This window comes from Pagrus pagrus, assembly GCF_965226575.1.
Source record: "Pagrus pagrus genome assembly, chromosome: 1".
Lineage (NCBI taxonomy): Eukaryota > Metazoa > Chordata > Actinopteri > Spariformes > Sparidae > Pagrus > Pagrus pagrus.
This window is the reverse complement of record NC_140185.1, coordinates 26,563,266-26,702,147: the sequence shown is the minus strand read 5'-3', so window position 1 is coordinate 26,702,147 and position 138,882 is coordinate 26,563,266. Positions and strand designations below refer to the sequence as shown.

The following is a 138,882-nucleotide window of genomic DNA, read 5'->3' as shown; positions in this document are numbered from 1 at the left end:
ACTAATGAGTTTAGCAAGGTGACAAACAACAGCACAGGCATGTCAAAGGTCTCTGACCCTTTCACTGCAGAGGACTGCAGAGGACTAGAAGACAATCCTGCTGAGGTTCAGTATAACCCAACATTACGTAAGATGAATCTGTTGAGATGTGCTTTTTGGCACAACATATACATGCCAAATGAAGTTAATGTATGTAACCCTGCTGGCTTAAAGGATAACAGCTGGTTGCTTACACCTCTCCCATCACATCCCCATGTCGTCCTGTAGCTCAAAGCCCAACTATGCTGGCTCTGACATGGTGGAGCCGCAGGGCCGTCCCTTAAGCACCCGAATCAACGGAGAAGTCATTACACCAGTAAGAGCAAAGGCCCCGAACACCCTCACCTCCTTTCTCCTTCTCCTCCTACCCTCATGCCCCACCACTACAGACTCTCTCCACCCCACCCTATAGCCCGCGCCTTCTCCAAAGCGGCCTCCTCTCTCCCGCCCCCTTCTCCATGGGCCCTGGGTCTCTGGCTGGGGCAGGCTGGCACAGCTGCGCCGGGAGCCGTGCTGTCACAAGCGGTTAGGGTGACAGCCACTCACACTTCATAATGTCCCTCTCACAGGTCACCGAGCGACAAGCTGGGTCACCTCGCTCCAGCAGGCAGCCCCAGGGGAAGCAGAGTGCCCCCCCCCCACAACACCACCTCTCCATCAAACCGCCACCCCCCCTCCCTCCCGAACCCTCCACCCCCCTATCGCCCAGGAAAATAGAGAGACAGGAGGGGGCAGGTGGAGGGAAGAGGTGCTCCATTGTGCTGGGCTGGGCTACGAGAAGCTCTCCATGCCGGAGAGACCACGCCGGGGTCACGATTAGGGTGGGCACACCACTGCAAGTTCGTCTGATACAGATGATGCCGGCAGTGTGGGTTAGGGTCAGTGTGAGCTGCTTACTTGGTAATTGTAGACCTCAGAGGAATATGACGATGTACTGCTACTATGTGTACTGTAGGTCTTTAGGTTATGGTGTGGAATGCAATGAAAAAGTTGTCAAACAGATTCAAGATTAATTTAATTGTCATTATGTAACTCAAGACTGTTTTCTTTTGGTCTGCTCTTAGTTGTTATTCTTAGTCATTCTTCTTCATGGTCAGTCTAAATCATTGTTTCAATTACTGTCTTGAGTGACTGCTTATCTATGTTTGCTTTATTGTTAGTTCTTATATCTATTTTGTGTTGTGAGTGTGTTTATCATTGGTTTTATACCACAAAAGCCTAATGAGGGACAAGGACTGCAAATTAGCCATGGCTACTAGTCCTATAGGCATTTCATCTGTTGGATCTCAATTAGATTTAACAATGCCTGCGTGTATTGTCCCCGTCAAAAAAATTAAATAAATAAATAGAATCAATTTAAGCGATACACACTCAAAAATAGGGTGAACAGGCTGTGTCTGTTGTCTTTTAGTGTCCTTTGGCACCTCACTGGTATCACTGATGCTCAAGAGATAGGTAGATGGCAAAAACTCTATGGGATATTTCCGTCGGATTTAGGATTATTGCCGAAAATTTGCAGTTTGTTACTTATGATACTATGATAATTTTCACAGATGACTACCACTTTTGTGTTTTTCAAAGCGTTAATTAAATTGTCTGAAGTAAAATGCTAATTTTAGGCTATAAATTACCTACAATGAACTAACTTGATCAATCTACAAGTTGTAAAGTTAGAACAGTTTTGCAACTGAAGTCTGCCTGTAAAGACGAACTAGTGAGTCGATGAGTCTCCGTGTTCGGCGTGATGATGTTTAATGTCCCTGACAACCTCTGTAGTCTCATTTAGCCACTTGTTAGCAACCGCTGTATTTTAGACACATAAGCGCTTTGTAATTCAAATGTGGGGGATAAACTGTAATGATGCTTTTTATGTCGTAGAACAAAACATGAAACTCTCTTTAGTGTTAACCAAATACTTTACTTCAGGCATTTAACTGAAAACCCATTCAAAAAACCCATTTACTTTGCAACTAGGAAACCGGACGTGCAAAAATGCTAACTGATTTCAGAGTTTTTGGACTCGTTCCTGTGGCACTCTGATGTTCTGTTGGTTTTAATCGCCTGCTGCAGAACCTTCATGACCTGGGCCGTGCACAACAAATGCCAGCCAGAAGGCTTTCCATTGCTCCTCTGTAAAAGTGTATTGTGTATTGTGTCGTACAATACAGTTACATTACAACTAAATGGGATCAAAAATAATCAAAAGATGTATTATTTATTCATCATTATAAGAGGAATTCTGTCTTAAATTGGATTTGATGTTCTTGTCATCTTCCACATGGGTGAAGGGACGGTATGAACTTGGTAATGGCCATAGGAGAGCACCATATGCTCCTGATGTCTGCCATCCAACTGTCATTAATGTGCATTACCTCTGTTCACAGCCACACTGTGAAGTCTAATCTGATGGCAATACAAGAGCGAACCGACAACATTAAGATTCACATTAATGGGCTCACAGTGACACTCCCTCTAATTGGTTTGCCATTTTCACCTAATGCACAGCTTTCAGGTCATCACTATTAAAACTGTCTATCTGAATATGTCACTTGAATTAAGTGGCTGGCCGTCGATTATTCCCAAAATAACTGTAATAAAAAAATTACCTTTAAAAGAAATCTTAGCTTGAAAGATAGATTTAATAAGAGTTCAGAGAGGTGTATTGATAGCGTGAGAACCACAGAAAAACAACTGTATACAATGTGTTGTTCGCCAGAGTGTTTTTCTTCTTCATGCACTAACAAACGATAAGTTAAGCATGTGAATTCGGGGCCACATAAGCTAATTGGATGCAATGCCTGCAGTTGGCTTCAGCTGTGAGTGAGAGGCCTCATACCTAATTCCCGTTATTCAAACAGTCACACCCTGAGAGCGGTTAATTCACGGAAGGTGCGTACACACCCACTGAACAATGTGTAGCAATTAATTTCGCTCTCCCTCCCACATCTGGCGCTTCGGTGTGACCCTGCCTCTGCTGTGCCGTGTCGCTCAGGCTAGGCAAGGCTTTGCAATTTCACACGTAAAGGACTCCAATGAAACGTGAAAAGAATACGTGGCATTGCTAAATTGCATTAAAGAGTTTAAAACAGTAGATCCGTGCCCCCCCACCACCACCACCCCCCTCCCCCATTCCCAAGAAAACAAAGCAGTAAATGTGCTCAAATGCTCAGTGACGAGACGTGACATAATGCAATACGCACCGAGGATACAATTTCACAAAAGGGGAGAAAATCATCATGAGGCCCCATCAAATCATGATAAACAGGAGGGAGGGATGAACTTGATTCCACAACAGGAGTCACGCCAAAAGGGGCTGTCAGGCCTCTCTGGGTCATCTATCACTATGTCCCAGTTTATCTTGAACTTACTGTATTCACATTATCCTCAGAGCGACGAGCAGGGTGAGTTTGAGGACACTGACGGTTCAACAGAAGCCAAAAGTGCAATCAGAGGCAATTAGACAATTAACTGATTTATAGAGCAACAGGAAAACAACATCTTTTCTGATCAATTAATCTTTGAAGCCATTTATCAAGCAAAAATGATAAAGTTTCGGTTTTAGCTTCTCATATGAAAGGATTTGCTGCGTCACTCTGTTTTATATGCAACCCAGTCACCAAAATAGCGCTGATATGTTTACATTTATACGTGTCGCGTGTAACATACTGAAATTTCTACAAAACCTGTAGTATCTTGTTCACATTACAGGTTTATTACCTGACTTCCATATGGTGCAGTGGAGGGGATGGTGGTTGAGTTACAGCTGGAAGAGAAGGGTTCCAAGTCAGTGACTGGAGTTTGAGACTGTGTTTCAACATTTGAAAGCGTGACCACTGGATAATTTTAAGCAAACCGGTCACCAGGATATAATGTCAGCCATTAATGTTCTTTTCAAACCATGGATACGTCCCAGGCTGACATTTTTACCAAACGTGGCATATCAATCAGACCATCTCCATCGTGATCATGGCAACTAAAACAAGTATTGTAAGCCAAACCATGGTGTTTTTCCAAACCGTAACCAAGTGGCTTTTGTGCCGAAACCTAAAGCATAAGCACAGCATTGTCACAACAAAACATTGAAAATGAAACCTGAAGAAATGTAAAGTTGAACCATAAAGAAATGTAAAGTTTCAGTATACCCATACAGTAGGTTGCAGAAACATACATTGCCAACATTAATTCTAGTGTTTGGACTGTTATATGTACTGTATATAAATGAATAATCTTTGGACCGTAACAAACAAGAACTATGAAGACGTTAGAAATACCCTGTGGCGTTACGCTACACTAATGACGCTGCAGTGTTCGGGGTTGGAGTTGATCTGTGTGTGACGACGCACATACATTTGCATGAGCATGCTTGCAACATGACAGACGGTGCCGCTGTCGGTATCACAGTTTTCGCTCCCTGACAGCTGGTGGCAATGCACCAACAAAGGCAGTAAAGTGGACTGTAACTAGTAAACATGGAGGAAAGAATAATGATTTAAAGCAGCTTTTTTTGCTTATGAAGAAGGACATGCAGTCAACACATTTGTCAGACCTGGAGGAAACACTATTGGCTTGATTTTGGTCATAAATAAGGAATGTAAGCATAACTTTTGCTTCTTTTCATTTTGGCCCAGAATTGGATTATGATGAGCTTTTTTTCACTTGTTTTGACATTTTGAAAATGATTGAATTGATTATGAAAAAAAAGAAAATCAAGAGTGATTGATATTGAAGATCGCTGACTCTCAATTTCTACTATTTTTACCGGCACAGGCACCTAAAGTGTTCTCTAACCGACGGCTCATCTGTTGATTTTGAAGTCTGCATTTTCTTTCCATATTTACTTCCCTCCCTCTGCCCTGTACACACCATCTCCTCCTCTGCACCACCTCTTTCATTCTCTCTCTCCCTCGGTGCCACTGTGCCAGTCACCCTGCTCTAGGGCTCTGGAGATATTTCAAACATATCTGGGAAATCAATCTTACAGCAAACTGAAGGAAAACATCGAATGTCATTGAGCAATAAGTATGAAGCCTGTCAGAGGTAGAGCTGAGAGCTGGGCCTGCGGCGAGTTAGGCCTGACAGTGTCCCAGTAAGAGGCCTCGTCAGCTGGGCCCCCTCGCTCTCACACACGCACACACCACAACACACGCACACACGCACTTCCGACAGGGAAAATTAGAATGCAGTTTGTGCTGTTATGGCATTTTCTGTTCACACCAAGTCCACCGCTCTTCACTCTGTTTAGGATATAAGTGCTGTTCATGTCCCTGATGTGCAATTTTACCTAAAAAAAAAAAAAATGGAATGAAAAGAAACTTGCTGGGCATCAAACGTGAAAAAGGATGGAGTATGAATGGCAGGACATGAGGCTGTGCAATAACTCTGTTTGGCTGCAATTAAGAATTATTTTGTGAATTGATTAACTGTTTTGTCACAATCTATTTTAATTTCCTAGTCCAAGGGGACGTCTTCAAATTGCTTTTTTGTTTGACAGTCCAACACCTAAATAATATTCAATTTACTGTCATAGACTACTCATGAACCGGTAAATACTCACATGTTGGGGCATTGGTTATGCTGCTATTGCCTTTATGCTTTAATTGCTGCTTTAGTTACTTATTGTGCTGTGATCTACTTATAGGTTATTTCTTATTTGCACATTACTACCCTGAGTACTGTGTTACTCTTAAATTACTGCCTCATATTTACATAATTTTGTTTTCTTTTTTTTTTTAAATCACTCTTTTTGTATTGTTTCCTCCTTCTTATCGACAGGGGGTACCATGTTATTGTTATTGTGTTGTTGTTTTGTGCGGTACAATAACAATAAAGTATCTCGAATACTTGGATTTTTTCTTATTGTAAACAATGACACGATTGAAAATAAGATTATCAAAAAAAAATGTGTTGATTAATTTTCTGCTGATTGAGTAATGGAATAATATTTAAGTTACATATTATCATATATCTTTAAATTTAATTAAATCGTGACTATAGCAGCATGAATGATTCCAGGAAAGTTTTTGTTCTACATATGTGTAGAGTTTTCTCTCATCGAAAGCATCTGAAACATCACTTTGATTATTTTAGATGTGAGTTTGCACCGACATTTGCGATATATGAGACATACACTGATTTGATTTTACAATGTAAAACACTATCACAAAATAGCACATGCTCTGAATCTCGATATCCTCTGGAGTACATGGTTCAGGGTTATCCTTTACATGCAGCAGAGGCACACACACACACACACACACACACACACACACACACACACACACACAGGCAGTTACAGTGAAATGGAAAACATGAGAGAGGAAGATGGATTTCAGGAGGCAGGAGGGGAGAAGGGCAGGAGAAAGGGAGAGACCGGGCCCAAACAGACAAGTGAAGGGAAGCAGAAGTTGATGAAACAAGATGTCACCATTGATGGGTCATTACACCCAAGTAAGCATGGGACACTAGCTGGGCCTGTTCTGACCCCCTCCTCCCCCCTTCTCTTTCTTTTCGTCTCCGACAAGGAACTACAAAACATGCTCTTGCCTCAGTTTCTCACTATTACTTTGTAGGCTCTGTGGCGATTATCCTCACGGTACAGCAAATCACTGCCGTCCAGTGTGGCAGCACCCCTAATTGGCCCTCTCATATCCACATACGCATGTGTTTACATCTCCAGGTCAATTGAATTAGGTCTTATAATGAGCCTGGGTGCTGAATATGTAACGCAGCTCAGCACATTGGGGCATAAACCGGCACAAATCAGGTGAATCCAGTTAAGAGTGTTTACACTTTACAGCACATGCACCCAGTATTTGTACCACGGTCCCTTGTTGCACCCATCCTGTTGCTCATTATCAGGGCGATGGCGTCTATGATGCCACATCAACGGGTCGAGGATATGAGACCAAAAAGCGACACTAATCTACAAATCCCTAGTGTGAGAGTTTAATAGTAAAGCTCAAACATTAGTTGTTTTAAAGCTCACTCATTATTTGGCGACTTTGCACACAATGTCCATATCACACAGCCACTGACCGCATCCCAGAGATGGGCCAATTAGGATGCAGAAAGTGAGATGTTAATATATGGGAGAACTTTACGTGCTATTATTCAAAAGTGTCCAGATTCGAGTGCGATAATGAAATGTTTGTTACTGCTGACGGACGAAGAAACCTGGATCAGCGTTGTGATGTGAATATGGCAGAATGGGATTAGGATTTGATGGTCCTTAGGCTGTTCAGTGGCAGGGAACAGAGAGGTCATCGTTTAAGTAACAGTACAGGAACAGATAGAGCCACTCGACTGCGAAATGTGAGGTTTTATGTGTGTTCACCGTCTTGCATCAGCTGTTTATACATTATTCCTTTTGCACAGCAGAATATGAAGACAGTTTACTTACAAAAAAGCTCATTAACAAGCTTTGTTTACTTACTTTACTATGCAATTTATTCTTACATGTTAACAACTGAATCAATAAAAGTCTATCCGACCGTATGTCAAAAAAAGTCTTCTATATTGTGCTCTCTCTCTCTCTCTCTCTCTGTTTGTGTGTTTTCTACATTATACATGAGCCAACAAACATTATTTTGAAACAGTTCAACCCAAAATTTCACACCCAGACCTCGCCGTCTCTATCAATCAAACAAAAAATACCAAACTAATGTAGTCAGTGTCGGATCAGAGTGTCAGGTTTTTACACATGACGAGGGGAGCGGCCCCAGAGGGACCTCACATCAGCAGTCATGTCTGCATTTAGACTAGTGAGTGGAACTAAAACCTGGCTCGCGAAACCAACGCGCCTCGGCTCCGTTGGGACACACATAAGCGACGGTAACAACCAAATTAACAATGCACACGCAGGCGTCAGTGCCGAGCTGATATTGGTGAGCCGTGGGCTCAGGCAGTGGCCCCGGGTCCACTCTGGTCCACTGAGTCGAGCGACTACAACGAGCCCATCGTGCAGCCAGGATTCTGTACTGTGAAATTAGACTGGGGTGTGAAAGTGGAAAAACCATATAAGCATGAGGTTGAAGCACGGTATCACGCTCTCTCGCCTGTCTCATTCCCCGCGCCTCGATACTGTCAAACTCGATAAAGAAGAAAATTGTCCATGATCAGAAGTATCTTGGTTTCTCTGTTGTGACTAATGTGTCTTATCTGCCTCAAGCTTGTTAAAAAACTGTCTCCTTTATCTCTAACTTGAATTATTAAGATGTGCAGACTCTGGCTCGCAGCCTTTATAGAACTCAAAATAGAATAATTAAGTAGTTTGAAAAGAAGAGTGAAACTTATTTTCTCTCCCTTTTAATTGTTTAAGGCAACAAAGGTCAAGAGACGGCAACTTCCTGACTGCTACTTTTTAACTTCCTCATTTCTCTTCCTTACTTTGCGTCTTTGTTACATTTACTTTGACAAATCCCAACTGACGATCCTTTGATCATATTCTCTCAGATTTTTTTTTCTGTCCATCTCAAATCCTCCTATGATCATCGACACGCTGCTGCATTCATGCTGGCAACTTTAATAGCATCCCATCCGCAGAGACCTGACAAGAACACACACACACACACACACAGCCACACACACACACACACACAGCCACACACACACTCACACACACACACACACACACACACACACATAGATTACGTTGAAACACACAAAGTTATTTTTTCCTGACTAGAGGAACTTTTTCTTGTTTTAAAAAAATACCAAACACTGTGAAGAAAAAACAACACACACGCTGACACCTCTCCCTGTTACCTTAACCTTTCGGGCCTTCGCTGTCTCTGTGGCTTCTGAAGGTGGAGTCTCCAATTTTGGTATCCTTGACCACACACACACACACACACACACACACACCCACACACATACACAGAGCAGCTGAAACAGTCAACATCTGCTGGCAGAGAGCTGGTCTACAGCACTCTCACCACACCAGGCCTAGTTATACTCTGCCTGTTTGAGGTACACTGATTACTGATATTACATACACACACACACCAACACACACACATACGCACACTACCTTCACTGCAGGGTATGTGTAAACTCACCATGCAGAAGCAGGTCGCTGCATTAAACACAAGCATATGCTAGCAAGGAGTCTTACTATGATCTTGCACACAGCACTCCACTAGACTGGGCTTCAGCACGCTACACTAGTCTGTATTCCACTGCATTACATTGGGCAGAGCAGGCTAACGCTAGCTGGTGCACTGCCACAGTGCAGGGCCCCTTGCTAGCAGGATGCTAGGCTAGGCTAAAGCAAATCAAGGCCTCCTGCAGTCATTGGTGTGAGAGCCCATTTTCACAGTTCACACCCGACCTGCTAATGGCTGATCATTCATTCACGCTCTCTGTTGATTGTGCAGGCAGGGGGTTGGCCAATCGTACAGTTTGCTAATGTAGCGTACATAGTGAGGATAATCGGTGAGAGCAATAAGCATGCTAATGTTCCGTTGGCCATGAAAACTGAGGTCTGGTAATACGTTGGAGCAGGATCATGACTAAGTTGTGCGTTTGGGCGGGAGCTGCAGGTCGGAACTGTGATGGACATCTGATCAAGACACAAACTTTTGAGCAGTGAAATCAAAAGATGCAGGCTGTCTTATCAGTTCCATGTCCATTTCTGATGATAATGTTAATGTTAATGTTAAATGTTTGAATAGGCCTTCCACCATTTTTGTCATTTCCAGCATATTATACTCCAGAGATGTTGCTGGGTGCAGACACAGAACTCTAAAAGAAACTTCTGCCTGTCCTCATCTATCAGTAGCATCGTCTCTAAGTTTCTGCAGTCACTGAAGGAGCTGAACACCTTTAAACTTTCAACAAATAGTGAATTCATAAATATATTTTGGCAGACACTTTTCAAACTTTCTTATACCAAGCTGATCATTGTTTCATCTGTAAAAACACACTGAAGATGCTGTTTCTCTCTGAGAACTGCAAAGTGACCTTTGCATGACTTCATGTGCTTCACTAGGGGCTTTGGCTGTTGGCACAGACAGTATACATCAAGCATAGTTTTAGAATTGGTCCTGATTGGATAATATATTTGTACTCCCTTTGTGAAATCCACTGTGATTAGACATACACATATGAAGCCAAAACGATTACACACGGACATTTTAATGCTAATTGCAAATTGGATAAATAAATGAATGGGACTTTTCCAATTGCCCAATATTGATCATGTATTGCCAGATCAAGTGCCATGCTGAAGCCAATTTCTAAATCTCATTAAGTTTCAGACCTTGTAACGCTGATGCAAAGAACTAAGTGAATTTTAAATTAATCAACTGACTCAGAAAATACCATGTTCCAGGTGACATGTTCACTATTCACTATGAATCGCTATTTGATTATAAGCAATAAGCATGGTTGTGATATCAATCATATCACAACCATGCAGGGTTAGTAGTATCTACAGCTGTTAAAAGAAAATAAAAAGTTTTTCTTCTTTAAAACACGCACTGGTATTGGATCGGCACTCGGTATCGGCCAATACCCAAGGCCCAGGTATCGGAACCAGTATCCGGAGGGAAAAAATGAGATCAACATCTCTATTCAGGATGAAGGCAGAAGGTGTGTCAATGTGAGGTGATGCACCAGGAAGGGAAACGTGATTTAACAGAGCAAGAGAGAGGTGGCGTGATGATAAATCAACACAACACATGAATCTTGCTGAAATTGAACTTCTTCATTGCCTGAGTATAGTCCAACTGAACTGGCGCACCGGTGGCCTTTTGTTGTGAGTTTATTTATTTATTTATTTATTTTAAATTCTTTCTTTCTCTGACAAATAGCCACTTCAATCCTTAAACTTAGCTTGCATCATATCTGACACTTAAAATTTGCCATCGCTGCAGGTATGCTGCACTGTGCCGGTTCAGATCATGAATGATTCCTTAGCTTAGCAGTATTTTGCTTTCCTCTGTGCTCTATTAAAGGAATGAGCAACCATGGAGAGCACTGAGGTTTCATTTTAACTACTTCACAATCTGATGTGCTGATTAGCACAACTTTAGGAAGTGATGAGTGAAATGAGCATACATAGTGGAGTGATAACTTCTGAACTCCTGGCCCTCATTTGAGTTGTATCATCTCGATTATCTGGGCCCCAAATAAACATTTCACATGCTTAAGAAAGACTACACAACATATTTGTGATTTTTCACTTCAAAATGTCTTTTGACCCATATTCACCAATTTAATCATAAATTAAACCTGTTTTTGCTTCAGACTGCTATTATGCTTTGAAGTGATGTCCTTGATTAAAATGTAATTTGCCTCCTGACAAAGACGTATTTTACAAACACCTAAATGCCTTTATTCTAATGCAGCTGAGTTACTTGTTGAGAACATTTTTGCATAGTTGAAAGAATGAAGCTTTCTCTAATGTGACAGACACTCAAGCTAATCTATGACATTTACTAAACCTGATTATTTACTAATTAGCGAACAGAGTGGCCGGGGAAGTAAGACTGCAGAGAGACGCAATCCTCGCAAATAAAAGCCTTCATATATTAAGGCAGCATGCCTCAGGCAGTATGGGGCTGTTAACAGTAAAAGCAGTTCACTCCCTATAATTAACGTCAGTATATACTGAGAAATACTGCACACGTTCTCCACAGTTCCTCGCTTTCACTGTATTTAGAAATTCTAATTGACATGAAGCCTGTATCAGTTTAGCATTTTCTGTGTCAGTAAAGAGCTGTGAGGCGTGTTGATGTGAAACATGTTGCATCTGCCTCCCTCACAGGTTTTTCACAGTGCATTAAGAGAACCTTGTAGAATCAGTCTTTGAGATCACACCGCATTTTCTGTGCGACTTCACATCTTTACCCTGTGGATGAGCTCCACTCCGCTACCCTGTCCATCTGGATATCCCGACTCATCCCGGAAAGTCCAGTTATGCCAAACATGACAAACTTCCTCAACAAGATCAGATTAGAGCACGAGAGGGAGCGTGCAGCCGCGGCCTCAGACTTAAATGCTCTCCAGGCAAAAAAGTGAGTGATAGAGTTAGTGCCAAGGAAGCATAATTAATGTTCTTAATTGGGCCTTTCCTTACAGTGGCGACTGATAGTCCACTCATAGCCAGCCATGGCTCCGGGGCCACTGCCATGCGCAGTTAATGACGTGTGTCCTGTGCATGTCTGATCTCATACAGTTGCTGGCCTTTTCTAGCAACGATCTGTCTCAGGCGACACTGGGCTGTACACTGTGGTTTAAAGGATGGGATGCACTTTCAGACATCAGAACATGTTTTTCATGCTACTCAAGCGGCTCGTGTTTTAAGATGATCTACTCCTGCTGCTGAATGATGAATTGAGACATAACAAGTCCCCTCTGTGTCCCCTCTGATTGAGCCTTTGTCCACTACAAGATGGATTTAACCTCCTGAACCTGCTCTCCCCCTGAGGTCTTACTTACAAGCACTCTCATCCTCCCTCTGACCCATGGCTTAGTGACATCGAATGGGCAATGAGGTGTAAATCCGTTGCTCTTACAGAACCCCTGCCACAGTTAAGTCAGGTGTGACACAAAAGCCTGTTTGGCTGGGAAAATATACAGTATATCCACGTCCGCGGTAAGAGCGTGTGTGTAAAATACTGCAAAGATTTGTTTTGAGGTTTCTCGTGCTGTCGAAGCAGAAACATTAAATACATTTATAGAGGTTCCTTGTAACAATTTGTAGCAATTTACATTTACTAATCACTGTTTAATTGGCCATATATGAGCAGATTGTAACGTGATGTGAAAAATTAGACCTTCCCCATCTCTCTCGGTTGTTTATACAAGCCTGGATGATTTGTTCACGTTGTTTAAAAGGGCACTATAAAGAAATTCAAACCCAGAATTTTACTAGAATCATAGAAAAAGTCTGGGTAATGACTAACAAAGCCTAACAACAACAGTAAAATCATGCCTATGCGTCCAATTTACAATATTAATGAGGTAATGATACAAACTCAGAAATATAAATTTTTTCCATAAGTGGATAAAAAAGCTGTTCTCAGAGGAAAATAAGGTCCCCAGAACACTGTTTGAAGCTAGTAAGGTGGCAGGGTCCGCCAAATATTAACAAAGCAAAACAGTATGAAACTGTGTTGTCCTTTTGAACAGTTCAATCAATCAGTCAATATCTTCCCAAAAACTACATAGTGCACCTTTAATGCTGCTGGCCTGTGGATTTCTTTGTACCGGACTCAGGTCAGATTTTCTGCAACAGTCCGAACGATGTGACTTTATGCACGTTCTCGAGTGCCTCGCCTCAGTGCCTCTCTCTGCTCCGCTTACAGGCAACGTTAACTACCATTAGTTTAGAAATATAGTCTGCTAACAAATACAAACAACTGTCCTCCAGCACAAGTCCCAGAGAGCCTCTTTAAGTTGGGGTGTCCTGGTTGCCTCGTGGAGAAGCATAACTGTAATATCCCTGGATTGATTTCAGATGTGTCATCTCCATGTTTCCTGCCACTTTACTGTACTGACAAACAACCAATAAGAGCAATAATCTCCCAAATGTGTTCTTTATATAATATTATGATAAAATAGATGATAATCAATGGTAAGTCCTGCAAAATACCAGGCTTTCAATCAGCAATATACTGGAATAGCATGGATTTATGTTTACAGAGAAAGACTATATCATGTAATCTAAATCACATGAATACTAAAATTTTTATTTAGGTTGGAGTATTTAAAAATTAAAAGCATATACTTTCAAGGCAAGGGAAAAGATTTTTGTTGACTTTTTACATCCCTGGACCATTTTTCTGTACAACAGCACACCAGCAGGGGTCAGTGGTGCACTGCTCTCAGAGCTCCTTCTCACCAGCTGAACAGGCTCCCCTCTCACAAACCAGCTGCACCAAGCTTTACATAAGTAACACTGATTTTTAAAAAAAAATGTATTTATTTTTTTAAATATAGAAAACATTTCTTCAACATTATATAGTTGTCGGTATTCTACATAGAGATGTGTCATGGAGTGACCAATACTAAATATCACGCGGAATTTAACAAAACAAATAAAGCACATATTATTAAAGCTAATTATTTTCTTGCTTACCGCTCATATGAAGAATGTAGATGAGGGTCAGTAATTCATGGACAACAGTGCGGTGGAGAGTCTCATTTTTTAATCATAATGAACATGGTTTAGAATAAGAGGCTGATGTACAAAGGTAGAGACAGACGTTACCTTGTAATTGTTAAATTTAATCAGCATTTACAACATTCACCTCAGTGAATCCAGATATCTCCTGACGTTCTGGCCTAAATTTAATTTCACTTTATCCCTACGTCCAATTAGATACCATTAGAGTGCGTGTCTAACTATCTATTTTCGCTGTCTCTGCATACCATTGTTTATTGTGCAGAATTTGCAGTGAGTGACCATTAAAGGATAACAATGAGTTAAAGAACGCTGACTTTAAAACAATCACCTCATACTGAAATAAATAAAGGCCGTTCGGCTGCATCTGCACGTGAATCATTGTGCGGATATGCCATGTTTCTTGGCTTCCATGGTCAGAGAGGATGTGGTCGCAGCTTAGTGTCCAACACGGGGAGAGACTGACACACTTTCTCTCTGTGTTTTCACCCTCAGGCGGAGAGCTAATTAAGAAGGGACTCTGGTTTTATTTACTGTCAGCTCCTGGCCCCTGGGTGTGTGTGTGTGTGTGTGTGTGTGTGTGTGCTGGTATATGTGTGTGAGAGCAGGACTGATTTTGCCCTATCTGAGGCCGTTCTCAGTCACACCAGTTTAGTCGGGCCTTGCCATTTCTGCCCACATTCAGCCGGCGGCACTGTGATAGTGGTAATGCTGACCGTTATCCATTAGCTAAAGCTTCTCTTAGAAGGGGATCTCCACAGCGATGCAGGGAGGTGCTGGACTCTACAGCCAGCGCTGCGGGGAGGAATGTAATTACTATGCCCTCAATATGATACAGATATCACAGATATATCAAAGATGTGATGTGGCCGTTCACTGTGCATCAGAGTCAGGCATCACAGGAGAATGGTTGATCTGACGGAGCTTATTACGTCGTTTTTTTAATCAGAATTCAATAAATATACAGTGCAGGATAATTATGGACATTTTCTTATTAACATTTTTGTAAATAATCCATTGATTTTAGTTATTTAAAATCATAAGATCTGCTCCTCTTTGTCTGCATCACTTAATTTATCAAATCATAGTTTTAAGACAATTAGAGAAATCAGTGAATTAAAAGGTTCTTATCAAACTCATCAGCAGACTTCTTGAAGCGTGTCTAAGTCAGTAAATGTCTAATGTACTTTATCATCATATTTCTAGAATACATTATATCCTATATTCAGGTATAATTAAGATCTTGAGGTATCCCTTATTTGCTTTAAAGATATTGCATATAAAATATCTTAGATTACATTCAGAGTCAGAGTACAAGAAGTTTACCACAATTAGGGAAATCAATATGTTAACAATGTCCCTCTGAACCCCATCGATGGACTTCTTGAGGTGTTCATATGTTCTGAAGTCTGTGAATCTCTAAAGCACTTGATATCGTCTTGAGTGCACATATTCTTAGGTGATAAATATTAGGTTCAGATTAAGATTTTTTTTTCAAACTCGTATAGAGTACAAATGATATGTGCAATGAAATAATGACAGACAACTGTACCCTGTAGGAATGAAGTGCCGCAAAAAAAAAATACTAAGAGAAGAAGGTAACTAAATTACATATAAACTTTGGCTTATCCAACTGTAAAAACAAAGAAAATTTGAGGTCTCTTTCCACTCAAAAAAAATGTTTTGCTTCATTTAGGTGTTTGACCGTTACTGTGCAGACTGATGTGCAGAGTTTTACGCTAAAAGGATGATCACATTCATCTGCTGAAGGGGGAAAGTTTCTCTGTTTTCACCTTTTATCTCAGATTAAACATGTATGTTTGAGCAGAGTTTTGTGCAATCACAACTAGAGTTTGGAAGCCAGTCATGGTCCAGCATGCAACTTACACAAGTGTGATGTGAAAGCTGAAAGACTACAGCACACGTACACCAAGAATGGAGACATCTGACATGCAGCAGCTAAACTTTTGAAACAAAAAATATTTGCAAATACATAGAATTCACATTTTTGAATGTGCAAGAAGGAGTAATTGTACCTTTATGGATTGTTAAATAGTTATGTTATAGTTATCTGTTTTTTCTGTGTGGACGTAACTCATTGGATACAAAATTATATTGAAGTTTATTTTTAAAACATCTGAAAAAGGGCTGTCATTATATCCGATTTTCATGACATGATTATTGTGGCCAAACAAATTCACGATAACGATTTTATATACATATATCTATAGAATAAAAAAAAGTTAGCAATGTGTCGGGAGGTGGAGAAAGACCTGTGAAAAAAGTTTACAAAAGATACAAGTACGATCAACTCAGTTACTAGTGAAAAGGCAACCAGCTGAACTTATGAACAAAAAATGCACAAGGCCGAACATCTTCCCATATTACAATATGTGTATTGTTAGCACAATATCAATATTTCATTGTTAAATATTATTGTTATTGTGAATATTGCGATATTGCAACACCCCTAATCTGAAAGCATGTCTGGAGGGAATCTTTAAACATATCGTAGGTGGATGGTTTAACAGTACTTTGGCAAGAACACTTGCTTGTAATAAGTAGATTATCTTCTCATGGAACAAGGGAAAATGTCTGAAAAAAAGTAAAAACTGTCTCAAAAAAGAGTCTGCTGAAATGTTACTTTCTAGGTGATTTTACCTTGTACTAAGTGTCTTGACTAAAAAATCTGACTAAAAAACTAAAAAATGACAAAAAAAGACAAATATACTTGGTGACGTTCTGAATTTTTGCCGTGTAATCTTCCGTTACGCATTCTTAGATTCAAACTAGACTTGAGCAAGGTTCACTAGACCAGTCAGTACAGAGATTCTGGCCCTCTGATTCCTCTCCGAGCCTTTACATCTACAAGAGACCTTCTGGATTCTGATCTTTTGAAATTCTAATCTCTTTCTACGGCACCAGTTTACCTCAATTTGAACTTGTATTCTCAGAATGGTACATGCTATTCTCCTCAACCTTGCAGCCACTTATAATAAATACCCACTGTCTGTGTTGACTGTGAATGGTCATTTGTAGTTAAGCTGACAGTGGCCATCCTCCCAACATCCGCTGATGTTGATCAAACAGAACCTGCAGTCCCCCACCGGCCCCAAGCTGATTCAAACAGTACCTCAGCAGGACTCTCTTTACAGGGTTCCACTACAGCTCCATTTGTTGGTGACAGCGCTGCTGCAGAGGTGACACACCGCGGTGACAGGGGCAGCCCCCCCTCCACCCTCTCCACCAACATCCACTCACCCAGCGGTGGTGCCCCAGTGAGCCCTGTACCTCGGCCACGTCAGTCAATAAACCGCAGGCACCTACACACGCGCGCACACACACACACACACACACACACACACACACACACACACACATCGATAACTTGAAAATGTTGAGGGGAACGAGAGGACGGAGAGGCAAAGTAAGTGAAAGAAAGGGAGTGATGGATGGGTGGAGGACAGTGTTTCAGCAGTATCTGAGCAGCGAGCACGGCGAGGAGGACTCTCATTATGTGCTGCTGTGTCTGACAGCGACGGTGCTGTAGCTGTTATGGGGAGTTGATGACCCAAGTGACCCGGAAAGCAAGGCGTGGCCCACACAGCTGTGGTCACCGTGGTGATCTCACACAGTGTAATTAATGCACACAATCAGAGGTGTCTGCATACGTTTGTGTGCGTGAACACCCGTGCAGGGGTTCGCCTGCTTATTACAACCAAACAGTGAGTTACAATCTGACAACAGAGAGCTCTGGGTAATTTCCCATCATGCCTCATCAGGAACAGCAGGGGGGCCAAGAGCCTCGCCACATCAGCTCACACTCGGACCTGGGTAGAAAATTACCATCATTAAACAGCGACGTGCGAGAGAGAAAAAGAGGGAGCCAAAAAAAGCAAGCCATGATAGACAATGGGATAGACGGAGACAGGCAGGATTGAGGACAGACACTTCATATGAAAGGAATCAGATGAAAGGAGAGAGGGAGATTGGCACAGTTGGGCTACAGTAAATGCCAAAATCAGGATGCAGTATTGATCGATATTGAAGGAAAAATGGAGCTCTCAGTATCTCAAAAGACAAATCTATGATACAATTCCACTGAACAGATCTTTACCAGTATTCTTGTCTCTGTCTTCTCTGTCTGTCTTTGTCGCCCTCTCATTAGCGAGTGGCTGTGATTGTATCGGACTGAACAGTGACTCTGTATCGATCCGGTCAGCTCTCTGAGGATTAATGTAATCAGCGCCCTCTGCCTCTGCGGGCTGAGAGGCAGGTGGTCGAGGGTGAGATCAGCAGCGAGACAGGTGGGAGAATAGGCAGAAGTCAAGCAGTGAGGATCTTTTGTACACACATATACAGTATTTACTGTACACTGTATACATTGTGTTGTGCAAAGAGAAGAGGTGCGCAAGGAAACACAAGAACACTTTCTACACTTGTGGAAGACGTACTTAGAGCTTTTACTTAAGGGAAAGTAGGAAATCTAATTATACCAAAAGTAAAAGAGATTGTTGTATTATTTTTTGGATTATAATTATTGATTCAGCTGTGTTGTTGACGATGGTAAGAGTGGAGCTCATTTTAAAGATGTAATATGTAACATGTAACATTTCCACATTAAACGTCTACAAAACGACTAGACACTTGTTATCTATTTTGTTGAGTTGTCTTCTTACATTATCTCAAATGTTTCAAACAATGTTCAAACGCAGAGGAACCCATAATTTTATTCAATGGAATGGTGGTTTCATTTGGTCGCCGACACCAAAAACTTCCAGGATAACATCAGATTAAACGTCAGAGGTACAATATATAAATTAACAAAAATTGTCACTAGAATTAAGGAAATAACAATTTTTTTGTTATGTATGTGTAGTACAGTACCACTCCAGGTAGTCAGCTCTAAGAACCACGACCTGCATGGCTAACTGAACTAACAAGCTAATGACAGCTACAGTTAGCAGTAGGTAGCTATTACTATGGTGATATACTGCCCCCTATTTGTTTGGAGTACAAATCCGACAGGTGATCAGTTCTTTCAAATTGCACCTTTCTGCACCTAATCTATCGATCATCAGAATCTAAAGAGTAACTAGTTATATAGCTTTATTGGAGTGCAAAGTACAATATCGCTCTGGAGTAGTCAAGTAGCATAAAATGAGATTTCTTTGGAGGTTACACAAAGTGAAAGCTTTCCTTGAAGCAAACAGGAAGTCTCTTGCTTGTCAAATTTCAATCTTTGTCACATTCACATGAAATACATGCAAAATGATGGATAAAACTTCTGCAGCGAAGCTGCAAGCTGAATCCCAGCCTCTGACGTCTCATCTCAAGCCAGCTTAATGTAACGGTGACATGCAAATATATCTGAGAAGGATCTATGAGGAGATATTAAAATAGCGCTCTAGTATTTAAAGACATCTGTACAATCATGACCACGCTGTGCTCTGAGACAAGTTCTGGTTGTTTCTTGGAGGGACACGATGTTTCCTGACAGTCTGCAGTCCCACAGCTCCCCGGCCGTCTTGACAGCTCTACTAGGCCCATGGCTCTTCTTAACTCCTTCTGTCTTCCTATCTTTCTCTCAGCCCAGCACTGAAAGTGTTTACCCTCCCATCCTCTGCCATTACCTTCAGTGTCCCTGCACATATGTCTGCAGCTCGCTGTTCCCCACCTTGGCTCCCTCTTGCTTTTTCTACTCCCACAGTGCTCCTTTATTTTCTCCTCTGTCTCTTCCCTCCTCCTATAGTTCTCTTGTGAAAATGGCAAAAAATAGCATCACTCGATCACTTGACTGAGTGTTCACCTGGCTGCTCTGCTGGCTAGAGATGAGAGGAAGGAAGAGATAAAAAAAACAAAAAAAGACAAATGAGATGGAAAATAAACAGAGAGGAGAGCGAGAGACGGAAAGACCCAGGAGGAGAGATGGACATATGCAGAACAGAATTCATGGTTTGTTGAGGAGCGCTCGTACTTTGCCCAGCACCCCCAGCCTTTCTATAACACATACTGTATCTTTACACACACACATGCACACACACACATTCCCCATGTAAAGGCCTACACAGATGCGCTCTTGGTGAGGAGGAGAGAGAGAGTCTTTGCATGGATGACCCAGTTGGGCTTGTGCCAGTTCTGGAAGAGCCTGGAGCCAAAGTGTAGACCTGGAGACACACACACACACACACACACACACACACACACACACACACGCACACACACACACACACACACACCATCTGGTCCCGTGCCTTTTAATAACTGAAACAAGGCACAAGATGTAGGCAGCATGGTGCATGGTTTCCCATCAGCCTGGCAGCGAGAGAGCAGTAAGTAACAATAGCAACAATAGCCCTGAGAACAGTAAATACGCAAATCATTACAGGTGTAGATGGAGGCAGCGGATAAGGCCTTTGTTTGCAGAAAATTGGGGAATTTGTTGAAGGAGACTGTAATGCCTTTATGGGTTTCAACACACAGGATGTTCAAAAAGATGCGGCCACGCTTTCTCGCCATCGCCGGCATAAATTCTTTCTTTTCCTTTGCTCTCTCGCTCTCTTTTCTTCCTCTCTTCTCTGTCTTTCTCCCCTGCTGCGTACAGGAGTCAGTCTGACTTTTGATCCTGACATCTGCGTCTTGCAGGAATGTCTGTGTGCTCTCTCTGCCCTCTGATGTAGCTCCAGGAACTAATGGAATGTGAAAGAGACAGACGGGCTTCTCGTCTGAAAAACACTGCCCTCTCTCCGCACACGTGTGTATATATGTGCGTGTATGCCTGTGTGTGTGTGCGTGTGTGTGTGTGTGTGAGTGGAGAGGGCACTCTTGCTCCCACACATATCTACTGTCTGCTTCAATCCAGCCATTTCCATATAGCATCCCCCAAAATAAAATAAAATGAAAACGGATGAGACAGGAGGAGAGAAGCAAATGATAAACGAGTTGAACACCTCAATTTATGATTTCGCGCACGGCAATATGGAGCGTGATTATACATGGGCTAACCTTTGAGCTGTAGTGTACGGGTTAATCCCACAACTCTTTCACTTTCTCTCCCTCTCTCGCTCTCCCTCATTCTGCGGAGAGAGTCTGAAGGTCTAAAAGGGTGTTTACAATTCACTAATCTGACTTCAAAACCAGCTTAACTCTGGGAGACATCAAAGGTGCGCGCGTGATGGCCCCACTGATCCCAGTAAGGGGGGGATGTATGATAGACTGGAAACATAGTGAGAAGGGGTGGGGGGAGGAAAAAAAAGGAACGAGAGGAAACGAGATATTTCAGAGATCTTGTGATGACTGTCTCACTTGATCCAAAAAAACAACAGTTCCAGACTTATGATAAGGCTTAAAAATTAAAAGCGCCTCATGAGGATGCCTAGAACACAGTTGGTTCTGGATCAATTATTCCAATGAAATAATCAATAGAACCACATTTGTTCACTAAAGAGGAACTATGTAGTTTTGGAGAAGAAATTCAAAGTCAAATTTTTTTTATATTAACAATATTAATGAGGTTATAATACAAACAGAAATATTTATTTTTTCCATAACTGAAAAAACAAGCTGTTCTCAGAGGAAGATAAGGTCTCCAGAACACTGTTTGAAGATAGAAAGGTAGCGGGGTCCAAAGTAAAACGGTATGAAATTTTAAGGTCCTTTAAGGTCAGTTTGTTTATTCAGTTTGTTAAGGCATAAAAAAAAAATCTGTAAATGATCTTTCTCTTCTGATTAAAATTTCGTCATACTACATAATGTACCTTTAACAAGGCTTGTGACACACATCTCAAAGTCTAGATATAAATTGTTTGCAATAATAAAATGCATCCATCTGGCTTTATCATCTCAAAATCATCAAAATCACTCATGCTCCTGCTTTTCATAAACATATTCATTAAGAAGTGATAGCTGGATCCAGGAAGTGGACGGGGGAGTCTTTGTCCTAGTGAGGCTAACTAATGATGAAGAGCTCATTTAGACGAGACTTGCATGAATATCTGCACAGGAGAAAATGCAGGCAAGGTAAAATTAGCTAGTAATAAATGAAGACTGTGGAAATACATCTGGCATTAATTGTCATCCAAAAGGTCACGGTTCATTAAATTACCATTAAAGAGTTTGACAAAATATATTTGGTGCTCACTGAGGTATGCTGGCTTTGTGAGGTAAAATATATAAATAACAGTAATAACTATAGCTGTGTTTCTAAGACCTATTAATATCAGATGGGAGAGGAGAAGCCTATTCTGCAGGGACGTTATCAAGGGATTTTTGCGCTATTAACAGATGTATTTTTCCTCCTCCTTGAACACATAGAAATAATGCAAATTATAATAAATTGTCATGTAATGAATAGTCAGGCCAAAAAATGAGGGCAGTATGATTTGATGGAGATGAACCGATCGCAGACGTTATTAGTTATTCTGTATGTGTGCTGAAGTTCTTTTGTGATTTTTCAGTTTGTCCCACATTTCCATTGAGCTATCAGGGGCGGACATGTGAGACTGCCCCGAGCAAACATCTGCTCACACATGTACGCATATGTATAAACATACACAGGCTGACATACATGCCCACGCCGGACCCGCTGGAGCCCGAACACTTCTTAGACAAAAAAAAAAAGAATGCAAAAAAAAAAAGAGTGTACAGTAGGCACCAATTGATTAAGACAAGGAGGAAAAGAAGCAGAGAGGAAAGAGAAATAGAGGGAAATTTGTGTGTGTGCGTTCGCGTGTGTGTGTGTGTTAGAGAGAGCAACATGAGACAGAGAGAGACTCGGGTGGACAGACACTGATTCCCCCAGGTGCATGTTGGGTAAGTCTTCAATAATATGGAGTGACAAGGAACAGAAGGAGCCGATTTCTCCTCATGTCATATCCTCTTTCTCTTCTCGCTTCCTGCTTCTTGTCAACAGGACTTTAAACTGGTGTTTGTTAAATTGGATGTCAGGGTCAACAGAGGACTTTGTTACATCGAATGCTTGTCTGTTTGTGTGCATGTGTTAGCCTGCGTGTGCATATGTGTGTGTGTGTGTGTGCACGCACGCGTTTGATGCCGTCGTTTAAACGTGGTAACATGTTGTCTCTTGGTATTAGAGAGTCTGCTTCAGAGAATAAAAAGCTGCTGAAATACCTCAACTTGAGAATAACCGAACCCTAACCATAATCGGAAACAATACAATATCATAACACATGCAATTTAAACACAACAGCCTCCATGACACTGATTCACCAAGCAGAATCCCCACTGTATTGGATGGCAAAGCCCCCGGAGCCTGCACTGTTCAGCCATGCCACTGTAGCAGGTCTACCCTGCCTTTCCAGGAAGCCTCAGATGAGTAGGAAGCCCCTGGACATCTCTGCTAATCACTCATCCCTAAACAAGCACTTTCTAAATGACCTTAGAGAGAACGAACCAAGAGACAGACAAAACCATGCAGCCAAACAAGGCCCCCAGGCCTCTAACCAATTTAAATCCCAATTAGATTTTTTCCGATTCTCTCCAGAGGTAAGTGTGTGCCCATATTGTATGTTTGTGCATGCTTGCGCATGTGTTTGCGTGCAGGAGTGTGGATCATCAGACAACCAGCTCCAACATATAAACAACAAAGGTCACTCCCTGTCTGAGTCGGTGTATGTTATTGTTCCGATTAGTGTGTGTGATTTTGTTTTGACTGTTATTGTTACGATTGTAGAAGGAGCTGACCTTTGACTGTAAAAAATAGAGGATCACATTATTGTCATTGTCAGAGGATTTTTAAAAAAATGTCTTATCATGCTATAGGAAGTCAATGGTGATACAACAAAAAGTATACTGGTGTTAAAAACTAGAAAAGAAATAGGTCAGAGGTTACACACACACACACAGAAACACATTAAGTGTCTATATTGTTAACTACTGTCGCTCCACACATCTGCAGTCAGGATGGTACTTAAATGCAAATGACACACTGTACTGAATGAATGGATACATCATATTTGCAGTGTCAAGGTAGCATGAAATAATATGTTGCAAAAGAGGCAAACTCATCAGATTTCCCTTCCGTTCGTGCACCCTTACTTACATTCTGACAGCAGAAAGACTTCCCATCACACAGCACGAATAAATTGGCTTCCATTTTTCAGAATTTTAGCTTTCTAAATACACAAAATAAGAGGATGACTTGACAGAGGTTTTCACAGTTCAGTCTTTTAGCTTCAAATCACACGCTGCATATCTTGTAAAAGGAGTTTTACATAAGATCTATCTCGGTCTTAAAGGAGTTACATAAAAAAATATATATTCTAAAAGATTTCTCATGTGTATTAAAGGTGTACTATGTAGCTTTGGGGAAGAGATTTTATGAGATGAGAAATCACTTTGATTTTCATGACCGAATAAACAAACAAACAAACTCAAAGGACAACACAATTCCATTCTGTTAATCTATTTTAGCAGGACCTTCTAATTAGCTACCTTGCTAGCATCAAACAGTGCTCCGGGTACCGTAGTCCTTGACTAGTTTGCATAGAAATATTTCAAATAATCAATGTAAATATTAATAAACTCTTTCTGAGTTAGAATTTTTCACCCCAAAACTACGCAGAGCACCTTTAAACTTGGCGTCATGTCCTTTAATTATGAAATCGATGTTGAATTTCCACATTGTACACAACAAAGTTTCAGATTGTTTGTCATATTTTCATGTCATTTACGGTAACAGCTGCTTGAAAAACCCATTGGCCTATTAATATCCTTTAGATGGCTACATAAACAAAAGCAGATAGACCGACAAATACACACCAGATGGCCACTCCCCCACCCACCCCCTTTCACCTCTTACATTAGGGTCCCCGTGGCAACAGGTCAAGACAGGTCCCACCTGAACGAGGCATTTCTGGTTCACAGGTGAGGCCTCTCTATTCCTCCGCTTCTCCTCTTCTTTATAGTCGTGTCCCGCGCCTCTGTCTCTCTGATAGCAAATGAGAGCAGGTCAGCGTGTGCTGGGTTACTTCTGCGGGCCAGATGGGATTCAATAGAGATGACATTCGGCGGATGACCCACCTGATGTAACCATAATATAGCCAGAGATGCCTTTTCCCATCCTTTTGATAACCGCGACAGAAATGTGCATCGACATGCAGGTGCACATATTCACAAATAAGCCTCAAATTCACACTAAAGATATATTGTGGATACTGTAAAAAGGTGGATGTACATGTATTTATTTGAGCTGTGGCCTTTGTCATCAACTATAGCAGTCTGAATGAGGTTTTAGTCAGTCTTCATCATTCCTCCCCACGCCTCTAGGTGGCAGTATTGTCATATCAACCTCTTGAACCAGTCTCTCTCTGTGCTTCAGCTTGCACAACTCCACAAAAAAATCTCACCAGTCTTCACCCACAGCAGAATACTATGACTGCTGTTAAAAGCTGATCATGTACCTTGCACTCTCACAAAATATTCAGCTCTACATAAAATATTCCATGTCCCAGACGTTGCCACAGGGCCATTCTACGTGCATTTGATCCTGCATAAAAGCCTTAGCTATGTTCAGAAAACACTATATTTACACAAAACCTGCAACTTAACATCCATTGGACTGTACATTAACAGGAAAGCAATTTTTTTTTACAACTGGTAAAGAGATACCCAGCTGACCTTGTGGAGTAATAAAATATCACTTTTCATTAAATCTTTGTCCGATGTAAAAAATAAATAGCTGTATGCAGAAGTTACTGTACATGACATGAACGTGAAGTCATCACAGTGCTGAGGGCAATAAACACAGCAGCATCACAACAATGAAGTCATCTACATTTAAGTATTTCTGTCAGGCTCGGGTGTGTGTGCATCTCGCCTATGCTATACGCAGCAAGGTGTTTTGGCTCGAGGTTTGCGGGAGCTTTGCGTGCAGAGCAGCGCTTGTTTCCGACGCTGAGAAGGAGCGAGGAAAGAGAGGCAATAAGAGCGGCATGATGATGTGTACAAGTGCAAACACACAATTAGACTCATTATTGTATCCTAGAGATGAGAGAAGTGCAACGTGGGCATTCCCCCTGTTGTGACTTGGCACCCTTTGGAGACAGTGAATCATGTACACATGTACACATTTCCCCAAAACAATACAGCAGAGGCACTTCAAGCAGCCTGCTCCATTCATACACTCTTCAGCCAGCCAAGCACACAGTTTACATTTGTCAGTCATTGGAGAATGGTATTTAGGTTTCTGGCCAACTCACCACTTCACACAGGAACAGGTTTCTCAACCGCAGGCCTGTTTTCCATCCTAGGTGGGGGGGGCACTGTGATATGAGCTGCATCAAGTCCTTAATACACTCTCTCCATAAAGATCTTTCTCTATATAACATGCACACATCTAACAGTGGAGTAGATACAAACCATACACCAGGCTCCAACTAATAGCCACATTTAATACTGTAGTTTGGGTATTTATACACACAGGCTGCAAGACACCTCCTTGTGCCCTTGCTTTTCCCTCCTTCCTTGGCTGCGGGAGCATGGGTGCACCTGGACTACCCCAGCAGAGTGCTGGTCTGACAGCTAACACTGCACTATGTCACGGTGCGCACTGATTGTCTTATCTGCCCATTTATCACAGTTGAATTGGAACCAGCCTTGCCTGAAACCTGCTTTCAGACTTCGTTCGGGTGACTTGGGATGCATGATGCTGCAATTTGTTGAGCTTTCGGAAATGGGGGTTCCATTGCAAATATATTCAGGGTTATTTTAACATACCGAGATACCTCATGTGTCTCATATTCCACCGGCCTGGGATAATAATCACAATCAGCCTGCCACCAAGGCACAGAAGGGGAACTGTTATGTATTAGCACTACATGCACAATGTCTTGTACCCATGCTGTTGCAGCACAAAATTACTTTCCGACAAGTGAAAGTTTCTCCTGCTTCAAACAGCCTTAAATGGGATCTTGCACGATTGTAAAAAATACATCAGTGCGGCTGGCTCCATGAGACCGTCCACACAAGCTGTTTGCACACAAGCCAGCACTGATGTCTTCTGTCAGCCCTCATTTTGGTAAACACTGACGTCTACGTGAAGAAACGGAGTGACAGGTGCATGATTGAGGTACTTAAAAGCAGACACTCTCAGCGACTCTCCTCCTCTCTCCCGATCTCCCAAGGTTGCTGTGATTCTCCTCATGCGTTTCGGTCTCGACATTATGTGCATCAGCGTCTCTTTCATCTCCTGCCACATTTTATTTTTCAGTCCCTTTTAATTGATGTAATGCGCGCTTTAGTGTTAATTGAAAGATAGTGTCAACTCATTATCATTAACGGAGGCTGCAGAATGTCCTGCTTCTTCATTAAAAAGAAAGGTATCACTTCTTGGAGATCCAGAGCGAGCTTGTTTGATTCTGTCAGGTGGGCGCCGGCTTCACGTGGACTTTGCCACCTTTTCAAAGACTTTCCTTTACGAACAGGTCCGCTTAAACGAGATCTGTAAAAGATAAACATTAAATATGCATCCAGATCTTCTGCTTGGGCAAGTGGACTGAATCTGTATGAATGGCTAATGTGTTGCTGTGACGGCAAGCAACTAGATTGATCACTCATTACGATATCTGCTCCATTGGCCATTAACACCCGCAAGGAGCCTAACCACGGGCCCCATCACACACCAGGGTTAAATTGAGAGTGAAGAAGTGTGCTTCTGTGTGCATGTGTGTGTGGTGGGGGGGTGCAGGAAGATCCAAATATGGTCAGCTAAAGGCTTTTGCAGGCTGAAAGCTGGGGTGCCAGTGTAGGTGAGTGGGTTCAGGTGTCCAGGTATACATAAAGTGTGCAATACATCTCTATAGTTTCTCACCGGGGATACTGTCCTCTGTATTTATCACACTCACTAAGCACATTAGGACCACAATGCTGCAGATAAAAGCGCAACCATTTACCCAGATGGCTCTTGAATGGAGGGAAAACCATATGTGTGATAATATTAGACATAGACTTCAAACTGTAGCTGTCTGCGCTCACACGTGTCCTGCCTGAGACTCGCCCTCCCGGTGGCCTGTTCGCCGTTGATCCCAGGGTAAGTAGGAACAACACATGTAAATTTAAGAGCGAGTCAAGAGGCTCTCCACACCCACCGCTGCAGGGATGTTGTCAAAAGAACAAAAATTTAATAAAACCGTCCGTGACACCTGCACACGCACTCTTTTCTCTCCACGTCTCTTGTGTTTTCTCTTTCTCTCTCTATCACACACACACACACACACCTGCCTAAGTGAAGGATTTACTTGTATTACACACAGTACATTGAACATGCCAATCAGCCGACAGTGCAGCTGTCTGTGTGTTGTCTGTGAGCTGTCTGCATTCCTTTAGAAATGAACCGTGCACCCTCAAATACTCTCAGACACGCAGCTTTAAACGCCAAAGTGGGGACAAATGTCGTGACAAGCTGTTCCATCAGTTACACGTCAGAATCACTCAAATAGTTTTTAATTACCATAACTGAATGACTAATGCGGACTTAAAAAAAAAAAGACATTAAATTTATACCGTAATGATTCATTCGGTACACAAACAAGAGCTGCTCTGCTACTGTGTGGCCTCACACCCCCTCACCACACTTTAATTCCAAGATTCATTTCAAGATGTCATACCTGTAAAGCTTAGTTAAACCTCATAGTGACAGACAGCTGTTGTAATCTCTGTTTCTGAACCGCAGCTGACAATATCAGTGTTGTAAATCCACAGGTGGATAAACAGTGTTGTAAAGGTACCCAAGAGTCATACTTGAGTAAAAGTTAAAATATTACTTTAGCAGAAGTGAGTCACCCATATGAATATTGTTTAAATAAAAGTCTCATAGTATTGATATTAAATGTACGAAAGTATCAAATAAAATCAATATGAATAAATACAAAGGTAAAAGTAAAATGATATATATACTGTATGTACTGTATACTATGGTTCAACCGATTATAGGCCAGGCCGATTTTTTTTTTTTTTAAATTTACTTAAAAATGCACTACTTTAGCTCGGATGCAGGTAGGCCTGGGTAATCGAACTCTAAACATTTATGGCACCGACTGAATTGCCTGGATATTTTCCAATATCAAACAATTTCCTGTCATTCAATACCAAATTTCAGTACCTAAGGAGTTGATCTCATCAGCGTCAGTGAGCCAACGAGTAAGAAAACCAATACTAATCAAGCTGGTGATTGGCTGTATCGAGGCATGCAGGCAAAACACTAGGTAACACACAGAGACGGGGCTCACCACGTGCATGTGTAATGTAATCTTTTGTTAAAACAGATTTTAAAAAATTGGTATTGAAAAAAGTATTATTGTTCAGGAACGGGTATGGAAGTCAAGGTATTGATACTTGTATCAAATATTTTCAATATTATTTTAACCAGCCCCAGATACAGGATTCATAATGTCATGGAGTGGAAGTCCAACTAAATCTCATTAAATATATTTGCGTATATTTGTGTATTATTACTAATAGTCGATTTAGTTAGTTTTTTAGTTAGTTTTCACATTAAAATAACAAAATTACAAATATTTAAAAAGTTGAGGACAATAAATTGAGTTGGCCGGTCTTCCACAGCCACATCACCGAATGGACCAGTTTGACACCCAACTATTGGAAGGCCAGTGGTTGCTTTGAGGTGGTGTGTTTTCTGCAGAGATGTCGGAGATGCTGGTGTTGACATAAAGCCTGTTTACTCCACTGTGCTCCCTCTGTAAAGATTCTGTCCACACAGACCTCATACGGGGCGAGGGGACCCCTATTCATCTCCTCCCAAATGGGATAGCATCCTCCAGGGGAGAGGGGTGACACAGGCCCTGCCAAGGCGATGGGGAAGTCCTTCTGCTGATAATAGCAGTCGACGGGGGGAACAACCTCAGCAGGCACCAGGCCAGACAACTGTCAATCAACGTACCTCTCCTCTTTTTCCACTCTTGGTTGCTACACTGCCCCTCCTCACTATGTGTCTTCCATCTCGACTCCTCTCCCTCACAGTGTGCACACTCCAGAAAGCTCTGGTTCAAATCTCCAGCCTGGATATCCACGTGGTGAACATAATGGGCATGATGCTCCAACAAGGATTGGTCCAGGCACCGATGAAGACAAACATCAATTACAGATGTTTAACTGTAAATAATGAGGCATTTAATAGGACAGCTAATTGTGCATCAGTAAGGACAACAGCCACGCAAAAGTAGAAAGCAAACATTCAGTTCAACTATTTCCCCCCTCGTCCCTTAGTGCATTAGATAACAAATAACAATCAACAATTGTGGATCCCTTTTACCTAATTAGTAATTACCACAATGATAATTACATGACTGTGCAATGGCATGAAACAAATTGTTATGAGAATAAAGTGCATTCCCTTCTCAATTTGTTTAATTTGTAACTTTGAGTCCGAATCATCCATCCATCAATGCTACAAAACAAAAACAAACTAAGCTGCATGAAAGAAAAAAAGAGCAAGGAATTAACAGGAAACACTCTGACTGATGTTGTAAACAATAAACTGATGATGACTTTATAGGAGAAACCAGTTATGATAATGCTTCCTGCGGCACAAAACGCTGAACATTTAATCGCACAAAGCAAAAATCTTAAAAAGACAACTTCAGTGCTCCACTGAGACACAGGATTTACAAAAATTAGGTGCAGCAGGTTTAAGACAACTTATCCCTTTACTTACTGTTCCCATTTTAGTTGTATCACATGGACCTTTTATTCTGTCACGTATGTCGTCTATACTGTTGTACCACCACTTTTAAAAGTTTTCATGTGTTATACTGTGTTTTTATTTTGTTTAGTTTTATTTTTTTATGCTGGAAACAAGTTCTCTTATGAGAGAAAGTGGGACAGTAAGCGAAAAGTACCCTTCACTTTAATAAGCCAATGTTTTTGTGCCTTGGTAATCAAGTAATGAATCATTGTTTTTATCATAATTTGGGTAAATATACTGAATATATGTTACATGACATCAGATTGGAAGGTGTCGTGCACTGTCAGAGATTTTTTGATCTTAAATGTCTAGTTGGTACAGAAGGAAACACAGACAAGCTGGAATAATGTGCGAGTTAAGCGTTTTTCCCTCCATCCATGTGTCTTTTCTCTAACATTTCTTGTTTGTCTGTTGCTTTTTTTGGATCTCCTTTAGCTCAAGGCTAGTCTCTCAGGAGTCCATATTAAATCACAGTAAATCACAGTTGCAAATCATTTTTAAAAACACTATGTAGCACAATTATATAATGAGAGTATTCTGGCTAAACAACTTTATTCTCCATGCTAGCTGTTTCCTTCACAGAAGACTGTTATAGATTCAACTCCTTGACTGATGACAACTTGTTACCTATATTGTTGGCCTACTTATAAGTGCACTCAACAATAACATTATATTTGTATAGTAAAAGAAGAAAATTCCAGTGTGAATGTGTCCGAGCGATGAAGCAGGGACTAAAAACACTTGCTTGTTGATAAAAGCAGAACTGTCACCATGGCCCAGTAAAAGTGGGAGAGGTAACGCCATTCTGTTGCTGCAAGCCGTCTATTAATGAGACATCACTCCATCAGGGGCGGTCTGTTATGACAACTACCAGAGGCATATTTGTGTGATTTTGTTTGTTTGCAGGCAGCACGTGTCTGTGTGTGTGTGTGTGTGTGTGTGTGTGTATATATATATATATATACACACATGTATTTAGGCACTCATAGCCGGAAGCAAACACCGAATACTGCAACTTTCTAGGTTTTTCTATAAAATAATTGCAAGACCTATAGTACATTTGTCATGATGGACGATATTTTAAAATGAGGTAAGAGACAAGAATATTTATCACATACTGTATAAGATTGCATATACGATACACTGTAATATTATCATGCAAAGAATCCACTGGAAAAATAAAGGATCAGTTGCACTAACGTTGCATTAACGTTGTATCTATATTATAATATTTTTTGGCATTCATTAGAATACAATATAAAACAAAATATGTTTAATATCTATATGAAATAACTACACATGTGGACTAGACTTGCGTGAGTTTCCTGCTGTGCATTATGGGATGAATCAGCCTTATTGAGGTGGGCCCTCCACTTCTTTTTAAAGCAAGCTTTTTACATTTACACAGTCACTGTGTGTGTGCGTGTGTGTCGCTTAACCAGCTGTATGTATAGCAGGTATTTGCGTGTCTAAGAGTGGTATGGTATAAAAAGAAACCCCAAGACTCATAAAATATATATCACAGCCCATCTTGCAGATTTTCCGATTGGAAACATTGGCACACACAGACATTGAATATGCACCCACACGCCGCTATCATATTTCTAAGCAGCGGCAGCTTTTAGAAAAGGTCCTTTAAACTGTTTTATTTAGTTTTACCGCATGTCTGTTGAATCTGTTCTTTCTCTTTATGAGATGACACAGCTCATTCATTCCCAGTGTTACTGTGAAGACCCATTATTGACACTATCGTGCATGTAATACAGAAGAAGAATTATTATTATTATAACTTCTGTACAACCTCATCATAAGAATCTCCCAAACATGTCATGTTGTTTACCCATCTGTGTAGGATTTTTGGGTTAAAGATGAATACATTTGACTAAAGCATGTTTTTTTGTGTTTTATCTAATGTAATTTGTTACCTTGTTACATGTAGGTTATGTTTTCAACCATGTTCGTTGGTTGGTTGTTTGTCAGCAGTATTACACAAAAAACTACTGGATAATGCATGGATCTTGATGAAAAAAATCTGTATTTGTTTACGTATTTGTAAAATAATTGTTTGGAGGATGCATAGTGATAAGGTAGCGTATCTATTTGTATTCGACAAAATTGGTTATTGTTATATGACGATGGTGAAAGTGTTGTTACAGTTCATACACCGAGTTTACATGTAATTCTACAGCTGATTCAATTGCTCAGTATTTATTTTATTGAGCTAAAGCTAAAGTTATCAACATTTCCTGGTAATGTTACGTCTTCATAATAAAAAGCAAACAGCAATATCCGCTTAGCTTGTTAGCAAGTCCAATATAAAGTATCCACTGCTGTACCACCAGACTACAGAGCAGCTTCTTTCCCATAGGTTTAACTCACAGAATCTGACCAGGTGGCATCAATTAAGGACAAATAACTTCTCACTGATGGTCTTGTTTGCATACATAGGTCATAAAATGAGATCTGCATTAAACTGAGATTGTTTCATAATCAATTCAAAGTTCCTTTTAGGCCAGAAAATGATAATATTGAAACATCGCAAAAGCACCTTATCTATCCAAAGTGTAAACTCTCTGATCTTCTCAAATCCTCCGGTACATGACCTTTGCAGTACAACTCATACTGCAACACTTACAACTGCAACTTGCAGCTTGTCATGAATTCAGTTCAAGTCTTAAGTTGAACACAGACTGTTGATGTTCTATGACAAAGTGTCTCCTTCACGTCCCTCTGTCTCTCTCTGTCTGTCCAGTTCAGAGGCTCCACAGATCTGTGGACCGCTCGCTCTCTCACAGCATTTCAGCTGACATCACCAAGAACTCATTTCACCAGTGGAGCAAAGTGCCCGGCATCAACAGAATGAGCACAGCATTCTCTCTTACACAATGGATTCCCCAAACTCACCAAAGTCCCATAATGACCAAGTCTCTCAATCGATGGCTGTGGTTGATGTTTGGCTTGCACTGTTGCTGATATTGCCCCCTCCTCCTACTCTCTCCTTTCAAGTCCACCCATTTGACAAAGTGAAAACAGCAACAAAAACACAAACAAAAACCTCCCCTAAGCTAAGGCACGCACAGCCGAACCTGACATTCTAATTAGTTTTAAAAGTAATTGCTCGAAATGATTAGTTGAGTTGGGCCACTTTCCCCTGTTACCTCTGAATTGGAAATATAATTGCGGCAGACAGTAATTGGCCAGCCATAGACTGTTGGTTATTGTAGTCTGTTGTGGCCGACTGCATCATTACCAAGGCTTGGACGCGGTTCAGCTTTTGAACTACAGTGACCGAAGAGGAACACAAACACACACGCACGCAATGCTCTGCTTCCCCATGCCAGCTCTCCATCACCACTCGGGCCCATGCCCCGCTCAAAGGATCTAAGTTGTTTTCCATCCTGACCTCTCTTTTTTTCCTTTTCTCTTCTTCCTTTCTTTGCCCCTGCCCTCCTCTACCTTAGGGGCAAATGGACTTGGCTCGCTGAGAGAAAAAGGGAAGCTGCGAGCTCTAATCCGGAGAGCTTGTAGTTAGAAAATGGGGGAGCAGAGAGAGTGATTGTGTAGATGATGGTGGATAGCGAAGTGTCATCGGGCTTAGCAGGGCAGCGAGTTTGCTTTTCCCATCCACGTGGTATGTACTCATCCCTGCCCTTCGTGTTTCATAATTACTATGTCTTTTGTCTGCATATCTACACGTGTGTCACAGTCCTCGCTTGTGTGTTTCTTTGTGTTTGCTCTCTCTCTGTTATTGCCTGGATCGGCTCGCGTCTGTTTATGTTTGTTGTGCAGAGTTTCCTTTGCTAAATTGTCTGGAAGCCGAACAGCCCCCATCAGTAAACCAGGCAGAAAGGGCTGCGTATCCCGCTACAGGATCCAGGACATGCCAGGGGGACCACATACACACACACACACACACACACACAGACACACACAGTGTACCTTAATCTCTCTGACTCACAAGCACACACACACACACACACACACACACACACACACACACACAAACACACACACATCCACTGACTGACTAATTGACTGACCATCAGAGAGAAAGACAGACACACACAGCTTAGTTTGTTTCAGTTAGACTTAGAATCATGTTAATGACAGAGATGATTGTTTTGTGTCAAATAAGCTTGAGACTTGAGGCTTGTCTTATTAACTTGGGTCTCTTCCAAACACACACATTTCCTAAAGAACTGCTCTATATCGACAGAAAACACCATCAAGAAAGAGAGCGTTCAAAACTGCAAACGCGTATCTGCCAATTACTCTCCCTCTCTCTATTAGGCAAGGGGGGATATAGGTCAGGCCTGTCAGACTAAGGCTTCTGTCATCCCCCGCACTCCCCTCTATGCATCACTCCTTGCCTGAGGATAGAGGTCCCATAGCTTTCCATTAGGACCCTGTACTGTATGTACAGCAGTGGCCCCCCTCCACGCTGCATAATCCCACCCACACCCGCACCATTAGAGGCAAGAAGCACTAATAGTGTTGGCTGCCTTCAGGGGGGGGAAACACCAAGGCCAAAGGCAGGCTAATGCTCCTCAGCTTCACTGTCCTATTCACACAATGAAGTGTTACTTTCAGAAGTTCTCACTTCTTTAATGAAATCCAGCAAAAGTTAAGTTTTGCCTTCTAAATAGTCTTTGTGTTGGGTTGTGTTATTTTCCTCCCTCCGCTCTTTGATTAGTGGACTGTGAGTATTGACAGGCTGGTGTGTGTGATCATCACAACAAACTGACAGTAGGGAGCTCGATAGCCGTCCTACCCAGCCTCCAATACCATCTGTCTAGTATGGATCTCTGGAGGTTGACGCCTGTTGGCTTGGGAGACGTACACACCGCAAGCCTCAAGGGCTGGCAGAAAAGAGTTGGAGGAGGTGTGTGTCTGCCCCAATTGAAGCTGTTCAGTCATCTTCACACACAGAATAGGGACTGGTGGAGGATCCCCATTCTTTTGTATGCTCTCTCACTCTTTCGCTCTCTTTCTCTCGCACACACACAGAAAAGCAAGAGTGATCAAACGCGACTGTGATGTCTTAATTAAGAAGTACTAACAGGCTTGATTAAAAGGAGAGAATGAAAGGATCCGTCAATGAAAGGAGCAATTCCCTTATCAGCTAACAGCAACACGAGTGGAGGAAACAGGATGCATCAACAGAACAGAAATATGCAAAGAGAGAGGGAGGAGAGCCGAAACATGATTGAATTCATGAAGCAGTGTGATTGATATTCTTAGTTTCTAAGTATCTGAGCAGCAAAAGTTTAGTTTCATAAAGGCTACATAGGTTTTTATAACTGCCCTCTTGCTGGTGGATGGGGATATTTTTGTCTGCAGGCAGCACTAAGAGAGACATTCGGCTGTCAGAGTAATGCTGCAGCGTTACTTTTGGGTCACGTTCTCTACCATGGATATGAAAACAAACAAACCAGGCCATTACCAGTGACGGGCGGCTCTCTTACTCTCTTTACCTACCGCTCTCCTCTTTCACGTGTCTCTGCACTTTTAAAGGATTCAATTAACCTGAAATGAACTGAGGAATCAGGCAAACAGATACTGCCTGTCGTCCTGTCTCTGCCCTATATTCGACTATTCTCCACTCCCTCCAGTCCGTTCTGCCCCCTCCAGTTATTTCTCATCTTCCTCTTGCTTAACTCCTTTATTTTGTTTGTGCAACAGTTTTAAGAAATACACTGGAAAAGGCTAGAATAAGGGCCCTGTGCTGTGCTAAATAATGTTTTATTATAATAAACATAATTGTACTCTTAAAGCAATATATTGATTAACATTTTAAAAGGAAGTTCTGTTGCACAGTAGGGCTGGTGTGACGCATCGTGGTCCATGTGTGTGACGTGTTGGGAACCCCCGCTGATCAGTTTGCTGAAAGACAAAGCTGCTATGTTGTTATGCTACTGGCATGCTGGTCCTACTAGTGATCGTTTGTCCTCATTGACAGATTAAAAATAACAGTAAACAACCAGGATGGGGCAGATCATTGCTTTGTTTGAAACTGGGGGACAAGACTGAACTGAAGTGAGAGTGAAACGCTACACAGAGAAATGTCTGTTGTATCCCCACCCAAACGTAATATATATATTAGGATTACACAGATTACCAGTTAAAACTGGGTTATTTTTTGTTGGGGAATAATGCCCTCCAGTGTGTACTTTGTCATATTTGTTTGTTTGTTTGTTTTAAAATGTTATTTTGGGTAAATTCGTTATGATATTAATCAAGTAATAAAAGAATTATAGTAAATGTAATCCAAAAAATAATCGATAGATTCATCAAAAAAATACTTGTAACTTAAAAATCAGAATATTCCAACTGGCCAAAAAAGGTTTGATAATTGATTCACAAAAATCAAAAAACAAAAAACTTTGCTTTTTAGACTCATTGCTAAAGCCTTTTGTAAACATAGGGAAACAAGCCCAAGACAATATCCTTCAGACACTGTTCATTAACTTCATAATGAGCACTTTATCAGGGTAATTTGCTGTGCTAATGTTGTCACTTTATGCAACAGGATGATTACAGTAGTTTAGAGAAACGCTTGTCTTAAAAGGCTCATACACACACTGCAGCAGAGCAGCAACAAAGGCATGCATTTGAAGTGACTGGCTACATGTTATCAAACTACAGCAGAAGTTATAGCAAAAATGCAAAAGGGGCATGAAAGGTGAGCGAGTGCCAATCCTGAGAAAACTGTAGCCCAAAACTCCTTCCCACCTCTGGGAATGATAGCTTGATTGATAGAAAAGTAACTGATATATAATCAAAAAGCACAGTTATGCATAGGAATGTAATGGATTTCATTTGTATAAACCATTAACTAAAAAATATATATATTTTACACAGAAGCAGTAGAAGAAGTATTCAGATCCTTTACTCAAGAGCTAATACAACACTGTCAAAATATTACACTACAAGTAACAGTAATGAATACAAAACATTACTTTAATATCCAAGTAGTCCCTGAAAGTGTTCCACTGCTATATCTGATGTTTAAGGATTAATATGACTACTGCATTAATGTGTATGTTGCATGTTACTGCTGTAGATGTTTAAGGTTGAGCTCATTTTAACTACTTTATATATTGTTGGGTAGTTTAATCCACATTCTGAAAAGTCATCATGTCTGTGGTGTGTAAGAAGTAAGAGAATTTATTCAGTTTATCATAAGCTTTCAAAACTAGATAAATGTTTCTCAAGTTTGTACTTCAGTAGGCCTAAAATATTTGCGTAAGTGTCGCCTACTTTTACATTTCAACTTTAAGTCTATTTAGCTCCAGGTCTTGTGGAGAGCTACTGTACAGCTTTTTGAAAGAAAAAGTTGAATAAAGATGCACAAAGAATGACAAAATGCCTCAGGTCGTGTCTGGGTCAGTTGGGTGTCTAGAAATGACAAATATCTGTGTGTGTGTGTGGAGTTACACAAGAGTGAACTTACCGGATCTATGCGGCTCGCTCCTCCTTTCTGCTTCAAGCTACATTAGCAGTTACAGTATTAGCATAACACACCTGAACATCCGGCCCAACTGCTAGCGGTTGAGATGCATTGTGGGTAATGCACGCGCCAGGTTGAAGAACATTGTGTAAAAGTAGGCTACTAAACAGTCAGACTTGAGTAAAAGTGCAGATATCGTCTTAAAATATTACTTTATATAACTAAATATTGCTTTTACTGGTAAAAGTGAAAGTCAACCATACTAAAAGTAAATTAAAATGTGCTACTGTGGCTCTGAGGCAGTCTGCAATCTGCCAAGTAACTAGTACCTAAAGTAATCAAATGTAGTGGAGTGGAATAATAATGTAGCAGAAACAGGAAATACTCAAGTAAATGAAAATAGTAAATGTACTTAGTTAAACTCCATCTCTGGGAAAAATGAAAATATCTCTTGTTCTGCTGCAACAATTTTTATACTTGAAAATAATCCATCGTGAGTCTGACAATGTTATTGTCGTGCATCAATAAATAACTTTCAATTTGCGGATTGTGAATAATTTTCTTTTCACTGAGCTGTTTATTTGCATTACATGCTCATAACATAAAATGATAAAATATTTTAATTAGATCATAGAGAAAAATGAGCCTAAATTAATCATATGAGATAACTTTGCTCATTCTAACTATGTAATCAATCTTCAAGCCCAGAACACATCAGATATTAAGCATAATTTTTCAGATACACAACTACATACAGTACAGTAACAACATTATGACAACATACTGGGCTCTGTCCTCTTCTCTAACAGAGGCAGCAGACGTACCTCAGTCCTGCTGACAGCCCACAGCCTGACTCTGTGGTGCTGCATAGCTCAGCACAGCTGTCTGTTGTCCGTTTCTTCCGATCTCTGTCTCTCCCAGCTTTGTGTCCACTCAGCATGATAATGATATACACCTCTGCGCGGTCATCTCTTTCAAACTCCGGTCTCCTGTCACAACTCAAAGTATGACAGCATAGGGAACATACTGGATGTATCTGTATACTTAAAGTAATACGCAGCCCAATTTTAGATACTGTGTGAGGAGAGTCTGGTCAGGCATAATTTTGCCAAATGGTAAAAACTTCATGATACAGCAGCCTCTCTCTCCCCTTGAGAAGAAACAAATGAGACAGAAATGTTAACTTCACCTGAGGTGGTGTGAAGCAACGATCTTCAGCTTTAACCTTGTTAACATCACTTAAATCCTAAAAGTTTTTTTTCCATAACTGCTTGAGTCGAATGTTACATTAGTAAACAGTCAGAGCTCCCTCTATGGGGCAGTATCTTTAAAAGGACATAGGGCCTACCAAGATTACTTGTGTCAGCATTTCAGCTGAACACTGGCACCGTGTTGACATGCAGCAGATGAATATTAAACCTTGAGAAACAAAGATGTGCTTGAAGCAAAACCCTGCATAAATATTTTTCATATGCACACACACACACACACGCTCACACAATCTTGAGCGTCCCTCCCAGCAGGCACAATCACACTCAGGCAGATAATTCAGTGTCACAGGGAGCCTTGTCTCTGACCCTCTGGCCCCCTCCAGACAGAGGAAGCAGCTGGACAGGGACCCACGGCTGCCTGGAACTCACTTCCCCCTGGGAGATGTAAGGAGAAGAGTCCCTCTCTGCCTCGGAGAATGACCAGCTGAGCTTCAGCGGCTCAGTCTGTGACTGTGCCGTTATGTCCTCGTGTCCAAGAAGGTCTGAGCCGGCCTAGGAAATATGCAGCATTGCAGAGCTTTTTTGTGGGAGTCAGCAGACTGATGAGAAAATATGATATCACAACCAGTTTAGTTTTTCCCTCTGGTCAGATATCTGTAAAGTTGCTGCCTTGAAGTCTCTCTGCTCTGTTCTCGGCTATTTAGCGACAGAAAACGCAGTTTTTCCTGTGTGTGCTTGTGTTTGAATTTTACCAGCTATCCAGAGGTGTATTGTGCATTATACAGACTAATTTATTTAAGTGACCTAATTTTTAATTTATCTAATTTTCCACAAGGTTTGCAGGTGTACATTAACAAGTAACCTCTGTCAATAACATAACATATACAGTAGGTGTAACAGGGCATTGATAGTTTAAGAAATACATCAGATAACAATAAATAGTGAAGTTTATCCTCCTGATAATTTCATAATAACTTTAAGTTGCAACACAGCCAGTAAAAGACACAGAAAACACAAGCCTGCAACTTTGATCACTCTTTAACCTTGACCTACTCCTTCCCAATGAGTCTTTCTCAAAATTCCACTATACAGGCAGGATATTCCATAACAGTGCTTCACGAAGAAAATAAGGAATCAAGATTTTTGCTTCAGTTTTATTTAGATTTTGAATTTAACTGTTTTGGATAGAAAACAAGGTCATGTGGCTAACGCCCTCTTTTTCTGCCACACTTACTCCCCCTGTTAAGTCTTTGTCATGCACATTCACTCCTGTAAAATTCCTGTTAGAAACCCAGTTAAACGTGAATTTGACCAAGAAGTCAGTTTTTTCGAGCAGAAATCTACAGTAGACCCCGATAACAGAAACTACATTCACATGACATTTGGTTCCTACAGAAAGCTGACGATAACTCTGTGTCTTGAGTGCATGTAACATACTCAGTGTGAGATTCAGGTTTGCCCCCCCCCTCCAAAACACACACACACACAATGTATTCAGTGGTGAGCGAAGCCCTTACTAAGTGCTTATTAATATTGTATGGTTAAATGGGAAATGTTAACATTTTTTCAATTGCCTTGGCAGCCTAATGAAATATTAAACAATGAGAGAGCTTTTGTTTTACCATAATACTAAGGAAGGGTAAACATGAAATTAATAACATCTTTTTTAAGGGAATGAGACATGTCTTTGCTTGGTCATCCTTTGTATATTTAGACAGATACGCCTGTTTAAAGCACATGCACAAACTTCCTTCAAATGTGGGGCTTAGGTGCCTTCAGAAGTAATTAAATTAAACTCTTATATTCCACCACAAGTAGCCGTCCTGATACGTGTACTGTTGGATAAGAGTTGGTCTTCAGTTTGTTGATTTCAAACTTAATTATTTGTGTGTCTTATTACAGAACGAGCACGACATAAACCTTGTGAATCTCATCTTTGCATCTGCCCACTCTCTGCCATTAGCAGCTCTGCAGAGACGCAGCTTTACTCACTGCTCACGCAATGCTGATCCTACGGTGCTGCGCAGCTACAGCCAACACACTGTAAGCCCCAGATGGCCTTGCCAGTTATAAAACAGTCAAATCCAGAGTGTATGAGTGTTTTGTCTGAAAAGGAATCTGCCTTTAAAATACGAGGCCCGAGTATGATTAACTACAATTAATACAAAAGAAACGTTTAAATAAATATCAGCTTTATTCAAAAATGACTGAAAACAAAGTAACGTACGGTACAAACAAAGTGAATGAGTCAATCTGAGTCTGAGTCACTCTGAGTTTTAATGATCCGTCTGGTTGGGCTTTCACTGAGGGTCCCGACACTGTGCGGCGGCCAGAGCTGTATAAGACAAAGGGTGCAGAGAAACAATGGGTTAAAAGAGACGTAAAACTCGCATGATAACAAGATAAATGACTTCCATCCGTTATGTACAACACTTTATCGCTCTTCTTGGACACATTTGCTAATGTAGCTTTTAATGATGTGTTTGACTTCACAGAAGATCTTGTTATTTTATCAGCTGTCGTAATAGGGCCTCCAGTGGAGTGCCGCCGTCCAATCAGATGGACAGAAGGTTGGCTGACCTGTTTCCAGGGTCGTGGCTGCTATGACATCCAGGGACATGACAACACAGCAGAATGGAAAGCTAGACAATATGTTGTCCAGGCTTTGGTCAATCAGACACACTTGCTTTGAACTTCTAACTGACTCATGTCTCTGAATTGTACTTAGAAATGGCCATATTGGACTTAAAAAGTAAATTATAGATGTCTCAACACCGTCACAGCCCATATATGAGAGATTTAAAACTAGATTCCTGATTTTGCAAAAGAACGCATTTCTTTTAAAACTAAAAACATGACAAAATACAGTACACCTCCTCTGTTACCTTTAAGCAAACACGCCCTCGGATGAGGGCATAGGGAATTGGGCCATAGCTCCTTGAGTCACTGGAATTCCTGAGGTTATCCCCTTCTAGCCATACGTGGCCTTTTGGAACCTAAAAACAGGAACAGACATGCAGAAAGAGAGACAAAAATGATTTGTACACTGTTTTACCCTGCAACGAAGGAACCAAATACAAAGAAAATCTGTGCAATAACCTAACTTTAACATGAAAAAGTGAGCTGACCTATAACGTAGTGAGAATGCACCTTAACCCCACCCCCCTACCCCCAACGAGTCGCCTTAGCCATCCCTCTCTCCTCAGCCTATCTTAACGTCAACCTGCCTGTCCCTCTTTAACCCTGAACCGTCTTAGGAGAGGGGTCATGGGTAACGGGCAGGGTCGAGGGGGATTTAGAAGAACTTCAAACGGGGTCATTAGGCTGTTGGCTGAGATCTGCGCCCCTCTTACCCAGGGAGGGCAAAGCAAGAGAGGGGCCTGAGATATCTGGGCAGAGAGAGAGAGAGAGAGAGCGAGGGAGAAAGAGAGAGAGCGAGAGAGGGAAAGAGTGAGAGAGAGAGAGAGAGAGAGAAAGAGGGAGCTAGAGAGGGCTTAGCTTCGGCTAGCAGCAGTGTCCAAGGGTCTCCACCGCGGTCCGACCTGCCAGTGGGGCGGTCATCCAAGCGGGCTCTAATTCACAGTGACACCAATTATGATTAATCTCATCACTTTAGGAGAGTAGGCTTGTCAAGGCCCTAATTAAGTGCGCTGTCCCCCCTATATGTGCAGACAGGATCAACAACACATTATATTGTCATAATGGGCATCACAATCCACGAGTCTATTTTTGTGTTGCCTAACTTTTTAACGGCAAAAGTCCTCTGGAGGAAAGAGAACAACATGAATAAAGAATATTCTCCCTGCTGAGGTGACGTCACGTCTTCTTCGCCTCTGCTTGTATTCCTTATTTCCGATCACCCGACTCTCTGATTAGTCTTCAGTCCTACTGTGAGATGCTGTGTTTTGTTTCGTATTCGATAATTGAGACAGATGATGTGACATAATCACGAGCCAATGACATGTTGACCTAACATGAGGTAAACAACTCGATGAATAACGACGACACAAATGAATATCATTAAAGGAGTCATCTGAGAACCATATGTCAGCATGCTGGATTCCCACCATTACACCTCATTAACATGGTAACATATGCTGGCTCCCAAGCACAGGAAGAAGAAACACCACCATTTGTCATCTGCCAAACCAGAACCCCCTGTTTCTCCTCATCTTCTATTTAATAAAAAAAGAATCATCTCCAGTGTGCTCATCCCAAAGACGTAGAGGCTTGATCAATAATTTGGGGAAACCACTGCACACACAAGCCTAATTTAAAAAAAGGAAAGAGCTTTTCCTCGTCGCTCTTGACATCATTTCTGTTCGGTCTCAGCCCGAGTCAAATCACCATGAAGGTCAATCAATTAGATCGTCTGCAGCAGAGGTAAGCATTTCGATTTGGAGACCCCATAAAACCAATGACCTCATGGAGAAACCCAAACCTGAGTAATGACAAAAGTACTTGAAGGATCAACCAGGCCCTGTTTCAGAAAAGTGAGAAAGTGAAGAGGTCTGAAACTTGACCGGCCGTACTGCGGTCAGAACGAGGAGAAAAGCTTATGCATATCACCTTGCAAGTTGCAGGTGTGCGAACAGGGAAAAAAACAGCAAGTCAAAGGCAAACTTCTGAATTAAATCTGGGGTGATTCAAGGCAGCGGCGTAACCAGATACTGCCCCATCCTTGACTCTGCTTACTAAAGACAATGGCTGTTTCAAGCACCTGTAAGTTGCCATGAGTCACTTGATTCTTTTGCATGCACATAGTAGAGTATAAGATGTAACTTTTACACATAAAAATGTCTAAAACTGAATAGGCCTTTGTTATACATTTTGTTATGTCCTTACATTATCCCATATTTTTCTACCATTGTTCAAACCCAGAGAAATCCTTAATTTTATTCAAGATAACGGAGTGTTTCATTTGATTGCCTGTCGCTACAACTACTAGGTCAGAGGAAGTGTCAAAGGAAGTCAGCGAAAGTGACTAAACATACCATAAAACTTTAATACATTACCTCGTCTGTGAACCTGATTTCATCCTGAGTCACGTCAGATAGATTTCAACCCCATCGCCAGAAGAAATGTTGGCAATGTACATTTCTGCAAACCATGGATATGTTGGTTCGATTTTAAATTGTATGTCGTGACAACACTGTGCTTATGGTCTGGTTAGGTTTAGGCTACCCCCACTTGATTAGGGTTATGTGATTTTAGCAATCGTCCCTACATCTTGTTAAAATTACCCGGTTTTTCACTGCACATCGTCCCAATGGCTCATTTAAAAAACCCAATGGTCACACGCTTAAAAATGTCAAAACGGCGTCAAATGGTAGTTTTAGTGACAAGTCCTTTCCTTTGTTCACTACTGGATGCTGATTGTTTTGTTTTGATGTGTACTCGAGCAATAAAACAACGAAAACTTCCTTTGCGTTTGAAATAATAATTGTCATTTAATTTCTTAATGGAGCCACATACTTATCATTTATCCACATAAAAAATAGACAGAAAAATCGCTCAAGCACAGTCGAAAACTCCTCCATTCATCAACAACACCTGGGCAACACCACCGAGTAACCTAAAGTAACCTGCCTGACCCCCGCCAACATCCGGTTCAGGTCAGCAACACAAAGGAAATACTGCCGCCTATCGTTTTGGTGTTATAGGTGATTATAAATAAAACATGGCTCCTACAGTAGTCTCTTTTGGCAATGGTCTCGTCTAGCTGTATTGCCAAGTCAGCTTATATTATGTACATGTGAATGTGATGTGACATGTATTGTAGAAATGTTGAGATGTTGACGTATGAAACATACACATTTAGTGTATCGGTGGTTTGAAGAAACATACAATGGCAACACTTTATTCTGGCGACTGGGATGGAGATATTCATCAGCAATGGTGGTCGTTTAGCAGAGAGGACTCCCGTGATCCCACGCTACTTCACAACATCATCAAACTACCTCTTTTGCTTTGTTTTGATTGAGAGACAACAAAAATACATAGTGAGTTTAAGAAGGATCTCTGTAGACACACAAAATCTACAAAAAACTGTGTCTAACCACACAGATTTCCGAGGATCCAGGTAAGCCCAACACAAAGTTATAGTCACTTCACACTCTGCTGGCAGCTCTGGCGTGACGGATGGCAGAGATTGCACCCGTCCTGTGGTTGTAGGCTGGCTCGATGCGAGGCATTGTGTACCTGTCAGAGACGTGTCGAGAAGCACTGAAACCTGAGCCCTCTCCTCACGGTGGAGGTGTGTTGTTTAACAGCCACACCATTACAGTGCTCATTATGTTAACATGATTGAGGCAGTGAATTATGTTCAGCTTAAATACATACAGGCTTATCGAGTTCATCTTACACCGTATTACTCTGTCAGTGTTTACTGCAAAGAACAAAACGTATAGGGGCATCTCATCTCTCTGTCACCCTCTCTCTCTCTCGCGCGCTCCTTGCTATAATATTTGGGATCAAGTGTCATTGTTTTGACACAATAGCTCAGACACAGAAATGATTCCTAAAAGGTGACAGGGCAATTAGTCTGCTGTTGGATCTCTGAGGGTGGAGAAGACCTGCCTGTCTGTCAGAGCAAAAGAGGAGGTGATGACAGGGTCTAACACCGCCTTCCAAAAATTCATCTTTACAGGTCCACCCATAATGCCTCACACCATCCTAATAGTCACATCCAAATACCCTCTGGGGAAAAAAAAAAAACTCCCCAAGGGAGCCCAAACATTTATGTGAACAGTGGGTATTTTCTCAGTTACCTCAAACGCTGTCACATAAAGAAAGTGATGTTGCTCCTGGGAGTTAAAAACATTAACACGGCAAAGCATATATTTAGGCTGCATGATATTAATAAAAAAAAGGGTACGTGACAATTAGCTTTGTAAAGTCTAACACGGTGGTTATTTCAAGCTTCCCTCCCGCTTTGTTTGTGAAACTGACAACTAGATTAGAAAAGCAAAGTATTGCAAAGACGCATGCAAAATTTCCTGTATCTCTTAAAGATGTAGTAGAAGGAAAATCAAGAGACAAGCTCACTCGCTATGCCTATAAATGCAGTCTGGACAAGGGGGGATCCATTTCAGACCCCATCCCGAAAACAAGACAAAAAAGAAAAAATAGAATTTGTTTTTCTCTCCATCTCACTACACATAATGCATAACAAGTCCAACTCCTGTCATCCACCATATACCAAAGAAAACCAGGTACATTTGTAGTTCTATTGAACAAAGACTTTTCGTTCCTTATATTGGAGGTTAACAAATACCACTTTCAGACCTGCAAATATTTACTGTGTTTTAAAAATATTAATTGGATCAGATAAAATTAATAGAAGAAGCATTTTGGATTCAAACCATTTGGAAAGTTAATGGGTCAATTCAATATGATGTCTGGAATCAAGACTTATACTATACTTTGGCTAATTATTTCAGCTTTTTTAAAGCAACATTATGTAACTTTTTTACCTTAAATTACAGCTTCAAAATCATTTTGATGGTACAGTGTCTCGTAATAGGGTGAATGGTGTTTCTGTCTCCTGCCCCCCTGTTGCTTGTTTCTGCACTATGTAACTTCAGTGAGAGGGTAGGATCACAGCGTTACATACATGTGTACTCAGAAACTGTGGGGGGCACCAAATCACACAAAATGCTGATTTCTACATAATGTTGCTTTAAAGAGGCATGTGTATCCTTGCATGATCTATGGTTGAAGAAACATATTACCTGCCACCTAGAAATTGTCATCTATCGATTGGTTTAGGTGTGTTAAGTGAAGGAACATCCACATTGAGCGCAAGTCAAGAAGCTTCATTGTCAACTTGATGGAACAATCAAAATATTGTAGCTGTCCACCTGGTGGCAAGTTTAAAAATGACTCAAATTTCTGTCACTACATCCTGGAACCGGAACCTCAACACAAAGATGTCACCTATTACAAGTTCAGTCCTCTGTATGTGGAGGTGAAGCTAGTAGAAGAGGAAACCTCTTTATTTCTTGTTTGATTTGTTGAATGACACTTACAGGCTTGGCCTTATGCTTATGTTTGGCTGAACTCATCCAACAGTCTGTCCATAGTCTATACAATACACAAGACATTCAAAAACATGCAACATAAATGCAACCTTTGGTTCGCAGACGTATGCACACACACACATACACACTCACACACACTCACACACACCTCCGCCCACCCATCAGTCTGTCCACTCGGCTGGCACTAACTCTAACAGGCTTCAGAGAGATTGCAGGCCTGAGCTGTGGGCGTTGGGGAGAGTAGTAATAGAAAAGCAATGACAGTGGTTTCAGCAGCAGAACCCCTGCTCACTCTCTGGTTTTATCACTGTTCTGAGGAAATATAGGTGTTGTCAAAAGCTGATATTTTGACCAATGACACAAAATGGATGTGTGCGGTCGAAAATGTAAACAACTATGATAGTATATAGACTGTGGTACAAACACACACAAAGAAAACCAAAAAACTGAGGGATGGTTTGCATTATGCATAGAGATTCTTCCCAACTATAACACGTGTTGTTTTCTTCATTTATTCTCCATTTCACTGGATCTTTTTAACCTTTTTTTATACAAAGAGACTCCAAGTTGTTGTAAGCGAAACAGTACAACTGCCACCGGCCTTACTTGGTAAAGCAGGTAATCACACAAAGTATAAGAAGACACTTGCATCAAATATAAACCAGTATAATGTAAATATACTCACATATGTGTGGCTCTTGAATAAATCTGATGGGCCACTTGTGCACACCTTGTCACCTTCCAATCCAATTACCCTTTTACATACGTTCATATTTGGGTCAAATGGACTCTTTGCAATTATTATATCGCCCCTGAAAGAAAAAAGAAAAACAATCCCACAAACTTAATTTGTCACAACTCAAGGTGCATTCATACACAGGAAATGAGAAATATTATACAATATTTTGCATAATCTATGATATATGTTGATATCTTGACTGACTAGAACCCACTTTTTTATTTTGCAAAGATGACGGCTCATGCGTTCAGAGAAGACAATATCCTGGTTGACAATGGTGGGCTCCATGGAAGGACCAGAACACTGATGCAAAAAACAAAAAGTAGAAAAAAAAACTATTATTTCTTGTGCATAGATGAATTAATATAATTAGAGGGAAAAAAAGGACCATATACGAACCACCACTACTTCTCCGACGTATTCAAAGGCACAATGTGCAATGCAGCCGTACTGGATTGTGTAGCCCACAAACCCCAAGGTTTTCCCCAGCACACGGCGGAACATCTCCACCTGCAGCACAAAACACAACCATAGGTTATGGCATAATGTTAATGTACATAGTTGTTAAATGCTCTATATCTGCAGTGGTGAGGAAATGTTACAGTGTCTGATCTATGTATGGTAGGCGCTTATGTTGTTCACAGGTTCTCTAAAAACAAAAACTGTTTGGAGTTTAATTCTTAAAGGTGTGAACAAGCTTGTCACAGTTGGCCTACTGCTAAGATGGCACATTCCCTGGTGTTTCATTCTCAGAGGCTGAGCGGCCAGTTCACAGCCGAAAACTGCCCTGAACTTTGATCCTGTGTAGGATGGACCAATCAACACCTTGCGATCAGGTGACGGACAAACACAGAAGCTGTGACATGTCCGACCAAGCAGCTCTGCACCGTCTGCAGCTAGTCCCTGACACTGTGCTGCCTCCTCTACCACCACAATCATTAGAGCAGTTATCAACTTCTGTCAGCACCATAGAAACACAACGACACCCCTTGCACCCAACCACACACCCGCCCGCCCTGCAAACACTCTGTCGCACAAACACACACAAGGACAATCCGCGTGTCTTCTGAGCAAACATCCCAGACACACTCAGGTTATTGACTTTTACTCAAGCTGCAACCTGTTGGACGGACAGAAGAAAGTAAGTCAATCTTTACACACTCATGCACCTGCACACACACACATGCATATACACAAACAGATTGAAACAGTGTGTTTAGAGAAGAATAGATACAGCTTGGCTTTAGAGGTTAGTCTGCACTTCAAACATTTTAAGCTCAGGCCGCTGTCCTGCCAGTCCACCGCAGGGTAAAGAAATCTTTTTCTCTGTCTCCCCGATTCCTTCTGTCTCTTTCCCTCTTTCTCTCTACATGTCTTCTCTCCCTCCCAGGGTATTATTAACAAAAGCAAGCAGAGCGGAAACCAAAGCCCCAAATCCTCAGAGCTCTGGGAATGACTTCCCAAAGATGGACACGGATTAGACCCCCAATTTCTCCCTTGCCCCGCCACCTCCACCACCGACCCCCCCTTTCTCCCCAGGTCCCCAACAGACCGGGTGTCAGGTGGCTCTCCCAGCCCTGCCAAAGGTGTTACCCCTAATCCCATTACCCCCCTCCACTCTTCTCACACACACGCACACAAACACACACATACACAATGCTCTCCCATTCATGCCAACTATATTCCACCTATTAAACCCTCTATCTATTCTTTCATCCCTAGCACGGTTTGTCTCTTTGGCCCATTCGCCATCGTCTCTGATCCAAAAAAGACCAACTCTGCCCTTCCCTCTGTTTCCTGATCACCACTGGCAACCCTCTGCTTTTTGCCGCCACAGCGAATGACAGCACTCGAGCAGGTGAAGGGGGACATATATACGCTCAGCGCAGGGCCCAAATGAAGTGCCCCCTTCCAGTCACAGCCTGCTCTGGTCTCTTGTTCTGTTCCACAGGAACTACAAACTCAGTCCTCCCACAGCTGGTACAATAACACCTCTGGCCCTATAATTCCTCTGTTGGGAAGCGAGTGGTCTAAAGGTTAATGTGAATCTCAGGTCTGCACTAAGGCGACACATTCAGCTCTATTTGTCTTGCTCTCAGCTGCCTCCACCAGCATCCCTGTCACTGCCGTGCTGTAATGCACTCGCAGACATGATCTCACATGTGCTCTTCCTTCTGCCGGGCCGTGGATCACGAATCTCTTTGCTAGCACTCATTCGCAAAGCACAGTGGACGGCCTCCCTTACAGCTGCCCTCATATCTCTGTTTCACCCCCCCTCCTCCTCCATTCCAGCGTGCATTCATCATAGGTAGGGATTAAGGGACTTTGCATAACAAGATCACACAGCCAGTGACTGATATCAAGAGAGTCCATATGCAGCCGCCTGGTTTTCTGAGGCACCCTCTGTCATTGATATTGTGTGTCTGTGTGTGTGCGCATGTGGTGTGAATGTGCACAGACAATAGCATTACCTATGTGTTTCATAGAAAGTGCATATATGAGCTGCAGTGACTCCTCTGGGAGTCACAATGAGGTGGACATCCACAGAGACCTCTGATTGGATCTTTATTACCTCTAATTCCCCTGAGCGCAGAGTCAAGGCAACCCACACTATCTCTTGCCCCTAATACCCAGCCCATGTGTGTGTTGGGGAGTACCAACATTAATTGAATGCTGTATTACAGCTGTAAATTAACACAAAGTCTCTCTGTTAATCCAGGATTACACGCTAAACATGTTCATGGGAAAACAAAGAAAGTCAGCACAGCCCTCTCTGCAGAACCATCTGTGGCCACCGGCCTCCCGTGGTCACAGCACAGTGCTACAGTGGGGAAAAGAGGGGGACCCTGAATGAATAGCTGCCGATGGAAACACATCATTGTGTGTTTAACTCTCTGATCCTCTTACTGAGGGAGCCCTGATTCACTCAGGGCAGAGGGATCACAAGTTGATGAATGATTTTTTTTTTTCAATGAGCATAAAGTGCAGCATTGGAGAGGCTGCATATGTGTCCACACAGCTGTCAAAACAATTGTGCTTACAATTTGAGCCACAGCAAAAATAAAATGTGAACGAGGTGTCAACATGAACGAAGAGGCTGTCTGAATGTGTCCACAACAAAAAAGAGTCTCACAAATATTACGTATATTATACGCATTATACGCAACTTTGTATCGTTCCTTCGCATCATCTATGCTTCTTCAGGATGAAGGCAATGAAATGAAATGTTCCTAACTAAATTCCTTGACCTTTAAACTAAGTTTAAACTTATAGCCATAAGTTAAAAAGTCAAAAAGTAAGAAAAAACTGTCAAAAGTGAGCACAATTTAAGCTATAACATTAAACACTGTCCAAACAAATAATAAGTAACATCTTTGGTGCAACAGTTAAGATGCTTTGTATTATGTACATGCAGCCAAAAATCTGTTAAGTGCTACTAAACATTTTCATTTGTTGCACCAGTGCACCTGATATTCAGCAGGTCAGATTTAATAAAAATGAAGAAAAAATCTTGTTTCTGACATTTCTGTGCTTAATGTGCTGTGATTTAAATCAAGGAAAAACACTTTTCTGCACCTTTATTGCTGTTAACAACCATTGACATAATTTGTTAAGAAATTAAACTAATATACTGTTGGCTGCACCTAAATTATGTAACATCTAAATGTTAGGCACACCAGTGCAACCAGCACAAAAAGTTAGCCTGGAGCCTTGAGGAAGTGCAAATTATGTCAATATGTTTTAAATGTGTACATCAATAAATACGTTTAAAAGACTAGTATTTCTTGGGATAGCACACATCCTAAGAAATGGCCATGGCAATATTCTAATATTGAGGCAAATTGAGGAATTAAGGTTGTGATTTAAAGATAACTACTAATATCTCAATAACATCTATATATTTTATTGTATTGTGTTAAAGATTTTCTGTCTGTATTGTCTTGTACATATTTATTGCTGAGTTTGTGTTTGTTCTGTTAGTTTGTGTATTTGTTGTTGAATTTAATGTATTTTAAAAGGCCAATCTAGATACAGGAATTGAAAATTATTGAATTGCCGTGGAGTGTGGCATCAGTTTATGCTACATACTTGTCCCTTTACAAATAAACATTATATATAAAAAGCAAATATAAAAAAACATTTCCATCATTATTTACATTCTGAAAAAAAATACTTTTCTTTGGAACAGCATTAAAGACTTCTAATATTGCCTTGTTTTGTTGGAGGTACCCAGCCAGTTTCATTTGAGTTCTGCTAATTATTATTGAAATACTTAGAAATAGAAAGAGCATGCAAAAAATCAATTAAATTGAAAATAAAGCAACGTCAGTTACACTAAATCAAAATTGACACCTTGTTAAACACACATTATTGACGCCATAAGGAAATATTCAAAAAGGAATTACTGCTGCTGGTCTCAAGAGATTTGAACCTGCCATTGGCTGAGTAGTGTTAATTGATATACATGGCCAGTCTATTAGGACCACAAAGAGAATCTCAATCCAGACAGCGCATAAGGGCCTTGCAGTGGACTCCTTACACAACTAAATTAGGAAAACATGGGCTGAGAGAGAGCTGGGCAACAGGGGGGCTAAGAGGCTTACAAGCCCCTTGTCAGATATTCTTCTTCTCCCTGAGGATCCCAGATGGAAGGGAGTCTGGAGGAGCAGGCAGCACCGGAGAGGGGACGAGTCCCACCTCTGATGTCCTCCTCTGGGCAGCAGAAGGCAGGGGAGGGTGAGGCATTAGTCCTGTTGCGCAGAGCTTGATTTGATCTTAATAAGAGCTATAAAAAGGAGGAGGTAGGCAACCAGGGGGGTCTGTTTCAACTATCAGTCCAATCAGAGATAATCCTTCTGATTTAGACACAGGCACCTGGCCGGATGGAGAGTGACAGATGTAGAAGTCCCAGTCACAGGGAGTGCTATGTCTAGCCCCCATCTTTTCTAGGTCTGCCTACGATCAGAGGCTTAATTGAAGCGACTGATCTCCATATTGCTCTTTTCATTGTTGCTAACGGCAACACAGCCGTGAAACAGCTGAGCGAGGTTACTATTTGAGGAGCTGAGGGTTTAAACCTACAATCAATGGGTCAGCCAGAGCAAATAATAGCCAAGTGATATGAATACAACTGCTATGAATTGAAAGGAAGTGTGGGTTGACAGAGTCCCCAGCCAATTACATAGGATGGAAAAATCAGCCACTAAGCCTTATTGTATTGACCACAAGCGAATGCGTTGTGCTGGCCTGGTGCTGAGAGAATTGAGAGATCTTATCAGTTGTTGTATCAGAGTGACAAAGGAGTTTGTGTTTTGTACTCAGCAGCTCATGACAAAGCCTGATGTATTTTAACACTAGCTAACGACAGACACCTCAGGCAAGAAGCAAACCTCTCTCTGATTTCCTTTCATTCTATTCAGTGCAGTTTTTCATAGTCTGCTTTCCTATCCTATAGGTCATGCTAAATATGGCAGTTTATATTTCAGGCGACATCTGCAAAAAATCTCAGGAAATCAACATAAAACTGTTCAAAACACGAGATGTTGAATACATGGAAAAAGTTCAATCTTAGACTAAATTAGCTGTGTACAAAACCAATCCTATGCTTATTGTGCTTGTGCCCTTAGAATATTACTTTACTTTCAACGCTAACAAAACAAATATGGTGCATGTTGATGATAATCTTGCATCCCCCGGACACAAGAAGTCGACTGCTCCTCGCAGCTCCGCACTGATGGCAGAATTAGACTGAAGAAACCAAAACAGCCTGACCAGGAAAGGTCTGACATGTTATGACTGCCGCCATTATATAGCTCAATCAGATACAGTGACTGATAAAACTGACAAAAACATGGCAGAAAAACACACACGTGCACAGATGAAAAGAAAAAGGGGGGATTTCGTTATTTTTGTACAATTAGGCTGCTGTGTTCACACTACCGCATATTGAATTGTGCTATGAAACTCAAAGGTAAAACTGGTATTTAAAGGGGCACTACGTTGTTTGAGAGAAGAAATTCAAACTCAGAGTTTTAATACAACAATATTAATGAGGTAATGATACAAACTCAGAAATATTTATTTTTTCTATAACTGAATGACCAAGCTGTTCTCAGAGGAAAATAAGGTCCCCAGAACACTGTTTGAAGCTAGAAAGGTGGCAGGGTCCACCAAATATAAACAAAGTAAAACAGTATGAAATTGTGCATGCAATGTGTACATTCAGCTTATTCAGTCACGAAAAAGAAGAGCGTTTGTTTATTTGGCTTGTTTAGGTCAATGAGGTCAATGAGGATCTTTCCCCAAAACTACGTAGTTCATCTTTAAAAGGACTGCAAATGAGGTGACTGGCACTGTGCAGAGGAAGTGGAGAAAGTTTCCAGGGCAACGTACATCCTGCACGTTGCCCTGCTGCAGCAGACTCTCCTCTTGAGATGCAGGTCAGTCAGCGCATCTTATTTGTCTCATATAGGCTTTCCACAATGCCTAGTGTTGTCAGTCATGATGTATTCCCTTGGTCTCCTGTCAGCACATATAAATTTCAACAGTGCTGTCAAAACAGCAGGACTGCCTCCGCTGAGAGCATTTGTAAAGTGAGCAGTTGGGCTATTGCTTCCTCTGGAGCCCTTACAGTATCCTGTGATCTTGGGCTGCCTCTGGCCTCTCTCTGCCACACAAAGCTTTTTTACAGCTGTCTTAAGGATTACTCTGATCTCGCATCAGACAGCCAGTATTAATAGTGGACATTACGCAGTACAAAAGAAACTAGCCTTTCCCCCCAACAGCTATTTGCCTAATCTGACAGAACATGTGAAGGAGGTTTCCATCTACAATACGCATTTCTCACAGTCTGCTTTTTGACTTGTCATTGAAGAAAAAATGTGTTACTTTTAACATTTTTGGTGGCTCGGTTCCATTCAAGTGTCCAATGTCAGTGTGAGCCAGCATGCACAATATAGGAAGCTGTAACCAAAATGGCTTAATGGAATTTATCCATCATTAATTTTATTATTTACACATGTGCTTTTTTTTACTGTCACATGTGAAATTGTCTCCTGTGAAAAACGTCCGTTAGCTCCTGATAGTGCTGCATTACATTTCACAGTTTCTGTTCTTGTTAGAGACTTTGGCACACAGACTGGTAATCACAGTGTGCTCAGTTATCTTTAATAGATTTCTACTGTTGCAATACTTGAATTTGTGATGTAAAAATCATATTATTAACATTTTCTTGATATAAGATTCTGGACCACTGTGAGTCACAATTCAATCAACATTATATAAAATGTAATCACCAAACTTTTTTAATTCAGTCTTTTGTTGTGTGCTTAAAATAGAAATTTGCTCAAAATGTAGCAGCTACATAATATACGTTTCCCCCTTTTTTTTTTTTTTTTTTACTTTTAAGAGAATAGTATAATTGGGTGAAATGCTCCAGGGAGGGAAGGCATTACCAGTTATATTAATCTAAAAATAAAAATGCCAGAAGTTCGTCATCAGGTTACACTCAGACAAATTATTGTAGAGCAAATATAAGCAGGAATAATCTGGTTTAGCATTATCACCTTTCAGCCTATAGCGCTTGTCATTCTCAACTTTAAAAGTGAGAGTGCCATTCAGAAGATGCTGGTCTGTCCACAGCTTTCCATGAGCTGCAGTGGCATCCTACTGGAGGCTCACAGTGCTCCTAGGATCTCCCTCTCAACTTTACACCTCGAGCCCTCCAACTGAATGTTATGGGGAGTTGCACAAATGCACATTTGTAACAATTTACATAGAGCTGCTACCACGTGCACAGGCACATGAAGCTGCTCTACATTATGATGCTGGTATACAGCTACAATCGATGACCTATTTATCACGTTACATTGCATTATCTAAGACCTACAATGGCCTAAGGATCTAAGTTAGTTGACTGAGAGATTAACTGATTCTGTTTTTACGAAGGCCTTTACAGTGAATAGAATAGAATAGAATAATATAAAACAGAACAGAGATAGGATAAATGATCGATGCAGCTTTTGGGATGTACTCTCTTGCATCACAGCACTACATATATATATTTATTATCGGTTTTTTAATAGGTATTGGCCATGAGAGTGAAGAAATTATCGGTTAGCGTATCTGCTGAAAAAAATCCATATCGTGCATCCCTATATATATACACCCTATATATTAAATTTGCTTATGTAATCATACACTGATACACTGCGACCAGCACAACGACACAACATACTCTTTTGCCATTTGTCATTAATGCACTTGCAACAGCTCTGTTCATTTTAACACAATCTTAATGTGTTCTTTTGTAGTAATTTGCTTTTTTTTGTAGGGTAAAATGTAAAAAAGAATATTTGCACATGCAGTAATCAAGGCAAACTTCCACTTCCAAATAGTCCACTTACTGGCAGTTATAGCTGCTTTACAATTTACATACAGGTGTGAGTAATGTCTCTCATTTCCATACTGCTGTGTGTGCTAAAAAGCTCACAGTTTAAATCAGTTTTAGACATTTCTGTGACACTTAAAGCACTCCATAATGCACTGCAGCAACTAAGTGTACGACTGATACCTGCTTATTGAAAATTGTGTACCCATTTATAATAGAAGAGAATATAACACTGAGCGTGCAGCTCATTCAACGATACGAACAGTTGTAATTGAATTAAATTAAACTCTGAATGCTTCACAAGAGTTGACAGGTGACTGCAAACGAAGGAGTTGATTATTTCATACAATAGTCGGGGTCTGTAATGTTATGCTATGAACCAACAAGGTCAAAGTCAAAGCCAGGCGTTAGTTAGGTGACTTTTTATACATAAATTAGCTGCTGGCAGTTGCCAGGAACACGTAAACTCACGTTTATGTAAACCCAATAAATATAAAACAGGTGACTTCTTGAAATCAACAGCGTTTTACTCACCAACAGTCTGATTCAATGCTCCGACCACTCACTTGCCATAACAAACCGAACTTCCCTTCCTCTGACAGCGTCCACACGCGACCCCTTAACAATCGCTTCCCTCATTGGTCGAGCGCTACCAAGGTCTTCGTTGATTGGACGACACGCTCCAAAACACTGACAGGCGTCACCACGCTACAAGCAGTATGGCAGCTCCCATGAGCAGTGTGGGTAAACCCTCAGCTGAGCGTTCACCGTTCAATACTACTAGTTTTCAGAAGAAAACGAGGAGTAAATTAATCTCCATACCTGGCACCAGACCCTCGGTTCAAAATGGGCAACTCCTAGTTTCGACCGGTGTCACGTCGCTCGACTATCTGCTCGGTCAGTCTGCTGTTGATATTTAATGCTAGTGCTAGCTACACAAGCTAACAGTGTTTCATGAAGGTAACGTTAGCTAGAAACAGTAAAGTTTGTTATAAACTATGAGTGTGAGTAAGTTGTCAAAGGGGAAATAAATGAATTGACACAAGATAGAGAGTTTTGTCAGGACAAGACAACTTACTAAAGTGTGAAAGATAACGGTTTATTATCATTAGCATTATGGATACTCTACAAATACCAGGTATATTTTATGGGAATCTGTACACATCCTATAATTTTACATTGAATTGCCTGGTATTTTGTTAGTAAGTTGTGTCTATAGATATCCTCCTCCTGAAGCTCCTGCCAGAAATGTAAAATCCTGAACTATGTCTGATATAAGCCACTAAGGACCATAGTAGTCCATACACTTTGATATCCTTGTATAATCTCTGCATTTTAATTTAACAGCTGTCATTTAGAAAAAGTAAATATCAAGACTGCCAAAAAAACACCTAACAACTCACTTCTTTATAACATGAGATGTATGATTTATGATATGATACAGCAAAGGATGTGTATCACAACTTGACACGCTTGTTGTGTTATGAGCACAGGGATGAATTGGTCTAGCTCGGCACTTTTGAACTGAAGTGCAAAAATGAGGACTTTGTGTAAATGCAGCAGTGTGCTGTCAGTGTGGTATCTGCAAGTATTTAATGACGAATATCTTTTTATAGTTGTCCCTAAGCCATTCAAATGTAAAGATCTAATATTATTAAGGAGAGGATACACTGGAAAGCTTTAAAATTAGGTAAAACAAGATTATCCCTGTCCTCATCTGTGTGTTGTTTCTGGCCATATTTTAAGGTAATGAACAACAGTTTCAGTCAATGTTTTATAGCCTATATTTATTGTTTACTCAGGTAGTTGTCAGCCCAGAGATGCTCATGAAATACATTTTTCTTTCGTCAACAACAATTAATGTTAACATTATGTCATGCCATTTTTCTTGTTTATTTGATATGTTAAGCATTTTATATGTCTGCTCCATTTCATCTTCACTGTAACATAATTGTGTAGTAACTAAACAACATTTGCAGGTGTGGCATGTCATGTTCTTGTGATCTCCCAGCCTACATTTATGAAAACCTTTTAGATCTCATATTTCCTACCATATACTGTGCACTAGCACACAGGAGAGTTAATGAAACTTAGACATGTTAATGAAAACATGTCTGACATCTCTCAATATATCCACTTCTTGTTGTTTGTGTGTTGATTCATGACACGTAACAGTAGAAAAATCACAGGTGTACAGAATAAAATGTATAATTGCTGAATTCCATTTAGCCGCTTTAGTTTCAGGGTCCTGCTGTTGTGCCCATTTGTCATGGCTTAGTGGGACACTTGAATAGAACAGAGCCATCGTTACTGTTAGTAGTAACACCTGTGATTTTCCTAACATGAAAGGTCAAAATGCCTGCTGTAGAAAAGCCTATTTTCTTACAAAAATTAGGCTGGGAGGGAGAGTAAAGGAAGCAGCAGTTGGTCAACTTCATATTGATTCAGAGTAAGACAATGTCTGTAAGTGACTAATATTATTGTTTGTTTTTTTTGTCTTTACAAACAGGTGGTGGCCTCGCAGTCGGAACAGTACTTCTCATAGGTGAGACTCTCACATGTCAAATTGAACAAACAAACAAACAAAAAGGTCATATTAAATGAAACAAATACTTCCTTACTGTGATGAATCCCCTGTTGAAACTCGCTGTTTGAGCATTACATAAGACAGTGAGTTATCAATTATCTCAGTTATCTCAATTATTGGTTAGACTTTGGTGTTACCCTCACTAATGAAGCATGAGGTCCCCACTGAAGATAGACTTATTTTTCATATAATAAGTACCAATCTGCAATAAAAGTGTCTGAAAATAACTAGACCTTTGTTTTAAGTTGTGTTAAGTTGTATACTTAGTAGATTATTACTATATCTTCTGTAGGATCATTTTTCCGATACTTTCTCTAATTCTTATCAGACGACAAAGTCTTAAGTTCTTCAAAGGTTTTGCTATTTGCGAATGACATTAACAAATAATACACATTATTCCACACAGTTGACATTTGATTCTTTCAGTTAGCCTTTTTTTTCTTTTCAGGCTTTAAGAGTAAGTTTCTTTTGTCTATTACTGTTTTTTACCTGAAGCCATTTCCTTTTATTTGCTCTGAGAGGAGCCATGGAAGAAAAGTTACAAGTAAGGAAGTGCTGTTAAAACTAGGGCTAAATAAATCAGGTCGCAATTACTTTGACAGATAATGTGATTATCATATGACTCATGATTTTAATTGAAAGAAATATAAAAACGATGATGATGTGATTTTTGCTGGGGTCTATACCAAACAAACACGTTCCCCTTATGGCTGGAGGATATTATTTGGAGGCAGAGGGATCTCTGTAGCAACACAATGCTAATTTATAATGGAATGTTGTGACACATTTTAACTTTATAAAAACAAGTTTAATAATATTTAGATTCATTGTTAGCCCTAGTTACAGCAGATATTGTCTTGGTTTACTTCAGTGCATTTGTGTTCAGAAAAATCCAATATTAAATACTTAAAGCCGAGAACATGCATGCATTCTAGCCCTCAGCCTTTTGGCAACTCTCCCAACCACAACGTCATATAGATTTTAAACACAGACACTGCATTAACCTATGGCTGAAATGTAGCTTCGGCATACGATCCATATATTCATGTATAGCCAAAAATCCAATGTATTCCTAAAATATAATTCAGTAGCACTTTTTAGCTATTAATAGAGTGTGTTCTTGGGCTCTTTGTGGTTAGCGTGTCACTGTTGAGCAGAATGGCAAATAGACCAATGACCTGAAGGTCTCTAGTTAGAATCCCAGGTGTTCACACTTCCACTGTGATCCTTAATGAATATTCTCGTCTGCAGATGTGTTATCAAAGTTTTCGGGAGTACATTCAAAGCATGTGGTTTTTCTAGGGACATAAATGTCTTCCACTGTATCATTATTGTTATTATCAGTCATCATAGGCGAGGCTATATGCAGTGGTAGACAGTGAGGTTAAGGTAGTCTTGTTTCCCCTTGAAGCTGTAATTTGTGTGTAGCAAAGGCCTATACCAACTGATGATATTGCTTTGCCCTTTAATTCACCCCCCCAATCGATGCAGGAGTCAGTGATTATACACTAATGCGTTCTTCCCTTCCATTTTGTGAATCAATGTACGGTTGGTTTCATCTGGTAATGAGAGACACAGTAAAGGTGAAATGCGTGTGTGAGCTCTCTTGTGTTTGTCTCTGAAAGCGCAGTGTGTGCGTGTATATGTGTGTGTGCGTGTACACTGCGCTGTCTGTTTTGTTGTGTGGGTGGGTGGGACGGGGGGAGTTTGGAGCGTGTGTTTGTTTGTGTTTGTTTCAGGCAGTCGTCTCCTACAGTCTGCCCCTTTAGCCGTGATGGCCTGTTTGTGAGACACAGACATAAAATTATCAGACTGGTCGTTGTCTGCCTTTGAAGTGTCTTGAGCTGTCCATCCTGATTTGTCAACCAGAGGGGGATCAGCCCAGTATGGCTGCTGTCTGAAGATCTCTCATCTCCTGTGTTTTTGTAAGAGAAGCAACAAAGCTTCGCAGCTCTTATTATGTAGACCATGTATGGATTCATTCCATTAGTTTACGTGAATGTGTTTTTCCTTTAATGTACCATAATAATTACTGTTAAATTAGGCCTATTCGTTTTACATGTTTAAATATTTCAAAGCTTTGCAGAACACTTTGAATAAGAATTATTTTTGAGCATACTCTAAATACTTACATAGAAGACTAGAACACATATTATGAAATTAGTGCTTCATAATTATTTCTCTGACAAACAAAGCATGCCCAACATTTAGAAAGTACAACATGTGCTAAAGTAAAACTGTAGGAGATACAATAAGAATGTATAGTAACGTGCATTAAAAAGAACGCTGGACTCATTTAATCTCAATAACACTTCTCTAGATGTAGGTTGTATTAGATTTAGGGCTGGACAATATATATGATATATATCGTTACCGTGACATGAGACTATATATAGAGATTTCGGATACTGTCCTCTCACAATATGCCATAAGTGTTGTCTTTTCCTGGTTTTAAATGCTGCATTACAAAGTAACATGAGATGAGAGATGAGACATTATATCCACATTACTGATGATTATTTATCATAAATCTCATTTTGTGGAAGTACCAATAGTCATTCCTACAATATTATTGGGGGTGTACACTAGCTCAGATGGTAGAGCAGGTGTCCCATGTACAGAGGCCGCCGCAGCGGCCCAGGGTTTGAGTCCGACCTGCGACCTGTCATCTCTGAGCTGTCCTATCAATAATGCCAGTAGGAAAAAATCAGTAGGAATGATAGTACATGCATTACAATTTTCACAAAAGTCCACACCAAACAAACATGTTCTCTTACATCTGGAGTACAAGATTTGTTGGCCAGGGCATCTCTGCAGCACGACAGTACATCATCATAATGCTGTTGCAGTTACAGTGAATTGGATATTGCACAGTGATTTCAATGATATCTCAATAAATTAAAACATAAACAGAATAAAAAGACAATAAGACAAATGTAGACAATAAAATGTTTGTAAATGCAAGAGGTGAGGCCAAGTCATCTGTCCACAAATGACAGGTGCATTTGTTGGAAATCTGCATTTTTTATTATGTCATGGTCAACAATCTCAAAAATTGTTTTGTCCTTCCATTGTTGTTTGATTTCTGCTATTGTTATGGATATAACCATCACTGTGATATTTTATTTGTGGTATATTTATGATACTCTGGTGTAGTTCAGCCTCCTGGCCATTAATTGTCTATATAAAGAGTCCTGACATTTCACTATGGTTGACTCTTCTTTCAGTCATGGCCTGAGGAAGACCCAGTGTGGGTCGAAATTGGTCGCGTTTTTCCTTTGGTGATTTCCGTACACAGATATCCCCTAACTAATAAAGGATTTTTAACTACATCCTTGGCTCGGTGCGAGTATGCCCATGCTCTTCCTTTTTCTAAGTCATAACATCATGCTTCAAGTTGAAGCTTAACAATAGAGATATGTCAAACATGTACAGTATGTTCTCCTAATTTGAATAATATAACCCACCTTTGTAGCAGTGTTTTCAATGTTGAGTCAGTTATTTTAACATGATAAGTGTCTATATACTGTGTACCTGCCGTGTAGCCGAAATTAATTTAGGCTTCTCGGTAGAAATAATGGCACTTCATAGACCAAAGATTCACACAAGGGAGAAAACACTCTGACCTAGATATTTTGTCTCCTCCCCCTGCAGCTTTAGCGGATATGATTCAGGACTCTTGCACTCCCACTCCCCTGTTCGAAGGCAAATTAAGCAGAGGCGTTTCCCTCTTTACCAAACCTTAGTCAGAATAAGCAAAAAGGAAGAAGAAAAAAAAATCATCCCATGACTGTCCAGAGTGACTGATCTACCTCAAAGATATGACCGTCCCCCACCCCCTGTTGCTCGTATACCCCGCCACCTCCCACCCCCTCCCTTACCCCCCGCCTCAACAGCCTAATGACTCCTGGAGGTTCCATTTGTAAGGCTCCCATAGAAACACAGCCACAATAGGCCCCATCTTGAGAGGGCCCATCTGGGAGTCTTTGTGGGGCCTGCTGAAAGCCACAAAGGCCTGCTGACCTAGAAACCCATCAATAAGAGAACAGGGAGCCCCACCGACAACAAATTGAAGAGCCATGGAATTTCCTGGGCCATCCTGAGTCCGTAGGTGAGGACGTGGACCGGGAACGTGGGAGGGGGGGAGAATTCTCCGGATGTTTGAGGATGACACGTCAGGATGTCATTCCCAAGCTGTCAGCTGTATGCCCATTACCTTTAACTGTCACTGCTGCCTTTGTCCTTATGCCAACTGTTTGTCATTGTGTGGAGAGGCCTATGAAATCTTTACAAAATGATGATTGTGACAGGAAGCAGCAGTGGCATGCTGGGTAGAGTTATGCACTCTGCTCAGGGGGGTTTCATGGTGATGATGCAGGCTTTTTTGTGGGTTTGGGGTGTGGAATGGCCGGGTGGCCACTTTGTGTGCACCGAGAAAGGCCACCTTAGGGAAACTATGTAGTTCTTCTCTAAATGAGTTTACCCTCTCCCATTGTGTTTAAAAGTCCCTCTCAGAACTTGCCTTTTAACCTACTTGTATGATAATAAATACACCTGATGTGAGTGACACAACAAACCTAATGATGAAGGATGCCACTGCAATCAGAATTCACACAAAAAGCAGAGAGATTCAAATGAACCAGGTGTCAGGAAGCATTTTGAGAACAGGCACTATCTTATCCTACTTCTGCCTCCCCCTGTCAGTTGTCCTGACAGCTGGGGTACCTTTGAGTTCACAGGGAGGGGTCAGGTGAATGCTTAAGACAGGTGTCTCACTCTCACCTCCACTGCTGGTTAGCGACATGATAGGTGAACGTGGACAGGAATACTGTAAAGATTTTAACAAGAGAACTGAGGATGTCATCTCCCCTTAGATAGTCAGCTCGCACGGCAGTACCTATGCGTCTGTGCCATGTCGATTGCCACCTCTTCTGTTCCCTACTAAAGGTAGCCCGAATGAGATCCTTACATCAATTACAGTCAGTGACTATGATGTGGTCATGAACTGCAGGATCTGTGGTGTGTGAATGAATGATCAGAATGAGACAAGCTCCAGTGATAGACCTGAGGTTGATTTATTTTTCATAGGGAAGGTATTGTACCTTTTTTTGTCACTAAATCCTTAGGCCTCACAGTCAAGTATGACGTTGATTGACATTTTCTTCAAAGTGTATGTTTATTTGAGGTTTCCACTCACACACATCCTGATTGTTGTTGTCTTTTGTTTCCTTTTCAGAGGAGGACAGATATGATAGCTACTCTCGTATGATCTTAAAGTACTTCCTGGCAGAGGGAGTTGTGTGTCGACATGAACTTTTCGTGGCGGCGGCTCAAGATAACCCAGATGACATCTTACAGGTATGAGAGGAGGTGCAGTCTATTCTCTAAGCTCTTTGGAAGGAAATATGTTGTTCTGCAAGGTATTATATGTTTTAAAGCTACAAGTCTTGACAAACTGTCCACGAAGGAGCTAAGATGGCCTCAATATGTCGGCTTTAACACCATCCCTGTACAACTGCTGTAGACATGTAAAAGACATTTTTGAAAAAGTTATCAGAAGATGTTGGTATTCTGCCTGTTTTGTCACAGTATACAGTCTTGAGCCTGGTTCAGGCTGGTCAAGCTATGATTTAGCAGGTATTGTAGGCGCACAGCTTTCCCCAAGATGTGTCAGGGTCAGCAGGGGTCCCTGAGAGGTCGAGGGTGGCATGGTTGTGGCATTGTTGAAATGTTTCCCGATGCATCACTTTGTGAAGCAGACCGCAGTCCCAGAAGCTGACTGCCACCCATCATACAGGAGGAGGGCCTCTCTCCCACTGATTGATAGTGGGAGGGGTCACAGCCTCACCCTCTCTTTACATATCAAAGGCTTATTAAGAGAGGGGGACTCCCAATGGGGATATATCACATCATTTAGTGTTTTCACAGCTACATTCACAGTATGCTAATCTTCAGATGCTATGCTTGTACTTAATGCATTACATTAACATGCATAAAGGAAACCAGCTTATTGGGAGAAATTGAGTCAAAGCAGGAAATTGGAAAATGTGTCCACATGTGCTGCAGTAACTCGGGATAACTCCGCTAATCAATCAGAATTACCACCCACCCTATTGTGTTTTTGAGCAAAGGCTAGCAAGTTTTGTTTGTTTTTTTCCATTTTTGGAAAGTAAAAGAAGAGGCTGTCTTTACAAAAGTCTACTGTACACCTGCAGAACTTAAGATATAATTGTGTTTGATGAAAGGATACACTGCTGCAAGGACCATTCGTCCCTTTGCACTGCTGCCACAGCAATACCTCTCTAGTCTGAAGGCTTCATCATGCACATGCACTGTCATTAAAAACGCTATTTAAAAACTCAGTTAAATTTATACATAGCCAGGAAATCAATTACTTTCTCTAGGAAAAACCTCACTGTTTCATCTGGGTTTTTCAAATTGCTTTAGTACAACTAAAGAAACCAGGTTTCTTTAGTTGCTAAAGAAACCAGGTTTCTTTAGTTGTTCCCCTGGGAACAATAAAGTTTACTTCATGAATCAGGTGACTGTGAAAAGATGACACTTATGTTCAGTGCATTTATGGATAACACGGCACTGACTGTACAAGCTGCATGATAATACACAGCAATAAGGATAAGTAAAATTTCTTCGTATAATCATTGTATCATTCTGTGCAGGAACTCCCGGCTCCCATCTTGGACGATGTTGCCATCCCCAAACCAGTGGAGCAGCCCAGGCTCTCTGTTGAACCTCAGGACAGTTTGGATGCCATGAAGATTGCTTGGCGCTATCAGAATCTTCCAAAAGTACAGGTGATCACATTAGAGTTTATATTCTCTGTTGTTGTAATGATTTCTGCATATTTGGACTAGAAATATTTGTGATCATGTTATTTTAATAAAAGTCCAACATGTGTCTCTGCTAATGATGGTATGAGAAAGAACAGCATTGGTCTCTCTGGTCTTAGTGGTTTGGCAATTGTCTCCACATCTAAATCCATGAGCTTCTAAACTCCTTTGTGGAGTGAATGAGGCCTCAGCCTCTCCTTTCAGAGCTGGACCAGATTACTCACACTTAGCTGGCAATAGGTAGGCTTTTCACTGGTCCCCAACTCACATATACACACATACACACACGCCTGCACCCCTGCTTAGCCTGGGAAACAAGAGTACTTTGCAGTCTGTGCATTGACATGTCTGCTCGCTCAACCCTGTGACCCAGACCTGCGCCTCTGTCTTCCCCCAAATCCCTGCCTTTCCCCCTGCTAGGGTCGGCAGCCCTACACTCTTTCTTCCGCTTTGAGAGGTGACCCTCCCCTTCTACTTCTCTGCAGTCTCCCCCCTTCTGTCTATAATCCATATCGCTATGTGGATTAACAGCACACAGTGTGTCCCTGGGGATCCTCTCCCTCTTTCTCTCTCCCTGGAAACTTCTTTATATCTGTGTCCTTTCCTCACCTCTCCCCCTTCCCCTGTAAAATCGTCTTTACAAACCACTAGTAAGCCGCAGCAGAGGATTTGCATCCGAAATTCTCCCCCAGAGTCAACGCTTACTTTCCCCTTACACACACCTCTCCTGGCATGGCCCACTGTGTCGCTCTCCCGATGAAGACATCAGATCAAAGGTGAGGCCATCAAGGCGGGGATGGAACGCTAAGCGGGTTGCCTAGCTCACAAAGAGAAGATGAGCCCCTGACCCCCCCACTGCCCCGCTGACCCCCTCGTCCCGCCAGGAGAGGGACACACCGGGGGCCCTAATCCAGATTAGGAGTAGATTAAGGGCCCCTCCAACAATGGAATCCCCGGTTTCACTGAGAGAGAAGAGCTAAAACTCTCTCTTTCAGCTGCAGGAAAACATCCGCCTTCCCCTGCGTTCCTGACACGTTTGCTTTCACAGCCAGAAGTGGACATTTATGTGAAGAAATGATTAAGAGTGCGATGGTAGTGGTTATTTAACTTCTCTGCCATAGGAATGTTGAGGAATGACCCATAAACAATGCAATTGCATTACCATAGTATCGTGAAGCACACTCATTTAACATATTAGACAGTCAAACAAGATTATCTTTCTCTATGAATTACTTCATTCTTATCTGAAATTAGTTAAATGCACACACTGTCATGAGAAGTTTAAAGCCAGCTCCTAGGATGATTGAAAATAAATTTAAATGTTCTTTAATTAGAGGTCTTGAATGTTTCTTTATGCTATAACATGCGTTTGACTTGTTGACCCCCTAAGAGTGCCCTGGCATCCTCATCCCGGTTCGGCCACTACTATGACGTCTCCAAGACGATGGAGCCGGAAATTCGCCAGGCAGCCAAGTGCCACCGCTTCTACCTTCCAGAGCAGCCCACCCAGTCGTCACCCACACACAGGTAAAAGGACAAGACATCATCCACAGAACGCACGGAGACCAATGAGACACCATCTGCAGAACACAGGCACACAAACCCGACGTCATCCACAAAACACAGTTACACAAATAAGACATCATCCACAGAACACAGGTAAGCCAACATGGCATGTTTCACAGAATACAGGTAGAGCAACGGTGCAGACGGTCCGATGACAAGAGCCCTTTGCCTGAGACACTCATTTAGGAGAATTTGATAAACTGTAGGACTGCAACTAAGGATTTTCAATTAATCAATCTATTAATCTTTTCTCATTTAATTGTTTTCTATATAAAATGTCCGAAAATAGTAACAAAATGTCCATCTCAGGAGAAACAAGAGCACATGTGTACATATTATAAACTACGATATTAAACAGAAGAAACCGGAAATCTTCACAGTATAGAAGCTGGAACCAGATAATGTGTGACGTTTTTACTTTAAAAATTACTGAAACGATTATCAAAATAGTTGGTGATTAATTATTCTTTTGTCTATTAGCAAATCAATCAATTCATTAATTCAACCAATACACTGTGTGCATGTATTACCTCCAACTGCAGAAAAAAAACATGCACTTTCTTAGATGAGTATAAATGGTTTCTGAGATCAACTGAATTGATGAAAAATATAAAGCGATATGAACTATTACAGCTTAAAGCTAAAGCATCCACAGTTTTTCTTTTATTTAAATGAGATGATAGATTTAATGAAAATGTGCTGTTAAACACAGAATTTTTACCCTTTGAACAGCTGACACAAATCAGGTTCACCCTCTTTTCTGAGTAGCTTGCTGTTGGCCTAAGACATTCAGCCTCTTGGAAAGGTTGTGTATGTCTATTCAAATAAGGGTCTTGTTTGCTCAGCGTCTGTTTGATTTCTCCTGCGTTGAGTGTACTTAGGGTTCAGAGGTCATGCAGGCTCTTTACTCGGAGAGTGCTGCTGAACACACAAGGGCACACGAAGGCACACTCGCACACACTGGGTAAATACAGCAATCTGGAGCACAGAGGATGTGGAGGAGGCTTTATAGAATCCCTCGTCCTTTTATTTCAGCAAACACAGGCTGTTTAACAGAGCAACCATGCAAACACATTAAATGTTGCAGATATTCAGTTTAAAGTATACATTTTTACAAGCATCATTGTACAAAATATCAGTTCAGAACTCAATGCTTTCTAAAAGGGAACAAATACAATTATTAAACGTCTTCTCCAGTGATGTTTTCGGCGTTTTACGGCAGTCTAGGGAGTAAGAGTGACATGGTGGTACTGTTGTGGCGTCTGAATGGGTTATAGACCTCACAGACGTTTTGACAGCAGGAAACTACACCTGCACCGCACCATTGTGTCCCCCGGCCACGCCCCAATACTGACACACATACATGCACGCACGCACACACACTCAGCATATTAGACGCGCACATGCACCACACAAACTCCTTAGCAGGCTACTCCCCCTTGCACGTGTCCACAGCCCCATGTTGATACCCTAGCTGTTAAATTGCTCCGTTTCACTTGAAGGCATAATTGGCACAAATTGCTCTCTAGGTGATACAGATCCTGTTGTTTAAGACCAAGCATCCCCCTTCCTCTCCTCCTTTCTTCCCCTCACTGAAAGAGGAACACTGACATAAAGAAGCTTCCCCGTGTATGATCCTAATTAGCCGACGCACTAGCCCCTGTAGCTAAGCACCTAGACCTTTTTGGTACCTGAATGAGGGGTGCTCAGTAGGGGTAGCTAAAACACAATGGCGTCCCACACAATGGCTGCCAACCAGAGGCAACCTCCTGCTCAACTGCACGTCAAACCATCCCAGCCCCCTACCTCAGAGCAGGGGCATGGGCAGAGAGGCCAAGGAGGGTAGGTGTCCCTCTTTCACCAAACCAGCTCTATCATTAGCCCCAGCGGGGTCAGGAGGCACCATTGTTGGGCTGAATAACTGAAATAGAGTACATGGATATACTTGGTGCAAGTGTAATCAACACAAGTGTGTATTACTGTTCTTTATGCAGGGCTATTGGCGTGTGACCAATCTATGTGTATCAGCTTTTGTAGCCCGCAGGTCGAATTGACAACTGACGTAGCAGCCCACTGTGACTCACTACAGAGTGGTCATTACAATGGTGGAGTGTTCTTAAGTGGGGGGGCCCTGTGTAAAACGATGGGGTTAACATTCCCAATGGCCATCCTATAGGCACATGGTGGGCTCAGCAGTGATCCATCCCTTGACTGATGCTAAATGTTGCTCTGACGGTACGGTATACCCTTTGTCAGTGGTGCACATCTTACCCCTGATTAAACACCAAAATGCTGCTCCCTGTTAATTTTAGATATCAGCCCATTAATCCCCCCTCCTCCTTCTCACTTATCATCTTTGTTGTGTGTATGTTTGTGCATATGCACATCTCATCTGTCTGTCTGTCCGTCTGTCTCTGCACAATCAGATCCTGGGGGAGCTGACAGAGAACCAGTCATGTTGTAATTTAATCAACCAAATAAATTAATTGGATCTCTTGATATGGATCATCTGTCTGCTTCAGTGGCTCCAGAAAAGCACAGTCAGGAGGAACATGCTGCAGTCATAGAGGATTAAGCTACTGCCGTGATAGGCTTGGCCCAGTATAATCAGAACTGTTTCACTTACAGTTTATACATCCTAAGTAACCTTTTTGTGTCCACTCTTTCCTCTGTCCTGTGCTCTTTTCAGTACGAAGCTTGACTCCTACTCTGCGTTGCTGAAGTCACTTCAAGAGGTCATACACAGGGAGGGCTTTGATGTAGCAGCCCCCATGGTAAGACGTCAATGACTGCTTTGATTTTGTTTCTTTAAACCTGAATTTAAATTTTTTTTTAAGCCACATTCTTGTTTAACCAATTTAAGCAAACCAGTACATCCTTTCTCCAAACAGCAAACATACTGTGACTGTGTGTATAACCGAAAAATAGTCCACCTTGGACCTCATGTTAAGTTTTATGATCACTTCAGCCCATTCAAATTAGAGGGATTGTAACAAAAAGCACCTATCAGTCATATTTGATCACACATATCAATTGCCATAATACATTTCACAACTTTTAATCAGGTTCCTTCTCAGTGTTTCTATATCTGTTTGTTGTTTTGGCTTTTACTTTACTGACAAAAAACATTGCTGAAATGCAGGAAGGCATGCAGTGTGCTGTCACTAGCACTGATGCAACACAAAAGGCAGGTGTGCATTTTTTACTACATTCACTGAATGTCATCAAAGGTGAACTCTGGTGACTGTCTGGTGCGTATGTGTTCTGTCTTCTGTTTGTCACTTATTACTATGAGCCCATTTAAGCTATTAAGCATTTAAATTATATGTAATACACATTAGAGGAGCATCTATCAAAAAGAGATACTAGGTCTGCATCTGTGACCACTACCTCTTCTGTCACATTCCACGACCACCACTTCCCTCGAGTTTGTTTACCTCTCTCTCACTTGCCCTGGTTGGCCTCACCTGTGTGTCCCATCTGTGTTTGTCTTACCTTTGACATACATCGTTTTAATAATCGTCAATTGTCTGCAAAATGCCAGAAACATCCATGGCCCCGTCTGTTTTCCGCAGGGCCAAGTGTAATCCTGTTAACACTGTGACGTGCCTGTATATATGTACATATATACAGTATTAGTGTGCTTGTGTGTGTGTGTGTGTATGTGCGCACACCTTATTCACCTACATTCAATGACCCCTCTGCTCGTCACCTGGAGCCACCTCTCCCCCTCTTGTCACTCACACACAGGATTTACCTCCAGTACCCCCCACCCTCCCTCCCTGAGCGCTGTCACTCACACGCCAGATTAACTGCTGACATCATTAAAGCAGTGTGGCCGCCTGACATGCTGTTGGCACAGTCCAGGAATGCAGACCGGCACAGAGCGACGTGGGCTCTGGCACAAGAATGCCCAGTATGGGTGATAGTGTGTGCGTTTTTATGTTTATTTGTTAATCTGTCATCATGGGCTGGTAATAAGATGCAGATTTCATATAAACTGTTATGTAAATAACAGATTAGAACAAGGATTAATCTCCCTGAGCATATTGTTCGGGGTCTTTTGAGATGAGAGGGACAGGGGCGGCAGCAGGACTGTGAGTCTCCACAGAGACTGGCTGGTGATTAGGTTGTGGTCCCAGGCTGGCTGTAGCCTATATGGCTGGCCTCTGGTCCTTGGCTGGACTCTACTGGCACTGTTCCCTGTTTTTTCTATAGGCTAAACTATAGGAGTTAAGTTTGGCCTCTCCTCCTGATGCCACAGCAACAGTCTTGTTACCACAGTTCCCCCCTGCTGGGCTGCAGACATAGAAATAGATTTCTAATTCTGCGCCCCCCCCAAGACCTGTGTAGGCAAAGCCTGCTAAACAAAGAAAGGGCATATCTAATAATGACAAAGGCACACACACACAAACACAGCACTAATACTGAAGTATAGTAAGGTATAACGATGCAGCATTGGTGTTGAATGGTAGAGGATGAATGTAGAGTCCAGTGTGAGAGTCCTCATTTGGGAAACTATGAGCCAACTGTGAAAAACTCCCAGAAACAATGGGGTTTATTTTTCTTAGATGCCTGTGATTCTGATCCAGATCCAAACGAAGCTTAGGTCATACTGTTGGGAGAGGAAGCGATGGGGGAGTGGGGCGGAGGAGATAATAGAGGGGGAGGGATAAAAGGAGAGGAGAGGTTGGGGGGGAAAAAAAGGAAAAAGTGAGCAGATTTTAGGCCAGAGCTTTGTTAATCACTCTTGGCTCTCACCTCAGTAATCAGGAGCCATCCTGAAGAAACCCCAAATAAAAGGCAATTGTACCAAAGGTTAAAAACCTCTCACAGTTTGGACAGGCTCCTCCATTCTCTGTGTAGCAGTGATATATATCCTACTACTGTTTGGCCACTTTTTCCTCCGTCTTCATGAGAGTGGGTTACTGTTGATCTCTTGTGGGGTGGAGGGGGTTTCAAGGGAAGGCACTCCACCCTTACCCAGGCCCCCTTGGCTGCAGAGCATCGCTGTTGTGCCAAGAATGTGCTGGGGTTTCTGGGTGGCGGCCATATTGGAAGCCTGTCTGACAGGTCCATTGTGCGTGTGTCAGATGGCCTCTGTGATTGGGCAGTTGTGTCCAGTCACGTTTGGGCACTGTGTTCCGATCGTCTGTGCTGGTGAGCAGACTGTCCAGTCGCTCTCTCCCAGAGTTTGGGAATACTACCCAAAACAGCACCTTTCCAAAATGACCTTAAAGCAGCAATCTGTTAATCTTTGGATGCACTTAAATCAAACTGTAATACCACATAATTGCATATTCAAGAATTACATATATACATGACTTGTCAGACATTTTTAATATTCCTGACTCCTTTCTCTTGCTTGTTCTTTCTTGTAGTCAAAGTCACGTAACATCCTGCGAATTGGGCTTCACTCTCTTGGCTCAGCTCTGTGGGGTGATGACCTGTGTTGCCATGACAAACCTAGAAACAGCCGCGCCCTCACTACCTTTCTCTATGGACTGCGTGCTTTGCTAAGGTCATCGCTGTCCGTCGCAGTAGTTACTGTGCCTTCACATCTCATCCAGGTAAGGCAATGTTTGTCACACAAGAGCAACGCGAGGATCAGCATGCACTCACAAGACAACTTACCTGATTACATGACCTGATTTACAACCGATGTATCGATTTTTTAATGCTTGTTTTAATTCGTTGACAACAGTTGTTTTCTTATTTGTGCGGTGCTGCAAGAACACCATGATAATTCCAATCATAACTGCTTCATTCTCCTCTTTACCTCCTTAACCACATATATTAGACAACCACCAGAGGGATAGATAGCGTGCAAAGCTTGACTGGAATTTCAAGATAATAGACAGGATTGTTTGTGCATGGGTTGATGTTTGGCCCATGTAGTTTTGCTTTGTCTTGTTCATTAATAGGGTACAAACAAAGTTTGGAGTCTTTTGTAGGCCTCCTCTTGACCCAGTGGTTCAGTGTCACCCTGGTATGACTCAGGCCTGCGAGGGGCCTCTTCCTCCACGCATCGGTCCCCCCAACAGACCCAGTCGAGTGCACACTTCATTCAAAAGGCCTCTAAATCTACGTTTGTTTGTTTTGGCTTTTAATTACTTGAAGCTGTCCATGGTGAGAGTGTGTGCTTGTGTATGCATTTTTTTCTCTTTCACATATCTCTTCTTGTACTTGTGTGTGTCCCTGGCTGTGTTTTGGGGTTTGTATGTGTATATGTGTGTGTTTTGGGGGGGGTTAGGGTATAAGTCCGCGTGCATGTGTCTGTGTACAGTCTGGCCTCTCAGTGTGAACGTGGAGTCATCTGCTGAGGCATATGGCAAACCACAGCCCTCCCCCAGACAGTCGACCATAGGAGCACATTCGCAAGAAAAGCCATCTGAGACTTTTCTGCCAAAGTGTATTTTATCTCATCTTCACTTTAAAGACTCTACAGCTCACTACTCTCTATAAGTCTTTGTTCACATGAGCACGGAAGCTGTATTATCTGTGATCCTTTACACAAAGATGTAGGTCGATGGTTAACTTTCAGAACAGCTGTGTTGTCACAACATGCTCTGGCTCCAAGCCTATATGCTCAGTGCTCAGCGGCCTTGGCCTAGTCAAAAAAGGTAGAGTGGCTAACTAGCAGATGTCAGCTGTGGTGGGAGCGGTCCCCCTGTCCCTCTCTGGCCTGGCCTCCAAACCCTTAATCTGTCCCCTCCCCCTTCTCCACCCTGGGGAGTGAAGTGAATGAGCGGGGGAAGAAGAGGAGAGGGGGGAAATTTTGGACTGAATCAGGTGTTTGGTGACTAAGCCAACATGGAGGTAATGAGAGGCTGTTAAGATGTGCATCAATGAAATGACCTTATGGTTAGTTTAGTCACTTGATGTTGTTGTCAAAAGAAACGATCAGCTGAGATCACCAAGGTGTGCAGGCTGCTCATTTTAAGAGTCGACATGTTAGCAGATCCTCTTTGCTGCCAGCGCCTTTGCTTAGATAATTAGCTTAGTTAACACAGTGTGGCCCTTGGAAGACCGTCTAGACTAGCAGCATTGGGCTAGCTGGCCGAGACGGCACTGGACTCTCTATCCATTATTGAGCAGCTTGGGAAGTTGAGCAACTCACTGAAAGCCTCCTCACAGAGGCCCAGTGCCACAGTCCATCTGAAACATTAATTAGGCTTGTCCTAGCTTGGTTCTCCTCCATCATACGATCTCCTGTTACCATGCACACCCCCGAAGTAAACACACACAAACACAAAATACACAGTCTTCCCTAAAACGCACCCATATACACCTCACCTGCTGTTCAGACTAAGTGGAGTCCTGACCTATGCAAATATTAAGACTCAGGCTTTGGATTGCAGAATTGTTTAGTAATGTGGTGGGGCTACAAACTCCCACTACAGGTTCTTTTTATTAACCGCATCAGCCCTCTACAGAAAATAATATTCAATTGACATTTTGCTTATCTTTATTCATTTGAATTGAGGGCTGCATCCCTCAATTATTTACATTAACGCATTTACATTATCTTTTAATCTGCTAATTATTTTCTTGATTAACTGATCAATCGAAAAATTTCCTGGAGCCAAAAGTGATTAAAAGCTGACTGTAAAGCTGACTTTATTTAATTTATTATCACAAATGACACAGAAAAGCAGCAAATCCTCTCATTTGTAAAGTAAATGTTTGTCATTGTTGCTTGGAAAAAAGGACCGAAATGCTTAATCAGTCATGAAATATTTATATATTTAAATAAAAATGAATAAAATGAAATAGACATTTTTTGATATGAAATTGTTCTTTAAATTGCTGAAAACTAAAACCACGCTGACTTCGTCAGTTTTTCCATCTCAGTATGTCTTTTAGTATTTTGAATTGTAAATCTTTTTTTTTTCAATATGCGTGTTTTAAATCAGAGCATGGCACCGTATAATCATCATGGCAATTAACACCTTCATATCAGTTTAATTTTTTTAATGGAGAGGGCGACTGTAGCTTGATACGGTGGTGGACTGGTGGCTGGAGAGGTGCGGGTTCACCTCTGGGGAACTGCCGAAGTGCCTTTGAGCAAGGCACCTAACCCCTAACCACTGTGGCTGCTGTACTGTGGCAGACCCATCGCTCTGACATCTCTCCACAGCAAGTGCATGTGTATAGGTTTCTGTGTGTGCTCAGACCTCTGTGTGTGTGTAAAATTACTAACCCTAACTTTATTCATATTTATAGGCATGAGCACTTACTTTAATTATTTAGCGTAGCTCCACTTACCTCAAATTTTTAAGGTGTGGAGTTACCTCAGAATTAGAGAAAGAAATTTCTTCTTCCTTCAAAATTCTTCTCTTGTTCTCGATTACCTCAGTGGTCATTTCTTATTATAATTATATGTTTTTTTGTTTTTTTGAATTCAAATATTAGCATTGACCTTTAACCCTAGGAGACAAAAGTCATCCCTGGCTCCTGAATATTTTGGGGTAGACTCTGCACGCACAGGGATTCACATTTTCAAACAAGCAAACACAAGTGCAGCACTGTAGGGCCCTACAGCTAAACAAAACCAATCAAGCCAATCGACTGTGATTAAACTGAGCTTCATCAGTAACTGGGTAGTCGAGGTAAAATACTGCAGGGTAAGATGAACGCTGGCCTCTCCCTATGAGCTGTCATTCACTGATAGTCAGGTGATGCTCAGGGTATTCAGGGGATTTACACCGAAGGAATCAGAGCTAATTGAGCCAGCACAGACTTTGGTTGCACTTGAAGTGACTCTTCTTTGAGCCCCTTATTAATTATAAATATGATAAAAAAAAAAGATGTACAGTTGAGGTGAGCATCTCCCTGATCACCTCCTTAAATTCAAGGAGCTGTGGAGCACGTGGATGCCTGACTGACGTCATGCTGCCCTTACTGCCACCTTACTGAGCAGCTCTGTGTGGACACTTTGAATTCCTCTGACTTTGAAACTTCTGAGTCTTTGCCAAGGAGCCTCATCTTCGTTTTTAAGCAAGCACAGGAGAACCACGATGGCCTTGACAAAAGTAGCGCGGATAAAGTTTTTAGCTCACCCTCTCCCTCACACGGACACTATTGGCTATACTGTACCATTAGTGTTTTGAATAATTTGTTGTAGCCAAACTCTTACACCGGCTTTAATTGCTGCATTAGAGTGACCTCAGATACCCTGTAAGTGCTAGTGGCCCTGACTTGTGGGATACGCATACTTTAAAAGTAGGACAAAAATGAAAAGGAAGAAGAAAGAGTGGGGAAAAGACATGAAGGCATGAAAACTGCATTAGGCGGTGGCAGCCAACACAGAGAGAAGGATGTGAATGATTCACGAGGCAAACGGATTAATAATGCAGGACTCCCTCTTTCCCTCCATCCCAGTGTCCCTCTTTCTCTCTCTCCCTCCCCTCCACTCCCTTTACCCTCTCCCTCCACCTTCTTGTGTATTTCTCCTTCATTCTTTTCTATCTACTGTATTCGCCCCTGATTTGTCCTCTTTGTTGTCAAGGCACTGACCTAACCAGTAGGGGGAGCTCTCCCCATCAAGCCTCTGCTGCTGTCTCCCACTTCCCCTCTATCCTCCCCTGCTGTGTGCAGGTTTCAGAGTGTGCACCAACTGTGAGCCTTTTCAAAAAACTGTTGTTTGATGAAGTAAAATAATTTCAGTGTGTTGCCCCTGACTCTTCCCAATGCCCCCGTTTGTAGATGTATGCCTGATGTAAAGTGTATGTCCACTCACCTGCCCCGACATCACCTGTAACCCCCATCAGTGCTCTTTCGCCTCTATACCTCATCACCCTCACCTAAGCCATGGGCAGAAATGACCTGGCCGCGGGAAATGATGACCTAATTTAATTGCAACACTGATGGCCCGTCAGGAGGCTTTTAATTACCTGCTCATGTTTCTCTCTCTCCCTCTCTCTCGCTCACTCACTCACTCACTCTCTCGGTCCTACAGGACAGAGCTCTAATGGGCAGCATAACCAGGCTATGTGACAATGCCATAGCCCTGGAATCATTCAAAGGCTCTGAGAGAGAGACCAACCCACTCTACAAAGATTACCATGGTAAGAACACACACACTCGCTTATCTTTCTGTCTCTTTCCCAACAAACACACACACATACACGCAGGCAGTGCATTAAGGCTGGGGCTGGGCTGTGGATGGAGGCAGGGCAGCCCCCTTGCAGGCCAGGCTGTCAGTGCACGTTAGTGTGCTGCTGCTCAATCAGACGTGCTCCTCAGTAGACAGGCCGGGGGGGATTCAGCTGCCACGCTGTACCCCCTCTCTCCCTCGCACCCTCACCCCCTCCATCCCCGCCTCCCCCACCCTCCAGCAGAGCCTCTCTCCCTCTCCCTCTCGCCTCGCCCCCTCTCCATCCCCAGTCCCATACCCCTGAGGCTCTGGAGCAGAGCAGACCAACACTGGGGAATCGATATTCTCACCATCACTCTCTCCTCCCCTCTGCCTCCATCTCTCTATCCCTCGCTCAATGTCTCCATGGCCAGCATGCTCTGCTAATAAATGGAGGGCAAGGCTTTCAGTAGGGGAAGAGGACACCGGTAAGGGACGGTCGGAGAGACGAAGAAAGAGGAGGAGGAGGAGGGGGTTGCAACATAGTTTGTCTCTGCTCTCCTAGTCCTCGCCATCACTTTTCCTCTATGGTTTTACCTCTCCCTCTTTCTACCGTTTGCTTCCCTCTTTTCTATCACTCTATCACACTCTTCACGCATAAAGGTCAGTTTAAGCGAGTGGGGTATTTTTAGCCATGCCTCTCGAACTCTCCCACTCACTCTTGCGCTTTTCCTCTCATTTCTCCTTTTCCTCCCCCACCTCGGGTTAGACAGCCCTGGTTGTGACAGATGAAGGGATGAAGAGTAAAAACATTCAATGGCATATTTTGGTTTCATCCAACAGCATGTTTTATTTAGATAACACATCGCAGTGATCACATTCCTCTGCATTGGAAAGGCAGGTGTCACGTAAACCCGTTCAACATGTTAGTGTTGTAGTGCGTCACTTTTTAAAAATAATTTAGTAAAAAAATGTTGTTTAGAATTTGCAATTAATATTATTTGAATTTCATGTTCAAGAATATATTATTTGCCCTCTGTTAAACCAGCAAGAGCAATTCTGGTCAGGTTATGAAATACATTTATGTGCATGATTGTTTTGATGTGTGTTCAAGAGTGCAAACGCATCTGGTACGAGTGTGAGAGTGCGTGCGGTTTGCGCGTGCGTGCGTGTTTGCGGCAGCAGTTCAGGGCTGCTCAAAGCATGCTGGGAAGCCTGTCACTGCAAATCAGGCAAGGGGAAATCACCCAAGTGCACAGAGGAGAGAACCCACCATCCCCCACTTTCTCTGTCTGTCTCCCTTTCTCCATTACTCCCTCGATCTCTTCTTTTCTCTCTCACGCTTATTTATACCACCCCACTTCTACAGTACTTTTTACAGTTTTATGAAACGTAACTTTGCGATTACAAGCAATGAGAAATGAAGACTTTCTCCAAACCTTATCCTTTGCAGGAATCCCTATCTTGTATGTTTGCTTTCTGTCCCTCATCACGCTAATGTGTCCTTTAATTGGCACATTTCCTTTACAGTACACAAATGCTCTAGCCTGTGGGGAAGAAAGAAGAGAGTAAGAATGTTGATAGATATCTCATAGCAAGTAATGTGTTTGGTATCTTTGTCTCACACTAACAGTGATGCATATTATTTCACTGCAATTCCACCATGTTTCTAGTTTCTGTCAGTGGAATTTACCATTCATTTGCATAGCTGAGCACAGTTTACCTCAAATCAATCAAGGAAAAGTTTTAGTTAGATATTCAGAACGGAAAAAACAGCTCCCCTCAGTCATCACAAAAGTTATTTGAATTTTACAAAAAATTGGAGACTGTGTCATAATTTGAATTTTTTTTTCCAATTGTTACTTAAATGGTAATTGCCTCATGTGTAAAACAGACAAAGACGTACATTTGCAAATGTATTTAACAAACAAATATCCATTCTTGAAGTCGGTGTGAGAAAACACTAAAATGCACCTCTACAAGAAAGCAATTTTCCCTCTAAACAGGTGTATTGAGTATAATAATTTAAGCTGAATTCTTGGGGTAGTTAGTAATTGATGGTAAATCTTGGTCATGTAATTTAGACGGAGTAAAAAAACACACTGAAGACCTGATCCTCTATAAATGTTACTCTTTTCACAAGACTTTAAAAAGAAATCACACTTGGTTGCTTTTTCTGTTGGCACATTTTAACACACAACAAGTACACTGTGGATAGGACTGGAATATCCTGCTTGTCCTTTTATTTAACGATCTGCTCTCACTGTCCTTAACAGGCCTCCTGTATGTACGTCAAGTCCCTCACCTGAACTGTCTGGCGAGTAAACTCCCTGACCACAAGGACCTGGCCTTCAAGCTGAAGAGAAAACAGTTCACTATTGAGGTACGTTGTCAAGGTTACTCAGCATACCCAGGGTGTCTTCATAAACAAAACATAGTGTTCAGTGGTTCTTCCACCCGCGTGTTTCTATTTTTAATGCCGACTCTCAGTTAGAATTTTTTGTTTTATTTTGTTGCCCCAATTTTATTCATCTAATGTGTTTTTTATAACTTGCCATGTAACCATTAACCTAAAACAAGAGCTGAATTTAGATACGAAGAAATTATTTATGAAGAAAGCCATTACATTTGTTACCATTCATCACGTTCATAGCAGTGTCGAAATTAAGTGTCGATGATAAAAGCCCCTCATGCAAGTTCTGCCAGCCTGTGTTTACTGTTGTCTGTTATCGGGTGTCAAAATCAAAGGTGAAGCTATTGATTATACACTGTGACTGCCACACCTGCTCCAGTGTAATGTCAAGAGGCAACAGAGTCAGAAAAATGTCTATATATCTTCATGAATATGCAATGAAAAAAATGGTGGCAGTTAGGTTCTTACATTTTGATATGCTAAAGAAGTATGAATTAATCACCAGTCATGATATTGCTGCATGGGCATGTCCCCAGCGATCCATGGTGGACCTCAACAAACAGGGTTGCATGATGAAAACCCTTTTAAGCCACCATAGCTCTCAAGGGAACAAGATATGTACAGATATGTACAGGAGGTGCTGCTTACTTTGTCTAGCAAGTCGCTGTTTTTTCACTCCCCAGCAGGCAACAGCAGTGACCTGTTATGATAAAGGAGGAGTAGACAGCGGCAATTCCTTAATCCAAAGTCATAATATATGCATCCATGTGTCCGCTAGAGTCCATTTTGCTCCAAATGTTATCCTCCCATGTTGAGGAGGGCCCACTTAGACTCTTATGTGGACGTCCAAGCAAACACTAAAACTTGGGACCATGCTGACTGTATGCATAGCTATCGCTAGGGCTCGACAAATACACATTTTCAGGGCCAATTCTGATATTAGAAAATTCCAATATTGATATATCAGCCGAAACACATATGCATGCATCTCACAAACACCCGGGTGGACACACTGATTTTTGCCTTTTCCAGGCACATGTTGAAGTTAAGGATGCTGGCTTGTAAATACTTTTCCATTCGTCTCTTTTCGAGCGGCACTTGAACATCGTTCAGTCGGCGTTGAGTTTGAAAGCAAAACTGAAGTAAAAGATATCAAAAAAGTAACCACTGGGACAGATCAGTACCCAAGTCCGGCAAGTTGGCAGCTGCATGGTCGATACCAGGCTTGTGCAAATCAAAACAAAGATGAGAAATGAGCAAGATGTCTCACTCCTTGGCTGATTCCATCATCAGATCCAAAATAAACAATGTGTCTACTTCAGAATGTTTTTAAGACTTTTTAAAACAAGTTTTTGTAGGTATATGATCTGATGTGATGATATGATGTTTTTCCAGCACATTTGCGACGAAGAACCCTATACACAAGGAAAAAAAACAGGAAGTAATGGAGTCGATCTCAAACCTGCGTTTAAAAAACCTGCATATACGCACTAATTTTAGTCTAAAAATGATGAAGTCTGATATCCAAAGGACCTCAGACTCATTGGAGTGAGGTCTGAGGGCAGAAATAAATAAATTATTTTCATTGCGCCTTATAGCTAAAAAACATTTGATTAGCTTTACCATTTTGGTCCTATATAGAGTATATAGGGCATATATGCAGCATAGGATTGTATGGGCTTTCCTCTTTCATTTTGATTTATGATTTCTCATCCCCTTTCTCTTTTTCTTCCTGTCAATGAAGCATCCATTTTGCATGTGTCACATCATCACTCTCACTCAGAGCAATCAATCTGTCACTGAACTACCACTCTAGACACAAATTAAGGGGCCCTCCTCTTAGCTCAGGCTCATGATTGGTCCTCATTACATTATCATTACCTTATCACACCCTCTGGTCCCTGGCTCTTAGTGAGTCCTATTGTCTCAGGCAGGAGGTGAGGGGGAGGAGAGGAATGCCCCCCTCTCCACATCCTACAGTCAACCCCATCTCATTTTCTGCCAGCCCTCACCATCTTTCTAACCCTTTCTCCTGTCTGCATTGGCCCGCTCCCTCCTCCTTTCTCTGACCCCCTGAATAGGCCACTCCAGTATAGATTTATAAGGTCTGTAAAAGTCGAGGTGGTTATCCTCAGTGGTCTTTTAATTAGGCCTCTGTATTGGGCAGGCCAGGGGGCCGAGGCCTAGACCATCCCTGTAGCTCTGTGGGGCCTGGACACTATGCCATATATCCCAGTAGCACATTGTAAAGTTCGAGCATTGTCTGCCTTCCTTGTTTAAGGAGCTTTATTGGAGTTTTTTGTTGAATGGTAACCATACTCGTGTATTGCCATTATACACATCAGAGTGATATTCACATAAATCTTTTCAAAATTCTAAAATGACCGTGATGGCTGACATGAGAGAGCACATAATATGAAATGTCAATCACAATTTTTGGCCATTACACGTTGCTATGTGTCAGGGAATTTCCCAGAGAACATTGTATCATATCACCAGTCATGCAGTAAATCAATCAAAACAGGGATTAGTCATTGTTGTACACTATTATGTTCCCATGTTGTGTTCTCTGGCATCATGATTGGCTGTCATTAATTTGTACATCACCTCAGATGGAGATGTCACAAAGGTATGAGTGCACGTTGGCTCTACGTCTCTTGTTGCAGGGGCATTAGTTTGTATCAGTATACCCGTGTATAAGTCTGCATGCAGGACTGCAGCTGCGCTCTCGACTACGTGGCTCATCGTATACTGTGTTTGACCTGTTGGTCAACTGCCTCGGTGGGCCACTGATTGACACATGAGATGATGATTGGATTCTCAGCCCAGTGTCTGAAGTGTGACAGCTCACACCATCCCTGCTAATCACCTCATTTACTCAAGCTACAGGACTCCTCTGCCCGGGGCCACATATTACAACATTCTCTTGCTGAGTTTTTTTGCACTGTCCTCGCAGTCTTTCTTCTCCCACACGTCCATTGTGGTAGTGAGAGACCTCCTCTCCTGCTGCTTTCAACTTTTGACTCCTTTTCTATAATTTAAATACAGAAAATCCAGCCTTGCTCTGTGTTATCATCTCTTTGGATTAATTTGTAATAGGATGGCGGTGACTGACAAGTGATTGACAGCACTAGCTTCTCACCTATTGGGTCAGGCAGCTACATGTCACCCCAACTGTGCATGGAGTCATGCTGGTAACTAATTTCTTAACTGCTGTGTGACTCATGCTCCTATCACCGAGCTCCTCAGGAACGCGGAAAAGTGTTTGTTTGCCAACACAAAGAGTTTTGTTTTGTCAATGATGACATTCTTCTTTTATTCAGTCATTTGTAATAATTTATTTGTCTTTATTAAAAACAAAGGTTTCCTACATGTATTCTTAACCCCACGCTCAGCGCAGTCACTCAGGTTCTGTTGGTTCCGTGATAAGGTTACCACAGTAACAGTTGACGTTTACAAGAGTTCAAGCTGCGGCTGATGAGCAGTTATTAGCCATGACGCCTGCAGCCAGAATTAACCCATGGCCCTGTCTGAGCAGGTAGGGGAGTGTTAGGTGTTTAGACAAGATTAACACATACTCATAGACACATACACAAACATTGCTGACTCCCACACATAGAGATATTGACATTCACGCAGCGGCACAAGCACATGCTTATTGAGAAAACACACGCATGCACACATGTGTCACGCTATGTGTGTGAGAACTTTCTCACTCAGTCATATTAAGCTGACACAGGCTTCTGTCACTAGTTTCACAATGCAAGATGCTTTGAAGATGAAGCTCTGAAGAATGCAGATGGCACGCAATTACATTCTCCTTACCTTTGGTTGACCCTTTAAACTGACAGGCAATGTGCCTGTGGGGAACTGGGGTGCCAGCAGCAGGTCACGGGGTCAAATACAGTATAAGACGGGGATTTGTGTCAAATTAGTCATCTCTTGGAGAGGCTATTTGGAGGTGTCTGTTGCACTGATGAGCTCTGTTGGATGGCTGTGTTGTCTGTAGACATGCTTAAAGGAAACGTGTGTAGTGTTGAGAACTTTCAGTTTTATTTAAATGATTTTCTTCTGTTTTTTGTGTCATTTAAGTCAATGGAGAGTGTCAGTGATAAGTGATGTAGATCCTGGGCCAGGGTCAAAGGAGTTATTGTTATTCACAGTTTCTGACTTATAAATACAATTCACACCAACATCCAAGCCAGAATTACAAATGGGGAAACAGCAAATTTTCTGAAAGCTTCTATATATCAGGCTTCATGCTGAATAAAGGCGAGTTCAAACCGACTTTACGCTGGCATGAAAAAATGCAGCCCCCTCATTTATCTCTGTCATCGCAGTGGGGGTACCAAACGCAAAGGGCTCTGCAAAAATCACAGGGTCGTCCAGAAAAGGCTCAATGCAGTGCAGCAGGCGGCCAAACAAACGTATGTGAGCACATGTTCCTTGTAGATTACTTTGTAATATAAACACTGTTTACCTCACATTTGCCACAGTGAAAGACAAAGCAATTGCCACAGTGATATTGCTAAAGTGAGTTGTAACAACCGGCCTTATTTTGAACTGTTTTGCAGTGTTTTGACATTGGATATGCCTTCAAACTCACAGGACTTTTACTCAAACTGGACTTTTCGTCCTCACCAGTGCAACCACTGGGCTGTTTTAACAGCCTGTTATCGGTCTGAATGACCACAAATAAGTGCCATTAAAAGGCTTTGCACTGTATTTATTAAGCCTCACACGACCACCTCTGCAATCTTACAAACATCTCGAGCTGTCCAATGACCTTCCATCCTACATCATAAGAATTTGGCACCAACCAGCTGAGTAAATTTTTAAGCTGATGTCGATGCTACTGAATAGAAGACTTTAGGAGAAGAGGAAGGCGAACTCAAAGAGTCCGAGGGAGGTGTGTAGAGTAGGTTAATGTTTCTTGGCATGTCCTCAAAACGTCTTTAAGACAACGCCTGTGTCTGCCCCCTGTTGAAGCCTGTGGGTGCCGAGGGAAGGGTGTTAATGGACCTATGTGAGGAACAGAGCGAAGGCTTGGAGAGGAGGGGGGAGGCATAAGCGGAGAGAAGCAGTTAAGTGATTCTCAGGTCAGGTCTAATTAAAATGAGGGCTTTTCCTCAGAGGCACCAAACCGTCTTATTGAGAGAGAAATAAAAAGGGAGGGAAAGAAAGAATTGTGGAATGCAGAATGAGTTAGACAGAGAGCCAGTCCTCAGGGCTTGTTTGTGTATTTGTTTATATGTTTGTTTGTATTCCATGCCTGGTCGTATATCTGCATCCCCATGTCTTGAATAATGCTTGGTACTAAAGATCAGAGAATGGCCAATGTTGAAAAGAACTCATATGGAGAAAGAACTGAACTGGGTCATTTAATATTTACTTCCATTAGTGGATCACAACGACTTTTCGCAGACTGTGAGTAAACTAAATACAGCAATAGGCTTATTGGGTGTCCTGAACCTATTATTGGCATAAAAAATGTTTTCTCCATACATCTGCCTGCGATTCCTACATCAGTCTTGGGAATCACGATCAGATGGGAATGGACCTTTTGGAATAATATTCCAATTGAATAATTTATACTTCCTCCCTTGGTGCACACCAGCCTCTGTCGCATTTTGGAATGAGGTGTGCTTATGGCCTGTGCGTGTATGACAAAGAGTGAGGGAGAGAGCCCGGTGCAGGCCAGTCTGTGGCACGCGATCGGACCCCACAGCTGAACAATATTCACAACATACATCAGATTTGCATCTATTATTTATCAGGGATTTTATCTATTCCGCAAATGTGCATGTGTGTTTGAAAAGGCCCAGCTTGTAAGGTCTCTATGCTGGGTCTTGGGTGTGTGGGGAGATCTGTCTGCAAATGTGTGCATGTTTTTTGGTTTGTTTGTTGACTACTTAAAGGTATGGAAGGCCTCATTCCCAGGTCCAATGCGATATTCCAACGCTTTGGGGTTAGAATTTCAGGCCAAATGCCAACCCAAAGCGTTGATATTTGACGATCTGGGAATGCGACTCAACAATCAACTATCTTTCTCCAGAACCGCCTTCCCTACCTTTAAATGCTGATCTTTGTTAAATGTACTGATTGAGAAAACAAAACCCATGTCACTAATGCCAAATGCAAAAAATATTTGCTTGAAGTGCAAATTTGGCCCTCTACAGTAGCTTGGTGATCTGATGTGAAGTCAAGGCGTGGAGGATGAGCTTGTTCTGACAAGGTCAAGGTTCAGAAATCATTAAGGACACTGGCTAAAACAGTCCCCAGTGAGTTTTTTGTATTGTCAAACGCCTAGGGGAAAAAAGTAGCAGCAGTTGTGTTTGCTGTAGTCGGGTCAAAGCTCAGTAAGAGAATATCTGGGACTTTGCCAAATGTGCTGCCCTCTATACTATATCAACACAATGCCGAAACGTTTCTTGCAAACAGGCAGTATTAAAGGAAAACAAAACAGGGCATATGTGCTCCTCCTGCCAGACTGAGTAAGAGTGTGGGCTGCCTGAACCCGCCCTGGAAGTGAAGCTGTTTCATCAGTGAGCAGTGAACCCTTAACATAGTCCATGCACCACTCAGCCCCCATCAGACTAGACTGGCTACATTGGACTCAGACCTGATTAAAGTAGCCCTAGTTGTCTTCAGCTCCCATTAGAGGGAAAGAGGGGAAAGAGGCTGTAGCTTACATGCCACCCTACATCCATGGGGTCTTGTGGTACTATAGGGTATGTGTGTTCAGAAAGGGTTACCATTAGCATAATGGTAGTGACTGGGGAACCATAGCCCCCCTGGTGCTGATAAACTGGGTCTTCACTGTATCCTTAGCTTCTGATTCATTTTATTGTTATCTCTAAGGTTTTAGACAATAGTGTCTGCATTTGCCTAAGGTCCATGCACTTTAGCACGAGTCTTAAAAACTGTTTGCAAGATTCATAAAAGGGTTCACTGTGAATCCTGTGTAAAAACTCTATTGTTTTTCCTCACAGTCAACCATAATTCACCAGTTTCTTTTGATCCTTGTTTGTACAAACTTAGGTGGACTTGGTTGTAAATAGAAACTCATTTTCAGGAGAGTGCATACCTCCACCACGGCCCAACAGTCCCCTTTTGTAGTCATTCATACATACCAGCTACCCAAGTACACCTGATTTTTTTTTTCATTAAGATCCATGCATTACTCTCCGAGACATTAATGAAAATACCCTATCTTGCAATGTTAAAGACGGTGAGAAACAAAAACCTGGAATTGTCCCTTTTTCCAGATCCACACCAAAAGTAAATGGGGTCTATTCAGGGCCTAGACCCATCCTCCATCCAAGTTTCTTAGAAAAGTTTTTGTGTGATTCTGCTGACAAAGCAACCAACCAACCAATGGTCAAGGCTAAAAACATGACCTCCTAGGCGGTGGTAATTAGTCATTCTGCAAATTCGACTACACGAAATAGAACATCTGCATTGTTTTTAAAAAATCTGCATGTTGGTATTTGAAAGTCAGGACATTCAAGTGCTCAAGACTCCAGATACTCTGCACTCTAAACAGTGTCCGTTCTAAAACTGCACCAACACAAAGTTTACGTTGTTATTGAGACTTGGCTAAACAGTGTCAAAAGGCAGAGGTTGTCCTCTTTTGCCTGATGTGATTCTAAACCAGATTTACTTCCAAACCAGCCAAATTGAAACCGTCCCCTCGCTGCTGTTGGTCCACGGAGAAAGTTAAAATTGCCACCATGGGCACAAACAGCTTCATGGTCGGAGTGGTTCAAAGGTGGAATGTTGATCCGGAGCAGGAGCATCAAACTCAGGAAGGCTCTCTGCTGGGTCCTAAAAATAACTTTCCCACACTCTCACTGCTCAGTGTCCTGGGGGGGTCAGGAGGAGGAGTGTGTGTATGTATTTTCTCTGTGTCTGCTCAGTGTTTATGTATGTTGTGCTGCTTGTAGTGTGGATACATTTGAAAACACAGATAATTTGACCGATTTTCACATTGTTTACTCAACATTTGTTTTCTAAAATAGTTAGGAGGGTAAAACTCAATTCCCAAGTGTCTGCGACTTTCTGGGATCACTTTTTATTGACAAATCATTTTTGTGTTTTATTAAATAGTTAATTACTCACATGGCTGTTACTAATGGTTCTTCCATGGCTGCTGCATTATGACCCTTGATAAAACTCTTATTTTGCTCTATAAATGTGCTCAAACTTGTCTCTCACTTTGCAGTAACTCGAGACTAAAGCTTTGGTCAGATTGCAGGAAAATCAGATTTGTCTCGCAAATCAGATCTTTAAGACAGGCTGTCCACACTATTATTTGAAAGTGATCGGATCTGATTTTCTGGTTCAGACATCGCCAACCTATTTGACATAGGCATGAGTAACTATGTACACCCATGGAATCATGACAAATCGGATCCATGATTTTGCCTGTCAAACAATCAAGTTCTCATTTTCTAATCTCAATTTATTTCAGCTTGACGGTCCACGGACTATCGTTTATTGTGTTGTCTCCCATACCGCTGTGCCAGTAGCAGCATGGATTCTGCTCAGCGTCTCTGATGATTCTGTGACTCTAGATTTGTTGTAAGAGACTCGCGTTGCCACCTCCCAATGTGGTTTGGATCTGGTTTGCAAAAATCACATTTCATGTGGTTTTTTGCCGTCTGGAATAAACCTGGATATGCCAAGAAATGGTATAAATGGCAGAAAAGTAGTACTATCTTTGTCTGTCCACATAAAGAGACATTTTTATTGTTAAGAGTCCATCTTTTCTGGACCACTCACAACAGAATTTGTGTGCTTACTTCATTCATCTGTTTGCATCACAAAAAAGTAGGCTTAGAGATGCCAGATTAGTTGGACACTTAGCCTTTTACCAAATGCTTCTGTCAGCTATCCCTCAATAAGTCTTTGCTTGGCGAAAACAAATTGGGTCTCTTGATCCTCCTTCTTTCTCTTTATCTCCAAGCACACCATAAAGGCATTTGTTTCAGCTAATCATGGGAGCTACTTAACCCCTGCTACTGTGAATATGGTTGTATTTAAAAAGGATTCACCCAATAGTCAACACCGAGTTATTTAAAGTGGTGTTGGCCATTGAGAGAAGTTGGCCGTCCGCTGAATGTAGCGGCGCTCATGAATTTTATGAGGGCAAGTGTCGCTGTCCTTCAGAGTTCACAGGTGGCTATTGAAAGGCCTGGCCAGATGATGGAGGATAGTTAGGACACACATAGAGCCCTGAATAGACTTTAATTACACTCAGCAGATGAGTCAGAAGGCCATTCGAAGGACAAGCCGCACTTCAAAAGGCAAGTTAGAGGGCAAGGTGATGGCACCCTATCAAAAATGTTGCGACCCCATCCATGAATTAGGGTGCATGCGTGAGTCAGTGGTCTTGTGTTTATGCAGCAAAAATAGAACAATTTTCTGTGTGCATTCACATTTTGTGTGTGTGCGCTACCTAACACACACACATACACACACACACACACACACACACACACACACACACACACACACACACACACACACACACACACACGTGAATGTGTGAAGGTGGGGGGAGGCACTGGGTGGGAGAATACTCCAGTGTGTGGCTTAACCAAACTTTCCTTTTGTCCCCAACAATGATGAGTGATGATGAGTGACAGGGGTGTTAGGAGTGGGATCTGGGGAACAGAATGCGCCTAAGCAGTGCTCACCCAAACTCACACAAAAGGCAGCAAAAGGTCAAATCTGAGGCAAGCGTCTTATCCACTGGCATATAATATTGCAGCATGTTATGCGTCACATAATTAGCTAAAAACATTTCATGCCTCTTAACTGTGCTCGGACTGACATGCCGGTATTATTTATTTAATGCCGTTTCACTGACACCATGGACGTGATTTTAAAAATGACTTTGAAATCTTTTTTGAAGTATACAAATCCTGGCAGTTATTGATTATCAAAAGCGTTTCTTCTGGGAGACTCATCCCACTGAGCCCCTGAAATGCCTCTCGCCTTTTCTTTGCCCTCATTTTAACCTTGAGACGCTCTCTCTCTCTATCTCTCTCCCTCTCTCTCTCAACACTTCCTTTTATTAATCCAACCCAAATGCATATCAGTGTATCCCCTCACTCTGAAGCAAGTAAGAAAACATGCACAGTTGTCCTTTTGTTACGCAAAATCCATACATTCTGCTTACACAGCCCAACTCCACACACAGAAACCCCTCCCTTTACCCCCGCACACACATTATGCCCCACCGCTAGCCAGGGATGAGGAGGACTTGCGTGCAAGTGTTTCCCAGGAGGCAGTTGTAGACTGAGGGTTCTGAGGCCCGGGGATGGCTCTAGATGGCGGTTAGCGAGGAACCAGTATTTTTTTTTTTTTTTGCCTGCTCTCCTCCTACCCCTCCCCCTTTCTGAGCTCAGGCAGTGATCGTAATGGGGGGTGACAGCTCACCTCTCCCTAGCGTGCCTACGGTCCTCGGAGCGTTAGACCCCCCCGCGTAACCCCACCGCCAACCTCCCCCCCAAGTCCCGGAAGGCCACAAAGGTTACTCCATATGTTAGTCTGAGGATTCTTATGAATCTTTTTTTTTTTTTCCTCAGACAAGTATATTTCATGTCAAGTCTAGAATAATTTGAATGAATCAAATCAAATCAGGTATCTTTGAGCATGATCCCCTCATCATAAATATATTTGCCCTGTGTTGAGTCTCTTTCATTGTTTTATTTATTTATTTATTTATTTTGCTCTGTCATCCTCTACCTCCTGTTCTTCTATTTGAGTTGCGAATCAGTGGTGTGAAAAGATCCAGGGCCTGGAGTTCCACATCTATTAAAGGCTTCATGTTTGGAGAGGGAAGTGATCTGATGGCCTGATGTTGTACGCTCACTTAGACAGACTGTTTGTATGGGGACGTCATGTGCGCTTGCTTCATCACCCACTCTGAATGCGAGTGTGTGCATGCATGTGTGTGTGTGTGTATCTGTGTGCATGTGTGAGCATGCATTTTAATCCTGGTAGTGTATCCTTAAATGCCTTTGGAATAAGTCTCCTAAACATTGTTTTATTACTTAATTTGAGAAAAAGCAAAACAACCATACACCTCAGCTTAATTGCTGAGATCAAAAAGTTTGAAGAGCTTCTGTTTTGTTTGTTCGCTCAAAGGTGTGATGGGAATATTTTATGTCTCTGTTGCAAAGTTTAAAGAAGAGCAACTTCATTTGCTCATATCAGAAATAACCTGCTTACCTCAGCAAGAGGAAAGATCCCACTGAACGTCCCTCTCTAGATGAATCTCATAGGACATGAAAGTTAACAACTTCCTTTGATGCACATCCTTAAAAACACTCTGACATTCAGCAGTCATCGTTTGAGCTTTCTGCATCAGCAGAAGTCTTGCAAGGAGACGGGAGATGTAATGCACAAAATTATAATTAAATCAGTACAGTGAATTTCTCGCACCCCTCAATAGATAACACTTCTTGGTGTGTGTGTGTGTGTGTGTGTGTGTGTGTGTGTGTGTGTGTGTGTGTGTGTGTGTGTGTGTGTGTGTGTGTGTGTGTGTGTGTGTGTGTGTGTGCGTAACTTTGAGTCTTTGCTAGAGTGTTAATGCGTGTGCAAGTCTTGAATAACCGGCAAGTGAAATTGTATAATGAGTAGTGTGTGCATTGAGAGAAGGGGTTTGCGTGCTTAGATGGGCGAGGAATGGCGCACAAAAGCATGTGTAGTGGTGAATATTAGAGTAGGCAGAGTGTTAGCAAGGTCACTCTGTGTACAGAAGGAAGTGCTTTCCCATTTCAAACTCACTCGCGCTCCCTCTCACTCTTTCTTTTGTCAGAGGCTCCCTGCCTCTTCTCCTCTTTTTTTAATCATAGTGAGCTTTTTAAGAGTGATGTTCTCCCTACATTTAGGGCCCTTATCCCAACTGAACAGCCTTCACATTCACCCTTTTCACCTCATTTGCTGCCAGTCACAAATTTATAAGCTGGTGCCTTTTTTAAGATGTTGTAATCAGTGTGAACTAAAGCAGGGGGAAGCTAAATTCAACCTCATTTGGAGGTTTAGCAAAAAAAATAAAATAAAAAAAAGATAGGCCATCTCATTTGGATGGTCGGACAGAAGTGCAAAGACACAGCAGCGCTGCTGTGGGAATCAATCTGTGATGTTAGAATATGCAAGATAAGTGCCAAAGGGGGTGTGTGCAGCTTCCCGGCATCCTCTCCAAACACCCTGCAGGCTAAAGTGGAATCCCAGACCCGCCCCACATATCACCCCATTTTGCACGTTCCCTGGTCAATATTTTTGCGTGTTCTTGCAAAACTTTGCAGCTCTTTCATTTGAAGGTCCGCTGTGTACGATTTAGGGAGATGTATTGGCAGAAATGGAATATAAAATTCATAATTCTGTTTTCTTTAGTGTAAAATCGCCTGAAAGAAGAATCGTTGTGCTTTGGTTACCTTAGAATGAGCGTTTAGGCTAGGCTGAATCCTCCTGTGACGTGTTCACTGTCATCACATCAAGTCTGTAAGGGCTTGAGACTGCAAGGCTAATACAAGCCACTGATAGACAGACCTAAAGACTACAAAATAAAATGCATTTTGATTGCTTCTGCAGCCTTCATGTCGACATGTTTCTGTATCATGATGTGGTTGACTATTATTTCTAGAGCACACAATTCAATGTATTAATAACGTTTTAAACATTCATAGCAAGTTCTACTTCTCGTCCGTATTGTAATGACTTGTGGGTCGTGAAATCAGTGAAGTCTGTTTGAGGGCCCTTGTGGACCGGATTAATTGTGGGTTCAGCACCTGCATACTTCCTGCGAACACGCCCACAAAGTCTGCATGTCTGCAAGTGTGGTAAAGTCCAGACATTTGGATGCATCCAGTAGCCCAGAACAGACAAAGCAAACACTGGCTTTAAAGTGGGCCTTTTGTGTTATTTGCAGCCAACGAAGGGGAGGGTGAGTGAGGGGTATTCAGTTGGTTGCAATCTCGCCACTAGAAACCACTTAATCCTATACACTGGACCTTGAGATAATCATCTTTTTGTACCTGTTTTTATAGTATTTTTCATGTGTTATTGTAATTTTAGTATTTTATGCTCCTTGACTTTTCACATACTTTTTATTGTTATGGACCAATTTACCAAGGCAGATTCCTTGTATGTGAAAACCTACTTTTTTTGTTAGCCAAAGGAGCTTTCTATCTTTTCTCAATGTGGTGCCCAAGTGCATCGCCACGTCTGGCCTTAATGGCAGCCTACATATCAGAGAGGAGGCACTGGCCTGGTGTAATCTGACTTGTCTTAATTACAGGCAGTATCCAGTAATAGGCTGCTTCCATAGATATCAGCCATTAGAGCAGTGTCTCTGACGGGAGAGGCTTGATTGGCTACGAGGTAGGTGATAAAGAAGCCATGCCTCATTTACCTCCAATTTTTTGTTCACACATCCCTGTATTAAAGTCAAGCGTGAAGATGGCAAAGGACTGTGTTAAACTGATTTATGTGCTCTCCTATGTGGTGGTAGCTAATCTGCTCCTCCTGATTGCATTGTCAGCAATCAGTGCTCTGCTCTACAAGTAAATGATTTCACTGGATGGAAGTTGTTTCAGCAAAGTTTCTGTGCTGAAGTTTTCATTAAACGCTGCCTTTTCTGGACTAATTAAAAATTGATATCAGTCAGGGATTACGTTTCTGTTGTGGGTGTATAAAAGGACCCGGCCCAGGCCTGAGGCTCATCTGATTTCACTTCCAAAACCTCAGACCAGCAGCTCTTGTCTGCTAATTGAACTAAACCACAACAAGCGTCCTCAAATAGACTTTACAAACTTGAACAAGAAGCTCTTCTTTCAGCAGACTTTTAACTGGCTCCGCTCAACTATCTGCACTCGTCTGCCTTTCTTCACACCCTCTGACCAACTCATTGTCTGCTGTGCTTGAGGTTGAGCTTGGACGTTATGATTTACATTGATGAAAACGATGACTTGAACGATATTGATGATACATTCACAATCCTTCCATCTCGCCAATTCACTTTGCTTTTGTCAGCAGCACCAGAGCAGCATGTGATCCGATGACATGATATGTTTGAGTAATTCCACAGACGGCTTCACCATCCATTTCAAATGCCATAAAACAAAGTCAAACCATTAAGGATAATATACCCATTATTAGTATGGAAATTAGAAATGGAACGCCATAGAGTACTGAAAGCTTGTCACTTGAGTGACAGTTAAAGACACTCCTGGTTCAGTGCACTGTATTTAAGATATGTTTGATGTTTTTCAAACTCCATATTTGGCGTATTATTCTCGGGTGGCAGCTCACACCTTGTTGGTATTTAAGACAGATTTCGACGGATATTACCGGATTGTGGCGGCGGTTGCATTTAAGGGTGCAGCTCCCTCATAACAGGGAGGTGTCGTCTGCTGACAGATCACTGTCTGGATGAGAGAGCACAGCAGCATCCCACCTCATTACCGTAGCAACACACTAACCGAGGGACCGACACACTGCTCTCTGTGATTAAGATGTAAATTTCCTCTAATTGGAATGTAAATTCATACATTTATATGAAGACGTCAGCTGTCAGATTGCAATATTGTGTCCTTTTTTCTCCCTCTCCCCTGTTCCCCAAGCAGGGAGTAGGTGCCTGTAATCTGTATCATACTCCCGCAGCCCATCCTGGGACTTGCCGTTTGTTTAATGTCGGGCCCATTGTCCTGCATCCAGCCCGTCATTGTAATGCTTCCCATTCATGTTTCTATGTTTTGTTGCAGTCTGATTTGCTCTCGCTACCTGTGTTTGTTCCTCCATGCATGGCTGAGCCGTCAGGGCTTTGGGGACGGGGAGAGACTTTGAGACGGGGGGCTGGGGTCATTGGGTGGCCGTATTTTGTGTGTGCATCGATTACTTCTGCTGAATGTTCCTCAATGCAAATAAGTCTGCCACTTTGAGAGGAAGCACATGTATCTGAAGTAATTAATTTTACCCTTGAATGCCAGCTGTGGTGTTGGTGTGATGTGTTCCAAATTGAGCCTTCTCACCAAAAAGGTGTTAATTTAGGGATTTGGCAGATGAAGTAAGTGTGTTTGCCAACATATATGGCCCATATAACTGGGATGCATCGTTTTTGTCCTGCTAATTCTGAGATTGTGACTTCATGTGGGGTTGTAAGACTACATTGTGATATGCCACATTGACCCAATTGCTTTTAAATTGCCGCCACTCAAATGTTGCAGTAAGTTTTGTCTAAGTTGTGTCATTGTGTGGCTGCCTATTCAGAGGGGCTCTTGAATGGATGGATGGACAGATGACAAGCGTTTACAATGTGTGTTAATAGTGTTAAAAATGTTAATCTGCTTTAAAATAACCCTCTCAAGTTTCCATCTATTTTGTGCATCTTTTCCAACAGTTTTAAACATTTGTCCCCCTCATTGATGGAAGAAAAAAGAAAAAGGTATTCCTATTTGTATAGTTAGTATCTATATGTAGGATGCGTTATTTCTGTGCAACTTGGCAGTTTAAACATTTACCACCTCAGACAGGATTCTAATCCTGTTTTCACACAACAAGCTTTGCAAATACCTGTTTCAACAGGTCATGAACTGAACTTATCAGCATGTGTAAAAGAACAACAAAATGTCACACCTGGTATGCTTACAGAGAAGTAAGCCAAATGAGGAAGTAGAAGACAGCAAAGAGTTTAAAAATGCTTTTCTGTAGAGATGTCTTATTTTCCTTATTAGCATCACTAATATTATTTACACCCAATATCAATTGATTTATTTTGGGTCGCAAAACTTGTCTGGTTTGTGCTGTGACTGTTCAAGCTGGGTTCACATTACAACAAATCTGATTGGCCAAGCCAGTATATTAAATGAATATGTCACATTATGTTAAGAGTCCTCTGCATTGACACACATAGGAAAGTGCCCTAATAAAAATACAGATTTATAGGAATCCATTATGTGCATTATTGTAAGTTATGGTAAGGTGTCACAGGCCAAACAAAGAGAGAAAGTGTGTTCATAACATTGAACCAAAGCCTCATTTGTATTTTGCATATATGGTAGTTTATATTTACAAACACTGAGACACGGAGTTCATCATGAGTGAGTAAAATCATTTGGCTGGCGTGCCGGCTCTTGCCCAGCAGACATGTTTTGATGAATACAAACAAAAGGCGATATCCTTTTTGTATGATTGTGGGTTGAACAGATCATCACGCATATCTGGGTGTGTACTCGAGGATCCTGCATATCTCCTGTACATTCCTCTCAGGCACAGGTAGTGTGTGAATCCTCACAGGTCACGCAAACCTTCCTACGAAGAAGGTTCGGTTGCAGGAGTTGCCGGGGCATTTGTGCCCTTTTTCACACGCTTTCTGAGAAAGCGATCGTGCCGATATATTGAAATGTGTTTTTGTATGCATGCCTGCCTACAGACCTTAATCAAATAAAAACAAAGCTTAAAGACAATGTGATGTGTTCACAGTGTATCAGTGTTTGTGAAAAGTGCTGCAGGGTTTAACAACGGCATGTGTAGGTGTTGCAGGGCGCAGTAATTTAAAAACACTGGAGCTCTCCTGAGGAACCTCTCGGCCACGTGTAGCAGCAACGAAGAAGAGCAAAAGGATGAAGGGACCTTTTATTTTTAGTTTCAGTTGCAGGTCAGACAAGCTGAACCTTTGTAAAAGACACCGTGGTTAATAAAAGGCCAATAGGTCTTCACAGACCTGGCCTGTTGTGTTGCAATCGACAAAGCCTGAGATTCCCATGCAGTCTGATTCCAGCTGAGGGTTGAGCTGTACACCAGGAATCCTGATTATGTTGCCTTAGCAGTTCAATGCTACTCCACCCACCTGTGGCACCAGACCTGTGTGGCTTGCCCTACCTCTCTTAACCCTCCATCAGGAAGGAATCCTAATAAACCTGCTCCTTTCACTTCCATTTCATCCATCACCCTCTGTTTATTACATGGAATCAACAGCGTGGAAAAGTGACACGTTCCCAGCCGTTGTTTCTGTTAACCAGGAATCTGCCTCTGGTCAAGTGAACCGGTTGACTCTGGTCATGTGGGTTTTTCTCAAGAATGGGATGTGCTCGTTCATCGTGGTGACTGGAGAGCTGCCTAGTAGTTACATGCTGATGCACCCCTCTTACACGCCATACTCAGTGACTTACCGTTCCACCCATCACCTGACTGTTCAGGTGTCAGAGAAGGAAGTGAATCATCTCCTTTGCCTTTAGGTGACAACATAAAAGGTGGTTCACTTACTGTACGTGTTGCTCCTTGATAGAGATTTATAATTTCACATATTCAGGACCTTTATTCATTTGAGTCTTTTTAAGATTTTAATGGTTAGGGGTGGGCATAATAACCTAAAAGGATATTTCACTCCAACGTTATTCTACCTTTTTTGGCAGTATAAGGGAATATCTCAAGAAAGACAAAATTTAAAAAATGTCATATATGTTTTGGAAGGAGCTGCCTGTCCGATAATGCAAGTAAATAAGTAAAGAAAATGAGATGTATTCTCAGACAAGAGGGAAGGGTTAGACATCTCAACCACATTTATTTGGCCCCAAGTATATTTATGCTGTAAGTGCTATAGTCAGTGTACGACGGGGCTTGTCTTTCCACATTTACATATGCCAGCAGGCAAACATACGAGCGAGGATCATGGAGCAGAAAAAGTTTTCATGTAATACTAACACAGAGTAAAGTTCCAAAGTAAAATGGTTAGCACAGACAAGAATTTACCAGTTGCTGTGTGGAAATTTCCTCTGGGTCGTCACTTCCTCGGATTGGGTGGAGTAGATGAAGACGCTGGTGTTGGCTCTTGCAGACAAAAACAGAGAAATTGGGCTGGTATTGCTCCCCTTCCACTTGTTTATGTCACCGAAGTCGGGGTTAGAGATGGAAAAGATGATTAGATGTAACTCACGTTCTATGAGAAGAGTGTTTAGCTCTCTAACCTCATGTTATCGCAGTCGCAGTAAAGCACATTCGTTTTAATATGCTAAAACATTTATCACGGCACTGACGTTATTGCAAAACCCACAAAGCACTACATGACACCAGTGATGGTGATGAAACTGGTTTACCGCTCACCCCTGTTAATGATGATAACATTTTATGAAGCCTCTCACTTTATTTCCTTAGGCTACATCCACACTTACAAGTTTTTGTTTTAAAATGCTTTGTTATCAAACCCCTGAATTTAAAAACGCTGCTGTCTCTGTTTAATTTTGGAAACTCTGGGATTGCATTTTGATGTAGATGGTCGGAAACAGAGACTCAGAAATGCATGTTTCCCCCCCGATTGGGTCTTACCAGTCACAACATGCCCTTCCCTGATTCATCATGAACGTACGACATCAGCCTTGACTATTAGTGTTAAATTCAACATGGAGAGCAAAATTACAGGTGTTGATGACCTCGTTGTTTATGCTAGAAGCTGTCTTTTTTTTTTTCTTCTTGCCATTCCTGTCCTACATACATATTGATATATCTGTAACAGTGCTAAAACCCTCAGAGATCTATTTAGTTTTAGAACATTTATTTATTTATTTTTTATGCATAAGTGTTGACGTAGCCTTAGACCTCTTTTGCAACACACTACCACATGACTAACCAGGGTTGGCTCACCAGTCACAGAACAGACATACAAGAGGAGAGGTAAAAAAGAAATTGGGTGAGAGACAGAAAGAGAAAGAGAGAGAGAGACCATTTTGTCCCCCAGGTATGACAGAGTCACTCATGCAGAAAGATCCCACATGGAGGGAGGTGGTAGAGAGGGTGGGTGGGGGGGGCATGAAGGAACTCTTGGCTTCCTCTCCTCGTTCGTACCCCCCCTTCCCTGAAAACACATCTGTCTTCTTTTCTCTGCCACACACCTTTTTCTGCATCCTTCGCTCACCTTCTCACTCCGGTAACAGAGACTCTTCGCCGTTAACAGCTTCAAATGTTTCCTCATAGATCGGCCAGAAAGTTTATTTCTTCAGAGCCCTTCTTGTCACATTCTGTGCCAGCTGCAATATTTTGTCAAAACTTTCTAGGGATCGAGCTCTTTGGCTGCCAGGTCGTTCTCTTTTTAGCCAATGTTCTTTGGCCTTCGGATGCACTGCTGTTAACCGTTACCCCGAGCGGTCCGTCTTACATGCAAATATGTGTCGGCGCTACAGCGATCACCATTTTAGTCCGCGGCAGAGCTATCTCATGGCTGCATGCATTAAAACAATTAAACTTTGCCCCTCCCCCGCCACAACAATCATTTGCGGATGTGTTGGGTGAAATTTAGCAAGAAATTATCATTTTCTGAATCACTTCACTCTGCTTGCTCGGTGTTTGTTTCATTCTTTCTCTTTCTCCGTCTCGTCTTTGAGCTCTTTAAAAGACTTGGAGCCCCCTGCATGTTCTTCTTTTTGCTCCTTTTCTCTGTACTTTTTTTTCATCATTATCCAACAGCACTTTTCTGTGCGTGCAAATGCTTTCTGAACGGCGTCCTTTCTTCCCTTTCAGGCTGGATGTCATTGTTGCTGCCTGTGGGCTGGGTGTATTTATTTAGGGGTAATTGGTGTGTGGATGAGTGAGGTAATGAGGTGCATCCACACTTGGCTGCTCCCCTCCCTGAGAGCCTGAGACAGACGTAGCCTAGCTGGGCTCCGGCTTGAGCTGTACCACACTGATGTCTCCTCGACACAGGCCAGAATGGCTCTTTCATACCCAGGTGGACAAACACAATCACTGGGGCTGATACCTCAATGAGGCGTCTGTAGTTTGAAGTGGTGTGTGTGTGTGCGCACATATCCTCGTGTGTGTTCATGTGCATGTATTTGTGGGTGGAGAGGGAAAAAACAGCGCTTGGTTGTTGGCCTGTCTCTGTCTTGAGTCCTTGTTTGTCTTGCGGCTTGTGTTTGTATAAGTGATTTTCCCTGTGTGTTTGTAAGTGCATGTATATCAGGCTGAGTGGGTGTTCAATGGAGCTCAAGGAGGACCTCTGGCTCTCATAGCCCCCTGCCAACCTCAAACTGCCCCCGATGTCCTGCAGAGTTACCTAATGATTTCACTTACACCTCCCTTATCTGTCTGGCCCGTGTGGCAGCAACCGTCTGACGCTTCAGCCTTTACATGCCATTTGCTGCCTCATATCCTGTGAAATTCAATTGCACAGCTCTAACTGTAGCCAGTGTAGGGGGATCTCCCTTGCTCTCTCTCTCTCTCTCTGTCTCTCTCTCTCTCTCTCTCTCTCTCTCCTCTCACACTCCTTCTCTCTGTCTGACATCTCCCATAGTTGTAAATACAAACATAAACAGTTCCACCATTACACTTTTTTCTCCATATTATCGCAGTGTAATGCCGCCTTTTCGCGTTTTAGCTCTTTAAAGTTGGCTCTTTATTTTCACCCCTATGTGTTGGGAACCGACTTTAAATGAGATGCAGAAGTTTTAAAGCAGGAAGCTTGGATGTTCGAGGCTGCCCACAGGTGTTCGGCGGATAATATTATGCATAGATTGTTTTGTTGTTATCAGGGTAATTGGTGTAGACCTGCCAGCCTTTGATAGACACACAATTACTGTATGTGATGCATAAGTGGACTCATTTTAGGGCAGGATTTTGAGTTGCTAATGGTGCATTATTCAGCTTTTGGTCTGTCCCCAAAAGTGCCGGGCCAAATCAAACACGCCGCTCCAGGGTAATTGAGGCCCACTCCGCACCCCCTGCAGTGAGCAAGGCAGAACTGTAATCCCCTGACAACTCTGACTTGGCCCCAATCTGGCAGGCCGCCCATTTCCCAGCAAAATGCCTAACTCGACATCGGGGAGAATGAAGAAGCTGATAGTCACATTTGGAACGCTTTCCAATTTTGTTACTCTTTTCAACTCGGCAGCAGCGCTCTGCAGCCACCTCTGTACTTACCCTCACTTTTTTTATTTTCAAACTACACTTTGTGGAACATAATTGCACACTAATTACACTCCGTCAAACTAATATTCTTACACATTAGTGTCCTCGAGCTTTTGTGGTTTTGTGATCAAAGGTTTTTGACAAATAAACGAAACCACAGAAAAGCTTTTATTTTTCTTCTAAAGATGTTTTGCCTGACGAGTTTCAGGAAACTACAACAGAGTGAATCATCAGTAATTACAGAACATTTGAGCAAAAGTTTGGAGTGAGTTTTGGACTGAAATTCAGTTGCAGTTTTGTCAAATTAAGAAAAGAAATCATCTTTATTTTGAGTGATGGCCAACCAACTAACCAACCTTCTAAAAAGTACAGATCATTTTGCTTTATTGTAATATGAATTATTAATCACAACAGTTTGTCTTACTTTGAGTGCATGAAATAGTTTGTCTTTGTGCTTTAAGAAATGTATTTCTACCATAGCAGTAGTAGTATGCAAAAATCGTATCTTTGCTCCCTTTTTTTCAAAGATGAAAAAGCAAAGTACATTTTAACAGCTAACAGTTGTAACATGTTTGCACTTTTAGGGAAAATAAAAGTGTAAAAATACAATTTCCGTAGTATTCAGTAGCATTCTTTATCTTGTTGTAACAGGTTGAAGGAACAGATTGAGTCTTTAGTATTTTGTGCAGATGCAGATTGAAATCCTTTAAATGCCATTTAGTTTGTTATAATGCAAATGTGTTTTCTTATAGTTTTTTTTTTTTTATGTTTTGATGTGTTATGTTTCTTGCCATTCTCTGCAGTACCACCCTTATAGGGGTCATTTGCAGGGAGGGTATCACATGTATTAACACTGTCTCCCTGATTTTTAACTTTAGCATGCATCCTCCCCAGGCCCTGGCTCACTGTTTTAATGGCTTTAGTAATGCTTCACAATTAACACTCAGCCAGCGCTCCAGGTTAGGTAATGGCTGGTTTATTTCAGGCAAAATTAGAAAACACAAAACAAGCATTCCCCATCACCCACAGTGCTTCCAGGACCTAGAGGTTACGGGGAAAATGGAAGGTGGTGAATTTTTTGACAGGGCAGCCGAGGTGATGTCTCATTCCCTCTGACATCTTGAACACCCTAAAGGTGGCTTTGCCAACAGTCTGCCCAGGAAGCACCTCACCTAGCTGTGGCTAAATTTACACAAACCACCTGCCCACAGGGAGCGGACTGGAGAGGAGAGCAGAGGTGGAGGTGGGGTGGGGGTGGAGGGCAAATAGGGGAAGAGAGAAGGAGGGGGGCCAGGAAACTGAAGTGTGTCTCTGTGTCAGAGGATGCAATGCATTATAAGCGTTATTGCCAGATTTAACAAAACATAATGCTGTTGAGAATGAAGGGTATTCAACTCAGCTACTTATTAGATTTTTATCTAAGAGGTTTTGCCGTTTCAGCATTTCTGTTCAGTTGTTGTCCCCATCGGATCAGATTTTCCTTTCTGCATGTAGTCTCTTGTGCTGCAAGTTTTCATCAGAGTGCAGACAGAGAATAGGGCAGATATGGGTTTTCCAGAGTATCATCGGGAGTTCAGTAGATTAGTGGAACGAAGCATTTCAGCTGCATGGCTGTGAACGAGGTGACCCTCATTTCAGAGTGTCACAAACAACAGTGGTCCAGTGATGATGTGTAGACGTGAGTATTACCACATCCAAGGCCTCTGCAGAGTTAAATCTAAAATATCTACTTCTAAGGCCTTCTAATGTTTTTCACCAATGTTTTATTTGTCCCTAAGCAAACTCATTTCTTTTTTATTTTGAGCATTTTATCCTCCAGGACATTTTAATTTTACAGCAGTAACACTACTAGTTGCTTCTTGCCTGTTGACCGTCCATGTGAGAATAATTGTAACAACTGTTCGTCTGTAGCACCAGAAGTTCCTGTATGTCTCATCTTACTAATAGAAGTTCCCGGTTACGATTGTCTATCACCCAAGTTCTCATATTGACACAGCTTTTTTAGTACCAAGTCCCAGACTGACTTGTTTCAATAGATTATTTTTCTGTTGCGACATAAATTATCGTTAATGTTTATATTGCCACACTTGAATGAAAGCAAAGACTCAAATCGCGCCCTTTAAAACTGTATATTCATGCGTCTTATAAATTCGCTCAAAGGCTGCATATATTGAAGCTCTCAAGACGGACAGTCGAATAGATCGGTAACAATTCTAGATGCTCCCCAGTGGCAGAGTTCAGGCTGTTTGCCTGTGGGCTGATGTGGAGTGAATGGCCTTAGAGGCTCTAGGCTGGTCTATGTGTGGCCCGGCTGGTCCAAGTCAGCAGTAATGACTGGCTTTGGCCAGCATGCCTGTTAATGTGAATGGGGTTACTCTGGGCAACACCTTTTCAGCTGGGTCCTATGAAGTCCCCAGTATGGTGGTCTTTGTCCACACAAGGGCTGTCCTCTCAGCAAAAAGGGCTCCTTTTTTGTGAGGACTATCAACTGGTGATGGATTATACCCACCCCCCTTTATTCATCCGGCCAGACTAACAGACACGGATGCATGCAAACATATACACACTCTCACACATACTCAAACCACAAAGACATCAAAAGTCTTACAAAAACCTTATCTCACAAAGTTGTTTCGTAGATAGTTAAGACGCGCACATACAGATGCGCACGCCTTTCATTAACTAGGGGTGGGAATCTCGAGGCACATCACGATGCAATTCCCATTGAGAGAGCTAATGTGCAATTATTAAACAATTATCGATGCGTCAAAATTTTGTATTTCTATTCATGATTTATTTTTTCTCAAAGTGTGACTGCTTTCTACTTTTAAAACATAGCGTATTTGTAAGGATCCATAATTAAAATAAACAGATGAATTTACTCTCATTATCTTGGCCCACTCTCAGCCATCTTCACCAAACATCAAGAAGTAGCCTAGCGTAGAGTGTAAACATGGCGCATATTTTTACGTCCGTCACGTTTCCGATTATTGACTTTCCTGCATTGAGACATAATCTTTCACAAAAGCAGCACAATGCATCTAAAAATCTAACTGTTTTCATCAACCCCTATCATTAACTGTCCCTCCTACATGTAGACCAGAAGGTAAAGTTTCTTCCTGATTAATCCTCTCTTCCTCTCTAGAGTTACAGAGAAAGTGTTGTTGCATCTTTTTTCTTCAAGTTGTCTTGACTGGTATTTCTGTTTACTTTCCTTTACTCTCTCATGGAGAGAAAAAGTTGAAATCCTCAGAGACTTGAGACATAAGAATCCTAGTCTGACTCACCTGAGTTGGACTGTTGGTATAAGCCTGCCATTTGACGGCCATTCTAGCCGGTATTCTCCTCCCCCTCCACTATCTGTGTGTTTGCGTTTTCCCGTTCCCGTCTCTACAGGAAACACCAACAACAGCCTAGTCATATTCTGCTTTGTGTATTTCCAGTTCTGGGTGCCCCATTACATCCTGGTCTTTTGCTAGCACAACAACAGACTATTTCTCTGTGAGAGTGGTCGCCCCCGCCCCTCCCAAGGGGTCATCCACATACCCAGGCTGACACAGTAACCCTCAGACGACCTTTTGCTTTGCCAAATGTTATGCCTGTAAACTGCCTGAACTCCATCACAGCGCAATCGACAAGGGAAAAATAGGGTCTTCTGTTGGAGGGAAGGTTGGGTTCAGGAAACCCTCGTTGTACTAGCCGGCTTTGTGCGCTCATGTTGTAAATACCTCTGTTTGACACATGCATAGGCAAGTGGCACTGTGCGTCTGTCTGTTTTTGTACATGGGTGTATGCACTTGTAGACAGAGTGCAACACTGAAAAAAAATGAATAATGTATAACCAAATATCCTTGGCAATGCTCTGGCTTTTATTTTTTGGTGACTGAAGCAGTGACAGAGCCAGTGTGGACAGTGATCTTGGAAATTTGCTTATTCGCTGTGTATCTTTCTAGCTTTCTTCCAGTAAAGGAAGTCACTGCTCCCAGCCAAGAAATAGTCCTAAGTAAATCCTGTCAACAATCACAAATTGTTGTTTTTAGACTTTGGTTTATGTATGAATTAGGCAAACACAATATAATGTGTTAGTTTGCCTATTGTCTCACATAGCCAGAACAATGGCTGCACCAATTATCATTCCACGAAGGGGGAAAAAACATTCTTATTTCTTTAAACCAATCACAATTGTCTCAAGTAGTGCAAAGCCCAGGATGCAGCAACAGTCCCCCTGCAAAATAGTGTTGGGGGAACTTGTTTTGGTGGAACATTTGCACGTGGAGAGATGGATACATGTTGTCCATGTTTCTTTCCACATGCATTAAAATGGCTAAAGCCCAGCAAAAGAAAAGGTAAGAACTGCTGGCTTGTTTATGTTTCTACCGCAAGGGTACCCTATCTGGATTAGAGTTTGGGTAATTTGCCATTTTCAGTGTATAGGTTGCTAGCTGAGATGTTGTTGTTGTGTCATGGATTTTGAAAACGCTAAAATACGGATAGCAAAGGTGGGGAGAACGCCACTTTAATTGTCAGCCAGTGGCAGTCTTATACCCACTGTCTACATCCAATTAGCCTGCTATAGAAGTGAGTAGGCAGATTTCATTATTATTGGAAAGAGTCCAGATGATTGCTTCAAGGCTTTCTGCTAAGCTAAGCTAAGCTAACTGGCTGTTTGATCCAGCTTCATATTCAAAGGAGAGATATGAGATTGGTATTAATGCAAGTGATTAAGGGTATTTCCCAAAAAGGTATAATCATTTGTTCCTGACATTGTCCAAGTGTCACTTGATTTCTCATACTGTTCTGTAATGTGGTATATCAACCATCAAATTGGCCTTTAATGAAGAAATGGGCTACTTTGCATGTAGACAATTGTATAGTGTGTTAAGCTATAGCCTTGTGCAGATAAAAAAAAAAAATGGATGTTTTGAATATTTCACCCAAGTGTGGTTATTATAGCAGGGCATCTATACAGCAGTAGAAAACCTGTGTTTACCAAAAGTGTCAGTGATGTTTTAACCTGAGGACGTTTACATCAGAGTAATGGTTTGAGGGGTAAAATGTGTGTTTGAGGGGGTGGAGGGCACAAGAGGTCCCCCAGATATGCTGTCATAACCCATGCAGCCGCGCTCTTTGCAATGGCCCTATCGGTAGTGAAGGCAGCACTTAGACATGTTTGTACTCTACGCCCTATATTCCTCTCCCTTTCTCCCCAGGCGCCATGTCACTCCAGGGGCGGACCAGCACTCTCTGGCTGTGCCCAAGTCCATAACACCAACCAACCCCCCCCCTTACTACCCACCACCACAAGGGTCAATGTGCCCTCGCCCCCTCACCCTGAAATGCCCACGGTCCATACCAACACTGCCCTCCAAAGAGAAACAAAACCGAACTGAAAAGAGACAAAATGGCCCCACGCTGCTTCCCCTGTCAAAGCTCTTGACAGGCCCGAGCAGGGGCCCCCCAGAGGAGGGTTCAGTTGAAGATGATGACGACGGAGATAACAAGTCAAGTTGTTGTGTTACAGCGCAGTTACACTTTGGCCCTTGTTTGTCCATTTGGTTATTCAGAAGCATCGCGGAGCTAACTGATTCCCATGCATGTCATGTTTAGTAACATGACAGATACTATCAAATGCTGTTTTGCATCAGTCCATGGAGCGTGAAGGGTAAGTGAGGAGCTCGCTATCCAAGAGAACAGGAATAAACATTCCATTAGGTATTAAAAAACCCAGAAATATTGTCAGCTAATCAATTTCCTGTTTGGACATGCTCAATTCTAATGAAATTCAGTCAGTTATTAGTCCCTTCCCATTCTTCCAGTGTTTGGGAATATAATTACACACAAAATGCTTACTCATCCTTCTGCCTGCCTGCTGCCTACTCTGTCAGATGCATTAGCCATGAAGCAGAAGAGATGAGGAAGCCTGTGTCTGTATCTGTCTATCTGTCAGTCCGCCTGAATGTCTGTATGCCTGCCTCTCAGATTATCCTGGATCAGGCAGCAGGTGACATAGCGAGCAGGTGACCACCACCCAATTACCAAAAAGAAACTCGAGATGAGCCCCAGCGTGGTTTACATTTGTTTCTTTCTTCTCCCCTCTCTTATGAAATGTTGATTTTACAGCATGCACGTCAACAGGACAGCACAGAGTTGGAAATTGTACCCCTTCTTACATGTTTGTAAGATTTTTTAAATTTTTTTAATACGTTTAGATTCCTAAATTACAAACATTACAAGCTACTAAAGCCACTACTCATAGTGAGGGCTGCCGGGAGAAGGCTCAAAATGCCCTGACAAAATAAATGTCATATTTATTGAACAAAAAGAATCACATAACTTAGACACAATGAGGAAGATGGGTGTTTTTAACAAAGAATTTATTTTAAAATGACGAAGTCTGAGGGATAAAAACTTCCCTAGTCAACAGGTTATACTTGGGGCAAGGTCAGGGATCGTGTTGCACTCTTTGTTACCACAAAAAAAGAGGAAGGAAGAGCTTCTTCTCAGCTTTTGTTAGGCGTAGGTGGGCTAGAATTACCAACATGATGGGATTTATGCTGAGTTGTTTCTGCATTTTTCTGGCAAGGTGGCGGAAGTATTCTCTGAAACTTGAAATGTAAATGCGATGATAGTTTGCTTCACCGATAGAAAAGCACATCCCCTCGCTGTGTTGGGTTTTGGTGTGCTGAAGTTAATACTCGCTCCTGTAGGTCCACCAAATGATTTCCCACACAATGCAGTGTAACTTTAGAGGTGTGAGGGATTACGGCACTGGGAGGTGATTTAGCTTGGTTTAGTGACTGGATAGACCAGCAAGTCTGGGAAATTTCTACCAATTTCGTTCTGCCACCATTGTGACCCTTGGCTGGTTGTAGAAATAGGACTGCAAATGGAGGACATTGACCTGGTGTCAGGGACAGACGTCCACATTAGTTTACAGTGGCTGCACTGCAGCTGTGCCGCTCGGGGAAATGGAATTGGCAAAAGGTATCGCCTCTAATGTGACCACTGTCTATACTGGACGTGTAGTATATAAATCTATTCAAACTTTATTTTTATAATCCTAGCGAATTGCTCTGCATCGAAACAATAACTGGCATTTTTTATTCATGCATGGCATCATGTAGCCAGATTGCTTTGTCGACATTTCTTCCGTGATTGTAACGACTTCAGCTTAGTGATACAATGTTCAGTTTCTCTCATTTCACTGACTTAATAGAGCTTATAATATGCTGACCATGTTACAACAATGATTGTGTTAAGTAGGTGTTTATGGTAAATATCGTGTCACTTCCATGAGCATGTACTAGCATGGGCTAATCTGATTGGAACAGCCAGACCAGTCGTCATGTGTTCCAACAAGGTGTTGGGTTTCCCATAGTTCTAAGCTGTACAGTGACACGGGCCATTTGAAAGTGTGGCTAAAACCCTATGGAAGAAATGACTCGTTAAATTAGCACCTAATACTCCAGTCATTAGCAAGCCGTTACCACCAGTGGAATGCCTTTGATGGTGCTGCTTTGTGTGAGTCGGTCCTGTTTAAGCTCCAGTTGGAGAAATTTGTCCATGTGGATCCTGGAATATTTTGCGCTTATGTAACATTGTAATACTCACAACCAAAACATGATGACAAAAACAGTGATTTGGTGCCTTTTCTGAGCCACGACATGCTGATGTGATATCCACCAACAACCTCTGCTGTATGTGGAGATTTTGGACGACCGGTTACAATCAGCATGAAACGCAATATTCCTTAAGAACCGGGTCTTTGGGGTGTTTAGTAAGCCGAAGGGGATTGTCCATTGTGGGGTGATATTGGTAACCCTCTTAGGCAAAGCTAGTCCATGGGCCGGCCCTGAGGGCTCATTTCAAGTGCTTAGCGCTCGTTTGGAGCTTTGTCACCCCTCACCCTGTTGCCAGCATGGCCCCAGCCCCTCTGGCTGTGGAGCGGAGCTGAACCACAGACCTTTACCCCTGCCCGCCACCAGGGAGGGAACATCACAACTCGAACACACACTCACACAAATAACTCGCACTAACATTGTGGCACACATCCATTTTCACTCCACCCCAATGCACCACAACCAATGGTCTATTTTCCCGCCGTCCACTCCCATCCAACACCCCCCCTCCCCTTCTCGCTCCCTAATTTTTTTTTCCTCTTTCTCCACCCTCGTGAAGGTTGCCAGGCAGCAGAGAAAGACTTCACACACACATACACCCCACTATGCCTCTGAGGGTTTTCCGGATGTCCTTGTTTACATCATGGAGTGTGCAGGTCGCAGGGAAGCAGACTCAGAGCCTCCCTGGTTATGTCTGTCTAAGTCTTAACTGACCTCCATTCATTTGGTGTCAATGCAAATCTTCACGGCAGCCCCGCAGTTGGCCCGTCACTGCTGAAATAGGTGCACTGCAATTGCATCATATTTGGGTCTAAATTTCAAAGTCAGGGTGCAAATGATTTATAACTACTTCTTGGATTGTCCTCATTCAGTCTACTCACATTGGCAGAGGTATGAGGTTAGTTTATTTGGAGTGAAACTGACTCTAAAGTAAGTTTTTATGGCCTTGATAACCAATAACCGCTCTGATATTGGCTGTCACTGATGTGCCGGATGGTTGTTGACTGTTGCCAGGCTCTGTTTTCCCTCTGTGTGTGTCAAACCGATCGATTGGTTTTGTCTGCCCCTCCCTCCAACTTTGATGTTACCATTGATTGTTCTCATCTGCCCCTGAACTCAAAGGTTAGAGGAGCTGAGCTACACTTCTGGATTGCTTTGACCTTCGCTCTGCACATGCTCAGTGGGTTCACGAAGCCCAGAGCCAAACCAACACGGTGTAGCCAGGCCCGTGGGTGCGTGACAGCCAGACAACGGTGTGATGTCTTTTTTTTTTTTTTTTACTCACCCACTGAGGATGATGTATATGTGATTGATTTTTCTCCAACCCCTCTCTCTACCGTGTTTCCGCTGCAGTGCGCTAAGCAGGACTGAGTCCAGGCTTGATCAATGCATTGTTTTTCTTTTTCAATCACACTCGAGTGAGCTGAAGACACGAAAGGTTACACAGGTGAGGTTTGGCAGGGGTGGAGGCAGAGCTTCTGGAGGCCCCCTCAAGGCCAATATATGAGTTTGCATGGATGTTTGTGTGTGTGTGTGTGAGAGAGAGAGGGAGGGAGTCAGAGTTGCATACAGAGAGAAGTTTAACAAATTTATCATGTGCGTTTCCAACAACTTGATCATTCCTCAAGAAGTTAGTTCAGCTTATTTGGAAATCTCTAGACCTCTCCCACAGTGGGAATCTTCCGCCCTTGCCTCTATAAGTCCTTTGTAACCTTACCTTTACCATCTTACATTAAATTACAGGTCCTTCACAATGTCTCAGTGCTCACCTGCCCCAGATAATCTGCAGGGCCGCATGAAGACTGCTCCTCTTGTTTCCTCTACTTGCCTGACAAACGGTCCCCTGACACACACACAAAGGCAACAGAAAAGAGACCATTTGCGAATGACGCGCCTCTTACCCGTTAGCCACAGTCACAGGAGCACAACGCCTCGTAGCAGACACAATATAAAAACTTTTGCAGTTCAGACTTCCAACGCACCTAAAAATGGAATTAAGAAATGGGAGGAAGTAGTCTACCCTAGAGGGGTAAAGAGTGTTGCGTAGTCCTGAATTATCTCTTAGTAATAACGATGTTAAACCCTGTACCCAAACACCTAGTCATTAAGAAAAAGATAAGTATCTGTGGGAGTGGAGGGGCTGTCCCAAAGCTGCATGGCTGGAGGGGGTGAGGATGTGACGGGCAGGGTAGGTTTAGAGGGCTGGGGTGGGGTTGGGAGCGAAGGCTTTGGCCAGTGGGTGTCAGATGTCATGGCAGATTCTTTCAGGACAAATTACAGGGTTTAACTTCTCTTGTACCCGGGATGCCTGTATTCTGATTCAACTTCCTCTATAGACACTCGAGCGACAAGCTACTCGACATCATTGTCAGGCGCACACTTGACTCTGGAGATACTTCACCTCCTCTCAGGCTCTCAGCACCTCTTCAAGACTTTGTTCATGGAGTGCCACTGGCCGCCCTTCCTGCGGCTTGTGGAGAGAGCAGAGCAGTGTAGCCCCACTTAAGCTTTATAGCAGTTAGCGTGTTGGTGTTAGAGGGCTTTACATGAGTGGGCCTCATTAACCTCTTAGCGTCTTTGTGCTTTGAGTTGGCACAGGGCTGCTCCATAGATAAGCTTTACTACGAAACAGCTAAAAGTCTTGATTCTAATGACTCTTGGTATTAGCTGCGCATAATCTGGCCCGGTTGCCAGGATAAAATGTTAGCAATTAACGTTTCTGCAAACCACAGATACGTCCAAGGTTGACATTTATAGCAAACATGGCATATCACGTTTACATTATATGCTTATTAGCCAGCTGTTGCATCAAGAGGTGGAGGAGAAGTTGATGGCGTTATTACAGCCAACAACAAAAAAAGTGGGTGTTTTTAGGAGACCTGTAGATGTTTCCAGTTTTTTGTGGTGAACTAAAGCAGCTATTTTTCATGGGAAGTTGGACTACCACCATCTGTGATAGTGGCAAATGAAACGGGTATTTTAAGCCCAAACATGATGTTTTCCTAACCCTAACCTAGTCAATTTTTGGCCTAAACCTAAATTGGGCATAAGCACAGTGTTATGACAAAGAAAATCAACCTAAACAGACATAAGTTGCAACATAAAGAAGCATTCAGTTTGAACTTATTTGTGGTTTGGCAGAAACGTACTTCACTAACATTTATTCTGGTGATTGGGTTGGTTACAAACACAATAGGTCAACGGAAAGTGCAAACGCATCAAGATTTCACATGGACATTGTGTCTGAACGCACGCTTTCTCTCACCTCAGCTCATAAATGCATGCTGTTGTGTCCCATACACAACTTCTCAAATCACCCCTACCTCACACACACTCACACACACACATATTCCCTGTGATCTGTAACAGACCTAAAGCTCTCTGAAGCATTTAGCAGCACGCTAGCAGGTTTACTCCAGCGCTGCCAGTGCTGTGGGGAGTGCTGAAGCATCTAATGCAATTTCAACCCAACATGGGTCTCCGTGAATAAACATCACTGAAGTGTACCATCTACTGTATGTTGATCCACTGTAGTGCTTTCTTTATTCTCTATACAAGCTGATCTAATACCTCCCCTCCCTCCCTCTCTCCCCCTCCCTCCCTGTCTCTGATTTCTGTAGAGACTACATTTGCCTCCAGACTTGTCTGAGACGGTGAGTCGTGTGAGCAGGGGGGAGCTGGCAGGAGCGGCCACAGCGGCCTCAGCCTGTGGCTCCGGCTCTTCCGGCAACAAACACCTGGACTTCTAGAGCTCCCACACAGTCGCCACAGGCAACCAACACCTGGACCGCGGCGGCGTTGCCCTCTTTACCGCGGTGACCATGTTGTTCCCTCGCCCACATAATGTCAAGCGCGATAACCCTGGCAGCCATTACCACCTGCCAACTGTCCCAACCAGGGGTGAAGATCTAAACATCCACAGTACCTTGTCTCATTATGGACACATTTCATCCTATATGTCCTTTTTAATATAAACCCACATTCTGTGGGCTGATATTTGCATTTGTTAATTTAATGTATGTTATTGGCCTTGTATTTATACCCACAGTTTGCTTCTTTTTTTTTTACTCGCAAAAATTTGAGCCCCGTGGAGTTTCGAAATATTCCATGAAGGTATATGATTGGCAGAGGGACTAGTTCTGAACCCAAGTAGAAGCAAAAACAGAGGAATTATTTAAAATTTTGTACGTTATGTTTGCTTTTTGTTTATCTCTGCATCCGGGGATCTTCATTACAAGTAAAATGTAATCATGAAATGTTTTTTACCCTCTAAAGACTCTCGCTACTGGCAAACATTAAATAATTTAAGTGCAGCCTCCAAAGCTCCGGGCCTACTTTACAAAACAAGTCCTGCCTAGGTACGCTGTGTAATATACTAGGTTATTGTCTTGGATAATACAATGTAACAGGCTTCTGTTTAGCTAAATAAAAGAAAATAAATACACATTACACAACATATGCTCTTATTATTCAACGTTTTAATTTACTGTGTCTCTGGAGCAGGGAAAGTTGACTACCTGTGAGAGGATGCAAAGCAAGTGCGTCATGAGTGACTGATCTCTGGTCTGCCTCGCTGGTTTCAGGTTCGAATAGGGATGCCTCCACCTGACCCTGAGACTGTGGCGGTGAGTGACGTCTACCTCCAGTAAGCTGGAGAGCTGAGCAGGAATGTGGGCAGAGGGTAGGAGAGCTGGATTTGGGTGCAGGCTTCACACCTCATCAGGCATGTTTGCTGGATGAGCTGCTTTGCCATGACAAGCCCAAAAGAACAAATTAGGTCAAACGGTGACATGGAGAAACAGAGAAAAAACAACATGAAAAATTAAATGTTTCATTTCTATTTTCCTCAGTCTGCCTCTGTTGCCAGTTTGAATATTTTCGCCTGCGAAAAGTGGCAGTATTGGTAACCATCTGCAGCACGTGCTGGGAGAAGGTAGTGTTACCTGACAGTTTCATGCATGAATGGAGGCCTCTTATATCGGGTCTATGAGAGAGAGAGAGATGACATACACAGGTCACGTATACAGGTGAGCAAAAGCTTGTGTTGTCAAGATGAAAAAACACTTTTTTCAAGTTATTGTTGTTTAAGATGTGACATATTCAGGGTACACGTAGATTAAAGTACAGTAAACCCATTTTGGCTTTTGTTTATGTTCCCATACTTCTGGTGTGTTTGTACACAAGCCGCATCTCCATGTCAACACGATGTCAGGTCATGTTTTGTTCAGTCAGTTCAGAAAGTGGGTTATTATTTAAATTTGTGAAAACCAACAAGATTTTCTTCAGTTTCTTCTATGAACTTACATACTGTTAGTTCATAGAAGATACTTACTATAAAGAATGAAACCTCTCACGTTTTATGTACACAGCGTTCCTACGCGTGCTGGAAATCCTTGTAAATGCTTGAATTTTAATGTGGTATTTTCAAGGCCTTGAAAGATGAAGGGATTTTTTTCTTCACCCTTCTGTAGAATGATATCATGAAACATAATTTTGGTTAACATCTGATTTAAAGTGATGAATTGAAATAATGTTTTTTTAGTATGTATCTGTAAATATATGTATAATTTAGCACAGATGTAAGTTGCTGGAAAAACTTGAAAATGCAGCTTGAAAAGTTATTTTAGATGTGTTAAAGGTAGGAACCCTGTGTGCAATGACGACTGCATTTAGAAATTACTGAATTGATGTGGTACTCACATTCAGTGCTGATATTCAACCAAAGGTCATCTTTGTACACAATCAATTTACAAATATTAAACACGTAGCTTTGCACATTTTTCTAAATTTAAATTAAGGTTAACATGTGTAAGAACGAACAATAATATAGGCCCAACATAAACATTTCTGCCGATGATGACAGGTCGTTAAGGTGATGCTTTAATTGTGAACACTCGACATGAACTGACCAAGTAGTTTCCTTTTTTGTCTATTGAGTGTGTACGTTTTGACTTCAGGAGAGACTTGATGTTCTTTGCAAGTAGGTGGAACGATATGATCACACATCATTATCAGCATCGGTGATCAGCCTAAAGAAGTTGGGAAATGTCGGTATATCAGCAATATTCCAATATCGTGCATCTCTAAAAATATGACGTCTTACACCTGACCGATAGTGTTCTCCCCTCACATATAGTTTGTTGTGCACAGTTAGACAACGCTGTGTCATGATTAGCCACACATGCTTATGTAATAAGCATGAATAAGTAATTCGGAACAATTAATTTTAGCTTGTGAATACAATAAGTGGATCTTAAATCAGGTCAAGAAAGTATTTCCTCCTGTTCTGTGGGGTTTAAAAAAATGAAAGATCACATGTGGCTCTTCTGATGCCGTCATCCTCCTCACCTCACCCATGGTGAGAAACAGTACACTGTACTCAGTTTCATTCCAAATTATTGCTCAAATATCAGTAATGGTTTATGATTTGATTTATTGCGTATGATAAGGTATTTAAATCTACAGGGAAAAAGTAAATATCAGTATTACATCAAGGGCATTTTTTGTTAAATGACTTGTATTTTATCTTAATGAGATCTGCAACAGTAACACGGAAGATGAGCCCTCGGTGCTGCTGGCACATTTCAGAGGACCTACTTCTTGAAAGGCTCACTTAGCCTTTAGCGAATAAAGAAAGCCGTGGGACTGAGCGGAGAGAATACTCTTTTATAATCCTGTCTTTGGCAGCTGCCACTCATGTCCTATTGATTCCCAACCAAGGCCATAGTTGTTGTCCTACAGTAGCTTTAGCTGAGGTCCTGTGGGCTCTCCTACTGAATGGCCGCACTATTCAAGTAACACAATGTAGGTCAACACGTTCTTTTTTACCACATTGATTATCTCTCTCTGCCGACAATAAAGCAGACCTATCTTCAGTCGTGTTGTGTTGAAGATTAAACAATGAGGGCACCATATTTGTCTAATACAGTTTACAGAACACACAAAGCCACACTCTTATTGTATTGACACTGATGAGGGAAATGTTACTCCATGTTTGCAGAGTACACACTAAATAGGACACTGTGGGCTTCTGTTCTTCTGCTGCAGAACTCCAGATTGAAAAACACATCCTACAAAGTTCTCAGCAACTTTTTTTGCACAGAAACTTACATTGCCTGACTTTGTTCCGGGCGAGAATCGCATTTAAACCTTTTTATCCCGGAGCTGTGTATTATTTAGACCTCCGCTAATTGCAGTCTTTCTTGCATGTCGAATCACTCTCTGTCATTCTCTCTCTGTAATTATTAATGTTCCCCCTCTGTCTCGCATAACCTGTTCTCTCTTCCCCTCTCCTCGTGCTCTCAAAACAGTATTTCCTCCGCCTGTGTGATAAAATTGGATTAAATTAATAGAGAAGAAATCCTCTTAAAAAATCTGATTAACCTCCAATCCTCAAAGTTCTGATTGGACTATTAAATATTGAGTAAGACGTGTAAATTCAATTAATCAACTTCAGCGAGATGTTTGGTGCTGTTACATGCTGTGTGAATGTTACCTGACCTCACTCTCTCTTGAACATCCTTTCCTTTTAGATGCTCTCTCTCTCTCTCTCTCTCTAACACATCCCTTGAATCCACACACAGACACACACACACACACACACACAGACACAACCCCCCTGCTGAGGCAGCAAGTGAAGCAAAATAACTCACTCTGCCACACAATCGCTCCTTTGCCTCGCTCTAGGCACTGACTGCTTTATTCCATGACTTTTTTCTCTCTCCTCTCAGCTCCCTCCTCCTCCTCATTGGTTCTGTATTTTTTTTTTTTTTCATACCATCGTAACTCTGCTACAACAAGAGCCAGTGATGGTGAATTGCTTGACCTTTCTCATTGTGCGGTGGTGTTGTGCTGTGTGGTCTGTGTCGACTTGGTTCAGCCCCCATACATCAAGAGAGGTTTGTTATTGTGGACACCTTTGTTTGGTGGGAATTGGAGGTGTTGTGTGTGTATTACAGGCTCTTGTACTGGCATTTGTCAGCATTAGATTTGTTGAAATGTGCAGCTATGGATGCATCATGTCAACATTTTTTGGAAGTGTCCCCGCTCGCTCAGCGAAAGATCGACACTGCGTGAGACAGCATTGAACAGGCAAAAAGGCGTTCTTTAAGACACAATTTTACTGTACAAAATGTTTTATAGTTTTCACAAAATACATTTAGAAAGCTCCATTTTAAATAAAATTAAATTGAAATATTTAAGAGACAGCGTGTAGACGTTTTTATCTCAGAAGCATTGCTCAGACGTAAACCCAGTGTGTGTCCATGTTCTACGTACACACTGAAATAAAAATGCAAAACTCAAAAGAGCATGACAGATGATGCTAGAAAAACCCTCCCATGGTCTTCAATTATAAATAAGGACTGCGGGGTTCGACTGCAGTCTCACGAACTCGAAGCCAATGTAATCGAACAGAACGTGTTTACAAAATTTTGCAACACAAGACTAATATCTTTTAAAAAAACACTGTGTACTAGATGAAATACAAAGGCTTTGGTCTGTTTTACAATCAACAATGATTAAATCTGATATGTACTTGTAAACAACTGCCAAACACTTAAGTTTAAAACTCTGTCAAGCAATGTTTAATCATAATTATAGGAATTAAATATTTCTAGTTGCACAATTTTTTTTTTTTTTGACCATAGGACACTATAATACAACTATACCTAAGAGACAAATTGTACCTGACCCTAAAGAAATGTATTTCATGATGCATGGAACATTTATAGAATATTCTCGGGGATATAAATGAAATCAACTTTTATTGGAGAAATCTTTCTGGAAGATTTCTAGGGAAGACAAGTACTTTACATTTTGACATAAACAAACTGGATTATATCGAAGACGCAGTCTACCATTTACAGACTACAGGTTGTCTTTTACACCTGTTTTTCCACATTTAAATGTTCTCCGTGGTAATCTAGAGTCAATCCAACCACCGAAGCAAGAGGTCCAAGTTGTGTTGCATGTCGCAGCGTCTTTGCACACTTTGAGCTGTCGATAGTGATCCGTGTTTAATAAGCCAGCAAAGCTGCAGGCCCGTGTGTCAGAGGAGTCGAGACCGCAGCCTCAGTGGGTGGATCGAGTTTGAGTTTCCTCTGCTAAATATCCATTCGTAAGAAATAAGACCAATAAATAGTTTTTTTTCTCGATACAGTTAAGAGTCTTCCCTCCAGCTTTTTTCGTCTTTTTAATGATATGCAACAGCGTCCAGAGACCATGCAAAGGCTGGTAGAAAGTCTCGATATAAGCAGATTTTAAAAGATAGTCATGGCAGAATCTCTCAGGTTCTCCTCTCTCAAACAAAAACGCAAGACCAAACATGGTTTTCTAGCAGTCCATCTATCAGTACTTGATCTTGGTTTTTCATATTAACATACAAATGGCCATTTACTAACACACCAGAGAAAAAAAGGAAACAATGACTGAAGTTGGAAATAGAAAAAAAAAAACAGATAAGTTTTTGTTCCATAAAAATTTAACACCGGGCACTTTACAGAGGTCCAATTTTTTTTTTTTCGGTCTTTCCATCGTTGTTCTCTCTTCCGAGTCCTCGTTTTTGAATGTGCCTAGAGCTACAGAACAGCACACAGTCCCACTGGAAAAACAAAGCCCAGACGTCCCAAGGCTCTCCCAGAGTCTTTCTTTCTTTCTTTTCCTTCCCTCCTCTCCTGTCCTTTGCCTCTTCTCAACCCCTCTCTCGCCTCTTCTACTCTCCTGTGCCGTGTATGTGTGAGGAGCACTGCCGGAGGGCGATGGTGGAGTGGGTGGTTACAGGGTGAAGTAGCTCTTCTCTCTACTGTAGTCTTGACCAGTACTGAGACATGTCAGGCTCGCTCCCTGGGACTTGGACAGGGACAGACACTCCAGGAGAGATGAGTCCTGCAGAGGGAAGAAGAAGAGAGACGTCAGTAAAAGAGATATAAACAAGAAAAAAAAAAAACAGCCCCGGAAGTCAACATGCTTAAATTAGATGAGCTGATGCACCATGCACAGTTAAGTGTGACAGCTAACACTAGCACAGAGCATTGTGCTTTAAACGCCTGCAAATAGGTGGACGAGCAGTGGAGCTGCAATGAGTCACAATGCTCTGCACATGGTTGCACAGTAAAAGGCTCGCGAGCTCGATAAATTGAGGCTTTGGCAATGGCATTTAAACAGAGAGAGTACAACAGCAAATGAATCAAATTAATTAGCAATTTAGCACAGAGGAAATGTGGTTATGCATGATTAACTCTTCATGACTATAACCGGTATATATGGCTCTCAGTAACAGCACCCTAATGGGGTGGAACTAAACTATGGGCTGGAGTGGTGGGATTGACATGATGGCGTAGAGAGCGGCGATGAAATGAGCTTTGGTTCATGCAGCTGCAGGGAGGAAAATGACATGGGATGCAGAGGCTGCAGACAGTTGGAAGTTTTTCCCAAATAAGACGGAAAAAGAAAGGAAAAAAAATCAAAAGTCGGAGGTACAGATCATGAATCAGAGATGGCTATGTATGTAGTACCGCCAGGGTTACAGTAAAAGGTGGCAGATGTCTAGAAAAGAGTGCACTGTTTGTTAGCATGTCGGGAAAACAATGAACTTTTTCTGCCTACCTGTTGAGGTGGTACCAGAAGTGGTCATTGATTGGCTGTTCATATGTGCCTGCATATGAGGGGGCGTGTATGTGTCGTAGCTCCGCCCATTCACAGGCGGACTGGTAGGCAGCATGCAGGAATAAGAGGAGGTCTGGCTGGGCTATAGATGGGGGAGAGAATGTTACATTAGCTTAGCCAACCATAGTCTGCAATACTGTAAGCTCTCAAATGGCTTGATTTAATTTTATTTATCTTTTTCTTCTTTCTTTTTTTTTTTTTTTTTTTTTTTCATCCGATTCTCTGAGAAATGTAATTTAAGAAGGCCAGGAAACGCAATTTAAATTACTCATGGTGTGTTTGAGTCCACTCCAATCTTATCTTTAATCATAAAATAGCACACATCTTTAAACATCGCTGACTGCTAGATCATTATGGTCTTTTACTTACTTGCATAGGTAGATTGTTCGCCATGGTGAAGCTGGGCATGGGGGGCAGCGCACTGTAGGTGTTTGTGAGTGCAGAGTCGGGTCTACCCAGCATTGACCCCGAGGTGAAAGACACTGCGGATGAAAATAGAAATAAAAAAATTTAAAAAAATAGTGGTTAAAACATGGCTGAAATGGCACCGTGTGTGTGAGAGAGAGAGCTGTCTCGTTAGCATTAAGCGGTGCGTGCGTGAGGTGACGCCTTGTTTGACAGGCTGATCGGCCCGGACACATACTGTACACCGTTGTGTCTCAGGTGATTGACTTGTGAGCTTCAGCTCTGCCGGTGTGCCCTCCTGCCTGATTCGGTAATTACGCAGATAGTCAGCTGAGAAGTTTTGCTCAATCATCCATCAAAAGGGAAAACCACCGGTGCTTCTTCATGTGAACTAGAGCGCACAGCCACGGAGGCCTCTCCCTCCCTCCCCACCCTCCCCCCACCTTTTTATATTAATCCGCGGGCTGTCACATAATAATATTTAGTCATAGCTCACGTGTCTGACTTCGCTTAAATGCGTCGTCGTATTAATGAAGTGCGGCTTTCACACAACAGCTGACAAATTGTGGTTTTTTTAATATCACATTTTAATATTGTTCTAATGTGTAATAGGGGGTGCTGCTGTGTGAGCTGCGGTGGGACCTACCCGGTGTGGTGGGCTGTGGGATGGCCTGGTAGACGCTGGTGCTAAAGCTGCTGCTGATGGGGATGTGACTGGAGGAGTTGTTGGCCTGCCGGCGCTGGTTCCGCAGCTTCTCCTCTCGCCTCCACTTTGCTCTTCTATTTGAGAACCATACCTGCAGATGGATTAGTTTGATTATTATTATTATTATTATTATTATTATTATTATTATAACTTTTAAAAACTTTTAGGCGTCACTCACTTGTATTCTTGCTTCCGGCAGGTCGATTTTCGCTGCTAGTCTTTCTCGCGCGAAAACATCTGGATAATGAGTTCGTTCAAATTCTGTAGGGCGGGAAAAAGCGTCAGTAAACAAGTGACGAAGTAGGTCGAGGGTGGTTAATTTCTGCAGGGCTGTCGGTCGAATAAATGTCTGGTGTTTGTTATTCTTCTATATTAGAAAATAAAGGAAAGCATTTTTTAAATTTCTAACAAAATCAACATTTTCTAAAAATAAAATTAAAACAATATGGCGGGTTTAAATGTCCAAATGTTTCACCTTTTTCCAGAGCTTCGATCTGCTCCTGTGTGAAGGACGTGCGGTTTCTCTGTAGTTTCCTCTTGAGCTGCAGTCGCATCTGTGTCTCCTCTGAGTCCTCCCCGTTCGAGCTGATGGAGTTTGTGTTTTCTCCTGCACCGTCTTGTTGTTGGCAACCATCTGCACAGAAAAAAAAAGAAGAAAAAAAAAAGATATAATAGAAATATACATTCAATTAAGCTAATTGAATAATTAATTCTCGGGGCCTCGTGTTGCCTCAGCTAATTGCGCCGACATCATTAATTAAAAAGCCCCCATCATGCTTGATTTAATTCAAAATCAGAGGAATGATTGCAGTTTAGTCGCAGTGTTTCCAGAGCTGCTGTGAAAAAGGAACATTGTAAGAAGAAGAAGAAGAAGAAGAAGAAGAGCTCGCAGTTAAACTGTTTATAAAATATTGTGGGAAAAACATGCTGGCTGGGGGGAAAAAGCCTCTGCGTACTTATCGCTCCCCAACAATGGCGTGTGTTCTCAAAAGGTTAAGAGAAATGTGACAAGATGTGGCGAGCCTCCTTTCACAGCCTATGAAATGTATTAAAACCCCAAACTCTCTAGCCCCCTTCTTTTTTTTTTAGGCCACAGCAATGCCTCAATGGTCGTTCCCATATGGGCGTTGGTATAGCCATTGAGGTGACCACCAACTTTTGAATAGGAGAAGACGCTTTTCAGACTGATACAATGCCTTCAGGAGTAAGGGAAACCATTAAACTATGGACACAGCCAGGGACGAGCAGTGAGCCCTCGGTGGGTGTAATATATGGGAGGGGGGCCATTGGAGGAGATGACAAAAGGATCCTCTCTCTCTGGAGGCGCGCAAGGCTATAGTACTTTGGCATTGTGCGCACGAGGATCCCAGTCAACAGAGCTTTGAGTCCAGTGTGTTAACCCTTATCCACTACCATCATTAATCACGTCCCCCGGCCAGCTACACGCCAGTCAGGATTTCTGTCCTCAATTGGAAACAAATGAGTGAGGAGAGAGCATGCAACCCCCTGAACAACCAAAATAAGGCCAATCTATTCACTGCCCCTTCAGTTGCAGGGCGAGGCTTATCGGCTAATGTCTGTCTTGTTGTTGGACATCATTATCACCCCGAGAAGTTAATGCGAAATTAAGCAGGGGTGCGTCGATAGAGGCTGGTTTTTTTTTATGTAATATCTCACTGATGTGTGAGTGGAGGGGGTGAACTTTTTCTTGTATGCAGATTAAGTTTGTGTTTTAAACCGGATTGACGTGTCTATTTTCTTTTTTTTGTGGGTAGTGCCTTGCTCAAGGGCAGGAGGTTGCTGTTGTTTTTTTGTGGGTAGTGCCTTGCTCAAGGGCAGGAGGTTGTTGAACAGGTGCACAGGTGTCGTGCACTGTTGACTACTGTGCAGTCTGAAAAGCAAAACATGCACTCCCCTTTCCAAAAACTGAAAGTTTGCGCGTAAAAACGTCACTTTTTCAAATTGAGTCTGGTGTGGAAAAATGTAGAAGAATTTTTTTTTTTTTTTTTTTTAAGTGCAAGTTGCAAACATCTTAAGCGTGTCTAAATGTAAAAGTCTCGGTTCACTGGAGGAAGCCTGATGCGCCACGTTTTCTCGACAATTTCCCCTCGCTGCAAAAAAAAAAAAAAAATAGACAAAAGTATTCGTCTATAGGCCAATAGTTTGTATCCACGCTATTTGTTTCTGCGCTCTGGATAATCCATAAAAAGGAGTGAATGTGCAGCTATTATCCGTCTGCCAGACCCACTGACGCTAGGATGGGATTTGTTTTCTTTATAAAAGCGCTGGGAAATAAACTCATTCTTTAGTATCACGATGTCTCAGCCAGTGAGGCGGAAAAGCAGCAAAAAAAAAAAAAAAAAAGAGAGAGAGAGAGAGAGAGATACCGAACCAATTGCGGCACCTTTCAGCTGCTGAGACCGGATCAAAACACTCTTGAGAAACCGCTTAGAACTGAAAGAGAAAGTGAGAGACTAAATCCTATAGACGGGATTTGGAGCCATATAGCCAGCGAGCGAGAATGAGAAAGAGATAAAAGAGAGAAATCGGTGAGGAGTTTTTATTCGTTCCTCTTTGGATAGAGTTGTCTTCTCTTTGGGGCCCTGTCACTCTCCATGTAGCCTTTATGTCTGCTTACTCGGCTGTCGGATGGAAAACATATTTTCGTTCCCCTGAGAGGAGCGCGAGTTACTTAAATACCTGAATTTAAAAAACACAATAGACAAAGAGCTCATTATTATTATTATTATTATTATTATTATTAATATTAATATTATTATTATTAACAATAATAATAATAATAATAATAATAATAATAATAATATAGCCTAAATTATATGAATAATGATTAAATAATAAATTAAATATGCCAGACATATCAACTCCAACCAAACTTAACTATAAAAATTGCTGTTTTTATTTTAATGTCAACTAATGGTAATAATAATACGTTCTTATACGTCCAAAATGAAGTGAATTATTTTAGCTGTCCATGTCTTCCTTTCCGCTGTACTGCTTGTCCATAACAGCCCCACGTGTCCAAAATGCTCATCAAACAAATGCTAATTATTATTTGCTTGCGCCTGAGTTCCAGCGCTTGCGCTTCCCTCTGACCGCATTATAAATCAGACACAATGCAGTGAATAGATATTTAAGAAGCAAAGCAAACGTTTAAAAAACAAAACAAAACAAAACAAAAAAAAAGATGGCGTTTCTCCTTCTTCTGAAAAAAAAAAGGGTCCGCTCAGTGTTTGGCCTTGCAGGAAAAACCCTCTGAAGTGGAATATTTCCACAGCAGCCTGACCATCTCCACACTCCTGCATGTTGCCATAATGAGAGACAAAGCCCTCTCTAATGAGCAATTACACGTAGTGCGAACCGTTCCCATAACCAATCATTGCGTGTGAAGGAAAACATTCCTTTGTACTAATATCCGCGCAGCACAGCTCCCCGGCTCTGCCTCCCCATCAGGAGGGGAGGAAAGCGCAGGCTGTTGGATGGACACCTCTGCTGAAAGGACAAGCCGCTGTCACGCACATCCATGTCTGGGACAGTGGAGGCATTCAGACTGCATGCTTGGCCTATGGCTTCATCTAATCGACTAGTCTTAATTGGGGGTCTTGTTCAGGGCATCAAAGCATGCCAATACAATACCTTCCTGCAAACAGAGCCGTAGACCGGAACCACTGGAATAGTGAGCTGTAAAACTATTCATATTCAAGCATGACAGTTCATGGTGACCTCTGAGGAGTTCAGACGGACGTCACGCGAGGGAAATATTTTTCTTCTTCTTCTTTTTTTTTTTTTTTTTTTAGGTGACTGACCAACCTGTGAAACCAGAACCAGACCCGGTTCTACCTTTCTTTAGTGCGTGCGTCAAGGTGTCTTTACCGCCACTGTGTGATAATGAGGCTCACCTTGGTTGGGCTGCCCTGGCACTGATGTTCCGGGGTACCAGCCGGGCCGGGTCCCCCAAGTTCCTGTCTGACCGTTGAGCATTCTCAGCTTGTCATACATGCCATCTGCGCCCATCTGTTGCTTTTCACTAGCCAGGTTGCGGAGGACTCTGTTTATCGATGACACCTGAATGACAAATTACATATGATCACAGCAAAGATTAGGATCAGATGGAGAGCGCGCACGCACGCACACTTTATATTAATCATAATAAATCTGCGCGCTCCTTTAATTCGCCGTACGTCGCGCCGCTAAGCGCGCTCCGACACTTTGAACCGCAGCGTGTTTGATAAAGACTGAATGGTTCGCTGCCCATCTCCTCTTCCTCCACTGCATGAGAAAAAAAGTCACTTCATGTGGCAAATTAAATCATGCACACAACTTCCAGTCAGCACACTTACACTGGGTATATTGTCGTTGGTGCAGATCCCCTCCGACAGAAGTCTGTCACGGATCTCCCACGCAAAGATAGACGGACACTCCCGCTTGTACTGCGCGATCTTCGCGACCACCTCTGGAGTGGCTACCCTGGGCTTGCTGCCGCCTATTGCTCTCGGTCTTATGGAGCCAGTTTCATAATATCTGCCCAGGATCTTGCTCACACAGCCGTTGGATACCTGGATAGGAAACAAAAGACACAATTCACATACATTATTTACGACTAGTAACGGAATTTTCTAAGATGGCGTCAAATAATTATCACCTTTTCACTGTCCAGCACTTGGACTTCATCATGGGTCTATAAACACAAAAAATATGCCTTGAATGGTATATTAGGCATTTCTTACAATAAGAGCAGGCACATTACTTTACTTGTTTTCGTCTGCCTTATTACATTTCCAGAAGACGGAAAGATAATCATTTCACTGACTTCATAAAACAACCATTAAATGCAACATTCACGCTACAGGAAACACGGAGTATTTCTCTCACTGACTTTATCTTTACAAGTAAGTTTGTGTGCATTGAAAACAAAACCTTGTTTTCGGGTTCAGAGAGGAGTGTGGTTGTCACCTGCAGTATCCTGGAGATGTCGCAGGGTCGAGCGCCACTGTGAGCAAGTTCAACTATTTTCTGCCTGGTGGAATCCGGCAGCGGTCTACCATTAACAAACACACCACCAAGCTGGTTTACGCCACTGTGACCTACATGGAGACAAAAGCATCGCAGTCATCACACCGTCACACAACTCCAACTACAGCATATGTGATCATAAAGCACATGAATGTCACTGGATGGTTGGTGGTGAGGAGGAGGAGGAGGAGGAGGATGGCAGAAAGCGCTCAGGATAAACCGAGTTAAAAACATGAAGCATGGAGACAGAAGTACACTGCAGATTACTGGGGGAAAAAAATAAAATTAGCTGTCATGTGATTGTAAAAGGTGTTTAAAATCCAAGTGCACTGATAAAATGAGAGTTTAAAGGAGCTGTTGCACCGCTCGGTGCGTTCGCCTCCGAAGACGAACTGCGCAGTTGTTCAGAAAACACATGCACAACATGGATTAAAAGCGACAACAGCGTCATAAAAACTGAACCAAAACATCTAAATGTGTTATTTTCTAATAATAAAAGAGCACATCAGTCCGTCTCCCGCCCCGAGGAGACTCAGTCGGGCTTTAATCAAAGCGGCAAACTTCGCTATTAAAGCATTCAGCACCGTTATCCATCCCAGCTGCGCATCACCAACAACACCAGCAGCTCGCTCATAAACTGTCCTCAAAATAATAACCACCAGCAGCGACAATCACATAAAAACACTATAGCTGTAATAATGTGTTAAATTAGCTTCCATTCAAAGGCATCGCTTTTTAGGAAAGTGGCGTTAAAATCGACAGCGATGGTCCTCCAGAAACACACAATAATTACGCGTCAGGAACACAGGCAGCACACAGGATACTAGCTCTAAAATAGCAATTTTTATGATTGCTTATTGTCTAAAAAAGAGATAGCTTTTTGAAAATTATCCTTAAATTGTTCTATGGCATCTCGCTAAAGCACAGAATAAGCCCGCAAACCTGAAGCCAAATGGGAGAGCTGACTCCCCGGAGTGCCTGAGCTGCGCTCTGCTTCTCCGCTGCCTTCCCCTGCGCTGCCGCCCGGTACATTGACTCCGGGAGCAGAGGCTCCTTAGCAATAAATAAGCTCCAAATATAGAAGAGGGGGAAAATATGATGAGCCTGCCTGACATTTGTCTTTAAAATAAAGCTAGCTGCACGTCAAGTTTGAGCTTAATTTCTGGAAATAGGCGGAAGTCGCCTCGGATCATGCATGGGAGGCTAATTGAAAAGATCAGTTGGAGCACTTGTGGCAGGCATGTCACTTTATGACACCGCTCTGCTTTTGAAAATCGCATCGTCACGACAAATAGTAGCATGATAAAACGACCCTTTCTGTCTGCATTTGGATATCACTCAGACAAAATTGGACGCTACTCGTTTACCCTCCGAGGGAGACTTCGTTTTAAGGTGGCCGGGGGCTACGCGCGGCCACACAGACGAGGGCGCGCCTGGATTCTTAACATATTAAAAGTGACATGCAGTTTTTTTCCCCCCCTTGTTTGTATTTGACAACAAATGCTCACAGCCACTGCAGTCCTGTTGTGTGCAATCGGTGGGCGTCTTTGCTCAGAAACATGTCACAGGACTGCGCTTTAAACCCGCACACTTTATTTTATAGGAATGATCACACGGGCCTTTGTATAGATGAGTGAATCCAAAACCTGCTTAACTGAGTAACATATCCCTTTTGGCCGCTATGTGCAATAATCTTCCAGCGTGGATCTGATTGATAGTAAACCCATTATCATCCCTCCTGCTCTTTGGTAATTCCAGGATTAAGTGGAATTAATAGACTTCTTACTCTGAAATTGGCCTGCGCGCATTAGGCGCTCCCGCTCCGCTCTGCGGGTCCTCCAGAGCTGCTCCATCCCCTCAGATTTATAACTATCATATAAATCCTCCGGATCGATAAAACCGTCAGATAAGGACATCACATAAAAATCAAACCCCTCCTAAAGGTTAAGTCTTAATCATGGCACAATTCCCTCAAGTGCCCAGAGTCGATCTCGCCCGCTGGCGCTGATTATGCGCCTTGTATTCTATTGCGAGTCGACTAATAGGAAAACATATGGTGTCAATTTGGACGCTCCCCACCATATACACCCAGGAGTTATTAGCACAAAAGCCACCGAGGCCGTCGCGACCTTTAGACAAACCCAAAGGGCCGGGCCCAATGATATCTCCTCGGCAATTCGCACCAGACATCACACGCCAAGCCAGGGGAGCATCCCATTATCATCAATCCGCAGCAAAGCAGGAGCGCCGGGTATTGTACACAGCTTTGATAAGGCCCCATCAGCTCTGTAATGGACAAGCGACTAATCACAGCGCTGCGGCCTCTAAAACAAACCTCTGCTGCCACCAGCTTGTAAAAGCTACTTCTGCTTTTTCACCCCATCAAACCAATCCAGCTGTCACGTGGAGCCAAACATTGGGATTCACACATTATATATATATATATATTTTTTGTGGTTGATTAACAGCACAAGACACGTCATCATCATCATCATCATCATCATCATCATCGAGGTATATGGAGAATAATATAATAAAATTATTCCACACACCTTCATCACAGATGTCATACACCTCTTGTCCAGCAGCAAGAGAGAAAATGTTTCATGTTTATCCTTTTTTGTTTTTCAACACACACACACACACACACCAACACACACCAGCAATAAGACACATATTCAACTCATGGGCTCACTTTAACACACACATCTACCATGATTTTTTTTGCATTTATTTTTTTTTATTTTAAAGGATTGGCACCCACGACAATATGGTTGTTAATATTTAGTTCACCCTGCGCCCTGACAGTGAGGCCCGCGGTTATAGCGCGTGCGTTTTTCTCTCTCCTTCCTTTAGTCCACGCCGCTGTCTGTCCGTGAAGAATATGGACTCATCTACATAAGACATTATTGCTATTCCTCATGTTTCATGCAAGGCTCCTCTTTTTCCCCTCCACGCAGCTAATCTTGTATGCAGCCTGGCAGCCAGCTCTAACGCTAATGCAGACGGCTGTGCAATTATTTAATACCAACTCAAGCAGAAACAAAAAAAAAAAAAAAAAAATCTCCCTCTCAACCCTCATCCTCCTCCTCCCCCCTCTCTCTCCCTCTCTCTCTGGAGGAGGACGACGTGTGATTAACTTGTTCAATAATAACTTGCCTACCTATCATTGCAAAATAAAAAAATAAAAAAGGAGGGAGAGGGGGAGAGAGAGAGAGAGGGGGGAGAAAATAAATTAACAGCAATGAAACGGCCATCAAATAACTGCGAATACCCCCCCCCCCCTCCTCAGAGTCATGCAAATCTATGCCTGCGACATACATCCCCCTGTTTTTCTTCCCCCCCCCCCTTTAAAAGTTATTGCGCTCTAACAACCGGGTGCATAATGTCAGTGGGTGCTGCTTCCATGCAACCGCACAAGGGGAAGGGTGGGGGGGAAACTTGCGGTTGTAATCAAAAAGTTTCAAAATAAAACAAAAGAGCCTGAACATAAAAAAACAACTTACTGTTCTGCATCATTGAGGCTACGCCAGACTCCCACGTGGCTTGGTTGTGGTATTCTGAGCGTCACAAGGAGAAGAAACAAAACAAAGCTGGTTAGCATCAAACCGCAACAACATGGCGCTTCATTGTCAAATTATTTGCAATGCATTTTTTAAAATTATTTTTCATTTTAAATAAACATTTCTCATCTCATCTTTCGATTATAGAATTTTTTTTTTTTTTTTCAATTATTATTTTTTTTTTTTGCGGGATCTTGTGCTTTACAACATTATAGATGCATAATGAATTCCTCAGTGTATGTACTGAATGTATTATAATTAAACTTGCCTGGAAACAGAGATGACTGTCCACTCTATAACAATTTAGTCAATCATCTGCCGTTCTCACTACTTAATGTCTCCCTATAGGACAAAGCAAAACAACACATTAGCACAGCCACAGCTATACTGATGTACTCAAACTTAACTGTTACCTGCATATTTTTTTTTTTATAGTCAAGCCTTTTTAAATGTTTGCTGACGGATTATTTGAGGGGCCTTGTCGAGATAAATTCAAAGTAACTTCCTCGGGGCCTGTAACTCTTTCACTTTTTCTTTCCAAGAATAATAAATAAATAAAAAAAGTTAATATAAAGCAATCAGCCCTCATCGTCTCACCAGGAGATTTTTCTTCACCCCCCCTTTCTTTTTGTAAACTTGATCTCCCTCCTCTTGTGGTGTCTATCGTGGAAAACTGTACAGTGACACACGTTGTCTACCTCGCCTCACTGCTCTGCAAAAGTCCAGAGCAGGAGGGGGTACAAAGCTGGTGTACAAAGCCTGCTGGACTCCAACAATGCACCCCCTCCTCTCTCTCTCTCTCTCTCTCTCTGCCTCCGTATACCTCAGACCCGGGGCGAGAACTCGGCCTCCGCGACTAGAAACACACAGCTTCCCCACTAAACACACCAACAAGTTCAGATTAATACAAAGAGCCGGAGGCATGCATCCACCCCCTCCGGGACCATTCACACACACACACACACACACACACACACACACACACACACACACACACACACACACACACACACACACTCTCTCTCTCTCTCTCTCTCTCTCCTCACACACACACACACACACACACACACACGACCGTGACCCCGCTGCCGCTAGTGCGTGAATGTGGGTTTTGTTTGCCCCGCTTTTACAGAGAGACAGAGACACAGAGAGAGAGAGAGAAAAAAATTAAAGCAAACGTAATTTTCTTCTTCTAAATATTTGGTGGTTATTTGGTGCTGCTGGTGCGGGTTGTAAAAGCGGGTTGAAAGACACAACAGCGCAGTAGGGCGCTCAATTGGAAAAGACAAATGCATTAAAGAAGCTATTGACTGAGAGGGAGGGGGGGGGGAGGAGGAGGAGGACAGATAAAAAGGGGGCCAAGGGAGGGAGAAGTCTGAAGTTTTTTTCTCTACCCTCCGCGCAAAGTCGTGTGTTGTGTGCGGAGCAAAATGGCCCAATAACGTCGTCTAACGGGGCTGCTGTGTTGGTCCGTGAGACGGAACCAAGGAAGGCCGCCATTGCGCTTGGACGCTGGCTCTGCCTCTCTGCTCGTGTCTCACAGGCAGGCTGCGTTACTCTGATCCAGATTCCATCACACTGCTGCACATGTTAGTTAGCCTGCTACACCCACACAGCTCCCATTGCATTTCATATATTCTATTATTATTATTATTATTATTATTATTATTATTATTATTATTATCAGCCTCTTGTTATTCTGTGAAAGCGAATGCGCAAAAAGTGTAAATTAAAACGAGAATATGTTGAGAGTGACCAGCCTGTGTCAGTCAGCAGCTTTTAGCCTCCAAGTGGTTAATCATTTATTTAAGGTCGAGGGCTCAAACGTTGTTGTTCCTGAGGTTAACTACGATCTAATCTGCATTTTCTTTTTTCTCCCTTTAGTAATCCCGGACGACAATGTCCTGAATTCAGCATCGCTTATTCTGGCCGCTGGATCACAACGTTCACACGCAGGAGTGCTTCATGTAGGCCTTTGCGCTGCAAGTTGCATCCTAACAGCGGATATATATATATAAATATGAATATATATGCGATACACATGCATTAAAAAAAGTGTTGCATAATATAGAAAACACGTAGTGAGTTGGTTATTAGCATGCACACAGACAACAGGTTAAATGTCAGCTCAGAGCAGCAGCTATTACCACACAGGCCTGGTGTGTTTTTACTATTAGTGCTTTTTTTTTTTTAAATTAAAGTATTTTTACGCTGAATTATGCTCAATTTATTTCAGTAAAAATGCACAATTGCAGCAAAATAATGCATTTATATTATTTTATCAATTCCTCCCATTTATTTTGACAGAATAGTTTAAAAGCAGCAGCTTGTGTCCGTATTGTGCGTTTTATTTCGAAATAACTGGAATTATTTGAAAGCATCGTTAACTATTAATAGTGTGATTGGCCTGTCAACACTGTGTGTGACTGCTGTAAAATGCTCCACAGCCCAGCTGTGAGAACGTAAACGTGGTTTTAACTTGCTGTCATTAAAGGCAGACTGAGACATCCAGGAGGGGGGAAAAAAGTGTGGGGTGGCAGTTGTATTTTGTCAGACGCACAAACACACTAAAACTAAAAAACGGGCCTCCTCCCCAACTGCTGCCATGGAGCTTTTTTTTTTTTTTTCCATACAAGGCGCTTGGGTGACTCGCCTGCATGAATCAATCTGACACCTTTCCTCAACGGGTCATTGCGCCCCATTCTCCACGATGATCACTGTCCTGGCCCAACGTGACTTTTTACTCTTTAACTGTCATAAATAAGCGGTAAGCTATCCGTGGGCCCTGAAACACAGCGACAAAATCGAGCAGGCAAAACAGACAAGGGACGCTAAAGGCTGTTCGCACTGTTTGAGAGAGAGGAGACAGGCTGCACGGTCCAAACGATAGGCACAACCTCCCTGAACCTCAACCTACAGCCGAGAATAAATCACCTAGAATAATATTAATAATTGCAATTGATGTATATACAATAACAATAATAATGTACAATAATAATAATTCAACAATTTAAGAGCACAGGCAAACTTTCAGTCAGGATCTCACCTTTTTGGGGCATCCTGCGTCGTTGTCAAAGTCCTTGGCAAACTACAGGCTAACAGCCTAGTTCTCCACACCACGGAAAAGAGAAAAAAAAAACAAAAAACAAAAAAGCCGACCAGGATCAGTCTCTCTCGGGAAGTTTAGAAGAGGAAAAAATTAGTTTCCAGTGGTCTTCGGCGGAGACGGAGGGGATATCCCTGCGAAGTGGACAGAGATTGACAGTGAACTCAGATGTCAGGACGCACGGAGTTTGGCGAGGATGTGCGCTGGCGTGTGAGAGAGCGAATGAGAGAGTCGGAAAGAGAGAGAGTGGGGAAGAGAGGAGAGAGAGAGCGAGAGAGAGAGGAGGGGGGGGGGGAGGAGTGGAGTGGAGTGGAGTGGAGGGAGGGAGAGTGGTGGTAGTGGTAGAAGGAGGTGGGGGGGGAGGAAGAGAATGAACACACCTATGCTGATTGGTGATGGAACAAGTGTATTAATGTTATGTGTTCCTGGTCTGCTGTGTGCGCCTCGCCTCGCCTCTCCTCGCCTCGCCTCCCTCCGCCGCTCTTCACTGGCCCATTAGCGCGACCCGACCTCTGTCATCATCCCCCATATAAACACTTCCCCCTGCACCACAGCCAAAGCGGGAAACGGGGCCGAGCCACAGCGAGAGAGAGAGAGAGGGCGAGAGAGAGAGAGAAAGAGAAAGAGAGGGAGAGTCTCGTCTTCCCAACCCACTAATCAGCCCACGCATGCAAATACCCAGCGCTCACTTGCTGGATATTGCCCTATTGCAGAGCAACTGCCTCGGAAATGCCCATTGGACGGAAGGCTCTATTCTTCCAGGCTGAATTGGGTCCGCGCAGGGAATCTCAGGCATGTTCAGCTCCAACCTGAGGCTAACTAGTGCTGCGAGGAGGGAGGGAGGGAGGGGGGGGAGAGAGCAGCGCGCACATGAACGTTGGAGCTCATAACAGCAAATTAAAATTACAAAGAGCTGCAGCGTGCCTTTAATGGAGCTACACATGCGATTCATGTTATAGAGAGGAGTGTAATTATGCTTAAAAATATGTATATATAAAGTTAAAGAAAGTGTTTTTTTTTTATTATTATTTGTTTGTGGTTCTGCGTCCATGCACGTGTCGAGTGTGGGGTGATGTCACTGACAGGAAACGCTTTTATTAAAAACTAAATAATTTAAACAATTTGCCTCACATGTGAATAAGCGTCATTCTCATCTAAAATTGATTAAATAAAAATGAAGGTAGGAACCTGAAGTCCAAAAACATCCCTGAGAGGAGACCTCTGCTGCTGCGTGGAAAGTAGTGCACCTGAGTTTGGAGAGTTTCTTTTAAAATTATTATTATCAATTTAATTCAAACCTCTAAATGTGAGCATATTTATGTTAAGTCTTCTGCATATACAAGCAAAAAAAAAAAAAAATGGCACGACCCTTCAGAAAAGGTCCCCCACGTGCTTTTGTTGATTCTTTTGGGTATCACCTTCCCCCTCCTGTCAACAAGAACGCCATGCGTAAAGAGCGCAGCCTTTAGGCAAGCTCCGCTGCTTTTTATGGACACATTTGCGAGGCGCGGCGACGTCACTCCTGCGACCTGACAGCAAATAGCACGCGTAAATAAAAGTAAAGCAAATGACTGTGTAGCCATGGCCACACGCTCCCCAAACTGCGCGGGTTGAATGACTGGCTATTAACGCACACCTCAACGCACCCAAAAGCAACCCCTCTGCGCCCGTGTTTGAGCATACACCCGGAGCTTTGGGCAGCACCAGTCTCGGCACTGAGGAGCCCCGTCGCTTTACTCCAAAAGGAGGAGAACCGAGGGGGAAGAGAATGAGGCTTGTATGGATGTGGAAGCCAAACTAAAGCAAGAAAAGGGGGTGCGTGAAAGGGCAGAGAGAGGGAGAGAGGAGAGGAAAGAGAGGGGGGACAGGCAGGAGCAGGGGGAGGGGAGAGGAATAGTTGTTTTTTTTTTTTTTTTTTGGGATGGGAGGCCATGAAATGAAGTCATGGAGGCCTACACTTGACTTTCTTTGACATGTGAAAAAGTAGGAGAAGTCAGAGCTCATCAATAAAACACTTCGGAGGTGAAAGAGGGCTCCCTAACAACCATCGCATTCCTGACTATGGGTTCAATGAGTAGACAAACGACGCTGCCAGAGAGAGAGAGAGAGAGAGGGGTGAGAGGCAAGAGAGGGAGGGAGGAAAGGGGAAGAGAGGGAGTCAGAGAGAGAGAGAGAGAGGGGACTGCCCGGCTTGAATGGGGCCCTCAGTGGGCCGGCGAGATAATGAGCTGAGAGGACCGGCTCAAACTGTCACCGAGGGTCCCGCGGTGAGGAACAACACTTTGGCCAATACTCCTTCATCAAACAACCCGTAAACTAAACGAGCACATTCATCTGTTTCTCCTTCCTGCATTGTTTCTACTCACTTAGACTGGTGGCTCAGCCTATAGGCCTACCGTGAATGGGCCGCAGCTTATATCAGCGAAGGGAGGAGAGGAGGGGGTTCCCAAACATTTTCACGTCAAGGACCCCCCTATTAGACATGCATTAGACCACAAACACCCCCCCTCCCTCCCTCCCTCCCCCCCTCTGCACTCACCCCACCCGATTTGAGCTATGAGGCAACCTCGTGTTGGTTATGATTTACTGTAACACTGAATGGACAGGGAGCGTCATCATTACTCACATTTAACTTTTAATTTCACTGTTTTCGAGGCGACCACGGAGGGAAATGGTCTTCTTTTACAATTTGGAGAGAGTGTACTCGTGTTGTAATAAAAGTTCGAGGTGCTTAAAGTTGTTTGAACGCAGTGTTTACTCTGCGTCCTCCTGAGGGTCAGCCACGGTGGGCTGCACGTTGGACTGGCGCGTCAAACCAAACCCCAGCCGCAGAATTGCGAATTTTAATTTTTTTTTTACTGAGCTCAATCATGTGACGAGACGCTGATAAACATGTGACAATCTCGTCCAGTTAAACGTTCAAGCAAAAAAAATCTCCCGAGCAAGCCCTTTAAAGGACTCGCTCCGTGTTGTTCGCAGCCTACTTTTGTAGTGCAAATGTTATTGCACACTCACTTGTCACAGGCTGCAGCTGTCAAAAATTCACACCACTAACCTGCCCTCGCTGAAAAGACAGATTCCCCGATGAGTGTGTCAAGTAGTTTTCTTTGGAAACAATACCTCCAGTAGGTTATTGATTTCTTTGGTTAAGCTGTAAATCCGCTCCAAGAGCTAATTCGTTGTCTCCACTCTCAGGAGGTTTTTCTTTTTCTTTTTCCACAATCTTCACTCGCATGCCAAGTAGGCCCTCAGCTTTATAAGGAAGAACCCAGTTAGTAAATATATTTTTTTTTTACTATATATTTTTTCCCTGTTTTGTAAGGTAAGGTCTGGGTTTTCTGTGGAAGGAAAAAAAACGGGGATAGGCTGATGTTGGGAAAGCAATTAGCCCAATTCGGATTATCAGCAACTAATGCCAAAGGCCTTGAAAAGAAAGCCTAATCTGGTCGCTATTTTCCCCTGAGGCAGTGTGGTATTTGTACCCATCTAGAAACTTTTAAATACAAAAAAAGAAAGAAAGGAAGAAAGAAAGAAAGAAAGAAAGAAGGGGAGGGAGCTGCTGTGGAAAACAGTGACATTGTTTTTGGACAGGGGGAGAGATGTAGTGCAGGGTGAACCCTCCTCGTCTGGTTCTGGATCAGACTTTACAGGCTGATATAAATCTGTGTGAGATGAATTCATCATGTGTTAAAGTGGCGGAAAAGGAGCTTCCAATTGGGTTTGTTTTATTACTAAATCTGACTTAGTTTTATTGACAGTCGTTTGTGATGCCACTGGAGGTCACAGTTGACTCACCTTTTTACGTATGAGGACATATCTGGGGGGGAGGACTGTTAGAAAATGTTCCCAGATTGTTTTAGGTAAAATAAAAAAGCTGGCTGAGCTGATGCTTGGAAAATCGGTGCATTGATTTATATTTATGTATTTTTTTTTTTTTTATGCAGAAAGGAAGGCGTGAGTTTGTTATTCCTTGGGGAGGGAACACATCACACCCTGTTTGTTTTATTTTATTTCAGGACAGAGCTGCATGCACATTATAAAAGCTGCTGTTACCGCCCACAGATCCCAAACTGATCATTTACAGGCCTCACACTTTAATGCACCTTCTTTACGCACTGTCGAGCAAACAAACAAATCCATTACTCTTACTATTATTATTATTATTATTATTATTATTCATTTTATACTGTCGTTTATTATAATTATTAATTATTAGCAGGTAATTTTAACAGTCTTTTCTCTGATAATATTGTTGACAGTTCTGTGGTGGAAAATCAATTTAGGGTAAAAAAATAAAAATAAAAATGTAGTTTTTAGGTTTTAAAAATCCAAATAAAATAAACCTACAATTATTATCATTAATATTAGCAGTAGTATTATAGTAAAACAATAACAACATTATTATTATTATCATTCTGTCATGTCGACCTGAATGTGTGAGCTGCTTTCTTGTGGCGCTGACCTGTCATTCATCACCCAGCCTCGGATTGTCACATTTATTCTCTCTGAAGACATTCACGAGCAGATCGCTGCTTTATTTGCATAAATTATTTGCACTTTTACAACGCGTGATTCCGTTTTCATCAACAATAATTAAACAATCACATGCTTGTTTGACTTGTGCGCAGATAATTCATTAATCTCATTTTCTTTTCTTTTTCTAAAAAAAAAGGCGTGTGGAGCGCGGACCGGAACAGAGGATCTGTTAATGTTTTATGTCTCAGTATTTTCTGTAAATATGAGGAGACACGACTCCAGCACGGCGTGGACAAATCTAAGAGTTTTTTTTTTTAATTTTGTTTTTTTATCCTGGAAATGTTTGAAGGAGGTTTGCTGTAAAGGCCCAAGAAACACAAACCTAACCCTTTTTAAACATGCTCCTTCAAAATAAAGGTCTAACTGCCTATAAATGTAATTTCAACTGAATTGAGCTGCATCACTCTGCTCCTCCGGGGTAAATATTGAGAGATAAATACATTAATGCGAATGTTGTTGGGTTTTTTTTTTAATTGACCTAGTTCAACTTCCACGGTGCACGATCTTTGACGTTTTGTGTGGAGCCAGGGAGAGGACCGAGCATTTTCTGGTGCAGCCTCGAAGAAGGTGTACAGTCCACAGAAGCCCTCTCCTGGCAAAAGGCTGAAGGCTGGGATAAACACCGGGGCTAATGGTGTCACAGCGCTGCTCGGCGAGCGTGACAGAAAGAAACAGGAGGACCCAAACATACAAGAGCCTGGACCTGAGGCACCCACAGTCTCCCAGCTACTGTTTGGGCGTCAGATTGTGCTTTTATATATGTGATGAGGCAAATACATATGGAAGATCATCTCATTAGACTGGAGGTTCAAATAGAAAATATGTATATAAATAAAATATTTATTAAAAAGTATAAAACAAGGCCTAGGCGGTTTTTTCTGGAGCAGAATCAGCGTGGAAACCCTCAGGGCGCACATGTCATTCCCCCTGCATGCTTAAATGTACTTTAAATTATTTGACACGCTGTCTTTTTCTGCAAGCTGCCGTCAAAACTTTAACATTTTTCTTTGTTTTTATTCCACAACACGACCAATAACTTCTCCACCTCAACATTTAAGACTAGATTACCGGGGGCTGCTTCTCCAAAAGATCTCACGTGGATCGTAGCGCAGAGAAGAAGAAGAAGGAGAAGAAGGAGAAAATGCGCCGTTTGGCTGAAACACTCCGCTGACGGACAGCGTCATTTCCAGCGCGCTGATGGATCGACTGCAGCTGAATAGATCCCAAACACATTCAATTTACTGTACAGGTCGAAGCCTTTAATTCCCCCCCGCGCAAAGCTCATAATAATAGGCGCTTTTTAAGGAGTGACGTGCGCTTAATTCCTCGGTGAAGATCGCTAATTACACGCTGTACGTGTGCATGATGGATGACAACAACAACAACAACAACAAAAAAAGCCCAAGTCAGCTCGCCGTGTTTCAACCGCGTGTGTGTGGGGTGCACACCTCCTAGAGCAACGTGCAAGCACTTAGCCAATAATTGTGCCTAACTTTGCCGAAGCACCGAGTTTATAATCAATCTGCAGGCGCGTTCAAGTTTCTGCGTTAAACGTTCAACTCTGGGGAGATCAGGGAGAGTGCAGGAGTGCGCGCTGTTGCAGCGTTTAAACATTAACAAAAGGAGAAATTCCAAAGTGTCAGAGGGTTTAAATATTAAAAAAAAGGACCCGTTTGAAAATGAAGTTCATCCAAACTCACCGGATGAGAGGCGGCAGACGCGTCTGGTGAGCGGTATCCTGTGCGTACGAAGTGGCTCCGTCCCTCCCCGGATGGATGAATCTCTCCTCCGTGTCACAGCGACAGAAACTTATAGGTCCCGATTAAAATCTATCTACCTTTGGATCCGTCGTGGAGTTGAAATGTCAATGAGAGTGGGAAAAAAAATCTGCGGCTCTTACCAGCAACTTTCCCTTCGGCATCAGCCCTCAAGTTGGCAGTGATTGGCTGGAGCGACGGGTCGACGTCATACCTTGGACAGGACAGAGAGCGCAGAATGGGGAAGTGCACAAGGTAGCGTGGAGCAGCACACCGGCCTGTTTACTGTCCCAGTGTGTGTGTGTGTGTGTGTGTGTGTGTGTGTGTGTGTGTGTGTGTGTGTGTGTGTGTAGGGACTGACAGCTAACAACACT

At 42.2% G+C, this 138,882-nt stretch overlaps 3 protein-coding genes across 10 annotated transcripts; 1 reads left to right on the top strand and 2 right to left on the bottom strand.

The window, feature by feature from the left end:
- Positions 1 to 41,719: 41,719 nt before the first annotated feature.
- On the bottom strand, positions 41,720 to 57,329 carry immp1l (inner mitochondrial membrane peptidase subunit 1). Its single transcript, XM_084348043.1, has 6 exons — positions 57,253 to 57,329; positions 48,729 to 48,839; positions 48,544 to 48,632; positions 48,276 to 48,402; positions 42,434 to 42,544; positions 41,720 to 41,883 (listed from the first exon to the last, which is right to left on the bottom strand). Exons 2-6 carry the CDS (start codon positions 48,831 to 48,833, stop codon positions 41,797 to 41,799), a joined length of 519 nt encoding a protein of 172 aa, XP_084204169.1. The 5' UTR covers positions 48,834 to 48,839; positions 57,253 to 57,329; the 3' UTR covers positions 41,720 to 41,796.
- Positions 57,330 to 57,427: 98 nt separating this feature from the next.
- On the top strand, positions 57,428 to 113,195 carry elp4 (elongator acetyltransferase complex subunit 4). Its single transcript, XM_084352251.1, has 10 exons — positions 57,428 to 57,615; positions 59,228 to 59,263; positions 64,542 to 64,663; positions 65,983 to 66,117; positions 67,544 to 67,680; positions 70,409 to 70,493; positions 73,101 to 73,289; positions 77,681 to 77,789; positions 80,074 to 80,180; positions 112,360 to 113,195. The coding sequence occupies exons 1-10, from the start codon at positions 57,438 to 57,440 to the stop codon at positions 112,486 to 112,488; spliced, it is 1,227 nt and encodes a 408-aa protein (XP_084208377.1). The 5' UTR covers positions 57,428 to 57,437; the 3' UTR covers positions 112,489 to 113,195.
- Positions 113,196 to 117,485: 4,290 nt separating this feature from the next.
- Positions 117,486 to 138,611, bottom strand: pax6b (paired box 6b). Of its 8 annotated transcripts, none has more exons than XM_084355500.1 (14): positions 138,452 to 138,611; positions 132,156 to 132,349; positions 129,053 to 129,106; positions 128,099 to 128,122; positions 125,487 to 125,617; positions 125,176 to 125,211; positions 124,874 to 125,089; positions 124,433 to 124,598; positions 120,991 to 121,149; positions 120,694 to 120,776; positions 120,456 to 120,606; positions 119,774 to 119,886; positions 119,345 to 119,486; positions 117,486 to 118,624 (listed from the first exon to the last, which is right to left on the bottom strand). In XM_084355500.1, the coding sequence occupies exons 2-14, from the start codon at positions 132,166 to 132,168 to the stop codon at positions 118,539 to 118,541; spliced, it is 1,374 nt and encodes a 457-aa protein (XP_084211626.1). In that variant the 5' UTR covers positions 132,169 to 132,349; positions 138,452 to 138,611; the 3' UTR covers positions 117,486 to 118,538. The 8 variants fall into 8 exon arrangements, with proteins under 8 accessions (XP_084211626.1, XP_084211627.1, XP_084211630.1 ...); XM_084355501.1 differs by lacking the exon at positions 138,452 to 138,611 and adding an exon at positions 132,596 to 132,751; XM_084355504.1 differs by lacking the exon at positions 138,452 to 138,611 and adding an exon at positions 129,378 to 129,451 and having other exon boundaries at positions 132,156 to 132,478.
- Between the last annotated feature and the right edge of the window lie 271 nt (positions 138,612 to 138,882).

Bases quoted from the DNA above. Each gene is read 5' to 3' on its own strand.
- immp1l (XM_084348043.1), bottom strand. From the start codon at position 48,833: ATGTTCCGCCGTGTGCTGGGGAAAACCTTGGGGTTTGTGGGCTACACA. The intron at 42,545-48,275 runs GTGAGTATATTT...TCCTGTTTTTAG, and splicing joins TATTCAAGAGCCACACATAT to GTTCCAAAAGGCCACGTATG. The intron at 41,884-42,433 runs GTAACAGAGGAG...TGTCTTATACAG, and splicing joins GAGGGCGTGTTTGCTTAAAG to CTCTGGCCGCCGCACAGTGT.
- elp4 (XM_084352251.1), top strand. From the start codon at position 57,438: ATGGCAGCTCCCATGAGCAGTGTGGGTAAACCCTCAGCTGAGCGTTCA. The intron at 59,264-64,541 runs GTGAGACTCTCA...TTTCCTTTTCAG, and splicing joins CGGAACAGTACTTCTCATAG to AGGAGGACAGATATGATAGC. The intron at 80,181-112,359 runs GTACGTTGTCAA...TGATTTCTGTAG, and splicing joins GAAAACAGTTCACTATTGAG to AGACTACATTTGCCTCCAGA.
- pax6b (XM_084355500.1), bottom strand. The intron at 125,618-128,098 runs GTGTGTGGAATA...GTCTCCATGTAG, and splicing joins GTATGACATCTGTGATGAAG to GTCACAGTGGCGTAAACCAG. The intron at 125,090-125,175 runs GTGATAATTATT...TTTCCTATCCAG, and splicing joins AAGTGCTGGACAGTGAAAAG to GTATCCAACGGCTGTGTGAG.